We start from the raw sequence: 142,019 nt of genomic DNA on the forward strand, positions 1-142,019 counted from the left end.
TTCCAGACTGGTATTAACCTAGGAAAGAAAGAATACTTGAAACAGTCTGCGTGTGGAGAAGGTCTATGGAATTGAAAGGGGTGACTGTGTCTGGTTCTGAGTGACCTACTTGTAATCGGGGTCAGGTACCTATCCTTGTCAATACAGACTAGATTATTATGTATTTTATAGAAAAAGGATAGACTTGAGACCTCTCTTCTATGCTCTAAACTATCCGGATCTAAATCCAGATTTAATTCAGTCAACATTGTGGACATAGACCCTGCCTCCCACTACCACACCTCAGCTGCCATCAATAGGGCTACCACTGCAATTAAGGTTCATGCCCCCTTTCTGCAGAACAGATCCATCCAGTATACGGTTATGGAACACTCTGCCGGGCCAGCTCACCTGACAGGAGCCACTACCATAGAGGCTTTCAATGCACACATCGTCTGTAATCCAATGTAAATACTGTAGTAAAATACCACAGACTCTACCGGGGATCGAACTCCGGACCTCGTGATCTGAAGGCGGACACTCTAACCACGTCGCTAAAGTGTTAACCCATCAGCAAGGCTGTTGGAAGTGGCCTTATATACCTACAACCACTACATTCCTCTCCTCTCTAACATTGAAGGACCGGGCATCAACTGAACCTCCTATCAATTTCTAGCCCGAGGCATCAACTGAACCTCATATCAGTTTCTAGCCAAAGGCATCAACTGAACCTCCTATCAGCTTCTAGCCTGAGACATCAACTGAACCTCCTATCAGTTTCTAGCCAAAGGCATCAACTGAACCTCCTATCAGTTTCTAGCCCGAGACATCAACTGAACCTACTGTCAGTTTCTAGCCTCATCCAAATGCATGAATCCGTCAAACATCCTCGTCGCCATTGTAGTAAAATACCACAGACTCTACCGGGGATCGAACCCCGGACCTCGTGATCTGAAGGCGGACACTCTAACCACGTCGCTAAAGGGTTAACCCAACAGCAAGGCTGTTGGAAGTGGCCTTATATACCTACAACCACTACAATACACCAGCGATTTTACCATTATAACCTGCACTTGTTTGCGCCTCACATCCAACTTGAAAAGTTTCACTTGTACGACGATACTCCAGAGTGGGCCATGTACAGTATTGGAAGAAGAAGAAGAAGAAGTAAATGTTACCCACATGACTAGTCCTATGCCACCTCCTACATGCCCATCTTGCCGCAGTGCCCTGTCGGGTTTTGACATATTTCTCTAAAATATAAAGTGTACATTGTAAATTTTCACTTTTTGAATTCTTATTTAATTTATAGATAGGTAATCTAGTCTTAGGAGTCGCTTGTTTATTAAATAGAGAAGGAACTAAATTAGTATAATGTTACCTCAGGAAAAAATTTGGAGTCCGGAATAGGCCGGACATCTCAGACTTTTTACCTCATCCCCCCATAAACTGATGACGTTCTATTCATTTCCGGTGGACGACTCGTTCAATTAAATATTAATTAAAGCGTTTTACGGCAAGCATGCATCATTCACAACCATCCTCCTCACATGGAGGTGGTGGACCAATACGACAGCCTAACAGACATGAAGATTTGGACTTTCCGTACTGTCCGGACTCGAACAAATATGAAAAACTTGCTAAAATTGGACAGGGCACGTTCGGGTAAATAATACATCTGCGTAATTGATGGGATTCACAGGTCATACAATAACTTTGGTCCTTCTGAATAAGTTGATCTTGCCTTTAAATTCACAGACACTTGGACGCCAATAATCTATTCTTTTAAGGTTTTAGAGGTCCGGTATTTATCCCGGGAAAATATGATTGCAAATTTTTAGTAAGGCAGTGGCTAGAGAACCGGAATCGGTTCCCTAGACAGTGAACTTATTTGTCCGGAACCGGTTCTCTAACCAAAATTCCGTGCATAGGCTAGGGAACCGGAATTTTATTTCTATGCATAATGCTGCCGAAATCCACTTTGTTTCTTGGTAGGTGTCATGCCTATTATTATCTTAATAAATCTTACCATCCCCTTGCATTTATCTGCGTTTACTGTCTCCAAAAGTGTACTCGCCGCATACCGTGTCCGCCATATTGGAATGATATAAACTAGTACGAATAAATGCGTGGAAACTACTCTGCCGTTTTTCATGTTATTTGCTTTAAACATATACTATGTTCAAATTTTTTAAATATAAAATAATTTTGATTTGTATTTACGTCATTACATATTTATAGATGTGCAAACTAATTAAACTGCCATTAAAACTTCATGCGGATTCTTTGATCACTTTAAATACTGGTTTGTAACACCTCGGCATTTCACATTCAAAGATATATGATCAATACAAATTAACAGAAATTACTTAATTTGTTTTAATTGTTTCTTTTATTGCATTGTAATTTTAAGTTTATGTCGGCTTGCTCCAATGCCGACGATTTCCGCATTCATTCGTACTAGTTTATTTTATCATTCCAATATGGCGGACAGTATGCGGTGAGTACACTTTTGGAGACACATTAAACACAGATAAATGAAAGGGCATGGCTTGCTGAAATGGTAAGATTAATTGAGAAAATAACATGCATGATACTTACCAAAAGAAACAAAGTGAATTTCGACAGCTTTATGCATTGAAATAAAATTCCGGTTCCCTAGCCTATGCACGGTACTTTGGCTAGAGAACCGGTTCCAGACGAATAAGTTCGCTGTCTAGTGAACCGATTCCGGTTCTCTAGCCACTGCCTTTTAGTAAATAATAAAATAATTTGTACGTCATAATCAGAAGCTTATATCAAATTCTTGTGTTTCTCGGGACTGATGAATTGAAATGATAAACTTGATGTTTTCTATCATGTAGATTGTATGAATAAAGTTGCTGTTATATTGCGTGTTTTTTTTTTGTAAATATTTTATTTATAAATGAAATAGCTCTCACTTGGATTGGAGGCATGTTGAATATGAAATTTTAACTGTGGTTTTCAGTAGTCATTGTTATGTACTCGAGAGGTAAATTGAATTCAACAATTTATGAGCACAATCTATGTTAAAAATACGAAAGAAAACATTTTAATTCTTCAGTCTCGAGAAAAACACGAAATTGATAAAAGCTTTTGATTGCAAAGTTTTACTACCAATGATTTACCGACTTGGCAATCGTGTTTTTCTCGGGATTAAATAGTTATAAATACTTCTGTTTCCTGTCACTTACAACGTATCTAAAACGACAAAAAAAAATTAGAGCAAACTTTTGAAATCATAGATCTCCTGTTTCGAAAGATAAATTATAGTTTCCTCTATGTGATGAATTATAGTCTTCACTCTGTAAATACCATTTTCAGTATACATATTGGTTACCGGACCCTTAGCCACTGCCTTTATTGCCTTGTAAAGCCTTGTTTATTGTGTGTCTGACATATTTCTCTAGGTACTCCGGGGTTGAAAGTGTTACAAACCATGTACATTTAAAAAAATATGCAAAGTGAAAGTAAAAGTAGAGCTGTTAAAATGACAAAAAACTGCAATTTTTCAAAAAATAATTAACTATTTTTCCTTTCCCGGAGTATGCAGATAAGTATGATAGAAACACAACAAAAACAAATTTATAGAAAAAATATGTTTGAAAAAGAAGTTTGATAATTATCTTCTACAAAATAGAATGTGGACAGTCGAAGTACACGTGTTGTAAGCAGGGTTGGCAACTACCCGCCCAGGGTGGGTTTACACGCCCGGGTTTTCCCGGGTTGGGCAATACTCCTAAAAATGAAGTGGGCAATACTGGACAATAAGAAGTTTTTCTTTTTTAACCAAAACAGTTGAGTTTCTGTTATAAAATGTGAGCTAATTCTTACATAATTAATAAGTTTTACTTACTTTGAAATCATAAAGTGAAACAGGTAAAGTGATAGGTAGCTGACAGAACAGTTTTATTAACAAAATTATCATTTTTTTCTTACTCAACAAAATATTTTTTTATGTGAAAGTAAACACCTTTCAACATTTACATGAATTTATAAATGACACAGTATTACTTTCATATATTATAAACTACATACTGTCAGTGATCACATATTGAATGATCTCTCTAGGTCACAAAATGATTTTGCTAAGCTTGTGATAGTCTAACAGTCTAGTACTTCTTTATCACAAAGCTTTCTGTAACAGAACACAAGTTCTGCAGTTTTTTTGATACCATTAAAAGAAGTTTGTTTGTGAGTTTTGTCTGAATAATGCCAACATTTGAAGACACCCTTTCAATTGACCCAGTTGCCAGCATATCTAGAAGTTTTTTGGCACTACAGAGTGGTCTGAGACTGTTCTAAAACCAACACACTGCAATGTTTTAGTCTATGAGCTTTCAGTCTCTCAATTTTGGCACTAACCACAGTGCCACAGTCTTTACATTTTGCAATCTTTTTATAATCGTCCTCAGTAACATTAAAACTTTTCCACAAAGGGTCCTTAGATTTCATGGTTATATGATAGAAATGACAAATTTCAGGCCTCGACCTTAGCGGTGGACCGTTGGACCGACGCAACCAAAATATCGGCAGGTCCACTAACTATCAAAAGTTGGGTAGACCGACGGTCAACTAATTTTCAGTCACGGTCTGCAAATAAAATAAAACCCTTAAAAGTAAAAAAATAGGGGGAAATCGTACCCATATCGGCGAATTCACAAAATGAAAGTTGATTTTGCCTTAAGTACGGCATTCTACCGTTATAAGCATTGCCGAGTTAAAGTCAGGAAAGCACGAATGGACTACACCATCGATCGGGCGAGTGGTTTTTACGTGGTAACTTTACCAAATTGAGAAATTACATCAGGCAAAATTACTTGGATTGACTGGAATTTACCCGCGAATCGTAAAAATATCAAAACGTCATGCTGGTAATTTTCCATTCCACAAGCACGTGCGCCCTGTCGTAATGTCTAATTTACATCGCGGTTACTTTTGACACAAAAAACGCGCGTAGTGCATTCATTTTTAGCCCACCATCATCAGATGGTGGGCTATTAAAATCACTCTGCGTCCGTGGTCCGTCCGTCCGTCCGTTAACAATTTCTCGTTATCGCATCTCCTCAGAAACTACTGGGGGGATTTTGACCAAACTTTGTCAGAATGATGTATTGGTACCCTAGTTGTGTCCCCCTGAAAATCAGACTGGTTCAACAATTTATGAGTGAGTTATGGCCCTTTGTTTATTTCTATAATTTATATAGATTTATATAGGGAAAAACTTTGAAAACCTTCTTGTCCAAAACCACAGAGCCTAGGGCTTTGATATTTGGTATGAAGCATCATCTAGTGGTCCTCTACCAAGATGATTCAAATTATTTCTCTGGGGTCAAATATGGCCCCGCCCTGGGGGTCACATGGTTTATATAGACTTATAATTAGTTACATAGGGATATAAAACTTTGAATAACCTCTTGTCCAAAACCACAGGGCCTAGGGCTTTGATATTTTGTATGTGACATCATCTAGTGGTCTTCAACTAAGATTGTTCAAATTATACCCCTAGGGTCAAATATGGCCCCGCCCTGGGGGTCATATGGTTTACATAGACTTATATAGGGAAAAACTTTGAAAATCTTCTTGTCCAAACCACAAAGCCTAGGGCTTTGACACTTGTAATGTAGCATCATCTAGTGGTTTCTCTACCAAGTTTGTTCAAATTATCCTCCTAGGTTAAATATGGCCCCGCCCCGGGGTCACATGGTTCATATAGACTTATATAGGGAAAAGCTTTTAAAATGTTCTTGTCAGTAACTACAACATTCAAACTTGGACCACATGTATATTTTTGAGTGGCAAGATGAACCTTGACATGAGTTGACCTTGATTTTGACCTAGTGACCTACTTTCACAATTCTGTAGCTACAGCCTTCAAATTTGGACCACATGCATAATTTTGTGCACTGGAAAAAACTTTGACCTTTATTTTGACCTAGTGACCTTCTTTCACATTTTTGAAGGTACAGGCATCAAATTTGGACCACATGCATAGTTTCGTGTTTCAAAATGAAATTTGACATTGATTTTGACCTAGTGACCTACTTCCACATTTCTCAAGCTACAGCCTTCAAATTTGGACTACATGCATAGTTTTGTGTACCGAAAAAAACTTTGACCTTGACATTGACCTAGTGACCTACTTTCACATTTTTGAAGGTACAGGCTTCAAATTTGGACCACATGCATAGTTTTGTATTCTGAAATAAAATTTGACCTTGAATTTGACCTAGTGACCTACTTTTACATTTCTCAAGCTACAGCCTTCAAATTTGGACCACTTGCATAGTTTTGTGTACTGAAATGACCTTTGACCTTTACATTGACCTAGTGACCTACTTTCACATTTTTAAGGTACAGGCTTCAAATTTGGACCACATGCATAGTTCTGTATTCCGAAATAAAATTTGACCTTGATTTTGACCTAGTGACCTACTTTTACATTTCTCAAGCTACAGTCTTCAAATTTGGACCACATGCATAGTTTTGTGTACCAAAACAAACTTTGACCTTTACATTGACCTAGTGACCTACTTTCACATTTTTGAAGGTACAGGCTTCAAATTTGGACCACATGCATAGTTTTGTATTCCGCAGTAAAATTTGACCTGGATTTTGACCTAGTGACCTACTTTTACATTTCTCAAGCTGCAGCCTTCAAATTTGGACCACTTGCATAGTTTTGTTTACCGAAATGAACTTTGACCTTAAGATTGACCTAGTGACCTACTTTCACATTTCTGTAGCTACAGGCTTCAAATTTAGGACCACATGCATAGTTTTGTGTACTGAAACAAACTTTGACCTTGACATTGACCTAGTGACCTACTTTCACATTTTTGAAGGTACAGGCTTCAAATTTGGACCACATGCATAGATTTGTGTTGTGTACGGAAATGAAATTTGACCTTGAGCTAGTCAATAAGTCTTGAAATTTGGAACACTCAAAAATGGCACATTGGTGGGCGCCAAGATCACTCTGTGATCTCTTGTTTAATATAATCGCTTTAAATTTTCAACACCGCTTGAGAACTAATACAGTTTGAATACTATAACAATTTTAATAAGATATCGACAGGAATGTAGGCAAAATTCTTTAAAAACGATCAAATTTTCATATAATGTTTTGTAAAATTTCAAACAGCACGATCTTGATTATTTATTTCTTTCTTAAAGTAAATAAACGGTACATACTATGGTAATAAAATTCAGACTTTTGACCAGAAAGTGCAAAAAACACAATTAAAAAATCTTAAATAATGAAAAAGCGGCAGCAATTTAAATACATGGAGTAAAACAATTTTTGGCAAACAGATTTCTGTTAGCGCGGCAGAATAGGTTACGTGACCTAATGAACGTAAATAGAAATGTGGTATAAAATAAAGCAGTATGATGTCGTTGCGGTTTTTAATAAGTTTTAAATGATTTTTGTACATGTATGTTTTGACACAACACTTTGTTAGATATTCTTCTCAAACAATAATGTAAATTTCTTGAGGGCAAATAGGTCACAGAGGTAGGACATCCACTATCATCGTTCACGGTTTGACACATTTACATGTCAAGTTTATTCGGGATATTGCACATTCGCTTTTAAAAAATTAAAGTAAAAACTTTTTTACTGATTTCTTCTCAACAATTAAAGGAATCGAGAAAGTACGATCAGACAGTGATGTGTCACATGGCGCGAAAACATGACGTAATGCCATGACAATCTCGGGGAAACTATACCGCTTTGATCTCCGCTTCAGATGCCACGAATAACCGACACACTTCTTTTAGCTCTTTGAGGGGGTGTTAATTGAAGATGAAAACAAGGCCAATTACTTAGTTTATCATCAGAATAATTACCGATAATTAATTGTTGATGTTTTCTTTTTTCACTTTCAACACGGGTCGGGAGGATGATGATTATTGTGTCCATATTTTGGGACACTTTTCAAAATAATTATTTTTCGGGATAACAGATTGCTACAGTCTTCAATTTTTAATTATTTTAGAATTGAGTCCTGTTTCTTTGAGTCGTATGAAGTTATGACGTCTACAACATCACAATTTATGTGATAGAATTGGAGGTCCACTAAAGTCTGAGCAGGTCTACTACATTTTAGCAGTTGGTGGACCTGCTGGCAACTGCTGAAACAAGTTAAGGTCGAGGCCTGGACAATGTGATCAAAATTGGAAACTGAATGGCCAGATTTAAATTTTAAGTTGTTCATACTTCTAACTTTAATCACCTAATCTTGCTCAATAATTGCTCAGTCATCATAATAATACCTATTCAACATGTTCAATGGATTTTTATAGGTATTATAACATTAGGCATGCAGGTGTCATTGTTATCACTATATGGGTTGTAAGTCAACTAAGTGTTGAAATATGTATTGAAGTATAATATGAACTGAAATATTTTACTACTGGGCAATATGCTTAAAACCCAGGTATTAAACCCAGGTTTTTGCCAACCCTGGTTGTAAGACAAAATACATATAACACATTAACTGAACAAGGTCACCGCTATAGAGAGTATTTTCTACTTCTTTGAACAATTCCGTATATAATATATGCTATGAATATTACAAGTCTGTCAGGTATAATTCTCAACATGAAAATTTACCAGAGGGATGGTCTCAAAAGCTTTAAATCATCCTTAAAATACACCTCAACGCAACAAAGTCGTGTCTTATAATAATATATATTTTTTTACAAATTCAGCATGTTTTGAAAATTATCATTTACTATCAGTACAATAAAAAATAAAGGTAACTTACTCTGGGTGTTTCAACAAAAATTGCTTGTTCAAGGAAAACGAGAACCGATAGGAGCTTGGTTGATGTTGCTCTGTCAAATTTACAAACAGAGCCGGGACACATATTATATCATGAATGGTTATACTAAAAAAAAAACTTGCCTGTGAAGTCATCTGCCTTAATGGCTGAGAGGTTTAAGGTGCTGGATAACAATGTTCCACAGTTTTTGTCAGGGCCTATGGTTTGCTGTCTGCAGTGGGTGATCTTTTTTCAAATGTAACATTTCTAATATTTTCGTATTCTTTTAAATGATATAATCTCGAGATAAAAATTAAATATACATGTATTCAGAAAAAAGATTGTCCGCAGCGGGGAGCGATCCTGCGACTCTGACAAAAAATATAAAAGATGAACAGAATCAGCATGCCAAGCATTGATGAAATTCAGCAGAAGAGGAAACCTTAAGCCTGAATTAATTAATATTCTAAATTAGTAAAAAAACAAACTACGACATGAAAAGGTACAGTCATGGTAATTTTATCCAGATACTAGAGATCGTGATTATATTTACTTTCGCTTTGTTGTAACATTGCAGACATGGCAGAAATCTATACTTTATTTTCTTCAGTTTACTGGTTTCGAAGCAGTTTCCGTCATGAAATGAAGGTTTTTAAAATATCTTTTTTCTTGAACGTTTCAGTTCCGTAAAATGCTTCCAAAGAGAACACCTTAGCTCTTCTGCTTTACGAAAACATAAATATCAATAGTGTCTAGCCAACGTGATAACACACAGAGGGGCTCCAAAAGGGGTGAATAAATAGAGCTGAATCGGTTGACTACAGAAGCAGTTTCCGTCATCAATTTTTATTTTAATATTTATGTACATTTTTACAGTGAAAACGACTAGAAAAGCACCATCCGTGTTTTTTAATCTTTCTAGTGAAATTAATAAATACAATTTGAAGAAGTTTGAAGGTTCAGGTGTTAAATTAGGCTTGTTGAAAATAGGAGGTAAAAAAAAAAAGAAGCAAAATCTGAGACTCGAACTCGCGATCTCATGCTTGTGAAGCTGATGCCTTACCGATTGAGCTAATCAGCCAGTTGACGTCATAGCGACAATTTAAATATCTTATATACACATATACTACGTAAGGGATACAACCGTCACTTTGTATAGCACATAGTATGTGACCAGTTACCCCCCTTGGATAAGAAAATCTAATCATCTATATTTCATATTGGTTTTTGCTCTTAATTGTAAAAAAATTATTGCCGATGCACAAAAATGACTCATTTTTATCTTTATTGTGTATTTTTGGTAAATCATCTGGTTTCGACTGCCAAAAGGAGGAACTTTCAACTTTATTGGGGATTATGGAGTTATTCTTTGCGCATGCGCATTAGTTGCACGTGAAATCCCCCATGTGCGGAATGTAAACAAAACAATTATAGAATGAACAATTCGAGTTTTCTTGGAAAGTTTTTACCCTTTGTTGCTGAAATTTGACAGAGCTCTGGATTGCAGGGTAGCGTTATGGAAACAACCTCAACTTCATTGTGAAGAACGTCATGAAACGTAAAATAACGCGTTGACGGATACTACTAGCCGACGGGAACTGCTTCGAAACCAGTACATCAAAATCTGATTTAACAGAGAAACAGTTTATCTAATATAACAAACAAATTATTGCCCAACAATTGTGTATTATGTATGGATTTTGTACAGGGATAAAAAATAGATAAGTTCCGTTGTTGTATAACGATTGCCAATCCAAGGGCTGTATAAATAAATACATGAAAGCTCTTAATTACATTCAATGTAATTAAGAGCTTTCATGTATTTAAAATTTCATCTCAGTCATGATGATTGAGATGAAATTTTAGTTCTTTTTTGACAAAAAAGCTTTTTTGAGAGAATATGGAATTCAGAATTCATGGATTTCAACATTTTAACATGAAACAGACAAGTTTAACCCTTATCATGCTGGACACAATTGATTCTGCCTTTGTGACCAGTGTAGGTCTTGATCAGCCTGCACATCAGTGCAGTCTGACCAAGATCTGCACTGTTCGCCATACAGTCAGTATCTTTTCGGTAAGCACCCCTTTTAAAAGTTAATGATACTGTCAAAATTGAAAGATGGACAAGTTCATTACAAGTTTTTTTTATCTTCATAACAGGGGCCTGAGGCCTCTTCCCCTCAGAAAATTTTTTAAATCATGCAGTTTTCCCCCAAAATTGACTTTACATCAGGTTTTTTTATTCCTCTTTGCCCAAATACCGAACTATTTTTTTCCCCAAATCACAGGCCTGGGCCCCTTCCCCTCTTGGTAAAACAACCCTGTCATTATAGAAATTTAGCAGGGTAAGGGTTTATTTTCATGGATTGACACAGCCATGAAATCCATGAAAATAGTCAGTCCTCTGACATATATTGATGATTATACAACAGCATATTTATTTCAGAGAGGTGTTCAAAGCAAGAGACAAGAAAACTAAACAAGTAGTTGCTATGAAAAAAGTCCTCATGGAAAATGAAAAAGAAGGGGTATGTTAAGAACTTAGTATTCTTTAGAAATCAAAGGGCTGAAGTTCAGATGTTGAACATTAAAATTCTGTCTTTTCACAACATTTGTACAGTATATCGGATAGTTGATTTGATAGTTACAACTTACATAGAGAGATTTTACTTTCTTTATGAGTCATTTAAAGTTATTTGTAACTAATTTAAAAGTAGATTTTGTTCAGTTAAGAAGATCATGTTCAAGAAAGAAAAACCAATTCCTTGTGACTTGCTTGCATAGTAAATTTCCATAATCCTGTAAATGAAGTTGACTGAAGTTGTTTTGAGACATTTCATGAATGCATTTAATCTGTCATTTGTATCTGTTTCTTTTTCTCTGTAACTTCAAGTTTGAAACTGGATTATCAAGAAAAAAGTACTGATAAGCCTCTAGGTCAAACCATAGAGTGACCATGTTAACACTCTAAAGGCAATATTTTCTACTTTATTCTCATAGGACTTGGGCAGAGTCTCTGTTTAATATATAAGATAAATTTGTAACTAGGTGACTTGTTTTGTTTTGGAGTTGGTGGGGGGGGGGGGGGTGTAATGTGGTGGATGAAATGATACTAATTAAGAGACAATATTAAGATATCAAGCTGAGAAACCCTTAGCATTATTGGGCCATCATTGCCTTCTTGTTGCTTTATGTAGGGATGTCAGTATTCAGTTAATCAATAACTGGTTAACTGAATATCCATTGACATCCCTAGTTTCATGTTCTGTTTTCATGTTAAACATGTTTTAAAGTAATGTTTCAGTTCCCTATCACAGCGTTGAGAGAGATCAAGATTCTAAAGCTCTTGAAAAATGAGAATGTTGTCAACTTGATAGAAATATGCAGGACAAAAGGTAACATATATTTTAAACATGTTAAATTGACACATCTTTATATAAATGTCAAATTGGACTACCATTAAAAACAGACAAGAAAGTCTTATTACGGTATAAGAAGTCTATATGATTCAAGATAATAGATTTGATGTTTATGTAAGCCCTGGTGGGGCAGTCTTGACTTCCGTACTTCCCACTTTTGATTTCTAACTTTAGCACTTCTCACTTCCAACTTCTTGACTTCCTACTTCTAACTTCAATACTTTTGACTTCCAGCTTCCTGACTGTTGACTTCTGATTTCCAATTTTCACACTTCTGACTTCCGAAGAGGGAAAGTTGGAAGTCAGAAGTCAGTAAGATAGAAGTCAGAAGGGCAGAAGTTGGAAGCCAGAAGTGCGGAAGTCAGAATGTGGAAACTGTAAGTAAGAAATGAGAAGTTCGTAAGTTATAAATTAGAAAAAGAAATTGGAAGTCAATAGTCAGAAGCAAGGTAGTTAGAAGTTAAAAGTGAGGAAGGTGGAAGACAGGAAGTTAGAAGTCAGAAATGTGAAAGAAGTTGAAAGTAAATAGTCGAGAACTTGCAAGTGAGAAGTGTAGAAGTCAAAATTTAAAAGTAGGAAGTATGGAAGTCAAATGTCCCTCCAGGGCTTTAATAGATGTTTGCTGCAAAGTACAACAAAATTTTATTTTGTTTGGGCCACTACACTACAAAAAGATTTTCTGTACATCATATCACTTTCTAGCATATTTTAGCTTATCAGAGCACAGTGTGCTGAAAGTGAGGTATGTGATCTCTCACGGTCTGTCGTCCCAAAATTTTCTTCAAAACAACATCTTCTCTAAAACCATCAGATGAGTTAAGAATTGATGAAACTTGATTTGGATGGTCCTCTTCCAATGTTGTTTTAATTGTTCTGCTCTTATGGACTACCAGAGCTAAAAGTAGAGAAAGACAACATATTTTTCTTTATTACTGGCCCGATTTAGAAATAAGTGTATAAAAATGTTTCTTGGGTGACTCTCTGCTAAGATTGTTTAGATCATTCCTGACCGCCAGGAGGCGTATTCAGTTTGCCTTATATGTTTATAGTTGAACTTTTAGAAATCTTTCAACATTGCCTGTTGATTATTCAACAGTAGTATACTATAGTACAGTTCTTGTCAGGAGTATTTCTCAGCAACCACTGATTGGAATTTAGCCATACTTCATAGGAAGGTTCATTGTCAAGAGGAGATGCGCATATTGTCTGTGTTCTGGTTGAATGATATTTCACCGAGTTGTTGCCTTTTGATTATTCAACAGTAGTATACAGTTACTACATTGGTATTGTTCGGAGTATTTCTCAGCAAGCACTGGTTAAAATTTAGCCAAACTTTATGAGAAACTTTACTATCAAGAGGACCTGCACGTAACATCTTTTTTGATCGGATAATTTATTACTGTCAGAGTTATTGTCCTTCCATTCAGCATTAGTACACTATAGTACAATTCTTGTCCAGAATATTCCTTAGCAATCATTTGATAAGTTAGAATTCAACGGAACTTCATGGGAAGTTTCACTCTCAAGAGGAGATGCACGTATGTTCTGGTGGGAAGATTTTCACTGAGTTTTTGCCCTTTAATGATTCAACCTTAGTAAACTGTAGCACCATCATAGTCAGGAATATTTCTCAGCAACCACTGGAATTCAGGGAAATTTCAGAGGATGCTTCACTCTCCAGGGGAGATGTGCATTTTTAGCCCGACTATTCAAAGAATAGGTAGAGCTATTGGACTCACTCATGTGTCGGCGTCCGCGTCCCGATTTGGTTAAGTTTTTGTATGTAAGCTGGTATCTCAGTAACCACTTATGGGAATGGATTGAAACTTCACACACATATTCACTGTGATAAACAGACTTACATTGCACAGGTTCCATAACTCTATTTTGCTTTTTTACAAAATTATGACCCTTTTTCAACTTAGAAATTTTTGGTTAAGATTTTATATGTAAGCTCGTATCTCAGTACCCACTAATGGGAATGGATTGAAACATCACACACTTGTTCACTGTCATAATCTTACCTGCGTTGCACAGATTCCATAACTCTACTTTGCATTTCTACAAAATTATGCCCCTTTTTCGACTTAGCAGTTTTTGGTTAAGTTTTTATATGTAAGCTGGTATCTCAGTTCCCACTAATGGGAATGGATTGAAACTTCACACACTTGTTCACTGTTGTGATCTGACATGTAATGCACAGGTTACATAACTTTACTTTGCATTTTTACAAAATTCTGTCCCTTTTTTGACTTAGCAGGTTTTGGTTAAGTTTTTGTATGTAAGCTGGTATCTCAGTAACCACTAATGGGAATGGATTGAAACTTCACACAATTGTCCATTGTCATGAACTGATAAGCATCTTACAGGTTCCATAACCCGCTTTTGCAATTCTACAAAAAATTTCCCCATTTTAGCTCACTTGAGCCAAAGGCTCATGGTGAGCTTTTGTGACCGCTCAATGTCCGTTGTGTGTTGTCCGTCGTCCATCCGTCAACATTTAAAAAAAAATCTTCTTCTTGAAAACCACTGGACAGAATTACATCAAACCACAGGAATGATCCTTGGGTGGTCCCCTTTCAAAATTGTTCAAAGAATTGAATTCTATGCAGAACTCTGGTTGCCATGGCAACTGAAAGAAAAAACTTTAAAAATCTTCTTGTCCAAAACCGCAAGGCATAGAGTCTTGATAAAATTTGGCATGTGACATCATCTAATGGTCCTCTATGAAGATTGTTCAAATTGTGCCCTTGGGGTGAAAAGAGGCCCGCCCTGGGGCCCCAAGTTTTAAATAGACTTATAGGAAAAAACTTTAAAAATCTTCTTGTCTAAAACCACAAGACCTAGGCCTTTGATATTTGGTATGTAGCATTGCCTTGATGTCCTTTATCAGAATTGTTCAAATTATAACCCTGGGGCGAAAAGAGGCCCTGCCCTGGGGGTCCCAAATTTAACATAGACTTACATAGAGAAAAAAATCTTCTTGTCTGAAAGTTCAAGGCCTAGGCCTTTGATATTTGGTATGTAGCATTGCCTAGTGAATGTCTAACAAGATTGTTCAAATTATTTCCCTGGGGTGAAAAGAGGCCCTGGGTGTCACTTACTAAATAACTTAAAAAATAATCAGATCATATTTCCAAGACTGTTTAATTATAATTTCCTGATGACCCCAAGTGATTAGGGGTCACCTGACTGTAACCTTGACCTACTGACCTACTTTCTTGTTTTTTAAGATACAGCCTTGAAATTTTGATGACATATACAGTTTTGCACACTGATCTTAAAACTGACTTTCAGTGACCATAAATATGACCTGACCTACTTTGTAATATTTTAGCATCAGTTTGCCATTTTAAACATGTGGCCCATATTACTCAGGTGAGCGATTCAGGGTCATCATGACCCTCTTGTTCAACTTTTAATAGCCCACCATCATCAGATGGTTGGCTATTCAAATCACTCTGCGTCCGTGGTCCGTCCGTCATTCCGTCCGTCAGTTAACAATTTCTCGTTATCGCATCTCCTCAGAAACTACTAGGGGGATTTTAACCAAACTTTGTCAGAATGATGTATTGGTACCCTAGTTGTGTCCCCCCTGAAAATCGGACTGGTTCAACAATTTTTAGCTCATCTGATTTTTTGAAAAAAAATGATGAGTTATTGTCATCACTTGAGCGGTTGTCGGCGTCGGCGTTGCCTGGTTAAGATTTATGTTTAGGTCAGCTTTTCTCCTAAACTATCAAAGCTATTGCTTTGAAACTTGGAATACTTGTTCACCATCATAAGCTGACCCTGTAAAGCAAGAAACATAACTCCATCTTGCATTTTGCAAGATTTATGGCCCCTTTTGTACTTAGAAAATATCAGATTTCTTGGTTAAGTTTTATGTTTAGGTCAACTTTTCTCCTAAACTATCAAAGCTATTGCTTTGAAACTTGGAATACTTGTTCACCATCATAAGCAGACCCTGTACGTCAAGAAACATAACTCCATCTTGCTTTTTGCAAGATTTATTGCCCCTTTTGGACTTAGAAAATCAGTTTTCTTGGTTAAGTTTTATGTTTAGGTCAGCTTTTCTCCTAAACTATCAAAGCTATTGCTTTAAAACTTGCAACACTTGTTCACCATCATAAGTTGACCCTGTACAGCAAGAAACATAACTCCATCCTGCTTTTTGCAAGATTTATGGCCCCTTCTGGACTTAGAAAATATCAGATTTCTTGGTTAAGTTTTATGTTTAGGTCAACTTTTTCTCTTAAACTATCTAAGCTATTGCTTTGAAACTTGCAACACTTGTTCACCATCATAAGCTGACTCTGTACAGCAAGCAACATAACTCCATCCTGCTTTTTGCAATAATTATTGCCCCTTTTGGACTTAGAAAATCATTTTCTTGGTTGAGTATTATGTTTAAGTCAACTTTTCTCATAAACTATCAAAGCTATTGCTTTAAAACTTGCAACAGTTTTTCACCATCATAAGTGGACACTGTACATCTAGAAACATAACTCTATTCTGCTTTTTGCAAGAATGATGGCCCTTTTAAGACTTAGAAAATCATGGGTAGGACAATATTTCTATTACACAAAAAAAATCAGATGAGCTTCAGCACCCGCAAGGCGGTGCTCTTGTTGAATGAGTTATGGCCCTTTGTTTATTTCTATTATTTACATATATTTATATAGGGAAAAACTTTGAAAATCTTCTTGTCCAAAACCACAAAGCCTAGGGCTTTGATATTTGGTATGAAGCATCATCTAGTGGTTCTCTGCCAAAATGGTTCAAATTATTTCCCTGGGGTCAGATATGGCCCCGCCCCATGGGGGGTCACATGGTTTATATAGACTTGTATAGGGAAAAACTTTGAAAAACTTCTTGACCAAAACCACAGGGCCTAGGGCTTTGATGTTTTGTATGTGACATCATCTAGTGGTCTTCTACTAAGATTGTTCAAATTACCTCCCTAGGGTCAAATATAACCCCGCCCTGGGGGTCATATGGTTTACATGGACTTATATAGGGAAAAACTTTGAAAATCTTCTTTTCCAAACCACAAAGCCTAAAGCTTTGATATTTGTAATGTAGCATCATCTAGTGGTTCTCTACCAAGTTTGTTCAAATTATCCCCTTAGGGTCAAATATGGCCCCGCCCGGGGGGTCACATGGTTCATATAGACTTATATAGGGAAAAGCTTTTAAAATCGTCAATAACCTACAATATTCAAATTTGGACCACATGTATAGTTTTGAGTGGCAAGATGAACCTTGTCTTGAGTTGACCTTGATTTTTACCTAGTGACCTACTTTCACATTTCTGTAGCTACAGCCTTCAAATTTGGACCACATGCACTAGAAAAAACTTTGAGCCTGCCCGCTTAGCTCAGTAGGTAAGAGCGTTGGTCTACGGATCGCGGGGTCGTGAGTTCGATCCTCGGGCGGCGCGTATGTTCTCCATGACTATTTGATAAACGACACTGTGTCTGAAATCATTAGTCCTCCACCTCTGATTCATGTGGGGAAGTTGGCAGTTACTTGCGGAGAACAGGTTTGTACTGGTACAGAATCCAGGAACATTGTTTAGGTTAACTGCCCCCCGTTACATGACTGAAATGCTTTTGAAAAACGGCGTTAAACCCAAAACAAACAAACAAACAAAAGAAAAAACTTTGACCTTGACATTGATCTAGTGACCTACTTTCACATTTTTGAAGATACAGGCTTCAAATTTGGACCACTTGCATAGTTTAATGTTCTGAAATGAAATTTGACCTTTATTTTGACCTAGTGACCTACTTTCACATTTCTCAAGCAACAGCATTCAGATTTTGACCACATGCATAGTTTTGTGTACCGAAAAAAACTTTGACCTTGACATTGACCTAGTGACCTACTTTCACATTTTTGAAGGTATAGGCTTCAGACTTGGACCACATGCATAGTTTTGTGTTTTTGAAATGAAATTTCACCTTGATTTTAACCTAGTGACCTACTTTCACATTTCTCAAGCTACAGCCTTCAAATTTGGACCACATGCATAATTTTGTGTACCGAAATGAACTTTGATCTTCAGAATGGCCTAGTGACCTACTTTCACATTTCTCAAGCTACAGGCTTCAAATTTGGACCACATACATATTTTTGTGTTCTGAATTGAAATTTGACATTGACTTTTACCTAGTACCTACTTTCACATTTCTCAAGCTGCAACCTCAAGATTTGAAGCACATGCATAGTTTTGTATACTTAAGTGAACTTTGACCTTGAAATTGATCTTGTGACCTACTTTCACATTTCTCAAGCTACAGCTTTCAAATTTGGACCACATGCATAGTGTTGTGTACTTGAAATTTGACCTTGATTTTGACATTCAGCTAGTCTTGAAATTGGAACACTCAAAAATGGCTCAGTGGTGGGCACCAAGATCACTTTGTGATCTCTTGTTTTCATTCAACTGACAAGGCTGTTGAATAGTTGAGCTTTGCTGTCCTCCGACAGCTCTTGTTTCATCATGTTCCAATGAAACAATTTTTCAATGAAATATTGCCCTTAGATTATTCAACGTCAGTTAGTTATATGTGCCCAGTCAGTGAATTCCACTTTTGTTCTTTTGGTATGCAGTAGTCATTTTTCGGGGAGCATCCATCGGTTTTACCAATATTTAGTTGTTTTTGCTATTACAGTTGGCAGTGTTTTACTCTTGTGTATATTGAATTCTATTTTTGTTGCTCTTTAATCAGACATGGTAGTGTTGTATACATTTAACTTTCAAAAACTGTATTGCTATTTTTTTATTTTGATTGAAAATAGAATGTTGTTTGTTTTGTCCCTTTCTCACAGACAATTTACAGGTATTATATGATATACAGAAAGTTACTTTTATGTGCCATTTAATAACCATCCTTAGGTTATGTGTGATGGACTTTACACAAGCATTGCTAGGTGATAGAGACACAATATTTATATGATCTGGAAACTCCTTTCTGCCTTATGTCTTACAACTGTCATATTGTGACTATTTATGAAGTAGAAGTAAGAACAATTTTCACTTGACCATTTGTTTAGAAATGTTTGTTTTTATTTTAGCCACTCCATACAATCGTTACAAGAGCACATTCTACTTGATCTTTGAGTTCTGTGAACATGACCTGGCTGGTCTCCTTAGCAACGCCAACGTGAAGTTTTCACTCGGGGAGATAAAGAAAGTCATGCAGCAGCTTCTCAATGGTTTATATTACATTCACACTAACAAAATTCTGCACCGAGATATGAAAGCTGCCAATATACTTATTACGAAACAAGGTGTGCTCAAAATGGCAGATTTTGGACTTGCTAGAGCTCTCAGTCATTTATCAAAGTACACAAACAGGGTGGTGACGTTATGGTACCGACCTCCAGAATTGTTACTTGGTGAAAGAAATTATGGCCCGCCCATTGATATATGGGGTGCTGGGTGCATATTAGCGGAAATGTGGACACGGTCGCCGATCATGCAAGGAAAAACAGAACAACATCAGTTACAGTTGATCAGCCAGCTCTGTGGTTCTATCAAACCAGAGGTTTGGCCCGGATGTGATAAACTTGAACTTTATTCCAAGTTAGAGATTCCAGATGGGCATAAACGGAAAGTGAAAGAAAGACTCAAGCCTTATGTGAAGGATCAATATGCGTTAGACCTGCTTGACAGGTTGCTGTGTCTTGATCCTACAAAGCGTATAGACTCGGACACGGCTCTCAATCATGATTTCTTCTGGGAAGATCCACCCCCACAGGACCTCAGTAGAATGTTGTCACAGCACTCTACGTCGATGTTTGAGTACCTGGCCCCTCCAAGACGCCCTCAAGCTAGAGGAGGCCCTCCAGTGCCACAGCAGCCAAGACCCCAACCGAACATGGATCAACACTTTGAGAGAGTGTTCTGAATAGTAGAATTTTCTGAAATTTAGATAAAATATGTTTTAATCTGATAAGTAAGTAGAGTTCAGTCATCAACCATGACTATAAAACGGGAGGTATAAAAAGGAATGTGTGACAAATCACTCCAGCAAAAAAAATCCCCATTACAGTTCGATCAAGGCAGACAAATAACAGTTTATAAGGTGACAATTTTTAACTGTTTGTGCACATATATATATAATTTTAAAATCCCCTGTCAAAGAAGAGGGAGTATATTCTTTTGCCTACCTTGGTTGTTTTATCCAAATGTCAGTAAACATTTCATGTCAGTAACAAGAAAATAGCTCTGTCCAGCACTGGAAGAACTTCGTAGGATGATTGTCTATTGCTTTTATTGTGGTGGGTCAGAGTGGGAGTGGTGGGGGAGGGAGTTTTGGGTTGTCATCGTTTACCACAAGTTCAGTATTGCTTTATTATGCTCCCCAAAGGGCAAACATATAGTTGCCACTTTGTCCGTCCTTCCATCCATCTGTCTGTCCGTCACACTTTTGTTCAGAGTATAACTTTAAAAGTATTAATGTCATTTGATTGAAAGTTCACACAATCATAGAGGCCATTGAGACAAAGTGCAGTGTCAAATAATCATAACTCTACCTTACCTAGTTTTTGAATTTTCTCCTTTATTATACAAAATAGACTGGAGCATTACTTGAAAAGTATTAATGGCATTTCATTAAAACTTCACAAAATGATAGAGGCCATTGACGGGAAGTACCATAACTCTACCGGAGCATCAATCGGTTTTACCGATTCCTTAATAATGATATGGTCCAAGCCAGTATGTGGATTTTTGAGAATCAATACATTTTTATGCCCCCGAAGGGAGGCATATAGTTTTTGAACCGTCTGTCGGTCTGTCGGTCTGTCAGTCTGTCGGTCTGTCCGCAATTTCCGTGTCCGGTCCATATCTTTGTCATCGATGGATGGATTTTCAAATAACTTGGCATGAATGTGTACCACAGTAAGACGACGTGCAGTGCGCAAGACCCAGGTCCGTAGCTCAAAGGTCAAGGTCACACTTAGACATTAAAGGAAAGTGCATTGATGGGCGTGTCCGGTCCATATCTTTGTCATCGATGGATGGATTTTCAAATAACTTGGCATGGATGTGTACCACAGTAAGACGACGTGCAGTGCGCAAGACCCAGGTCCGTAGCTCAAAGGTCAAGGTCACACTTAGACATTAAAGGATAGTGCATTGATGGGCGTGTCCGGTCCATATCTTTGTCATCGATGGATGGATTTTCAAATAACTTGGCATGAATGTGTACCACAGTAAGACGACGTGCAGTGCGCAAGACCCAGGTCCTTAGCTCAAAGGTCAAGGTCACACTTAGACGTTAAAGGATAGTGCATTGATGGGCGTGTCCGGTCCATATCTTTGTCATCGATGGATGGGTTTTCAAATAACTTGGCATGAATATGTACCACAGTAAGACGACGTGCAGTGCGCAAGACCCAGGTCCGTAGCTCAAAGGTCAAGGTCACACTTAGACATTAAAGGATAGTGCATTGATGGGCGTGTCCGGTCCATATCTTTGTCATCGATGGAAGGATTTTCAAATAACTTGGCATAATGTGTACCACAATAAGACGACGTGTCACACACAAGACCCAGGTCCGTAGCTCAAAGGTCAAGGTCACACTTAGACGTTAAAGATCATTTTTCATGATAGTGCATTGATGGGCATGTCCGGTCCATATCTTTGTCATTCATGCATGGATTTTAAAATAACTATGCATGAATGTGTGACACAGTAAGACGATGTGTCGCGCGCAAGACCCAGCTTCGTAGGTCAAAGGTCCTAAACTCTAACATCGGCCATAACTATTCATTCAAAGTGCCATCGGGGGCATGTGTCATCCTACGGAGACAGCTCTTGTTTTTTCAATCATTGACAGTCATAATGGCAGTGCATTAAAGAGCAAGGCCACAGTGACCTTGACACTGAAATGGTTTCAGATCAGTGGTTGGAGCCTGTTTGACCCTTTGACCTCCAAACTTCATATCATGATTGTCTAATGTTCGAAGATGACACCTGTCCCTTTTGGTGTTAGGAGGTCAAAGACCAGTAACAGCATAATTCAGACTAAAAAATACACACCCATTTACATGCAACAAGCAATCTGACTAAAGTACTTGATCTTCTAAACGAAGATCTGAGAACGACCCATTCACATACGTCTTCTGTATATTTTGGATTTCCAGTATTACTATTTTTATTTTAACCAATCAGACGACTTGTTCGAATACCAAAGAGTAAGAAAAATATGCAGTTATTTCAGGGCTCGAACCCGGGACCCCTCGCTTACAAAGCAAGTGGCCTACCGACTGAGCTAACCGGCCATCTGACACAATACGACAAAAGAATTGTAAATATCAAAAGTCAAGGCTACAGGTAGATTTACAAAATGTTGTAAGCTAAGCTCTAATTGGCTAGCGAAAGGGTCGTCAGAACGAGGCCATGAATAGGTCGTTCTCAGATCCTATGCGTAGCGTAATAGGATATGTACTTTAGTCAGATTGATGCAACAAGTGTATTTTGGGCGGCATATATATTTTACGAATCATGTCTTGTTTTCTGGATATATTTAGAGACAGGAAGGTCTTTTTTACAAAAATAGACAAGAAGCTGCAGGACAGTTGAGTTAACATGGTGAAACATCCTTTTTTTCACACAATCTTTTTTCAAATTCTTATTGAAACAATATTAGTTTCATTGAAATTAAGTCTTATAAGGTGTTTTTAATTGAATTATAGAAAATAAAGAAAGAAAATTGTTGATGTTGGATTTCTTGTCCTTGGTGATCTATTGTAGTCATAATTATGCCTCCCACACCACTGAGTGGTGGGAGACATATTGATTTAATCCTGTGTGTGTGTGTGTGTCTGTCCGTCAGTCGTCTGTTGCAAATCTTGTCCGCACTCTAAGTTGAACATTTCTTATCTAATCTTCACCAAACTTGAACAAAATGTGTTTGCCAGTAAGTCCTTGGCCAAGTTCGATAACTAGCCAAATCGGCCCAGGCACTTCGGAATTATTGCCCTTGATTTACCGATAGGCCGCTTACTCCAAAACTTACCGATAGGCCGCTAACTCCAAAACTTAGGCAGTTGTGGGAGACATGCGCTTTTCTCAAAAGCAGCTCTTAGACTAGTTTAAAAAGAAGATTCTGGTGGTTCAGTTATAGAGACATGTTTTCAAGTATTTACCATTTCTTTGTTACAGTAGCTTTTATATTTTGACTGTTCACAGTACTATAATCTAGTTCCCAAAATAAATAAAAATTGAACGCTGTTTCTCCTGAAGGTATGTTTCAGTCATTAAATTATTAGTTTTGATTATACAGTCCATTTCAACAGTTATTTAAAAGAAATGGTTATGTTAGAGTTTAAATTGCTTAGTAGAGTTCTCTTCTTAGAATGCAGTCCTTTCTTATTCACTCTGAAGGAGTAGCAATGCTGGAAAGACAACTCTATATCGGAGATCGTACTAAGCTTGCACGCCTTGCAAAATGTCATGAGTTGGTAGCCAGAGAAAGTTATATTGTGCAGCATATATACCAGTGTATAAAAAGAAAGATGTGCTTCTTCTTTATATGATTAAGATTCTAATATGTGTTACAGTTACAATAGCATATCAAATATATTATTAGGGCTTTCACTGTGTTAAGCTACAACAGTAGATCAAATAAATTATCAGGGCTTCCACTAAGGTTTGATTTTAGGAAGTCGTGATTTCCTTCCTTTCAATTTTGGAAGTTGCAGGTCAAATTTCTGAAAGTCTCGGTCGCAATATTTGCTCTGATGTTTATTTATATTGAAACAAAGTTTTACATGTCCTGCACAATAGCGTTCAATTCTTGCTTTTAGTTAATTTCTATATATATATAGAAGTATTTGCGAGACACCTGTAAGTCAAGATATGAAAGACTAAGTGTTTTCCAGCCAGTGTTAAGTTCCAGATATCTTTCTTGGTAATGCTGCTTGACATAGTTCAGGGGAGGGAATTTGAACACAAACTGGTACAACATGAAACAATAATATTCCAAAACAAAACCTGCTTTATTTACACAAGGTTGCTTCATGTAAAACCTTTTAAAAAAAATTTTAAGAATGCACAATCAATCATGTATTCAAATAAACGGAATATTCCAATAACCAGTATTCAAATAAGTGGAATCGACTGTATTTCATACTTGTTTTTACTTGGCCACTAGCCTAAACCCAAACAAATAAATGTAATCAAATAAGAATCTTGCTTTACACTTTTTTGACGATTTTTCTGCTTGGAGTATCGCCTGAGATCCCTGTTCACAATAGAAATTGAAAAATGGCAATATAATGTAAATTGCATTGATATATCTTCCTGGTAAAATGAGCAAAAACAGTCTACTTTGAGTGTGGAAGATTAGTGGCTTGCTTCCTGACCGTGTCATACCAAAGACGTGAAAAATGGTATTAGTAGCTTCCTCGCTTGGCGCTCAGCATTAACGAGATAGTGCTAGGACTGGTCAGCCCAGTGTCGGTATAATGTGACTGGGTGGGGTATCATGTCAGGTGTGTACAGCATGATATTCCTGGGAGGTAGCACTATAAAGTTGAGCATTGTGCTCACTGCTACAAGTAGACACAGTTGTTTATATGACTGCAATATTGTTGAAAAAGATGCTGTTCTTGAACACATACACAGCAAAACACTGTCATGTTTCAGGAGTCAAATATTTTCCATCTTCCCTTGTCCTTTTCAAATAGAAACAAACCTAAATATGGACGAGCTTAGCAAATACTTGTTAGGACGATTCTCACAGTACAATTTATATACAGCTCATTTTCCTTAGAATTTGGTACTATATTAGAAGGTAAAAGAAGAAAAATAACCATGGCCCTATAAATTGCTGTTCAGATGACAGAAATAAAACCTTATATTTAGTACTAGTATGATTGATTGAAATAAGTTTTATCTGACGAGAGTAAATGCTGGTGTAATGAACTGTAACAACAAAATTCAATTTTCATACACCTGAGTTACTTGTCTGGTAACAAAAACAGAAAATGTTAATTTAATATTTTGCTTTGATCTACATAATATATGAGGTCAATTACTAAGCTAGGTATACATTAAATATTTAATGAATAATTTAGCAACACTACCAGTAATTTCGCGCAAAGAAAAAACTAAATGTATACTTAAATGAAAATTTCATCATTTGCGTGTAAAAAATTATAATCATCAGGGTATGATAAATTGGATCCTTTTCTGCTCAACTATTCTAATTTTTAGCTCAACTATACGAAGTACATCGAGAGCGATCCTACTCAACCTGTCGTTGGTGCCCTTCCGCATCCCCACCTTGGTTAAAGTTTTTATTACACTTTCTCTTTTTTTTCGTTATCTCTGTAATTACTTGATGGATTTGTTTCAAACTTAAAGTAGTTATTCATCATCATCACCCTCATCATATGGCACAAGGGCCATAACTCTCACACCAATATTTCATGAATTACTCCCCCACCCCCTTTTTACTTAGGATTTCTGGTTAAAGTTTTGATGCACTTTCTTTCTATCTTAATTATTACTAAATGGATTTGATTCAAACTGAAAGCAGTTGTTCCACATCATATGACACAAGGTCCATAACTCTTGCACCAATATTTTATGAATTATGCCCCCATTTTGCTTAGAATTATACTTATTTAGTGTTTTGATACAATTTATCTCTCTTATAACTTAATATTTTTGACACAGACTCAAGCTATTGTGCAATATCTTCATTCACCATTGGAGTCATTAAACACTCCAGTGACAGCTCCAGCTTTCTCAGATGTGCCCCGTTTCACTGTTCAGCATCGAAATAGTCAAGCACACTGTCTCCTGTGACAGCTTTTGTTGTCTTGTCCTGCTGTGCTTAGGTTCCATAACTCAGTTTATTTAAAACTTATGCCCCATTTTTGGCTTGGCATTGTTTGAGTAAGTTTTTTTATGTAATAAATTACCGTAGAGAAACTACTTTTTCATTTTGATGGTCTGGCATGTAATACACATGTTCCATAACTCTTATTTTCATTTTTACAATGTTAATCCCCTTTTTTGACCTAGCAATTTCTTGTCTAAGTCTTGAATGCTAGTTGATATCTTAGCATCCACTGATGGGAATAGATTGTAACTACACAGGCTTGTCCACTGTAATGATCTGACTTACAAAACCTAGGTTTGCATTTTTACAAAGTTTTGCCTCTTGTTTGACTTAGCAATTTTTGGTTTTGTTTGTAGCTCACCTGAGTATGAAGTGCTTAGGGAGAGCTATTGTTATTACTCATGTCAATCATCTGCCCATCAACACTTTCCTTCAGATGTCATCTCTGAAACTACTGATCAGAATTGCACCAAACTTGGTCAGTAGCATCCTTGCACAGTCCTCTATTAAGTTTGCAAATGTTTCACATTGGCCCCTTTCAGGGGCCACCTGAGCTAAAGATATTAAAACCTTCAAATGACCATTTGATGGATCTTCATCAAATTTGGTGTGTAGCATCATTATAAGGTTCTTTCCAAACTCTTTCCAAGTGCTTGAGTAAAACATGAACTTCTTGATGATTCTTCATCAAACTTGAGCTGTAGCAGCATTATAAGGTCCTCTCCCAAATTTGTTAAAATGGGGGACTTTGGCCCCTTTTAGGGGCACTAGAGGTTGAAATAGAAATACATTTGAATTACTTCTCATGAACTGCCTTATGGATTTTCATCAAGCTTCTTATGTAGCATCATTGTAAGGTCCTCTCCCAATTTCATTCAAATGGGTGGGGGTCTTGATCCCAATAAGGGGCATTTAGAGCTAAAGAAATACTTTAAACATGAACTGCTTGATAGATCTTCATCAAACTTGATCTGTAGCATTATTATAAGATCTGCTCCCAAATTTATTCAAATAGGGGCTTCTGGCTCTATTCTGGGGCCACAAGAACTAAAAATAGAATATTTTTTAACAACTTCTCATAAATGGCTAGATAGATCTTCACCAAACTTGTTCAAATGGGGCTCACAGCCCCCTTTTTGGGACCCCTAGGGCTTAATATAGAAATACCTTCAAATAACTTCCCATAAATTACTTGGATATATATAACCATTATAAAGAAAATTTCCAAAACGCCCTCGGCCTGCTCCAATGTTGTGTGTAGTTTTTCCACCCAAGTTTAAAGAAGCATTTAGTGTTTGAGCTGTTTACCATCGGTCACACTAATTTATGAAATCAACTTCTACTGCCTCTTGAACTTTCAACACATTCAGCAGATTATGGTCCTCTTCAAAGTTGCAAATCTCTCTAGCCTGTTTAAACTCTGAAACTCCGGTGAGCAATCTAGGGTCATCATGTACAAGTTTCCCATTGCATTCACTGTTAGCTGTCCTTTTCTCTTCTTTGTTGGTAAACATATTCAAACTTGTTATTTTGGTGTTAGTGATATCGCTCTCCAAGCCTGCATGGAACTTCCTTGAAGTTTAAATTGAAAGTTACCTTGAAAGAAAATACTTTCGCCGAGACATGATTTATAGCATAACGTTTCTTGATCCTCATACCGGCTAAGGTGAAACGATGACATTCCAGCTTTTGACGGCGGATGAAGACCGCCAGTTGCCCCTGTAAGCATTATTTTATGCTGGCACCTAGGTAGACTCCCCGGCGTTCCGTAAGCCAGGTGAATGGCTTCCTAACATGAACGAATTGTACACTCCAAGCAAAGTCCAGAACTCGGCGCGGCGAGGGGCAAGTGATAGTCGAAGTCTCCGGCATTAACCACTTGGGTTTTATTCCAAAAACGTCAATTTATTTCCACCCCAAACACGCTAAAGGAAAATATACGCGACCATGAACTTGAGATATTGAATGTGGGGGTATATTTTTAAAAGTTGTACATATACCCATGTGTGTGTGTGTGTGTGTGTTGAAGTGCACAGAAATGAATGCGCGTTCTTCAGAAAAAGTAAACAAGAATCATTTGCAGCAACTATTCCGTTCATAAAAAGTTATAATGATTCCTTGGTAAATTGTTGTAACAAGTGTGGATGTACATGTAGTTTATATTTCTTATATATTTTTCCTTTCCAACAATTCCAAAGTTCATTTCTTTTTTACTCCATAAAATGGACGAAGTTGCTGAAATGTATATAAACAAACGAGATAGGTATTTAAAGGATTATAATTATAGTTTTAAACATTTGACATGTTTAAAAAGTAATTTTTAGCTCACCTGAGCAATGCTCAGGTGAGTTTTTCTGATCGCTCGATGTCCGGCGTCCGTCGTCCGTCGTCTGTCGTCTGTCGTCCGTCGTCTGTCAACATTTAGCTTGTGTATGGGATAGAGGCTGTATTTTTCAATTAATCTTCATGAATATTGGTCAGAATGATAACCTTGATGAAATCTAGGCCGAGTTCGAAAATGGGTCATCTCGGGTCAAAAACTAGGTCACTAGGTCAAATCAAAGAAAAACCTTGTGTATGCGATAGAGGCTGTATTTTTCATTTAATCTTCATGAATATTGGTCAGAATGATAACTTTGATGAAATCTAGGCCGAGTTCGAAAATGGGTCATCTCGGGTCAAAAACTAGGTCACTAGGTCAAATCAAAGAAAAACCTTGTGTATGCGATAGAGGTGGTATTTTTCAATTAATCTTCATGAATATTGGTCAGAATGATAACCTTGATGAAATCTAAGCTGAGTTCGAAAATGGGTCATCTCGGGTCAAAAACTAGGTCACTAGGTCAAATCAAAGAAAAACCTTGTGTATGCAATAGAGGCTGTATTTTTCAATTCTTCTTCATGAATATTGGTCAGAATGATAACCTTGATGAAATCTAGGCCGAGTTCGAAAATGGGTCATCTCGGATCAAAAACTAGGTCACTAGGTCAAATCAAAGAAAAACCTTGTGTATGCGATAGAGGCTGTATTTTTCAATTGATCTTCATGAATTTTGGTCAGAATGATTGCCTTGATGAAATCTAGGCCGAGTTCGAAAATGGGTCATCTCGGGTCAAAAACTAGGTCACTAGGTCAAATCAAAGAAAAACCTTGTGTATGCGATAGAGGCGGTATTTTTCAATTGATCTTCATGAATTTTGGTCAGAATGATTGCCTTGATGAAATTTAGGCCGAGTTCGAAAATGGGTCATCTGGGGTCAAAAACTAGGTCACTAGGTCAAATCGAAGAAAAACATTGTGTATGCAATAGAGGATGTATTTTTCAATTGATCTTCATGAAATTTGGTCAGAGTGATTGCCTTGATGAAAACTAGGTCGGTTTTGAATATGGATTATCTGAGGTCAAAAGCTAGGTCACTAGGTCAAATTAAAGAAAAATCTTGTGTATGCGATAGAGACTGTTTTTTTCAGTTGATATTTATGAAATTTGGTCAGGTTGATTGACTTAATGAAATCTAGGTCGAATTTGAATATGGGTCATCTGAGGTCAAAAACTAGGTCACTTGGTCAAATCAAAGAAAAAACTTCTGTATGTGATAGAGGCTGTATTTTTCAGTTGATCTTCATGAATTTTGGTCAGAATGATTGCCTTGATAAAATCTAGGTCGAGTTTGAACATGGGTCATCTAGTGTCAAAAACTAGGTCATATCTAAGAAAATGCTTGTTTTATCGCAAGAGACCAATTTTTTGGTCCAATCTTAATGAAAATTGGTCAGAATATTTGTTTCCATAAAAACACTAGGTCAAACATGTTTTACACTGTTATGGAGTGTTTCTTAGGTGAGCGACCTAGGGCCATCTTGGCCCTCTTGTTAATGGTTTTAATCAGAAAATTGGCGGAAGACTGGACCAGATCTGCGCCGTTATCCATTTAATCTCATCTCGGAGTCAACAATGTCCCTAATATATTGGTAATTTCTGTCATAACTTACATGACTTTGGTTATTTATTTCATTATAAGGTCAGTTGTCCGCCAGTTAACTCGGCAGCTAAAGACTATGTGGCACAGAATCCTTTTAATGCCATGGAGGTTTTCGTCCTAAAGTCGTGCAATATTTCCGCTGCAGAGCTCGCGCAATATTTCTCGCTACAGATCTAATAACCTGTAAGAGAAAACTTGAGAGAAAGGAGAGATAGAGGGAGGGGGTGGGGGTAGGGTTTCGTAAATCGGGTGCACGTTTCTTCGTATCCTTCAACACAAAAGAAGTTTCTTTTGCGGCAGATTCTAGTAAAACAAATGATTTCAAAATGATGACAGCGGATATTTTGTCCGCCATCGTTTCAAGTTACATGCATAAATGCTTCAGTCAATTTAGCGGAACGGTATTTGCCGTTCTTATTGCTTTGATACGAAATATAAGTTATAAAAATGATAAATATCTTTATTTTATGAGGTTATTATACGGTATGTTAGTGACATTACAAGATCGCGCGCCAGTCCATGCTTCCTGTTTATGAATAACCTGATACGGCACGAGCTAGATCAAATTAAACAATTAATTAAGAATGTTTGCAATTGAGCAAATCACTCTCATTGGATCGCGAAATCGGTCATATTACGACTTCTGCGAAATTCGAACATGCGACGACTGAATAGATTGGCCGACACAACACCGAGATCAGTCCCAAAATATAGCATGGTCATTTTTGTACCCACATGATAATTTTGTATAGATGAATATGCTTAAAAAATACTATACTTAGGATTTCGGTCGAATTAACATAATTTACTACTTGAACGGTGCCGTGGGCGAAACCACAGGCTTCAACAACTTCAAATCAAAACGGTTTATCGTAGGTCGCATATAATTTTAGAAAGCTTATATGGCCAGTCAAGCGGAGCGCCAACACCCTTCAATTTTGTGCACATTAATTACATGTGTTTTTCGTCTTCCATAAAAAGTATCACAATGTGACGATTATATTCCTTCAGTTTCTTCATTGTTTCGATTTTTGTGGGAGAATGTCAACAGTATAATTTGGATACATTTCAGTGCAAGTTTAAGGTTTGTGTTCTACGTTTTTAGTTGATAATAGTTTATTTATATTTATACTTATAACGACGTTTGCAGATATTCGATCATATTACCGTATAAGGATTAGCATTGGTTTATGTAAACAGTTTATTATATTTTCCTATGCAGTGACTAAAGATTATATTGTGACATGTTGTAAGTATACATAGACAGTATACATAAAATGGAAATTATACTTGTTATATCACATTACGCTTTTATACTGCGCATAGCTAACATTTTTTTTATACAGATGAGTAAAACTGGTTGACTGGATTATGGATAAAATATACACTCTTTATCTGTTTATAATATGATAGCTGATGATAAACTCGGCACGGTTTGAATTGTTGATATTTATTTTCTGTCCATATATATTATCATTTTTAATTGTTTTCGACCAAATTATGTCATTTATAAAGACCAGCCGAGAAAACGTATCTTGTGCTACATCAACATAGACGTAGGATCGAGTAGAGGGTATGGGGCGGCAGGGCACCGCCCCACCCCACCGTACATGCGCGCGCGCTTTCAGAGAGAAGACAACAGCATATGCATTGGTCCCCCATCTTTCGAACTAGTCTGTTCCACTGATCTGTCTAGCAATACAGAATATGTAGTATAAAGTGGAAGAGTCTACTTTCGAACATGTGTTTTCTCTCGTATTCAGGAGACCATATCGATAATTCAATCCTAAGAACTTACTTAAATTCAGCATCTGGTTTTCAAAATATTCAAAACTATCCATAATACCACACCCTACAGGGGCTTCAACACCCAGATTTATTTCTGTACAACCCACGAACTCCTTTGCAAAACTGTGGCTTTTCATGACAAACTTTCATTGAACATATACATTGTATCATTGGTTAGTTCATTTGTATCACAGGTATTGCCATAATTACAATATGCTATAGAATTTTCACGATTGTAGTTTGCGAAATATGCCAGTATTCATTCAATGTTTTGCAGGCCCAAGATAGTTTCACATGATATTATATCTATCATGATTGGTAAATAGATGTACTTGTCGAACTAGGGCAAACTTTGCGGTTTAAGAAACAATGAAAAAATGATAAGTAAGTCTCAAGTGTTTTGTTTTCAATGATATGTGCATAAATGTTGACTATATCTCCAAAAGTAAATAACTTGCAGACATTTTCAATATTAGTTCAGTCTCCGGCTGGCCTCCGATCCCTAAGCCGGGTCTGGGTCTCGTATTTTCAAGTGAGATCTAGCTGGGTTACGAATAGTCCAATCTCGTATCGTTATTATCACTTACATTTCATTACAGTCTGATATATTGGGACAAGGTTACGAAAGAATGTTTATTTGACATACATGTGGCTGCGAACATACTCAGATGCTATGTAAGCAAATATTTCTGTTATAACTTGTAATCCTAGCATCAGGTTTAGACGGACCGAAACATGTCAGTTAGTTCGGAACAGGTACCGTAAAGTAATTAAGGCCGACCATGCTGTGTTCTGTTTGCCACACACTGTCCTATTTCACATCTTGCCAAAACTTTACCAGTAATCCCAATATGTGATGCTAATTAGGACAAGCCGCATATACATTTGTTGTTAAGTGTTTACAGACGTTCAAATTAGAAGTGAACTATCCAAGGTTATGATCCTGTCACATCTCCTTCTCGGACATTTTGCGCATCCGACATTTCTATGAAGCTCATGCGCCAGTTTGCCACTATTTTATTGCATTCTGTTGCAATTGTGTACATGTACACACACTATACATTTCATAAACCAAAATTCTCCATCTAACCACGCGCACATACATTTTTCGAGGATATCTCGTATATTACTTCCCCTATATTTCTACGTAAATACAAACGTAAATTCCAGCATTTATGCCAATCTCCTCTATTTTTTCGGCGACAACTATGGTTTCATTTTCACTGTCTGTTCCAAACCACTTATTTTTCTCTGAAGGACTTTTTATGCCCCCACTTTTTTTGTGGTGGGGGAGGGGGGGGGGGGGGGCATATAGATTTGCCCTTGTCCGTCCGTCCGTGCCCGCGAAATGATGGTTAAGTGACTGCATAACGGTACTTTCTCTTTGATGTCATTCATTCCGTTCTGTTTATGTGACTATTTTTCTTTTTATGTGACTGTTAGAACAATAGAGAGAACAATGGGGGAGTCACATAAAGACTGTTTCGTTAGAACGTCCGTCTTTCCGTCCGTCCGTCCGTCCTTCCGAGAATGTTGTGTCGCGCGTAGCTCCAAAAGTATTTGACGTAGAGTCACAAAACTTTACAGGAGTGTTGGTCAGCATGTGTAGTTGTGCACCTGGGGTTTCGCGTCCGGATTCATTCAGTCTTATAGAAGTTATGGCCCCTGACTTTGTAAAAATTGGTCATTTTAATGTTGTGTCGCGCCTAGCTCCAAAAGTATTTGACCTAGAGTCACCAAAGTTTACAGGAATGTTGGTCAGCATGTGAAGTTGTGCACCTGGGGTTTCGCGTCCGGATTCACTCAGTCGTGTAGGAGTTATGGCCCCTGACTTAGTTAAAAAATGATCATTTTAATGTTGTGTCACGCGTAGCTCCAAAAGTATTTGACCTAGAGTCACCAAAGATTACAGGAATGTTGGTCAGCATGTGAAGTTGTGCACCTGGGGTTTCGCGTCCGGATTCATTCAGTCATGTAGGAGTTACGGCCCCTGACTAAGTTAAAATTTGGTCATTTTAATGTTGTGTCGCGCGTAGCTCCAAAAGTATTTGACCTAGAGTCACCAAAGTTTAAAGGAATGTTGGTCAGCATTTGCAGTTGTGCACCTGGGGTTTCGCGTCCGGATTCATTCAGTATTGTAGGAGTTATGGTCCCTGACCTAGGAAAACATTTGTGTCCTTTGTCATGTAGTGGGGGCATCTGTGTCCCATGGACCCATTTCTGGTTTGCATACAATTCTCTGCCCCGTGCGTGGTTTCGAATCCGAAGGAGTTAGGGAGCACATTGCACTCTATGCTGCATACAGACAGCTGCATACGTTAGCCCGCTAGTTTGCATTTTAATGCATCAAATGTAGATTTCTTTATCGATTTCATCTTGCAGATAAGTTTCTCACTGGATCCCATAGTCTGTTGCGAATTACCGGCAAACCAATAAATTTTGTACGTAAACATATAATTTTGTAACAGTAATATAACACTTATTGCTAACTCGATGACCCAATAAAGTTTGTATATAAAACTTAACACGTACTGTAAACTCGATAACGGGTAGTTATATAGTGTAACATCCGTGACAGTCGTAGAATGATCTGTTTAAATATTGATGGAATTAGAAACCTCGATATATTTGAGGGAAAAATCTTTCAGATAGATGCAGAGAAAGAACCGGTATTATACGACTTGTGTTAAACAGGAATGTTAGTAGTTTAATGTTGGCAGTGACAATAATATCTAGGGAAATATGATAAATTCTGTTACTATGACAGTATTTTCCTTTAGGTATAGCTAGGGCGGTTGTTTTATTGTACGTTTCGTAATCTTTGTGGAAATGAGAGAAATTCTAGAACTATAGTATATATATTTGGAGGCAGGTATAGATTTCTAAAGTCTATGGATTATCCTGTTTGAGTAACTACTGAGTACTGTTGAATAAAGGTATTTCATTAATTTTGAAGTACTAGATAAGCAGTATAACACAACATAGTTACAATTTATATGTTGCTTTTTGTCTAGTTTAGAGACAGCAGTTATGTTATTCGGGAAATATACCTATGTGATTGAAACTAGACTGTAAATTCTGTACTATGTTTTGCTAAATTAGTTTGTGATAGGTAACTTTGCCAGAAAAGAATAAGTGTTTCCATTGATACAGGTTAATCAGTGATAATATACATGATGTATGTATTTAGCCATGATGGATATAAAATCAGCCACTGGGCCTGTAAGAGGATCTAGTTTTAAAGTGAAATAGCATTTCGTTTTTAAATGTCCACTTAACAAATAAGAGGGATATTTAATTACTGGCATAAAACTAAATTCCTGTCAGGAAAATATGAAAACTAAAGAAGTTTCTGATATTTATCTCGGGCTATTCTACTCACACGGGCGTCGGCGTCGACGTCACAGATTGGTTGAAGTTTTGCGTGCTTGGTCATACTATTAAGTAAGTAACTATTCCATGTATTTGATCGAAAATGACCCATTATTTTATAGAGAAAATTCAGTTGAAGATTTGCACGCAGCTAATTCTCAGACTGTATCTCAGAAACAACTATACATGTATACATGTACTAATTTGATTCAAACTTTACACAATGATACTTACATATCCAAGTGAGATAACTCTCGACTGGACTAAATTCAGGTTTTGGCCCTTAGGTATTTAGGCGTAAAAAAATTGTTTGTTTCCGGTATCCCGACCTACCCTAAATTGTTTGTTTCCGATATCCCGACCTAACCTAAACTTTTGGCCCAACCGTAAATGTTTTGATTGCCTTGGATATTTTTTTTCAACTTTTTAACAGAAAGTTGCAAAACTGCACTTTTTATGCTTTAAACATGGTCAGAGATGTTAGAAATCAACTTACTGCTGCTCTAAAGGCATCACGAACTTATTGGTATTCATTTTTTGACACAAAAATAATTTCCGAAAAGTCCCACTTAATAAAAAAGATAAATAAAAGAATATACCGACCTACCTACCCTACCTTTTTTTAGCAAGTTACCGGAAACAAACGTTTTTTTTACGCCATAGAAAATTTGCGCGCAACTCCCATCTGTCAAGCCGTATCATATTATACTGAAACTTCACATCAGACACTTTCTGTTCAAACGTACTTACATAACCAAATTAGTAAACTCCTGGTTGAAGTTAATGCAAATTATGGCCCTTATTTCACTTAGGAAATTTGGTTGATGTGCAATGAATTCAGTTACGTAAGTATTTCCTGACTATGATTTGTTCGGCTAATAGTCTGACAGCTATTGATATTATACAAAAGTGACTTATACATATAAAAAATGATTTAAAATGGAATGACTTAATCGACGGAAGTGTTCAGTAAAGTTGGTTTGTTATCTTGTGTATCATTTATATGCAGTTTTATGTCGCATTTAATACGGTTGTATGGCTATCATCTTTAAACCCCAACCTTTGCTATAAAAAGAAGTGGGAGGAGCCAAATTTCAAATGGTGGCTGTTTTTTGCAACAATTTTCATCAGAGAGAGATTTTTCAGGAATTTACCAGAAATAAGCTGTATTTATTTTTTTTAAAAATATGCAGTTGTGGGGACATGTTTTCTGTTCACAAAAATGCATTCCTTCCACAAATAACCCACTGAATAAATTAGATACTGCAGTTACAAAATTGAAATATCAAGGTATTTTATTGAAAATTTGAATCTGAAACGACCTTTGACCCAAGTCATGTGATGTAAACAACGACAAGTTGTATATAACCCACTTGTGTGTATGGATATTTTGTTCCTAGCAGAGTTTCATGTACAAGATATATAGTTCACATTTAAAAGAATGTGTTTACTTTAGATTATGGTTAGTTTTGAATGCATGCACATCTGCATGCTTTTTTATTATGCTTCTTTGATTTAGATATTATGATAATTGAGTTAATAAATCCACTAACCTGAGTCCTAGGTCCATCATAGTTATAATTCCAAATGATATGTTATCCATTTGTAATAATTCTTAGGTGAATATTTCTTTTTATGATACATATAAGTCACTGTTTTGAATGATTGTAACTTTTTAGTATACATACATTATTACATAATACAGAATTTTAGTTTCTTTTGTCATTTTATTTTTAAAATATAGACGAATTTTGGGTATCTAGTTCTATTTCTGGCCCATGTATGGCTGACCTGGAAGGTTTGGGTACAAGCCCCGCACTTGATTAATTACACATGCTGGCATAATCTCCCTTAATATCCACACATCAGTCTCTGTTCTTGTCCTGTTTAATGCCTTTTGCTTTTTCTGAAAATACTGAGGGAAGTACCAAGCCCCTGCATTGGATAGCATATTCCAGTATTTTTGGTACCTTTTTTTTTGTAACCCACTATTTCTTTCATGTGGATTTGCACCATTACCAAGCCAAGACTGTCGTTGTAGAGTAACACATGGATTCAGGAAACAATGTTGACACGCTTATCCATGTCAATATCCACAAGGTTAGCCTGTCTGTCATCCATATTATCATCACTGTCATCATCATCATTGTCCCCACCGCCTGTTGCTCCCTCAGTAACTGGACATGGCATTTCCACATTTTCAACAACAAGCAAGTTTTCACTATTATTATAATCATTAAAATCATTTTCCTCATCATCCTGTGCCCGCTCTTATTTGACTAATGAATTCTCAAAATCCCAGTCATTAAATTTAAAAAAATGAACCAATGTATCAAACTGTTCCCTTGAAACTTTCAAAGTAATTTCTTGTTTTTCAGCCATTTTGTCTAAAATCTCACACAAAAATTTTGCCGGGAAATTTCACAATGTCAACATAACTGGAACGGATGATTCCATTATTTCTGTGTACAGTTTCTGTTTGCTTATATATTGCATATTTTGTACTAAAATAATGCCATATGCTCAGGACTGTATAATTAAATTATAGTAATGCTATGTACTCTAATGGGGCAGAATAGTTTACTCTTTAATTTTTGAAATAATAAAGTCAACATAACAGATAATCCTGCAACCCCTCAAAAATTGTTTCTAGTGTCTATGGAACTTGACCCAAAATAGTTTATGATCCACTGACCATTACAGTTATCTGTTTAATCAAGATCAGGGATTTATTTTATGACCCAGCATGAAGCATTCTCATCAATTATCTATATATCCACATGTAGATTGCATTTCGTGAAGACTGCACAAGTATTTAGTCTAATAAATGTAATTTGCAGTCCTGAAAATTCCCATTAAGTAAATTGATATTCATTAAGAACACAATTAAAATCTGTAAAAATGATTTCTAAAAGATGCCTCTTTATCAATTATGCCAGGTAAATAAAGAATTTGGAAAATTTACAATAAACAGAATATTTAAGGGCTGGTAAAGGCTGATAGGCCTTGGTAAACTAAGAAATAACATTAATAAAATTTATATTTAAAGTCCATAATATAAATTATTATTTCAACATTAAACTCATTTTTTCACTGTTTATAACAAGTTTAAAAGGGTATAAATTATATAAGGTTTAGTATGGTAATAAAGTGTTTATATTCACCATTGATTACCATGTGTGATGATGTAAGAAAGTACTTATTAACTGATACCAATAGCACTCTCTTGTGTTCTATAAATAGAACATGCAGCAGTTATACCATAATGCAATGCGCAAATTGCGGACAAGGGAACGTTTTCTAAATATAACGAATCATAAACTATCTGGGAATTAAAAAAGTAACATGCCACCTGTATAAAATTGTCGCACCCGTTAACAGAATAAATAAAAGACATGAAACTATAAATAACTAATTAAAGAAATATATTGGAACGAATGTAAGGAATGTGCAAAATATACAGACATATTATTTTAACAAAACGTTTCAAAACGGGCCTGCTAAGCAAATAAAGAGCACTATTCAAAAGCATGTAGTATGCACACCTGCATCAGAAGAACGGTTTACAGTCTTAATAACAAGTTACAAACTTACAATATTTTCGAATGCGACACACCGATGAGCACTTGTGGTTGAAACTTTTAATGCTAGATTCTAAATCATTTTGATTCATGACGTTCAAAGAATGTATCAGCAGAATTAAAATCATAACTTCAATAACTACATGTATTTCACTTTAAACAACTGATTCACACAACACAAGACGCAAACTTGATTATGATCCTCGATGTCAGCTGTGGACCCGTCAAACTTACTAAAATACATAATATATATGCGTGATTTGGTAGAAAATTATGGTGTTGCATTAGATTCCAACATATTTATTATCAGATATAGCATCTAAATATTACTATCAAAAGTCAAATATCTGTAATTTATTATGTCACACTAAGGGGTCATTTGTAATAAAACACAACATATGTATATCACAGAGGTGTTAACTGTTTCAATGAATCACTGAATATTTTGCCGAAAATAATGATGTGTATGACAGTTTACTTTAAAATATACATGTCGTTCATCACATTTCGAAATTTCAATGAATTTAAATTATGCGATCATAAGATGTCTTTTTACATTCACAGGTAGATCTATCAAATTCATAAACACTTAAAACGGAAGATTTTTTTACGAAAATATATATAATGTTAATATATGACGGTAACTAAGAAGAACAATTTGGATCTGTGAATACATTTTTGTTTTAAATAGCGCTTTCCATTTAGTATTAATACATTTTTCCGAGTTATTCTACTTTTTCTAAATATTCTTTTTTAAAACTGGATGTGTCACAAAATGAACAGAATAATATAATAACATCATCCATTCATACATATATATTGATGAAAAAGCGGTATGTTATTTCTAACATGGATAAAAAATAAAGAGTTTTTAGTTAGTTTAGTGAAATAAAAAGTGAAGAAAAACATTTGTTTGCGATAAGCAGGCTAGAAACCTGAACAAAAATAACGAAATAAATGCAAAATTTATGGTTTACTTATGCTATTGTACAATGAATGCACTGGTTGTTTGTCCGCAAATTGAGTCCTGTGCTATTTTTAGATAGCAGACCTTATCGGTGACGTCACAGATCCTTACATACGAGAGTGTGCTATTAACACATTGCACTACAGATGTCCATGTACCATACCAATGGTCATTTTTTTATTTGACTTGCATAAATACAGATAGATCAGAAGCATTATAATATATATATAATGACAATTATACAAGTAGCATATCAGTTTATGAATATGATTTATTATTATTTATTATAATCAAGTCCTCTAAATTTATTCAAGATTTTACTGATTTAAAAAGTAATATTGCAATGTTTTATACTAATGTGTTATGATTTAAGTTTATGAATAAAAACATTGTTCCTTGCATTTTTTATCAATTGTTGATTAATATGACTAATATAAAGTTTACATTTTAACTAAAAATGTAAATACACATAATTATTTATAAAATACATGAAATACTAGTACTTGGTGTTCTCTATGCTGGTGACCATTAGTTGTTACTGGAAGCAAACATTATCAGATACCTGTTGGAATCTTATCGTCTGCTACAGATAAACCACACCTACAAATTGTGTGTGTAGCAGCTACCGGCGATTCCCCTTTAAAATCTGGTAGCGGATCTATAAAAAAAGCACGAAACGATACCCTAGCAATGATATAAAACAAGCATGTGGTTGTATGTTATAATGTAGTAATTATGTGATTTACTATATTTTGTCGCATGTAGTTGTAAAAATATATAAAAATCTCCTTTCACAATGAGAAAAGGAGACAGATGAATCAGTCCCCGCTTGGTGAAAAAGTATTTTAATATCCCTGCACCTACTTACAACTCATGTTCATTACATTGAACACCAACCCTCACATATATTGATATCTGTGTTGTATTTACATACCATTTCTACACTCACTCTCGCATTTATATCAAGCACTACATCCAAGCCTGCACGCTTAGCTCAGTACGGAGAGGTCAGATCTACAGATCGCGGGATCGCGAGTCCGATCCCGTTGCGAGGTTTATGTTACTTGACGATTTGATGAAAGACAGTGTGTCAGGAATAATTCGTCCTCAACCTCTGATTCATGTGGAGAAGTTGTCAGTTACTTTTGGTGAACAAGTTTGTACTGGTGCAGAATCCATGAACACTAATTTGGTTAAGTGTCCGTCGTAGCATAACTGAAATATTGTTGAAAAAACGACACTAACCTTCCTCCTGCCCCCTATAAAAAAACAACAAACACATAGACTTTATAAATTCAACCTCGTATTGATATCTGTGTGCATATAATACATCCATCCTCACATTGATATCTGTTTGCATATAATACATCCACCCTCACATTGATATCTGTGTGTATATAATACATCCACCCTCACATTGATATCTGTGTGCATATAAAACATCCACCCTCACATTGATATCTGTGTGCATATAAAACATCCACCCTCACATTGATATCTGTGTGCATATATATTTTAAAATGTTCATGTACTTCATACACCTATCCTCACATTGATATCTGTGTGCATACATATTTCAAAATGTTCATGTTCTTCATGCACCCATCCTCGCATATATTTCAAAATGTTCCTGAATGTATTTCATACATCCATCGTCGCATTGATATGTGTGTGCATGCATATTTCAAAATGTTCGTGTACTTCATACACCCATTCTCGCATTGATATATGTGTGCATATATATTTCAAAATGTTCATGCACTTCATATACCCATCCTCACATTGATATCTATGTGCATATATATTTCAAAATGTTCATGTACTTCATACACCCATTCTCGCATTGATATATGTGTGCATATATATTTCAAAATGTTCATGTACTTCATACAACCATCCTCGCATTGATATCTGTGTGCATATATATTTCAAAATGTTCATGTACTTCATACAACCATCCTCTAATTGATATATGTGTGCATGTATGTTTCAAAATGTACATGTACTTCATACACCTATCCTCGCATTAATATGTGTAATCCTTCGTGGACAGCTTTGGTACTCGTGCATTTGTCCCATTTATTAGCACAGTATTATATAATTTAATTTAATGCCGCATACAGACAGATAAATACATTTGAGAGTCAAAAAAAAAACCTGTTAGTTTGTATTTTATTGCATTAAATATAGGTTTCTTTATCGATCTGTTCGAGGTTTTTCACTAAATCCCGTAGTCTGTCGTGAATTACTGATACAGCAATAAATTTTGTATATAGAACATATAATTGTAATCTATCGCACTGGCTGGTGCAACCCTATGGCAATAATAGAATGATCTGTTAAAATATTGATGGAATAAGAAACCTTGATGTATTAGAGAGAAAATCCTTTCAGATAAGTTGGAAAGGAAAAACCGATATCATACGCGGCTTTGTGGTAACAGGGAGAATAGCAGCTTTTGTGCTGTCTGTGACAATAATGTGTATGGGGATAATATAGGTTCTGTTATTATGGCAGTATTGTCTGAAGGTATGGGATTTTTTCAATCTAGTACAAAATTTAAAGCAATTTATTATTTATCTCTATGGAAATTAAACAAGCTCTATATCTATATATGGTACAATAAATGTTGTATAACATGCAGGGATAGGTCTCTACATATATATGTTGTAAATCAAAATAATTATATAGAAAAGTAATTTCCAGTACCTAATTAAGTACTGTTGAAAAATAATGCTAAATTGATATTGATTAAGGCAGTATAACAGAGCATGGAAGCAACACACTAATTTGCTGTTCTGCCTAGTTTGCAGTCAGCTATTTTTTTTCTTGGTTTTTTTGTTGTTGTTGTTGTTGTTGTTGTTTTTTTTTTTTTGGAAAAAAAAAATCGACACATTGAATGGAACTAGACTGTAAGCTCTTTTATATGCAATTTGTATCAGTGAATAAATGGCATGCACTGTTTGTGATAGGTGAAAAGTACAGGTAGTTTCATTAAATCACTACTGCACGTGAACGCCTACTATATACATGTATATATCTCATTGTGTTTTTTAAGAAAGAATGCTCTTAAAATCGAAGCCGCCTTAGATTTGTATGAACTATGATGTAAATAAAATCGACCGCGAGAAAATTTCATAGAGTAGTGTACAAAACGTTTTAAAGGTGGTCAGTCGTGATAACATGTCTTCACAATTTATTATTTTCTTTCCACTTTGAGATTTACTTAATTAATAAAATAATTACCCACAAAAAACTGGACTCCTTTCAGGAAATAATGTTTTCTTATTTCACCTTTTTTCATTATTATCATAAAATCAGTTCAAACTTCGATGAAAGTGCTCAGTGAAAATAAATATATAAGTTTCAGCATCACATATCCTAAATTCTGATAGACTACCTTTAAAAATAAATGCGGTATATACATATGAGCGGGCCTGTTGCTCAGGTGTACAATGTGTCATTACATTCAATAGTTTTGTTATCCTATACTATGCAGTTTTGTATTTTAACTCAAATACAGATATATTTATGCATTTTGAAATAAGATTTTCAAATCTGAAAATGGATCTATAAAAACCTAGCAACGCAAACAATGCTGTGTAATAAAACAAGAATGTGGTTACAATTTAACAATTTAGTATTATAACAGTTATTATTAGTTCGCAAAAGTTGTTCGCTAAATTACTGCAGGGAAAAGATATTATATATTACACTTGGTGTATTTTATCGTCTGAAGTTGTGTAACAATCACATGCTACAAAGAGAAAATGACAACGTCGCATCAGTCATCGCGTCCTTTTGTTCACATGGAGAAAAAATATTGTAATGTGCTCCCATCTGTGGCTTAACGAATATATTTAGTACTTGTGGTTTTGTGAAGTATCATTTATATTACATGGATATCTGGAGTTTATAAGGTTTGTGAGTTTTTCTTTGGATAAGGTTTTGAAAAACGCATATGGCTGTTTTAAAACTTGGTCTATAAATAGTAATGTGTTAATGTTTAACTGATATCAACATTATTCTCCAGATATTCTTTTATAAACCGCATTGTATATTTACATTGACTATTTTGATTATTTTTCCAAATAGTAGAACTTCGAGTAATCGCCGTTTCTTGGGCTTCCATTCCGGCGTCGGTGCCTATGTCGGCGTCAGAAACTTCACTCATGTCTCCGGCATCATTAGATGACCATATAGGACAAGTTACATAACTCTAGCTGTTACTTTGTCCAATGTCCTTTATAAGTTAGATACTGTTGGTAAAAGTTTTGCATATAAGCAAATAGGTTTTATCAGAAATTTCTAAGACAAATGCTTCCGAACTTCATGCATACTTTTTTTTTTGGTATCATAATATGTCCTCACATGACAGGTTACGTAACTCTAGCTTTTATTTTGTCAAAATTATGCCCCTTTTTAGCTCGACTATTCGAAGAATAGTCTAGCTATTCTACTCACCCTGGCGTCGGCGTCGGCGTCGGCGTCACACCTTGGTTAAGTTTTTGCATGCAAGTACATACAGCCATCAATTAAAGGCATATAGCTTTGAAACTTATTTTTTCTTTTTCTAGGTCAATTACCATCCTCTCAGGGTCAAGTCCCATAACTCTGACATGTATTTTGAGCAAATTATGCCCCCTTTTGGACTTAGAAAATTTTGGTTAAAGTTTTACATGCAAGTTTCTGTCTCCAAAACTAATGCAGATATTGATTTGAAACTTCACACGTGTCTTCGGGGTTATAAAACTAGTTGATAGCAGCAAGTCCCATAACTCTGACTTTCATTTTGGCCAAATTATGCCCCCTTTCGACTTAGAAAATTCTGGTTAAAGTTTTGCGTGCAAGTACATAAAGCTATTTCTAAAAGGCATATAGATTTGAAACTTATTTTTTCTTTTTCTAGATCAATTACCAACCTCACTGGGTCAAGACCCATAACTTGACATGTATTTTGAGCAAATTATGCCCCCTTTTAGACTTAGAAAATTTTGGTTAAAGTTTTAATGCAAGTTACTATCTCCAAAACTAATGCGATATTGATTTGAAACTTCACATGTGTCTTCGGGGTTATAAATCTAGTTGATAGCAGCAAGTCCCATAACTCTGACCTTCATTTTGGCCAAATTATGCCCCCTTTTGGACTTAGAAAATTCTGGTTAAAGTTTTGCGTGCAAGTACATACAGCTATTTCTAAAAGGCAATAATTTGAAACTTATTTTTTCTTTTTCTAGATCAATTACCAACCTCACTGGGCAAGTCCCATCACTCTGACATGTTTTTTGAGCAAATTATGCCCCTTTTAGACTTAGAAAATTTTGGTTAAAGTTTTACATGCAAGTTATTATCTCCAAAACTAATGCAGATATTGATTTGAAACTTCACGTGTCTTCGGGGTTATAAAACTAGTTGATAGCAGCAAGTCCCATAACTCTGTCTTTCATTTTGGCCAAGTTATGTCCCCTTTTGGACTTAGCAGATTCTGGTTAAAGTTTTGCGTGCAAGTACATACAGCTATTACTAAAAGGCATATAGATTTGAAACTTATTTTTTCTTTTTCTAGATCAATCACTAACCTCACTGGATCAAGTCCCATAACTCTGGCATGTATTTTGGGCAAATTATGCCCCCTTTTGGACTTTGAAAATTCTGGTTAAAGTTTTACATGCAAGTTTCTATCTCCAAAACTAATACAGATACTGAATTGAAACTTCACATGTGCCTTCGGGGTTATAAAACTAGTTGACAGCAGCAAGTCCCATAACTGATATGCATTTTGGTCAAATTATTCCCCCTTTTAAACTTAAAACTCTTTTGATATTTAACCTTTTTGGGTAATATTTTCCTGCTTCTGGGACAATATTTCGAATAGTCGAGCTTGGCTGTCTTACGGACAGCTCTTGTTTACATGGTAATTTTGCGAAAGTATAGCCTGTAAGCAAGTTTTTCAGAAACAACTCGACTGAGTGAAAAGTCTTTGGCATCATGAGATGATCTCTCAGAGCAAGTACATAATCCTGGCCTACATTTTGTAAATATTGTGTCCCATTATAGCTCGACTATTTGAAAAATTTTTCAAATAGTAGAGTTTTTATTCACCCTTTCGCCGGCGTCTACGAGTTTGTCGGCGTTCGCGTCTCGAAAGTTTTTTTTATGTAAGCCTGTTTCTCTTAAATTACTGTGCCAAAAGCTTTGAACTTTACCAATGTATAGAAGACATCATGAGATAACCACAAAGGACAAATTACACAATTCTAGCTTTTATTTTGTCAAAATTATTTAACTATCTGTTTAGATATAAGACATTTCTTCTAATGATATCAGTGTAAAGCTATAATGTATTTTATATTCATCAAATATATCTACCCTCATACTGATATAATTTTAAACATGTTTTCAAGAAATTTTTTTACATGACAGCAGATATTTCATTCTCCTGAATACAAGATTAGTGCAAGGAAATGCTTTCTTCTAAATATTTGTTGCATACATCTACCGCCTTCATTGAAAGAATGTCAGCGTACGCACATACATCAATCTCTTTCAGCGACAGAATGTCAACGTACGCCCATACATCTATACATTTCAGCGACAGAATGTCAACGTACGCCCATACATCAATCTCTTTCATTGACAGAATGTCAACGTGCGTCCAAACATCTATCTCTTTCAACGAAAGAATGCCAATGTACGCCCAAACATCTATCTCTTTCACCCACAGAATGTCAACGTACGCCCATAGATCATACACCAACTCTTTCAGCGACAGAATGCCAACGTACGCCCATACATCTATCTCTTTCAGCGATAGATTGCCAACGTACGCCCATACATCATACATCTATCTCTTTCAGCGAGAGAATGTCAACGTACGCCCATACATTCATACATCTATCTCTTTCAGCGACAGAATGTCAACGTACGCCCATATATCTATCTCTTCAGCGATAGATTGTCAATTTACGCCCATACATCTATCTCCTTTTGCATCTACCTGTTCCAGCGACAGAATGTCAACGTACGCCCATACATCAAACATCTATCTCTTTCAGCGACAGAATGCCAACGTACGCCCATACATCTATCTCTTTCAGCGATAGAATGTCAACGTACGCCCATACATCATACATCTATCTCTTTCAGCGACAGAATGTCAACGTACGCCCATACATCTATCTCTTCCGCGATAGAATGTCAACGTACGCCCATACATCTATCTCTTTTTTGCATCTACCTGTTTCAGCGAAAGAATGTTAACGTACGCCTATTTATCTCTTTCAATGAAATAATGCTATTATACACCCTTAGATGAAGCCAGAGCTCTCACATGGGAGTTTAATTATTTCATCCGGCATTCTCTCGATCGGTCCAGGAGCCATCCTTCATATCCTTACCACTTTGGACATTCGACAAAGTGTTGTACGTCAATATAATGATATCATTTTTGTTTTAAAATGAAGAAGAGACATAAGGTCGGTGTGGAACTATAGTAAAGATTTTCACCTGTGGTCATAATTAATTTCCAGTTATGTTTTACCATTAAATTCTGACATACAATTTGACATCAGTATATTCTTAAGACATATTCCACCTACATTATCGCAGTAGATTTTAAATACCACACATAACATAAGTAAGGCATTTAAGTTAGTCTTTGATACCCAGAGAGTTTCAGGAAATACAGGTATGCGCTAACCTATATACTAATCAAGTGTATTAGTTTTTATCAAAGGGTTTAGTTTTTGCATTGTTTGTGGAAGTATATGCAATTTGCAGACATTAGTATCTAAATCACAGGTGTCATACTGCAGACTACAACAATATATCTATAGACAATAATTCATATACGAGAGAGGGTAGATCAATATGTCTTTCATGAAATAAAATACTGAATAACAGTTGATTAGGTACAATGTATATAGAAGCTGGACATTTATAAACGTTAACTACATTTATCCATCACGCTTCCGAAATTGTTGTATAACTGAAAAATCGTAGAAGTTCATCTAATAAACAGAAACAGGCATCAGCTTTCCCGGATGGCAAATACGTTTATTATTATATTGTTATATTATTATTATTATAACATATTAACATGAGTTTTGTCGGGTAATGCTACTCGAGCAATATATTTTAGATATAACTTGTAAACTCCTATTGATTAAGGCCAGTCTATTAATCTATGAAACATTACACATATAATTGATCAGTTGTTGTATCACTGGAGTAGATGTATTATTATATTATAATTGTAAATTAAAAGCATTATTTTGTTTCACCATCAATATGAAAACAAAAATGGAAAGATACGTGTTATTTAAAGGTATACAAGCTCAAAAGTCCAAACTTGAGCTGGATAATTTATATCCCATAAACCAGAACATTAGAGGAAACATAACTTTTGCAATACCCCTCAACAACCTAACTGCAACTATGAAAATGGTTTAATACTTTTGCACTATCCCTCTATAAGCAATAAAGCTCGGTCTGACATTGATTGTCATGTTCACAGACATCTTTGCCGACTGGTGCCAAGTGTTCATGTTTACTAGATTCATATTTTATTTACCGGCTGTCGAGCGAGTGCTAATCCTATTTTCTACTATAAAACTATATTAGTCTCCAGGTTGCCGTTATAACAATACATTGATTGCTTTATATCTTCCGTTTACAGTACTTTACAGCAAATGCTGCACGAGTTTTAGGATTGTTTTACGTTCTGTTATTGTTTTTCCTGGGGGATATATTGTGTTTAAATTTCATTGTGAGGTAATACTTGATTTATCACTGCAGTTTTCATATGAAGGTAGAACTTAGTACCTCTTAGGCTTAGCTTACCGGGTTTTTACAAGCATGTGAATTTAGGAATAATGAATTTGATCCCCGGTCGTGGCGTCTGTATTCCGTGACGCTTGGGCAGAATGACATTCGTCCTCAACCACCGAGTCGTGCACGAGAGCTGTCAGCAAGTCAATGACCGTTGCATAACTAAAATAATTTAACTGTTGAAAAAACACGCTAAATTCTTAAATCAACCCGAGCCTTATTAAAAGCTATGTATGTAAATTTCTTTTGTAGTGCAAGTCAATTTTACCCGCCCTTTTTATCAAAAATAAAAATAAATAAATAAATGAATGGCCGAACTCACCCTTTACGGACGGACGGACGGTTGGGGGTTTGTGTGGATGGAACAGATGTCTCAATAATACCTCTAGTGCGCAAATTGACAATGTCTGCTCAATAACTTTAAGCATTTTTTTCCTTTTATCTCGGCAATAATTACAAAGTAGATTTTCCGCCTATACTTAATCAAGCATTTACAGACTACAGAAGGTATAGTAAGCTAAATCGGCTTGGATTAACTGTAACCCTTTACACGGGTGGACGGATAGCTCAGTGGTTTGCACACTGGCCTTCCAATCCTGAGGTCGGGGGTTCGATCCCCGGCAGCTACTCGGGAATTTTAGAACGCGTTTCTGTTTCCACTCCAATAGAGGTGTATGTCAGAACAGGCAATTCTTGCGTGTATCAGTGCTATACACTGGGCACGTTAAAGAACAGGCTGCCTATCGCAACGTATGGCTAAGTTAGCCGACAGCCTGTATCTGATTTCTGATCTTCTGTCGTGGGGGCATTGTCTCTCTGTCCTTGGTCAGATCGCTCTTTGTTTTACTAGTAGGAGATGAATCATGCGCTTTGAACGTGAAATTGATCATGAAAAGGGCGCTATATAAATCTGGTATAATAATACATCATAAAAAAAATCCAGGAAAAAAAAACAAATTTCCGGACAACAACTTTTAAACTACGGAACAGATAATGACACTTCCAATTAGTGAGGAAATGCAGAGGACGAGAACCATGAATATATTTACCTTTACAATGCTAAATTTCTACAATGGAGGTCTATCATTCTATTTGGGCAGTACCATTTATTATTCGAAGGGGTGTTCACTGAAAATTTACTGACAGAATAGCGAGCAGTGCAGACCAGGCTGATCTTGGTTTGCACTGGTCGCAAAGGCGAAGTCAGTTGCCGCCAGCAGGCTAAAAATAATATAAAAATATATTCTTATATCCAAGTACTCGTTATATGTTTTCTTATTTGTAAAATGCAATTCCGAAAAAATATGTTTAAAATAAGCTATAAGCGAATGCATTTAATTTAAGGTCCTCTCCCACTTTTATTTAAAGGGCCGCTAGAACTAAAAATAGAAATGTGTTTAAATGACATCTTCTCATGAACCACTTGACGTATCTTCCTTAGATTTGATTTGAAGCATCATTATAAGGACCTTTACCAACTTTGTTCAGTTGGTGACACTTTGCCACTTTTAGGGGCTGCTAGAATTCAAATAGGAATACCTTTTAATAACTTCTTTTCATGAACTGCTTGGTGGATCTTCAGCAAACTTGGTCTGGAGCATCATTATAAGGTCCTGTCCCAATTTTATTCAAATGGGGGCATTTGGCCCCTTTTAGTGGCCAATAGAACTAAAAATAGAAATACCTTTAAACGACTTCCTCTCATGAACCGCTTGATGGATCTTCATCAAGCTTGGTTTTAACACCATTATAAGGTTGTATGCCAAATTTATCCAAGTGAGAGCACTTGGCCCCTTTAACGGGCCATAAGAGCTAAAATAGAAACACCTTTAAATGACTTCTTCTGACGAAAGACTGGATGGATCGATCTTCATGAAACTGTGTCAGTAACGTTACTGTAGGTCTCCTCCCAAATGTGTTCAAATGGGGACGCTTTGTCCCTTGTAGGGGCCACTAGAGATGGCATATTAACAGAAATACCTTTAAATTGCTTCTTCATATGGTGTATTTTCATCAAACTTAATTTGTAGCATCATTTCTAAGTTCATGTGCCAAATTTAATCAGTGGTGTGTTTGGCCCTTTTAAGGGTCGCTAGAGTTAGAAATATATGTCTTCTTCTGATGAACCGCTAGCTGTGATTTCACCAGACTTGGCCTCATTGTAAGGTCCTCTCCCAAGTTTTTGTCAGAGTGGGACACTTGGCCTCTTGGGCCACTAGAGCTAAAATAACAAAAAGAAATAGAAAAAAAAACTTACCATGAACTGCTATATGGAGCTTCATCAAACTTGGTCTATAGTATCATTGTAATGGTTCTTTTTCATCCCTTTTAGGGAACACCAGAGCTAAAATATCAAAAAAGTAAGCAACTTCGTATCATGAAGTTCATTTTAATGGGTATACATTTTGGGTCATCAGCAAAATATAGAAAAAAAATCTGTTAAATTACTTTTTTAGCTCGACTATTCGAAGAATAAGTAGAGCTATCCTACTCACCACGGCGTCGGCGTCGGCGTCACACCTTGGTTAAATTTTTCGTACCAGTCCACATTTTGACAAAGTCTTTTGAGATAAAGCTTTGAAATTTTCAATACTTGTTTACCATCACCATGACCAGTTATAGGCAAGAGCACATAACTCCATCAAGGATTTTGGCTGAATTATGGCCCCTTTTGACTTAGAAATCATGGTTAAGGTTTTCGAACAAGTTCGTATTTTGACAAAGTCTTTTTAGATAAAGCTTTGAAACTTTCAACACTTGTTTATCATCACCATGTCCAGTTATAGGCAAGAGTACATAACTCCATCAAGGATTTTGGCTGAATTATGGCCCCTTTCGACTTAAAAATCTCGGCTAAGTTTTTCGTACCAGTTCGTATTTTGACAAAGTCTTTTTAGATATAGCTTTGAAACTTTCAACACTTGTTTACCATTACCGTGCCCAGTTATAGGCAAGAGAACATAACTCCATCAAGAATTTTAGCTGAATTATGGCCCATTTTGACTTAGAAATCTTGGTAAAGTTTTTCGTAGCAGTTCATATTTTGACAAAGTCTTTTGAGAAAAGCTTTGAAACTTTCAAACTGTTTACCATCACTATGCCAGTTATGGCAAGAGTACATAACTCCATTAAGGATTTTGACTGAATTATGGCCCTTTGACTAGAAATCTGGTTTTTCGTACAGATAATAATTTGTGTAAAGTGTTTGACTATCTTTGGAACTTATTCACTTGATCAGTATAATAGTCTTCTACCCCGTAGGAAAGGTAATAACTCTGAATTATTTGACGAATAATGCCCTTTTGGACTTGGAAATGTCTGTTTCATACAAATCAGTTTTGTCAAATATTTGAATATTGCTTTTAAATTGAACACCTATTATCATCATGATTTCAATCTGTAGGCAAGAGACATAACTCTGACAATATTTTGGCTGAATTATGGCCCTTTTGACTTTGAAATGTTCAAATGCATTAGTGCAAGACTTTCGAATCCAAATACGGAATTTTTGTCTAATCGTTTTTCTTTTTTGTAATAGCTGTGTAATATTTGACCCATTCTACATTTCAGTTTTCGAATAGTCAGCGCGCTGTCATCGAGTTTTTAAATGATGCTACAGGATTGCACAAACTGTCCGAAGCAAGTCGGATGGTCAGGGCTGCGATTAGGCCCACTTATTATCTATAAAAATGGCAATAGTTACTCTTGGTACATAAGCAGTGAATAGTTTAGTTCACGGACAAGGGTAAGCTATTTTAGTCTTCATTTTTGCTGTTTCCAGGAGTATATATTGTTTAGTCGCAGCATATGGCATTTGACTTCTTCCAGGCTAGAACCCAAACTATCATGACATTAAAACTTTTAGTTAACAGTATGGTTATTTTTTGCCTTAACATAATATCTTGGTTTTAAAAGTTTTGCGTAGCTAGTTCTATTTTGTCTAGTCTTTTGAGTATGCAAGATTTGAAACTTTCAATATCAGGGTTATCCATCAACTATGGTAGTTATAGGCAAGAGTACATAACTCCATTAAGGATTTTGACTGAATTATGGCCCCTTTTGACTTAGAAATCTGGGTTTTTCGTACCAGTTAATATTTTGTGTAAAGTGTTTGACATATGCCTTTGGAACTTATATCACTTGTTCAGTATAATAGTCTCTATCTGTAGGAAAGAGTACATAACTCTGTCATCTATTTTGACTGAATAATGGCCCTTTTTGGACTTGGAAATTTGTTCTGTTTTCATACAAGTCCACGTTTTGTCAAAACTATTTGACATATTGCTTTTAAACTTTGAACACCTATTTATCATCATGATTTCAATCTGTAGGCAAGAGTACATAACTCTGACAACTATTTTGGCTGAATTATGGCCCTTTTTGGACTTTGAAATTGGTTCACACATTGCCATTTAGTGCAAGACTTATCGAAATCCAAAAATACAGGAACATTGTTTGTCTAATCTTTTTTTTCTTTTGTCTGAATATCTGTGGTAATATTTTGACCCCATTCTTCAATCAGTTCTTCGAATAGTCGAGCGCGCTGTCATTCGACAGCTCTTGTTTTAATGATCTGCTTACAGGATTTGCACCAAACCTGGTACGAAGCAAGGTCGGATGGTCAGGGCTAGCGACTTAGGCCCACTTATATATACTATAGAATAATGAGCAATAGATTACGATGCTTGGATACAATAAGCAGTGAATAGTTATAGTTCACGGACCACAGGTTAAGCTATTTCTCGTCTTCAATTTTTGCTGTTTCCATGGAGTATATATTGTTCAGTCGTACAGCAATATGGCATTTTTGATACTTTCTTCCAGGCTAGAACCCAAACTATCATGACATTAAAACTTTTAAGTTCACACAGTGTGGTATTATGTTTTTTGCCGTTCAAACATAAAGGTCACTCGTTGCATTTTTTAAAAGGGTTTCTGCGTAGGTTTATTGCTGACTTTTTTTCCTTGAGATCCGTGAAATCTCGTGTCAGTATGCATTCAGGAAGTTCTCGAAATGAACATCTCGAAATGATCAGGGGACTCTATCGCCATTTTACGGCGTGCAAATTTCTATAAAGAAGTGGATGTTATAGGCAAGAGTACATAACTCCATTAAGGATTTTGACTGAATTATGGCCCCTTTTGACTTAGAAATCTGGGTTTTTCGTACCAGTTAATATTTTGTGTAAAGTGTTTGACATATGCCTTTGAAACTTATATCACTTGTTCAGTATAATAGTCTCTATCTGTAGGAAAGAGTACATAACTCTGTCATCTATTTTGACTGAATAATGGCCCTTTTTGGACTTGGAAATTTGTTCTGTTTTCATACAAGTCCACGTTTTGTCAAAACTATTTGACATATTGCTTTTAAACTTTGAACACCTATTTATCATCATGATTTCAATCTGTAGGCAAGAGTACATAACTCTGACAACTATTTTGGCTGAATTATGGCCCTTTTTGGACTTTGAAATTGGTTCACACATTGCCATTTAGTGCAAGACTTATCGAAATCCAAAAATACAGGAACATTGTTTGTCTAATCTTTTTTTTCTTTTGTCTGAATATCTGTGGTAATATTTTGACCCCATTCTTCAATCAGTTCTTCGAATAGTCGAGCGCGCTGTCATTCGACAGCTCTTGTTTTAATGATCTGCTTACAGGATTTGCACCAAACCTGGTACGAAGCAAGGTCGGATGGTCAGGGCTTGCGACTTAGGCCCACTTGTATATACTATAGAATAATGAGCAATAGATTACGATGCTTGGATACAATAAGCAGTGAATAGTTATAGTTCACGGACCACAGGTTAAACTATTTCTCGTCTTCAATTTTTGCTGTTTCCATGGAGTATATATTGTTCAGTCGTACAGCAATATGGCATTTTTGATACTTTCTTCCAGGCTAGAACCCAAACTATTATGACATTAAAACTTTTAAGTTCACACAGTGTGGTATTATGTTTTTTGCCGTTCAAACATAAAGGTCACTCGTTGCATTTTTTAAAAGGGTTTCTGCGTAGGTTTATTGCTGACTTTTTTTCCTTGAGATCCGTGAAATCTCGTGTCAGTATGCATTCAGGAAGTTCTCGAAATGAACTTCTCGAAATGATCAGGGGACTCTATCGCCATTTTACGGCGTGCAAAATTCTATAAAGAAGTGGATGTCGACATAAAAGAAAAGTTTATTCATTAACTCTACACCGGGAAGAAACATATCGTGCAAGAAGTGCGTGTGTAACATGGCGCCGCTTTGATTTAATGCATCCACTGGGAAATTAGTTCCAAAAAACAACTAAATAAAGAATGAATTTGTTTCAATCCCGGAGAAATCTCTACGCTAATTGTATACAAGAATTTTAATGAATGAAAGGTGTTGGCGTCAAGTTGCAATTCGTAGAAAACCGATGATTTAGATTACATAATTTCATTATACTCATTCAAAGTAAATTATTTAAGCTTAATTTACACACGTTATTGAATGTTTTACCGCATCTTAGCTAAATTATCAGAAATATTTTCTGTGGGCAACATGTGGAAGTTTGTTGAACTTTCGAAGCATTTCTAATAAACTTTTTTTTCTTTTCATGGCATTTAGCCGTAAGCTTTTTGTACGAAACAATTCAAACACATTTGCAGCCATATTATACATCTGAATTTTAGCTCACCTGAACGAAAGGCTCTTGGTGAGCTTTTGTGACCGCTCAATGCCCGTCGTCCGTCGTGCGGCGTGCGTCCGTCCACAATTTCTAAAACAATCTTCTTCTTGAAAACCACTGAGCAGAATTACACCAAACTTCACAGGAATGATCCTTGGGTGGCCCCTTTCAAAATTATTCAAAGAATTGAATTCCATGCAGAACTCTGGTTGCCATGACAACCGAAAGGAAAAACTTTAAAAATCTTCTTGTCCAAAACTGCAAGGCGTAGAGCGATATTTGGCATGTGACATCATCTTATGGTCCTCTATCAAAATTGTTCAAATTATGCCCTGGGGTGAAAAGAGGCCCCTCCCCAGGGGTCACAAGTTTTACATAGACTTATATAGGAAAAAACTTTAAAAATCTTCTTGTCTAAAATCACAAGACCTAGGCCTTTGATATTTGGTATGTTGCATTACCTTGTGGTCCTCTACCAAAATTGTTCAAATTATGCCCCTGGGGTGAAAAGAGGCCCAGCCCCGGGGGTCTCAAGTTTTACATATACTTATAAAGGAAAAAACTTTAAAAATCTTCTTGCCTTAAACTGCAAGGCCTAGGCTTTTGATATTTGGTTCGTTGCATTGCCTTGTGGTCCTCTACCAAAATTATTCAAATAATGCCCCTGGGGTGAAAAGAGGCCCTGCCATGGGGTCCCAAATTTAACATAGACTTATATAGGGAAAAATCTTCTTGTCCGAAAGTTCAAGGCCTAGGCCTTTGATATTTGGTATGTAGCATTGCCTAATGGATTCTAACAAGGTTGTTCAAATTATGCCCCTGGGGTGAAAAGAGGCCCCGCCCTGGGGGTCAATTGTTATATGAGTTATATAGGAATAAATACTTAAAAAATTATCAGATCATATTTCCTAGACTGTTTAATTATAATTACCTGATGACCCCAAGTGATTAGGGGTCACTTGACCGTGACCTTGACCTACTGACCTACTTTCTTGTTTTTTAAGATACAGCCTTGAAATTTGGATGAGATGTACAGTTTTGCACACGATCTTAAAACTGACTTTCAGTGACCATGAATGAGACCTACTGATCTACTTTCTAATATTTAAGCATCAGTTTGGCATTTTAAACATGTGGCTCATATTACTCAGGTGAGCGATTCAGGGTCATCATGACCCTCTTGTTTAATCCAGTCTTTTCACTATTTTATTTATTAAATACTCTTCTTGGCACGTAACCATGTACTTTGTAGATGTGCTGTTCTATTTCAGACATGAAGAGCTAGCATTGCGGTACCATAACCTACCATGAAGATAATCAACTACGCAGTCTGCATCACAGTATTTATTCTCGTCCAGCTAGGGGCCATTTCTCCTTCATTTGCTCCTTTTCTTTCATCACCCGGAAACGCCTCCATCTTGGTTTTCCTTGACATTCACCGGAGTTACCATGGTGATACGTGCGCTGATGCAGATTGGAGTATCTTTGAATTGGCACATAGTCTACACTGGAAAGCCGAACAGGACAACTTAACAGGTTGTATGATCGGTTCATGATCATTTAGTATTAATGATCAACTATTACGAATCAAGTAGACCTATAACTTACTCTTATTTGATATAACGAATCGAGTGTGATCTGGCCTTATGAACACAGTCTAATCAGTTATTACGAACACAATTTGATCAGTTATTACGAACACAGTTTAATCAGTTATTATGAACGCAGTTTAATCAGTTATTACGAACATAGTTTAATCCGTTATTACGAACAAAGTCTGTGTTCAATCAGTTATTACGAACACAGTTTAATCAGTTATTACGAACACGGTTTTATCAGTTATTACGAACACAGTTTAATCAGTTATTATGAACGCAGTTTAATCAGTTATTACGAACATAGTTTAATCAGTTATTACGAACAAAGTCTGTGTTCAATCAGTTATTACCAACACGGTTTTATCAGTTATTACGAATCAAGAACAAACCGTTGTTACCAATCCAGTAAAATTAAATACTAAGAATCCTATTAAGTTAGTTATTACAAATCCAATATAATCAATTATTTAGAATCCAGTATAATTTGTTGTTATGAATCCACATTGAGTTCAGTACACTTACACATTTCAGTCTTGAACTAATTTCTTTTTTTTTTTTATTTTCTTTCTCAAAATTTGGATACCTTTATGGGTATTCAGCAACTGCCAAGAAATTATTTAATACATGTTCCCTATGACAATTAGTTAAGTAAAAATGTTTGAATCTCTGCGTTTTTTTCCAGTGAATATGTATTCCTTATTTATATTTAGTGTTTCTTGTTTTCAGGGATAGAGATATATGACACGTGCAGTTCCCAGAGACGGGTTTATGACATCGTCCGACAAAGACTGGCACCAGAATCATGCTTGACAGAAATATATCCCTCTGTGTCAGGTATATAGTCTTGTCTTCTAAGGTACAAGAAGCTCAGGCATCAGAGCACAAGTAATATTGACCAATGACAAAGCTGCATGCTGCACCCATGCACTCGTTCAAAACGACCTCTGAAGAAATGTATCCTGTATGCGATTTAAGAAATATATATATATATATCTTGCTTACAATCACGGGTCTCTTCATAAAACCACGGCAACTAACCCTCAGGTCATACCAAAAAGGAAATGGAAAAAAAATGTTGAATTTTTTGCAAACATACCGGTATGATAACACTATTGGACACGGTGGGTCTGCGATGAATCATTTGCGTTGACATGAGACAAAGAAGAATTGTCTACACTTACATGACCTGTGTCTGCGACATGTGTCACGCGAGCGTGATTACAGGAAAGGCTAATTGAGATAGCCCCAGTGAGAACATTAGACAATACCAATCCATTGCAAATATACAGTATGGAAATTAACATTGAATATCGCAAGTCCAGTTACAAGGAAGTAAATTTACATTATTTTTGTAAGAGTAATTAATTAATGGTCTTATGTTACTGGTATCATAATGTAATCAGAGAAAAGTTGAGAAATTGAGATTTCATACATGTACACGAACGTGAGGGATTTCAGTAAGTGTCATGGTTAACTTTATAACATCGCGTTTGATTCTGTTTTATGCTAAATACAATGACAGACTTCTTTTAAAGTTCAGACATCAGGGAAATAGTTTAGACTATTGATCGACAGTCCATTCAATAAGTGTTTTTGGTCATGCACATTACAATGAGGCAATAAATGTCTGCTTTCGTTTTTTTTCGGACCTGCACATGCAGCATTTTTTAACCAATTAGATAGGAGTGCTCCGGCATGGTGTATGGTATTATAGGTTTATATAAATCACCGATCATAGTTTGTATTATATGCTCAGTGCATGTATGCTGAGATACAGTCAACAGTAGAGAAAATAGTCTGTAAAAGTTTAATTCTAATGTCATGTAAGAAAACACTTTTAGAAGTTGCAATCCTTCGGACCTCGGGCAATATTAGTTTTTGACTATTGACCGGCAATGTTTATCAGCTAGACTGAGAAGAAAAGACCAAGCGTTTTCGAATTGCTCTAAAGAATTAGTAATTAGCTGTCTGAGGAAGTGTAGTTATGACCCTATTAGGCTGTTAAACACACAACCTCAGGTCGACACGTTATCAGTAAGAATGCTCCCTTTCAATGCGAGAATAAACAAATGGGAAAAATGAGATATTTCAATGTTTGACTGGGAGAATATTGTTAAAATTTGATTTGAGGAATATTGCAAAGTTGATTGAGAATACCTTTTAACAGTTCAGCCTGGAAAATTGAAACTTGTTAGTATAAAAACAGAAATGTCTTATAAGGGCCACCGTGGCCGAGTAGTTAAGGTCTTTGACTTCAAATCACTTGCCCCTCGTCGATGTGGGTTCGAGCCTCACTCGGGACTTTGAATTCTTCATGTGAGGAAGCCATCCAACTGTCTTACGGAAGATCGGGGATTCTACCCAGGTGCCCGCCTGTGATGAAATAATGTTAGGAGGGGCACCCCCATCAAAGCTGGAAAGTCACCATATGACCAATAACTGTGTCGGTGCGACACCAAACAAACAAAAGAAATGTCATAATAAAATGCACGAGAATGTACATGTTTAGCGTGAGTTAATTAGTGAAAGACTTGTTGCATGACTTGATACGTGAGATTTGACAGGTGCTGTTGTATTGTTACTTAGGTGAAAAGTATGTTATAAGTATTATTACAGCAGTGTTTGTTTCTGTATTGCAGGAGTTATTTCCCATTCATCACAACCCATTAACGACATCCTAACTAACAGTTTCGACTCTGTTCATGTTGTGATAGATGATGGTGTACCAGTCGAGAATGACATTGCATGGACAAACGGACAAATGTACGTTGAACTTGCATCCAGGATTAACATCGAGGTGAGTAAAGGAATGGGATGAGGATCGGATAGAAGATAAGATCCCTGTATCGAATTCATGTCTATAAAGTAACACCCTTAGGACCTAAAACGTTTCTTGTTAACATGTGGTCTTTCATAAGAGGTTAGTTTTTATGTAAAGGCGACTTTTAAAATGTAGGCCTGTATTTCGAGGTGGCCTTCATTACAGGGTCAGTTATGTTCATAGAACTGTTGCGGAATGTCTGTTCAGACATGACTGGCTTGAATGCCGACATTGTACTTTTCTTCGTGGCGAAAATATTTAAGGCACTGCGATACAAAGCTAAACCTTTCCGTCTGTTTGCATGTTTGTAAGCTTATTTATAGCCGCCTCCTGAAGACTGTTAGTTATTTTAGTTGGAGGATAGTGCAAGATAGAGATGACGTTCTTATTCCAGAAGCTTCCCTTATCCTTTTGTGTACTAAATGTAAAGCCTCTTATCGTATTTTTTATTATTTTAATTGGAGGGTCGGGGGCTGGAACAAACGACCCCAGATTTTGTTTTTGTCAAAAAATATATGCTATTTATATAAATGAAATACCGGTAATCAAATATATTTGGACTGGTTTCGTAAACCAATAGGTGTTATGACTTTGAATGTGAAATACCGGTGAGAATCAGATTTTAAGTTCTTACTGGTTGAACACTAGTTTTTGGAATATAAGGTGGCGCTGTGTCCGTCAGTCCGAGCACAGTTGGTGTGAGGTGTGGACGAAGACGAAAGAAATCTATTGTGTTCATTCCGTATTTTGTTAAACCTTTGATAATACCACCTAAGTCTGGCCTACTTTATTAGGTCAATGACTTTGCCATTCGTGAGTGAATTTTCAAATAACTTTATACAGCCATTCACCATAATTAGTCCATTTTCTCGTAAAAGAAAATTCCTAGCAGAAAGGTCACATCTCAGACAAAAGATTTGAAGACATTTGTCTTGTCCCGTATACAAATGTTACGCATTGATATTCATTATAACAAGACAAAGTGTCGCTTGCAATACCTGAAGACACCTGTCTCAAAGGTTAAGGTCACACTGTAAGATAACTATTTTAGAGAATACATTTGTGTGAGTATATATAAGGTATAAGTATAATTCATTATAGCAAGGTGACACGTCACACGCGAGTCTAGAGGTCAAGGTCACAAAACACCTGTCAAGGAATGCATTTAATTCAGCACTAAATATTGTTTGGCAGTACCTCTTCCACTTGCTTCCAGAAGTGAAGGAAAAAGAACTCACCGGATCACAAATTTATTTCCACCAAACAGAGTTAAAATCCCAACTCGAAAAAGTGTAAAAATAAAAACATCATCTGTTATAACATATCATTTTAATGTCATCGTTATTGTTAATTGTATAAGCTAATTAGTGAAAGGTCGTACAAATGTAATTTTCATTTGGTTGAACTCAAAACATATCAATTAGATATCATAAAACGCCTTTTGTTTTAACAGTTAAAGTCAAAGAATATAATAAATATTATAACACGTATTTGTCAAGGTTCTGAGGCTGGCCTCGAAGTGTCTCGAAGTGTCGGAAAACATGTCCCAATAAGTTCTAAATACATCATACAGTGAACAAAATGAGTGTAAATAAGGTTTCTAGTTTTCTTGAGATTTCCAGATATTCACGGTTGTATTTTCTCAGTCTTGTCATGTACATTTAGTCTATTGTCTTCATACCACCGAAGAGAAGTTTAGTGGGTATCTTTGAGTCATCTATTTTAAACGGCTGGTTGGCTGGTCCTGCGGTCGGTCGGTCGGTGCGTTGCCAACAATTATGAAGCGAATTGCTTCCAGTTTTAAAGGTATCCCGTTCAAACCTATACAGTGATTGATGTGCGTGATATTGTTTTTCGATGGACAATTTTGAGCATTGCCACTTTCATCTGCAAATGTTAGTGGAAGAACCATTTCGTGACTTTTATAAGAATTAATGGAACTTCATACACATGATTTACCATGAAGTGTACCAGTGCGTGACATATTTATTCTGGGATGGCCAAAGTAGGGAGCCCCCATCCCCGCATGCAAAAAGTTTGTGGAGCAAACTACTTTCAAATATTTAAAGGGATTTCAATGAAATTTCACATGATCACCGTGAAGTGTAGATATGCGTGACTTTTTTCTGGGATGGACAAAAGTTTGGGCCCAAAATATCACCCCACCTTCTCGTGCGGTCTTTACTTTTGTTTCGATCTATTGTTAGAGTGTAGCATGGCAGAACTAAAGTTATTTAACTTAACCATTGCTAAGGATTTCATGCGATGAAGTGTAGATTTTATGATTTATTTCTTTCGTGGATGGACAAAAGTGTTGGGCCCAGTTGCCCCCATTTATACACGTAAAACATTTTGGATAGAACTACTTTCAAAATCTTAAAGGGATTCTAATGACCCCCGATACACATTTTCACCATGAACTTAGTGTAGACTTACTTTACACATGTTGTTTGGAATGGACAGAGGCGGCCGGGCCCCCATCTTCCATGCAGAACGTTTACTGAACGAACTGATTTCACATTTCTAAAGGCATTCCAATAAAAATATAATCATATTTAGTAATAGCTGTACTTATACATGTGATCCTTTATTTGTAGATATTGGCACACTTTCTGCAGACATTGAACTGGACATACGTTACCGTTCTGTCCGACAACCACACACAATCTCGACTGGAACACGATATTTTCACTCTTATGGCAGACGATCTTAACATCTGCATCCAGTTCTCGCAAATCATAACGGACTGGGTAACGGATGACATACCTCCAGTGAAAACAGACGGTGTTATTTTGTTTGCAAATGATCTAAGTGACTTGAAGAGCGTGATTGAAAGATTACCAAAGGCGTCTGCTGTTGCCATAGCGACCCATGACAGGAGAACAAGTGAATTTAGATTCGTCCATAAAGGCATTGTCTTATTTGACAGTTTTGGTCACAATGAAGAATTTTCTGAGTACATGACGTCATCTTTGTGGAATCAGACGACACTTAGTAACCTTTCGATTCAGTATTACTTAACCAATCACAACTGCTCTTACATTAACCTGTCGATTTCAAATCAGATTTCATGCGCTGGATCAGAGGAGATGCGAGCTTACTTCAACAGTTTTACTTCTTTAAGGCTGATGCATGTGTTCCATGAAACTCTGGAACTAGTGACAAAAATCGCAAAAGAAATGATGGAAAAGAATTGCACAAATTATCAGAGAAGTTGCTTTGACACAGCAGACGTTAATAAATTATCGTCGTATCTCAAAATGGGAAACAATCAGACGCTTGTTCAGAAACCACCTTACAATGTTACCCTTACCTTGCTGAGTGGCGGAAATGTTCAAAAGGTAACTTTTGTCTTCTTCCATGTGTTTACATTTTGTAATCGTCATGTTTTATCTCTAGTGATGTCATACATGTATTTTCATGTAAAGAACACAGACTGTTCAATATGACTTAAGGGACCTAAGTGGCCAAGTGGTTAAGGTCACTAACTTCAAATCACTTGTTCCGCACCGATGTGGAAACCTCACTCGGCGCGTTGAATTCTTCATGTGAGGGAGCCATCCAACTGGCTTATAGAAAGTCGGTAATTCTACTAAGGTGCCCGCTCGTGGTGAAATAATGCACGGAAGGGCACCCTGAGTCTTCCTCCACCATTAAAGCTTGAAAGTTGCCATATGACTTACGACTGTGCCGTTGCGACTTTAAACCCAACAAAACCAACAATCAATATGGCTTACTCATACATGGAAGTCTTAATGATTGAACTTTCCGATGCAAAGATATATGCAGACTAAACATGTAAGTTACTTTGAGCAGTTCCATTTACACCAGTTGTGCAGACGGTTCTTATAGTAATTATGCGCGGTGGTTTGAATACAAAGTCCTCTCCATGTACGACTATGAAGCCCTACGCAAGGCTTATGAAGTTACGAGCCCCATACAACACCTCAGTATTTTCATCAGCTTATGTACGTATTTGCCTTGTAATTAAAATGCAGGAATGAGAATTTTTCTTTTTCTTAACAGGCTGACGTGTTTTCAACTACAACATTCACTAATATTTCACAAGACGTGCATAGCTGGATAGATGGCGCCTCAGATTCGTTTCCCTCAAGTCTTTGCACAACATGGTGTCCATCATGTCAGCGTTCTAAGTGCAATTCTGTTTCTTCCAAAGTCGAGTTTCAAGGAGGCTACTTTTACGTTCCTGGTGACATTTTGATAACTGGAATGCTGCCATTTTCGCGGCAGTGGGATAAGACATCAGTCGGAAAAATCTGTTCTGGAATGCGACTAGACAATTACTTTGATGCCCGGTCTGAAGCTTTTCTCTATGCTCTCCTGTCTGCGCATGCGCGATATCCTGACTGGCTGCAGAATATAAGTATCGGCGCTTTATTGTTTGACACTTGCAGCGATAGTAATAGGGCTTCTCAGATTTTACTGAATTTTGAGTCATGTATGTACGCTTTCGAAAGGACAAACAACAACTGGAAACCTTCACCCACAATAGTTCCAGCTTACGTTGTGGTTGGAAATGATGAAGCTTTCATGGGTGAAACTAAAGCAGTTGATAAACTGGCTGTTGGGGTAAATGACCATGGAAGTATATACAGAAATGACAAAATCATGTTTAAAAGCTCTGCTTTTAATTTCGAAATTCTTATGAATTTCCTTCATAATATGAACCTTTCATATGTCGGATTAGTTACATCTTTTGCTTCCGATAATTTGAATATACAGAACCTGTTTGAGACAGCAAAATCTAGTAATGTTTGTATACCTTACCACGGGGTTATAGCAGCCGACAATTCTGGTTTACTTGACAATATTAAGAAGTCCACAGCGAATGTTGTTATTATATTTGCAACATCGGCAGACGTTGGTACATTCTTTAGGTCTCTAACAACGAGAAACATCGTCAGAACTTGGATACTGATAGAGACACGCGAAAACTGGTTAGACATTTCAGCTTTTCCGCTCTTCCCTCTTGGTTCTGTTATATTCAGTCCACAAAGAAAACAAAACCCACTATTTAATATGCATCTTGATAACCTTCTAGACTCGAAGCCATTAAATGTAACCACAAATAATCCATGGATGGACAGATATAAACAAGGGAAGTCAAAAAATGATGTTACTCCAGAAACACGCATGCAAGCGTCCGACGTGATAAAATCTGTTGACATTTCACTAGAAGCCATTAGCAAGGCCGTGGAATCCGTCTGTGGAAATGAAAGCAACGGGCTGTGTCCAGAATTTGCGGAGACTGGCGGAAAAGAAGTGTTACGGGCGCTTGACGACATGTGGACTATAGACACAGAGGGAACGAATGTACTTTCAACAGGAAACCCGGACTATCAATCCTACGTCATTATTAACATACAAGAAGGCGGAAATGTTGAGGTTAACACATTTGCATTTTTAGCTCGACTATTCATAGAATAGTAGTGCTATTGGACTCGCCCGTGCGTCGGCGTCCGCGTCGGCGTCTGCGTCCCGATTTGATTGTTTTGTATGTAAGCTGGTATCCCAGTAACCACTTGTGGGAATGGATTGAAACTTCACACACACTCACTGTGATAAACGGACTTACATTGCACAGGTTCCATAACTCTATTTTGCTTTTTTACAAAATTATGCCCCTTTTTCGACTTAGAAAATTTTGGTTAAGGTTTTGTATGTAAGCTGGTATCTCTGTAAACACTAATGGGAATGGATTGAAACTTCACACACTTATTCACTGTGATAAACTGACTTACATTGCACAGGTTTCATAACTCTTTTTTGCTTTTTTACAAAATTATGCCCCTTTTTCGATTTAGAAAGTTTTGGTTAAGGTTTTGTATGTAAGCTGGTATCTCAGTAACCACTAATGGGAATGTATTGAAACTTCACACACGTGTTCACTGTCATGATCTGACATGCGCTAAGCAGGTCCCATAACTCTACTTTGTTTTTTGTTTTTCAAAATTATGCCCCTTTTTGCACTTAGCAGTTTTGGTTAAATTCTTATATGTAAGCTGGTATCTCAGTATCCACTAATGGGAAAGGGTTGAAACTTCACACACTTGTTCACTGTCATGATCTAACATGCACTATGAAGGTCCCATAACTATACTTTGCATTATGCAAAATTATGCCCCTTTTTCAACTAAGCAGTTTTGGTTAATTTATTATATGTAAGCTGGTATCTCAGTATCCACGAATGGGAAAGGACTGAAACTTCACACACTTGTTCACTGTCATGATCTAACAGGCACTATGAAGGTCCCATAACTATACTTTGCATTATGCAAAATTATGCCCCTTTTTCAACTAAGCAGTTTTGGTTAAATTCTTATATGTAAGCTGGTATCTCAGTATCCACTAATGGGAAAGGACTGATACTTCACACACTTGTTCACTGTCATGATCTAACAGGCACTATGAAGGTCCCATAACTATACTTTGCATTATGCAAAATTATGCCCCTTTTTCAACTAAGCAGTTTTGGTTAAATTCTTATATGTAAGCTGGTATCTCAGTATCCACTAATGGGAATGGATTGAAACTTCACACACTTGTTCACTGTCATGATCTAACATGCACTATGAAGGTCCCATAACTATACTTTGCATTATGCAAAATTATGCCCCTTTTTCAACTATGCAGTTTTGGTTAAATTCTTATATGTAAGCTGGTATCTCAGTACCCACTAATGGGAATGGATTGAAACTTCACACACTTGTCCACTGTCATGAGCTGATAAGCACTGTGTAGGTTCCATAACCATGTTTTGCATTTTTACAAAATTATGCCACTTTTTCAACTTTTGTATTCATTCAGTTGACAATGCTGTTGAATAGTCGAGCGTTGCTGTCCTCCGACAGCTCTTGTTTCTATCTATTCTTGTTTACTGTTGTTATGTGCTTTTTCAGATACAAAAATGTGTATATTTCGAATCAGAATTTCGTTATTTCCAGACAGTATTGATATATAAATATTTATTCATTGCAAAACAACGTCTTTCAGGTGTATTTACTGATGACAAAGTAGTATAGTCGTGATTTTTCCAAAAGTTAAAGACATACCTTCACTTATATTAAAATCTATATATGATAGTCCATCTTTTCTTACTTTAACATATTCATTTTCAGTTACTTTGTGATTTTCTCAAAAGCCATGAATATATTTCAGGTAGGAAGCTGGGTTGATCATCAACTTTCATTGGACCAAAAGAAGCTGCGCTCATACGACAGCAAAAACAATCCACTGTCGGAGTTCCGGAAGTCATATTGCTTTGTGTGTATTCAAAGATAAATATAACAGCAAACGAATCAGACACTGCACAAATACGTCAGCTGGATTATGAAATGGGTTATAAGAATTCTTCGGCCAAGTTTAAGAAAGATCTTTGGGTACTTATTGTCGTAATCATTGCCGGAACCGGAAGTCTGATGACAATATTACTAATGATCTACATCATGTGTAAAGTTTGCTCAGGCGCACTCGTACGAAGATACCTTGCACTCGGAATACTTCTGCTCATTGGCATGGTATTTCTATTTTTATCAGTATTGCCGTTTTTGTTTACTCCGAGTGAGAATGTTTGCGGAATGAGATATTTTGCTCATGGATTTTCCTATGCATTCTGCTTCGGAATTATTTTGACAAAAATGATGACGCTGCGTGATTATAGATATATTGGTCTTGGTGGGGAAATTTCTAGAATAAACCAAATGTTGACTGTTTTCTTCATTACGTCAGTGCAAGTCGCAATCGGAGTACAGTGGTGGGTTCTGAGGACACCAGTGGTTTATAGTGAACTAATTCTAGAGGCAGGAGAAATGGATGCCCTTCAAGAAACAACGTACTATGCATGTGATTTTGTAAGGAAAGACTTTGTTTCCTATCATTCGTATGTGATCTTCTTACTGGTTTTGTGTTGTTTTTATTCGCTGAGCGTAAGAAAAGAAACAAAGAACATGAAAGAAGCCAGACTGTTGCTGATATGCTCTTGGTTTTGTCTAGCGTTATGGATTGGAATAATTGTAACAATAATGGTCTTAGACCGGAAGTATCTAGAAGCCATTTGTGCGATTGGAATTCTGGGAAACGCACTTTCTATGGTTGTTTTTATTTACCTACCAAAGTTAACAGCAATTTCTCGTCTTAAATACGAAGTGTCAGAACAGAATGTTCACAAAGAGAACGGGTACAAGCTCGACACAGATTTCCAGTTTGAACGGCCGTACTCTTTACCTGGTACTTTACACAGTTCAATTACCGACAAAGCGCTGACTTACCCGCGCAGTCTAGCTACGTTTGATACAAGCCTTAGCTATTGAGAGCTCTCCTGCTTCAAAACGCATCTATATGTATTTGATACATGCATTCATTGAATTGATAGAAGATACTCATGCAACGACTAAGCTGCAGTCGTCATAATTTACAGTGCTTTATTAAGGTATTATTAGATAAGAGTACTTTACGATCTAGGGTGGACATCTTTTCCTGCTGCTATTATGCAAGCTATATCATAGCAGAATTTCACGTTTTACTTAAATGTAAAGAACATTGAATTCCACTAATTGTACGGTATGGACATGATATCATATTCTACAAAAACGTCGGTTTGAACACGATTTCAAGGCTGATATGTGTAGGTTTTCTTAAAGGGGGTGTTAATCATATATGTATATAGGCCTATTTTGTTAAACTTTCCTGTTCAAGTGCTAAATCATTCCACATACTGTTTTATGTTTATTGTTTTGAGATTACAAATTAGATATTAACCAATTTTAGATAAGTCAAGAAATCCACGTGCTAACGTTTCAGCTATTCCAGAGATTGTATGATTGTTGCTATTGATATTTCAGAACTGATATTATTGTTCATATTATTATTCATCTTGGTAACGTTATGTATGTGTTACATGTATATTTTCACGAGATTAAAATAAAAATGATATTTAACTATTCATAAGCATAAACCACCCTCGTTTATATATGTTGTCATTATAAAATTGTAAGATACAGAAACTGTGATAAAGAGGTCACGATTTCTTTCAGGCACGTGCATCTTATTCTTTCTTAGTTCTAAGAAACTAAATGCTCAGAACTATACGTAAAACTCAAATACTAAGGAAATTTACAATCAGAGTAAATTTTAATAATATTTATTACCTGTGAAATGAGTAGTTTCCCCTCATGCAATGTGAATTTTATTATGGAGGGCTTTCTAAAAAGACTGCTGTATTTTGAAATCTGAGTCAAAGTTTGCCTCTTTGATTGCCATGCTCTAAATAAGGCAATAGATCCGTAGTAAAAGTTGACAATTTTCGTGCGATTACATATCATGCGTATGCGGTAACTAGAGAATGCCAAGAATACGTAAATGAACGGAAATTGCCGATTGTTATTACGGGTCACCTACCATACCATATCGCCTCTTCGTCGTATTTCAAACAAGTCGGTATGTACTCATTCTGAACAACAATAGTCAACGAAGTGCACGATTCCGTTTGTTTGTGCTTTTGCAGGGCAATAATTTATGTAAATTGAAGCTGTTTGCCACGATAACTTCAATGTTATGATTGTTTAATATTTGCAATATTGTTTAAAAATTGACAAAGAAGATGGTATATGGTATAATAAGCCTCGGGGCCATTATCGGCCCTGGCGTTTGCGCGGGAAATTAACGTCCGTAAACAGAAATGACGTCATTGCGTTTCGTGGAGGTAAAACAGCGAATGTATCAGTTAAGAAATAATATATCTCATCCAGTGATTTGTCGTTGAATAAATCATTGTTTGGAGTTCAGATGCGAAGGAATTATATCACGAGGGCGTAGCCCGAGTGATATAATAATACGCATCTGAACGACAAGCAATGATTTATTTAAGAGCAAATCACTAAATGAGATATATTATTTCGATTCTAACACGTTATAAAGGATTTTAAAGTTCATCCTTGATGACATGCATTAAATATTTGCCCGTTTTCAATCGGTTTCTTTTCCAGCGCGCCGCTATGCCGCTTGACGCCATGACGTGATAATTGTGACGTCAGAACAGTGATTTGTTTAAGAAATAATATATCTCATCCAGTGATTTGTCGTTGAATAAATCATTGCTTGGAGTTCAGATGCGAGGAATTATATCACGAGGGCGTAGCCCGAGTGATATAATAATACGCATCTGAACGACAAGCAATGATTTATACAAGAGCAAATCACTAAATGAGATATATTATTTCGATTCTAACACGTTATAAAGGATTTTAAAGTACATCCTTGATGACATGCATTAAATATTTGCCCGTTTTCAATCGGTTTCTTTTCCAGCGCGCCGCTATGCCGCTTGACGCCATGACGTAATAACTGTGACGTCAGAACAGTGATTTGTTGTATGATAATTCACTGCTTTCTTCCTTCTTTGTTTAATAGGAAAATGAATCGGATCGTGTTAGAATGTATGATAATTCACTGCTTTCTTCCTTCTTTGTTTAATAGGAAAATGTATCGGATCGTGTTAGAATTTAAGTTTTATTATCTTAAGCGTAACGTCCTGTATTCTTCGTTCCATGACTTATTTTCAACCCTAAATTATGATAATTGCTACATAGTACAACTATCAAGGCATTTGATTTTATACAGTATATAGTCTGTCATACATATAATATAGAAACTGAAAGCTGTACAGTACATTAGTAGATCTATGTCAGAAGATGCCAGTACCCGTCAACTGAATGACACAATACACTTTTCTTGCTATATTATAGGCAAACATGTAATAAACAGGTAAATACATGGGAGCGCGGTGCCTTTGAGTGATAATGGCCCTGGAAGAAGATAATAGCCCTCGGACTATTATCACTCAAAGGCACCTCTCTCCCATTTATTAACCTATACATAAAATACATTCAGTCATATCAGGATACTTTTAAACATAATGTATAATAAGTCAACTAATATGACAATAATTTAGTTTAATCATATTCTATTTGCTCTTTACAATTTTACAATAACCGACAGAACATATACTGGTTGGGAACCATTTTCCGGACACATTTTCATATTTTGGCTCCATTATTCCCTAAAAATAATATTTGACATAAATGAAGCCCACACTGCACAAACTTCAGCTTCTTCTGCATCCGATGTTGAAATCAGCATCGCGTTGTGACGTAAAACATGGGTTCTATGGGGCCTCAAATGGGGTCACTAAAAGAAGTTATTTTCCCCGTAAGGTAAACCAGTATCCGGACAAATATTTTGACGGTATTTTGCTGTTAATTTGATATCAAAATAAGTAATTAAACTATTTTTACACATTTCTTTATCATTCATCTCTTCAAAAATGCACACGAAACATAACCTGACGTTTAATAGCAGCTACGAAAGCAAACCGAAATTGACAATAAAAATCTCGAATTTCGTCTAAGGCGGATTCTTGATAATTCCAATAGATATAGAATAAAATTAGCGCAAAAATCGACAGCCCTGCATTTTATGTAACTATTACCGTGAAATTATAAGTAGCACATGTTATCAGCGGACAATCAATATGAAGTTTAATTATTTCTTCCCCACTTGGTACCTCGGCAAGTGTGAACTACTGCGCATGCGTAATGCTATCTTCATGCCCCGTTAAGACAGAAAGTTGTTTTGTAAACACAGGTGTGTTATCATAAAAAAAACTAACATAAAACAGTTTTGTAATATAGTGGTTGGTTGTAGACATGAAGAACAAACACCTAAATGATCTAGATGAAACAATAACAGGAATAACAACGAAATAAAGCAGATATTACATGTGTCCGGAAACTGGTCCTGTCCGGAAACTTTGTTGCCAACCAGTACACAACATTAAGAAATAAAGCAAAAAGTGTTGGGCAACAAGTTCTTCCAACATTGATGAATGACCTCCTCTAACGAAAAAACATATAAAAGTTGATCGGCTGACAAATAACGTAAAGCAGAAAATACAACTTAAGTGATTAACATTTATTGTACCCCCCGACAACAAAGTTGTAAGGGGGGGTATACTGGTTTCAGGTTGTCTGTCTGTCTGTCTGTCCGTCTGTCTGTCCGTAGACACAATCTTGTGCGCACCATCTCTCCTCATCCCCTTGACACAATTTAATGAAACTTCACACAAGTGATCAGTAACAACAGTAGTTGTGCATGGGGCATGTTAGGTTCTTTCAGATAAAAAAATTGCAGAGTTACAGGACTTTGTTTTTTGTTACTATACTATATACATAGACACAGTCTTGTGCGCACCATCTCTCCTCATCCCCTTGACACAATTTAATGAAACTTCACACAAGTGATCAGTAACAACAGTAGTTGTGCATGGGGCATGTTAGGTTCTTTCAGAAAAAAAATTTGCAGAGTTACGGGACTTTGTTACTATACTATATACATATACACAATCTTGTGCGCACCATCTCTCCTCATACCCTTTACACAATATAATGAAACTTCACACAAATGATCAGTAACAACAGTAGTTGTGCATTGGGCATGTTAGGTTCTTTCAGAAAAAAAATTTGCAGAGTTACGGGACTTTGTTTTTTGTTACTATACTATATACATATACACAATCTTGTGCGCACCATCTCTCCTCATTCCCTTGACACAATATAATGAAATTTCACACAAATGATTAGTAACAACAGTAGTTGTGCATGGGGCATGTTAGGTTCTTTCAGAAAATAAATTTGCAGAGTTACGGGACATTGTTTTTTGTTACTATACTATATACATATACACAATCTTGTGCGCACCATCTCTCCTCATCCCCTTGACACAATTTAATGAAACTTCACACAAGTAATCAGTAACAACAGTACTTGTGCATGGGGCATGTTAGGTTGTTTCAACGACAAAAATCGCAGAGTTACAGGACTTTGTTTCTTGTTCACATAATATGTACATACAGTCTGCATATGCAGTCTTGTGCGCGCCTGATCTTCCGAACCCTTGCACACAATTTAATGAAACTTCACACAAGTGATCAGTATCAACCCTAGTTGTGCATGGTGCATGTTACGTTCTTTTAGATAAATATTCTGCATAGTTATGGGACTTTGTTTTTTGTTACTATACTGTATACATACAGTCTATATACATACAGTCCACATAATTATGAAACCTTGTGTGCGTCAAATTACAATGTACTGTGTCAGTGCATGTGGGGGTACATTCATCACCTTTAGTGATAGCTCTAGTGTTTTGGTTGTTTTAAGACCTAATAAGAAAAGAAGAAAATAGCTTGAAGAGATTGAAGTTTCCACAAGGATAAAGAATAAGATTTAGTGTCGCGAGGGATGTAATTAAGGCCAATTAATGATACACATGCAGATCACTGTTCAAAACGATTAGTATGTTTTATATAATTTTGAACTTTGATAAATAGTTCTTCATTTTCTTCTGAACTATGGTGGCATATTTCTGCATCCACTTAAGCAGATAGTTTTCGCGAGAATTCGTATAGTTTTCATGAAAATAAAAAACCTTCCATGAAAAGAAACTCTTGTTCCAAGTGAAATATATCGCGACTGTGCCAACTCCTGCATGCGATAATCACACTGGCCATAGCTTTATCAGATCAAGTAGTTCCAATGTTGTTTGAGCGGTGAATTTTACGCCGATCAGATGGAGAAATATGGCCGATACTACAAATTTCCGGTATTGTAAGTATGATTTAAAGGAATTTCTACCCGTTAAATAACGAATCAAATGAGAACGATGGGTGCACCTGGAGCGCAAATGTGTATATGTTTTAGCACAAATGTCCATTTAGCTGAGATTTGTACCGTTTATTCAAACACTTAAGTACAGTCCGGCGGGGGAAGGAGATTTTTGACAGTTTTTGACAATGTCGCATCAAATTTAGCGTTAATGGGGAACAAGTAACTGTTAAAACACTTTTTATGTAAAGGGCTACCTCTTAAAGTGTGTGAATTTTCATAGAATTATTCATGGTTATTTGTGAAAAATCGGCCGAAAACCTAATGCAACGCCGTTTCGAGTGGGTCGCTATGCAACGCAATCAAGTGGATACCGTTCTCTGTCTTACTTGCGAAGTCTTATCCGTTAAAAAAAACAGTCATTGAAGCCTAACAATGAATAATGGATTGAAACGGGTTAGTATATTTTCCCGTTCATGACCATGGTTCTTATAGAATACCTAGGGGTAGGGTATAACATGTACAGAAGCATTTTCTTTCTGGTCTGGTGCCAGTGTATTATACAACGCTCAGTCGTATATGTGGTAGAGGCAGCTAACTCTGACACATTTCCTGTTCTTATATATATTGGTATAAATGCCCTTGTACTATTTTATTGTCAATTCAATGATATTCCTCGTGAAAATTCAACATGTCACTGTGGAGACTTTTAACGAACAACGCACAAATTATTATTATTATTATACCAGATTTATGTAGCGCCCTTTTCATGATAAACACGTTCAAAGGCGCTTAAAATCTATTTAGATTGACACGACATTTTCATCCTTTGAGCTTTGACTGTTTGATGTGCAATTAGTGGAAGCTTTACGGAAGCTTATCAGGGCCTCCACTTATCTAAAAGTTTCGCGTCAAGTCAACTTGTGTCTTTTCGTTTTGAACAAAAACATCTGATGAAGGCGTGATAATTAATACATTGTACGTAAATGTTTTTAATCATTACGCATACTTTTTTATCGAATTGCGTGAAATATTTGTCAATGCGATGAACTTCTACACGTCTAACTAGATCTTTCAGCGAAGTCGTCAAGAAACATAACAAGAAGATAAATGTATTTGGTATTTCAACATAATTTACTCGACTTGTTACATCTTTTTCTCGAGAACTTTTACTTTAAGCGATATAATTATGCATGTCACGTGATATTTAAACACGTCAGGTTCAAAAATTGCCTATATTGGTCTTGTCTGCACAGTGATGGTTTCATTATGTCTACGCCAGAAATATTCTAGGGAGACTATTGTTTTTCCCCGAGTTGTCTGTCTGTCCGTCTGTCTGTCCCGACGTGCCCACATGTAAATTTGGGGTTAGCGTTTCTGTTGAATTTGACATTCTGAGGTTGTGGTCATTCTGGGGTTAAATTGGTATTGTGGGGTTAAAAAATAGTATTGTGGGGTTAAAAGGATCAAAGGAAGATAAAAGGTAATATAAGGGATTACCCCACAAATCCTGTAAGTTCGTCCGTCTGTCCTTCACAAATCGTGTCCGGGCTGTATTGTTTAAACCCCTTAAAGGATTTTCAAATTACTTGGCACAAATAGTCACTGTAACAAATCATGGAGGCTGGGGGAGACATGTGTTTTTGTTACAAAAACTCTTCTTGTTTGTGAGTTGATTTTAACTAAACTTGCACATAACTTTTACCACCAAAAGATCTTGGTTCCTTTCTTGAACCAGGCATATCCCATGATTGACTCGAGAGTTATATCCCCTAAAAGGGCAAAACTTGTCTAAATTGTGGTCTTGTCTGCACAGAATTATTGTTTCATTTATGATTTTATTTTTCAGCTATATTTCAATATGAACATGTGAAATTTCATAATAACACAACAACACTCCACCCTCTTCCACCCCGCCCCCACATCACAACCCCCTCCCCACACTGAGGTGACCTGCCCCCCCCCCCCCCTCCCTTAAAAAATCTATTGTTCAGCTATATTTTCAATATGAACATGTGAAAATGTGAAATTTCAAAACAACAGTTCCCCGCATCCCGACACCCTGCACCCCCTCCACCAGAGGTGACATCCCTCCCCCAGTTATTCTTTTTATTTTCCAGCTCTATTTCAGTATGAACATGTGAAATTTCAAAAGAGCACTTCCACACGCCCCCGCCCCCTCCCCTCCCATTCAGTTATTTATGATTGTCCTTTTTAGCTCGACTAAATATATCAAACACTATCAAAGTTTTGATACTAGCTAGATCAATGTAATTTTGTATGTGAATAGAGGGCAGTATTGAAATTATGAACAACACTTTGTTAAAATTCATGTTGCTATGGCAACAGAAATAGTCAAAATATAGTTTTCCCATATGGATCCTTCGATGACAAAAAATTATAGTTGCTAGGTTAATGTAATTTGGTATGTGAATACATGGAAATATGGAGATTACTATAGGTTTACTCTCCATCTGTCTGTCTGTCCATCCGTCTCACAATGTTTATCTCGAAAATCACGATGTATATTTTTTTTTCAATTAAATATTTGTCGAAAATAGAAAAACATCGAGCATATTGAGAAAAGTTAAGTCGAAAAGTTAAAAACATCGAGCATATCGAGAAAAGTGAAGTCGAAAAGGGAAAAACATCGAGCATATCGCGAAAGGTTAAGTTGCATTACCTCTTTACTTTTAATCTTTGTCAATAAATTTTATTGACATGTGTAAAACATCTTATCTAGGCGAGTAAAGACAAGTCGACTTAGCACAAAACATCTCACCAACTGTAGGCCCTAATAAGCTTCCGTAAAGCTTAGAAGGGCAGTGAGAAAATGTTTTCACAAGTACAAGGTGAGATGTCTAGAACTTTATGGTTTTCTCGTATTAAAATTCTCGCACTGTAGTACTGTGTATCAACACGATTTAAATTTATAGTTGCAAAGAAAAAACTTTTGTCATTTCGTATATTGTTTATCGACAATTATTTCTGATTTGACATGTTGGAATAATTTTTGTGAGATGGCTAGATATGTTTTGATGATCAGGTCTTAAATTTCTCACGATACGATGCAGAAAAATACTTTTTGCATTTCGCGTATTTTTGTCGACATTACTTTTGGAAGTGGCATCTTAAATAATTCTTTGCAAAAAACTGCGAAGACGTTATACGGTCACGGTCAGTGTCGTCCAAAGTAAACTGAAGGCCCTTCTAAGCTTCCGTAAAAATATACTACAGTGCAAGAATTTTATTACGAGAAAACCATAAAGTTCTAGACATCTCGCCTTAGTTTACTGTACTTGTGAAAACATTTTCTCTCAACTGAAGGCCCTTCTAAGCTTCCTCTGCTATTAGCTATGGTGGCATATTTCTGAATACGATAATATGAACATTCGACAAAAAAAAAACAACAACAATACTTTTCGCGAAAACTTGAATAAACTTTCGTGAATTCAGAAATATGCCACCATAAAAAATAGGGCCCGAAACTGCAAAAAAGGATAACTTTATACAGACAACTTCTGTTTTCATGAAAAAAGGAAGTTTCGCGAAAACCTTCTTTTTTCCGTGAAAACAAACGTTTTGTTGCCATATTTCTGCATACACTTAAGCAGATGACTTTCGCGAAAAGTTTTACAGTTTTCGTGAAAATAATCAATCTTTCATGAAAGCTTTTTTAAGTTTTCGCGATATTCTTTTTTTCTTGAATTTTATAAGATTTTCATATTTTCAAGATATCGTGTGCAGAAAAAACATTTTTTCAAGATAATTCATTTTTCCCGAAAACAAACATGGTTCCGCAAAAGATGTCTTAATCATTTATCTATTATCACACTGGCCATAGCTTTATCAGATCAAGTGGTTCCAACGTTGTTTGAGCGGTGAATTTTACGCCGATGAGATGGAGAAATATGGCCGATATTACAAATTTCCGGTATTGTAAGTATGTTTTAAAGGAATTTCTACCCGTTAAATAACGAATCAAATGAGAACGATGGGTGCACCTGGAGCGCAAATGTGTATATGTTTTAGCACATATATCCATTTAGCTGATATTTGTGCCGTTTATTCAAACACTTATGTACAGTCCGGCGGGGGAAGGAGATTTTTGACAGTTTTTGACAATATCGCCTCAGATATAGTGTTTATCGGGAACAAGTAACTGTTCAAACACTTTTTAATATGTAAAGGGCTACCTCTTAAAACAAAGCGTGTGTATTTCCATAGAATTATTCAGAGTTGTTTCTGAAAAATCGGCCGAAAACCTAATGCAACGCCGTTTCGAGTGGGTCGCTATGCAACGCAATCAAGTGGATACCGTTCTCTGTCTTACTTGCGAAGTCTTATCCGTCTTAAAAACCGTCATTAAAGCCTAACAATGAATAAATTTAGAGAGTTTGATATCATAATAATGATCCCGCCATTTCTAATATATTGTACTTTTACATTTTTATGTTTAACATTTAACATATTTTTGCGGACATTGTCAAAAAACATAAACACAAAAACAGTGGTATAATATATGTAACGAAATGTGTATTTGAAAGCGGACATGTTATTCAAGCAAATAGAGAGTCTGTAATAAGTACATAACAAATGTAACACGTCCAATGATACATTGTGACTTAAGGACAAAGGATACTTACACACTACTCTGATATCTATAAGAAGACCATTCAGAAACATACAACGGAACCAAGCAAAGTAACGGCAGACTCGGTTTGATTGAGTCTGCTCAGTGTGTGCTATACCCCGTACACCCGTTAGCAAGGCTTAAAGTGGCATTATGTGCATCTTACTGTGCTATGCATTTAAATGTGTTAAATTAACGATAATGCCGCATAAATATTTGAAATTGATGTTTTAGAAATAAAGAAATCGGACTAATAGATTATTAGTTGTTTTCTTCAACCTTATACGCAGTGATCTCCCTTACCAATAGGTAGATATTTCTGAAGTTGAAGGGAAACAATTCCTGTGTGTAGTTTGATTTTCCTTAAAAAGACTGCCCCAGTCAAAATAAGAAAAGTCATATTTAGACATTTATTATTTCGTACTAGGAACAGGAAGAGTTTGGTATATTTTGTTAAAAGCTATAATTTCCTCCACCCTTTTTACACACACATCTATTTCAGCTGGATTTTTACTTGAAAAAATGCGCATAAATCCACTTTAAGCGGAATTCTGTTTATTTTGAATGAACTCCTTATGTCTTGCGAATGACGCATCGTTTTGTTTTATGTGAATTTTATGTCAAGTTTGGATATCATTCCATGCATAAAAGGTGTAGCCTAGAAAAGGAAATCGAACTAAAACGTCTTACAGCGGGACCTTAATCTTTTTACAAGGGTACATCGTCTTTTTATGCAGAATGTTGCAATGCTATTTAGATATCAATCCATGCATGTCAAAATTGGCTGGATAAGAAAAATGGGTTTAAATCTAATTTAATCTCAAACTGCAACCTTCGAGCTAAACATATTGTCTAATTATTGTGAATATATATATTGTGCCATGTAATCTGAAAATGTGCGAAATATATAAAACACCTAAAATCCGAACCGCTGCGGTTTAAAAAATGCAACACTTACATAGCTCAGAATATGTCTTATTTTACACATTTGTTTTGAACCAATTTTGAATGCATATTCTTCTTACTTTTGTGCTTGAGAAGAGTGAACTTTCTTTTTTCATTTTTCCTTCAGTACTTAGTCTGCTATTAGTTGCCACTTTGTTCAAGACTCCTTTTTACTTTGTAAATGAATCTTGCAGCAGACTCTCACTGATCTTGTCGCCATTTAAATGTTTTTTTTTATGTTTTTTTTATGTCCTTACTTGTCTTCTTATATCATAAATTGACAGAAGTAGTGGTATCTCTTTACTGTTGTAGTGTATCGTCTTTGTTTTGTTGTTGTGTCATCTGTTCATTTTTGTGTGAAATTGGGTAGGCAGTTATTCATAAAAAAGTTAACAATAAGACCTGGTAAAAGTAACATGAAAATCAGCCTAGTTTGAAATGTTTTATTATTATCTCTTATGTATAAGTAACTTCCATGTACATTTTCATTCTCCTTTCTTCCATTATAACAAATCAATGTCTTACAGTAAGAAACCTACATATTTAATATCTCCTTTTTGGTTGCATGAAATAGGGTGTACATTTGGTTTACATCTCAACAAAATGAGAGGAAGTATGCAGAATGTTGTTATTTTAAGAAGTTTAGGTAGTTTCATATCAAACATTGTAGTCCTTGCAAAAGCCATAGAGCTTAAATGTTATTATATGTATATGCTTTGCGAAATAAGATATATGCCAACCCCAAAAAAGAGAAAAACTTCCAGAGAGAGAAAATATAGCTTCTCTGGTCCCAATCAGTTCAAATACACCGGTGCAAACAAAAGCTGCAGGTCAGGATTTGAGTGCCTGGTTCAGTTGTTCTAAAACTCCTTGACGGCTATTTTGAAACTTGAATGAATTGTTTATTTATCAAGACGGCATTCAGAACCCATGTTTCTTTTGCGTCAAATAAAGATCAAACGTTTGAACTGTGATCGCTGTCAATTCTGTAGGATGAATTAAAAGTGGTCATTTTCAAATTAAAATGAATTCAAATATCTTTCTTTATCAGTTTAATGTTCTTGTAGAATATATTTAAGTACATGTACATGTTTCTATTCAAGTCTATACTTTTAAAAATAAACGTGCTAAGCAATTCAAACAATTGCAACACACTTTTGTGGAGAGCAGTGCTTTCTTCTGCAGTTTTGTTCGTTCGTATGACCTCTTGACTTGCAAAACGGACCGTAATGTATAGCTTATCTTGACAATATTTCTCTTTACAATATATACCTTACTGAAACCAATAGCAAAAGGCATGCGATATAAGATTTTATGTGGTCGAAAAATTATCTAAATGAATACTTAGTATAAAACATTTTAACTGGTCCGAAGACCTTCTGCTGGGACAAGTCGCTAAATTTTCTTAATTTCTTTCAAAATATAGCCCTAGAAGAGGAATATGCAAATTATATATATATAAAAGAAAAACATCCAATGGGTTTCCTCTATCTGTATTTCTGTCTACCTACGGCTTCATATCATAATCATCAGGGCAGACATATAAAAATGTGATAGAAAATATTAAAAGTTACTCCTGGACAAGTATTATAATAAATAAAAAAGAAAAAACATCCAATGGGTTTCCTCTATCTGTATTTCTGTCTACCTACCGGTTTCATATCATAATCATCAGGGCAGACATATAAAAAAATATATATATAATTATGGATAAATTTAATAGACCTAACTGTGTTCTTCAATAATTGTTTTAGTAATAAAAACATCAAAAGTGTACTCTTACAAACTTTCGCGCGGATGAACAATAAATTGCAACCCAGATGTCACTAATATGCTTTAATAACTATACACCTCCGTCTTTGATTATTGTATTATGAATACGCATATGTGCTATACAAGAAATGTTTTAACGATATACCTTTTAAAGACAGGCGTTTCAAACATTATGTTAAGATTTCTCTCTTCCAATCAAATTAGCGTGTTCCAACAGTGTATTTATCATGATAAATTCACTGTTCAAAAAAGTGAAATGTTCAAATTCATTACCACCGCGAAATTTCAATAAACCACTGAAAACAAGAAATGAAGGTTTACCCAGTTATGACATTTATTACAAATTAATTGCCACTCGTTGATGGGTCAAACCACGCTCCTAAGTAGATTTTATTCATGTAAGGGAGCTATCAAATATCGGTGTTCTACCCAAGTTCCCGCACACGTGCTGCATATGTCTGGAAAGGCACCTTAGGTCATCTCCCACCAATAAATCTGGACATAAATTCTGTTTACTATTGTCTGAATGTACAATTTTATCATTATCTATTATGATAAGAGACCATAGAGCAACTCCATTAACTGCCCCGGGTTACTAGCGAAGGATGATAAATCCACATTTAGAAGACTAAACAGCGAAAACAAAATTCCAAAGAAAGAAGGTTCCTTGAAAAATTCAAACAGCAGATCATATACGAAGGTAGATTGTTGCATTAAAGCTGGGGACATTTTAGAACAGACTATGAGGTTCGTTAATATAGCAAGTTTCTCAACATCATCTCTCATTTCAGAATATTGTCTCGCACTAACTGGACTTTGATATATGACTCTAATAGAGTTTCGAATTGTGTCTAAGCGCATTACAACACAGTCACTGTCCTCCAATATGTCTGTTAACGTACGATTTAATTTTATCTTGTCATGTGGTGTCCCCTTTCCCAGAAGTAGGTTTCTGCTTGGAATCATGTAATTTGGAAGGAAGTTAGAGTGTAAACATTCCCGTAAAAACGCTAAACATTGTAGTAGCAGATCTATGAGTTTATCCGGCGTGAACATATCCAAATTGTTCCTTTCTGCTACCCAGAATAAAATATTCTTGACTATGTAAGATGTAATCATGCCACAATTGGGTTTAACGATTTTCTTGAAAACCATTTTCAGCAAAATATAAAGTTTTAATTGCACTGAGCTGAAGTGAGACACAAGAATGTTCTCACCCTTTGTGAAGGAAATCCTCCATTCAAAGTTCTGTTCCTCGCTATAGGAGGATCCAACAGGAACGACAAAACCTTCCGTTTCCGACACTTCTTGACACAGGTGTGGCGGGGGCCATTTTCTGTTGCGTTTCTTCCAAACATCCAGTATTGAAGAGGATATGTAAGGCAGTGCAATTACATTGTCTGATTCTGTAGCTGGAAACTTCCAAGCTGTGATCGTGAAAATGTTGAGACTTATGGATGCTGGCACGGACGGTCCACATTGTTGTTTCATTTGGCGATGAACCCCTTCGTACGGTAAAGGAAAGAGTTCATACGCGAGCTCCATTAAATTTCTAGCACATGTGCTTGACAGAAAAACTTGACCACGATTTAAATCATAAGCAGAAGTAAAACCTAAAAAAACTGCTCCAAAAGAATTACACTCCATATCTAAAGGGTTGAGTTTTGTATAACCTGGTGGAGAATCAGTTGAGAGAATTTGTATTATGTTTAGTTCATTTTCCAATCGAGCATTGTCTAAACAGAGGAACTTACGAAGAACTATCATAACGTCAATATCACTTTCAAATAGCTTAGCTATGCCGTCACCTTTGCTTCCGGTCAAAACAAAGTCTAGATCGAAACCGGGTACAGACTGTTTGAAGGTTTTCTCTGCCTCTGCAATAATGCGTCTCATTAAATCAGCTCTAGATTCAATCTTTTCCTTAGAATAGCAAATCATATCCATTGCTGCAATGGTCATTCTTGAAAGTTCTGCATTCGACTTATTCGACATTCTACTCGGCTGCAATTAAAAAAATGAAAAATGAATACTCAACAAAGAGTAGATGACCTGCGTATTACTTCAAATCGCCCATAAATGGAAAAATGTTTGGTACATGTTCAATTTAATGAGGTACAGTACAACCTCTGTAGAGCAACACCCTTCGGGAGATACAAATATTGACTATTATTGTTTTTGTTCTGGAAAGGTAAATTTAAAAGTAAATTTCCGCTAAGGAAAATTTGGATGATGTTGTTAAGAGAGGTTTTTGCTTAAGAGAGGGTCACTCTGGAGAGGTTGTACTGTATAGTGTTTTAAGACATATTGTATGTGTTTATGTACAAAAAGAACACACAAATAATCTGGCGTCCGTCATAAACTCTTTAAAAGATTGAGTCCAAAATTCCAAAATCAACTTTAAGTAATTGCTAAAGCTTTTTTTCTGATTATAAAGATCAAATTTGAATTGATACGACTGTATGAGGTTTTCTTTGATTTAAGAAATTCAATATTTTAAATAAAAATCAGGAACTGTATTTTTATCTGATTTCTTCAGCTGTTCCATTTAGATGTTGGAAAGTTCATTATCCTAGCTGTGACTTATATATTGATTTTCTAATACGCATGGAAAGTAAACCACTTATTCTTGGTGCATTCTACTTTACAAATGTGAATATAAGAACTGAATGCTCGTTTTGTGCGTTTAGATGATTATTATGCATTATGTTCTGTATATAAATGTGTTTTCTTCTTGAGAGGGCCTCATGGAAGATTAGCATCAGCTAAATGAGCTACCCTCTATAAATAAAGAATTTACTTACTTACTTACTTACTTACTTACTTACTTATAAAACACATGGGGACTTCTAAAACACCCAAGAATCGTTTGCGCTATTCTAAACAACCAACAACAACCAGCAAGCAAATAGGACAAGCAGCACAGATAAAACGTTTTTGTTACTTCAGATGTGATTTTAAACACAAAGGTACTTATTCATGCAAATTACAATGTCATTGTCTTTTAAAACAACTAGTGTCAATTCTTCTTAAATGTATGGATAACACAAAATCATTTTAAGTGTTATAGTATCGATAACTTAACATTTTATTGGCATGCGTAGTAACAAAAGATAGATTAGTTTCTAAAGTTTCATGATTTTGCTAATTAGACCTGCGTATGCCATGTAAGGATAAAACATGGAAATTGCTATAAAAGTTTTTTTTATGTTTTTCATTCTTAGAACAAGCAGAGTAAGATAGTTAGAACTTGATGGTAAGATTCTTAATTGAACACGTTTTCCCAGCTTCATACGTAGTCGTAGAGCGAACCCTTCCTTCTTTTGAGTTAAATAGTGAAATAAATTTTCAATTTATTCCTTGACTAAAACCTTTACATTTCCTTTTAACGACATGTAAATGCAAAGGTTCTGGTATGTATAGATTTTGACGCCTTGTTCAACTGACATGCAAGCTATTTGTTAAAAAGACATATCATACCGATGACACATTCTTTCGTTCCCACACGTATAACTGATGCATAATGATAGTTGCATTGTAATGTTATCTCAATGTATATAATATATAATATTATAGTGGCAACATAATATATGTCATTTCAGGTTTTATTGTGAGGATATAGGACGCTTCAATTACAGAAGCTTCCAATGGGTCCTTAAGTACAGTGTGTTAAGCCCCTACAGGGGACATCAATCCTATTTGTACTAAGCTACTGCTGCAAGCTATTTTCTATTCCTTCCCATTTGACTTTTAAAAATGTTCGAGCTAAACCAGAGAAGGAGGGGGTAAAATTCAAAGAAAGGTTTTATGGTTGATTTGGTGATGGTTGTGGGAGGGCTGGGGAGTGTTTCTGCGGCGGCGGCGGTGATGAAATACTTAGGCACAATAAACAAAAAGTATAATTATTTAGATGAAGGGGTGGATTGCACTCCTCAAATCGTCTCATTAACAGCCATCTATATTTCAAGTTTAAAGTCAGTACCTTGAATATTTTGCACACGGCCAAAACGCAGTATTTGCCAAGATTTTACTTTAATGTTGTTGTATACAGAATAGAGACAACCGGTAGCTCTGACACTCAACATTCATAGTAATGACCACTCCTGATGGCATCAATTTCAAAAGTCAACATTTTACTACGATGTTGAATTATGACCGTAAACATGTTCCTAAAATGGCAACTTTTTGCTTTATGTTGCCTCACGTCACCACATTACATTTTCAAACTCAAGATAATGGATTTTCTGTGCTTTATTTATGGAAATAATATCAATACATGATTATAGAACATTTCCTATATTAAACTGTGATACCTAAATTCTGAAAATAGACAATGTATGAATGAAGTTATGACTAAATCACATAAAGATGTGCAGCTGCCACACTGAGTATGTTTTGTTATATGCTTGGAAAACACTGCAAACTAACCAACTGCTTTGTTAGACACGTTTTAGATCAAAGTTTGAAATAACGACACATCGTGGTATTCATGAATCGCATCTCTAAAAATCAGGGCATTACAAAGCGGGATAGTGTACTCTGACTAAATTGTCGCGTCCATTACCATGGCGTTATATTTTAAAAGTGTATTTACAAAAGAAATGCGGTCTTCCGCAATATTATACCACTCAGTGTTTTATGTTTTAAAAAAAAACTTTTATTTAGTTTATTTTGAAGTTTTTTTTTACATTTTAAAGTTTACAGACACTACATTAATTGTATAAAATTTCGATATTGAATGTTCAGCTTCTCTTTCTTATTTTATTACAAAAGAAACAAAAAAATTATCATGCAATACTGCATTATCAGTTTACTGCTTGAAAATACCTTGTCTAACAAAAATGTCACATTGCAATATCCAAAGGGTTGCCTATCTAAGAAATTTGACAGTTCATCTGTAGCTACACAGCTCATGGACAATAATCTATATTGTGTAATTGTTTGTTGAATTGAAGCAAGACTTTAAGTTCCAGTGATGACCAAGGTATGTATAAATATATCTGACGCATTGCTTATCATATTGGCTGTAACCCAAAATATGTTTTTACTTGTTTTTCTGCATTTACGATATATCCACATATATAGATCTGATGATTGTCTTATTGAAATATCGATGTCAAACATGCAATATGTAGAATATGACCTGAAATATGTATCACAAGGAAGACATATTGAGTTTGAAAATACCTTGGCTAACAAAAATGTCACATTGCAACATCCAAAGGGTTGCCTATCCAAGAAATTTGACAGTTCATCTGTAGCTACACAGCTCATGGACAATAATCTATATTGTGTAATTGTTTGTTGAATTGAAGCAAGAATTTAAGTTCCAGTGATGACCAAGGTATGTATAAATATATCTGACGCATTGCTTATCATATTGGCTGTAACCCAAAATATGTTTTTACTTGTTTTTCTGCATTTACGATATATCCACATATATAGATCTGATGATTGTCTTATTGAAATATCGATGTCAAACATGCAATATGTAGAATATGACCTGAAAGTTGTTTCACAAGGAAGACATATTGACTTTGATACATAATTTATATGGTGCAAGCCTTTTACACGGCGATGGGCCTCCGTGGCCGAATGGTTAAGGTCGCTGACATTAAATCACTTGCCCCTTATCGATGTGGGTTCGAGCCTCACTCGGGGCGTTTAATTCCTCATGTGAGGAAGTCATCCAGCTGGCTTACGGAAGGTCGATGGGTCTACCCAGGTGCCCGCTCGTGATGAAATAATGCACAGAAGGCCCCTGGTGTTTTCCTCCACCATCAAGGCTGGAAAGTCGTCATATGACCTATAATTGTGTCGGTGCGACGTTAAACCAAACAAAACAATTTACACGGCAGATATCATAAGAAACAGTCCTGTATGCCATTTGTTACTTGTACTGTCAGCGAGGTTACGGACACTACAGGATACTATATTTTTTCTAAGGCAGCTATTGTTATGATTCATATACAATTTTTGTGTTCATAAACGATAGAATATAACAAATATAACAATAAAAGGTTCTTATAGCCTATTCTGCTTGTTTCTCTCCACAAATATTGGTTAAATATGACTTTTCATACATATACCTGTATGTATTCAGCCAGACCATGTAGAACTGAATGTGTTTAGAAATTAATTTACTGTCAGAGGTATAACTTTTCTGCCGAAGAGAGCAGAAAATCGTCACTGCGACTCAAAAGATCTGAAAGATTTTATGACAAAGACGTTGAAAAAAGATGATGTCAATGTCAAGAAGCAAAAGGAGAAAATCAGGCTGAAAGCTAAGGCAGAAAATAGAAAACAATGCAAAATAGGATGCTTTGAAAAAGACTGACAGACACAGAAAAAAAGATGGAAGGAATGAAAGTAAAACTGATGGCCACTTCAGATCCTGAGTTAAAAGCCTCCCTAAAAAGGAAACAGGCTAAAGAAATGAAAAGATACGGGCAGATAAAAAAGTTAAAAGCTATGACATCAGTGCCATGATGGAAGAGTGAAGCAGCTTCTCTGGTACAGTAATGAGGAACAGGAAAGTTATTGGAAATGCTGACGATGTGTACAAATTTGCCAAGAAAATCTCAAAATGGAAGACGCCGATAATGAAAGAAACACAGTGTCCAAAAGAGAATCTGTACTCATTGAAAATGTGAACAGAAACAGACCAGAAACTAATGTTCAAATATTAACAGGATCACGAAAACTGCACTCCGTTTTAAAAAGTATTTGGGTAAAGACTATGAGCTGCACACAAGAAATTTTAGCTGCTACTGTGACGCTTGTGTAAATGGACAAAATTTAGAATGTGAGAATGTTGATATTGTTAGCAACTGGGAGCAAAGAAACCTTGACATTATAGGTAAACTCTAAGACAGTAAAAATGCAAAGAAAAATTAGCATACCAGTAAACACCAGAACCAGAATAAAAAAAAGAATTCCTTTAGAAGTAGAAAAAACAACAACAGTGACAACATCTCAACAGTCAGAACGTGCAGATTACAAAATTGGTGATTTTGTGAAAGTGAGACTGAAACCAAGAAAGGTGGCAATCTTTTTACATAGCAGAACTTACACATATCTATGAGTGTGGGCTCAAATATATGAAAAATACTGGAAATGCCTACGTATGGCCTGAGAAGCTCGACATGTCTCAGAAATTTAAAGAAAATATTATTTCAAACTAAGAAATTTGTTCTTTTCGTGTTAGTTAACTGAAACAGAAAGTAGGTCTCAAATGGTTTCCAAACATGATAACATGATCAAATGACAAATGTCTAATTCCGTTATGATAATGTGAAAAAGTGATTACCTGTCTTCAATATACAACAATATCCTGATCGAAGTATTAAAAGGTATTGCTATATTACATTGAATGTTCACGATGGGGAAAGATGCATCGAATATACCCAAAAAACGAAATTGATAATTAAACAAACAAATTAATCGCCATTTTTTTCACCCGCATAGTCAAGACGCTTATTTGCTGTATCCAAAAATAGAACTATTGTTTTTGAATTAATGCTTTAATGACCTGATTTTGTAACATAACATAAATATTGAAACACTCCGAATTTTTAGGTGATCATATCGGATTTAAAGTAAACTAGTTCAATGTATTGTTTGTCATTCGCAATAAAGAGTACGTCATAGGCCAAATGTATCATTCAAACAGTACTTCTATTTATGGATACGGTAAATAAGTGTTGGTCGAAAATGGCGGGTCAATATCGACTGGGTTAAATCTATCATGAGTGGAATGAATCTTGTAAAACGTCAAGGTAGCACAAGTTGTAAAAATGACAAATTTGAAAATCGACATCCCTGCTGATATGATCCTAAACTGTGACCACGCTGGTTTATATCAGACTGGACGATGGACGAGGAAGGGAAGAAACGAGTTGAAATATCGGGCCTCGGTGACAAACGCCAGATAACAGCAATATTTGCTGGTTCGCTTACAGGTAAAAATCTTAAAATGATGACTTAATTGCTATATATTACCCCTGTCGAATAATCCTTTTCAGTAAGTTTTCATATTAAAAGCCAACTAGGTGTGAAGTGCAGTTTTAAGCATCGTATCTATCTATGATCGCCTATGTTGTCAATGTCAATATATTGATATCGATTTAAACCAACGTGCCTGTGATATTGTGGGATTCCTTATGTTTTATTTTCAGGTGAATTTCTACCATCATAATTAATATTTGGAGGAAATACGAACCGTTGTCATCCCAGTTATGAGTTCCCCGGAGACTGGCATATAACACATAGCGACATTCACTTGGCACAACTGGCCTACGTCGATCACGTGATTCTACCGCGGTTGCATTTTTGTTGTTTAAGAGCGCAAATGATTGAAGTTTAAAAACCACTTGTCAAATAATCATATTAAAATTGTTTACGTGCCAGCGTGCTGCACTAGTTGGTTGCAGCCTATGGACTTAAGCGTGCAAAAATCGGTCAAGACGCATTTGAAGACATCGTTTGATCTTGGTGTTCAAAGAAAATCACAAAGCAATGGGCGTTGACTCTGACGAAGTCAGTCCAGCAGAGATGCTATTGCATTTTATGAAAGAGCAGTTTTCACAATGCCTTGTTTCAATGTTTCAGAGCATTAAAGCCAAACTAGAGCTAATCGTGAATGAGTTTCGTGCTGCCGGAGTAGCTGGTGCATTTGAAGATATCATGTTTCTAAATCAGTTAAAGGTTAAATGTTCTGTTAAAAATGCGAACTGCATAGACAATGATCATGTAATAGCACTTTGCTAACATATATTTTTTAAATCCACATGCAATTATATCTTACAATGTATTCATTAAAAGCAAAGTAACTTTACAGCAGTTACCAGTAGTTTAGTTTATTGGTTTTCAGGCGCTAGTCATTCTCACAACGACGCATCATGCGGGGAATTATCTCCTACTTGGCATCGAAAACGCAGAAAATTTCTCTTCTAGCAGAAATAAAACACGCAGAAATTTGTTCCACAACTTTTGGTACCAAAACGCATAATTTTAATTGCAGAAATAACCCGATATACGGTAATTCGTTTAATTATTATTGAATTGCTCTGACCATTTGCGAGCCAAAATGTAGCTTTTAGAAATTATTGGGTTACTACACTGCAGAACAGACATATTTCAATAATAGCCGTATTATTCCATACGAAAAAGCTTTTAGTTTCCCTTCGATGTTTCCCTTTGATTATCATTATATTACACAAAAACATGATCAACATCTAACCTGACAGCATACTCTAGAGTATTTGCTTCTAATATTTGAGCTATCTGATGCACGTTTCCCCACCATGACATCATGGATTAGACCAACCAAAATATCTACATGAACTGTAAATAAGTTTTGGGATCAAAGAGTCCATTCAATAGATGTGTAACAGAATTCCACTTAAGCCGGTGCTAGGGGGCGTGAGAGGTGTTGCACATTTTATTACCTCTCATTAATCGACTCAATCAAACCAAGTCTACTATTATTATTATTTTGGTTGCATTCTGTGCTTCCAAGGGATCCTTTTACAGATTATATTATTTAAGATCCCAGAACCAGGAAATCATTGTGTTTATTTATAGTAAAACCGGTTAAAGCTTCCATAATGAGTCCTAAGTCCTTTACTTGTTGGTCTATTTGTCAGGTATATATTCATACATTCTCAGATGTAGGGTTACAGCTTACGGGGCTGCGTTCTTGCGAAAAAAATTGGATTTCCTATTCGGAATGTTTCCTTTATTATTCTCCAGAGAGATGTTATTCACCTTAGGTTTGTTTTGTAGGAAAGTGCTAGGTACAAAACTTGCTTAAATTCCTTAATGCGTTTAGACCACACGGGATTCGATTAGAAAAAACATCAGACAAATACTGTCCGTGAAAATCACTGAGTAGTCTCCCTTCATGCGACGAGGATTTCAGTATATAGGGCTTTCTTGAAAGACTGCTGTATTTAGAAATACAATAGCCTTTCTAGATACATACTTTAATTGCCCATGCTTTAGTTAATGCAATGGATCCGTAATGACAGCCGGTGTAATGAAGTATTTCGACCCCCGCAGAATAACGACCCCCGTTCATTATTCTATAGAAAATGTGACTCCTTTCCTGTAAAATATTGACTCCCCTTATAAAAAAACTGACTCCCTTTGAAAACTCTATAGAATAACGACCCCAGGTCATTATTCTATAGAAAAACTGACCCCTCCAAGTAAAATACTGACTCCCTAAAGATGACTCCCTTCGAATCTCATAGAATAACGACCCCGGTTATTATTCTATAGAAAAAGTGACTCCTTCCATGTAAAATACTTACTGCCGAAATTACTACATTCGAACTCTCATACAATATCGATTCCCGGACATTATTCTATTTAAAAAAGTTACTCTTTCCGTGTAAAACACCGGCTCCTAAAAAGACTTTCGACGATAATATCTATTTAAAAGTGATCCCCACCAAACCTAACGGACAATTTTACTAGATCTACAACTCTAATACCTTCCATTGCCAATAGTTAACATTTTGATTGTACTACTACTACTGGTGCCGCTACTTCTATTGCTATTACTACATGACTTCTTCTTCTACTACTACTACTACTACTACTACTACTACTTCTACTACTACTACTACAACTGCTACTACTGATACTACTATACGAATACGTCTTGTACATCTACCTCTTCTTCTCCTGCTGCTGCTGTTGTTGCTGTCACTTATTCTTCTGCTGCTGCTGCTGCTGCTGCAACTGCCACTACCACTGCCACTACTACTACTACTACTACTTTCTATTGTTGCCGCTACCGTACTTTACTGCTACTGCTAAGTATTCCAACTTCTATTAATACTAAGTTCTATGCTAGCAGCAGTTTTCTTCTGAAGAATTACTTCATTCATCAGGGATTATTGACACTGGTGTGTTTTGTGAACGTATTGTGAATTGTTATTTTCCTGAAAAAAACTTATACACCAAGATACAGCGTCTAGAAATAGAATCCCTTTTCCCGTTGCGGAATGCTCTGATTTCTGTGTCAAGTGATGGTATCTGGGGCTAATGGTCAAACGGAAGGACGGACGGACAAGGGCAAATCTATATGCCTCCTTCCCCCGAGTGGGGACATAAAATGCAGCAATTAGGCCTTAGATACATGAGTTATCACTAAATTTGACCAAATGACCGGGGGTCGTTTTTTTATGGGAGTCAATATTCTTCGTGAGGTTCAGTTTACTTCACGTGGGGGAGTTATAGTACTATGATCTGGAGGTCATAATACTACGACCGGAGGGTCACTTTTTCTATAGAATAATGACCGGGGGGTTATTATTCTATGGGGGTCGAAATACTTCATTACACCGGCAATTCCCGTGCGATTATGCATACCGAAGAATACTACTCCAGCTAATAATCGATAGAGGTCAGATTTTCTATATAGAAATAATTAAGAAGAGCATTTACACATTTTACTTAATAACAAGAATACTAAAGTGCAAAAATATTATCCATGTCCAATATTTGATTATTCTAAATATATTTCTAAAATAAGTTTTATCTTAAAAGTTTAATTTTGATTGAAATAAAAATGTGGAAAACCACAGGTCGCCCAACAAGTCATAAACGAAAATGTTGCAGGCTCTGTTTGATCGAGCCTGTTCATATACGGTGGTGGAAGTGCAAGCTTGCGTCCACGCCCCACGCGACTATTTATAATGACGTCATTTCGTCATTTTTTCCCTTCTATTGTCTATATAAAATGTGTAAAAATCACATATACGCGTTTGTTGAAAGCATTTTTTATATAAAACCATTGATATGAAAGCTAAGGTGCAAGTGATTTCTTACTAATATATCGTTTGAATGATATACATTTTATTTTTGTAAAATAAAAAATGATGACGGTTTATTTCCACGGATTTTGAAGAGAAGCACGAAGTTGTTGTTGTAGCGCCATAGACGATGCAACAATGCCACATGAGCATGCGGTATTGTGATCAAGAGGTTAAAGTAGATGATTTAATCTATTTAGTTAATTTATGTTTTAATATTTTTTTTCGACAAAATGAGTTTTATATATGATTGTACAAATTGAAATTGTACCAATTATTGTATATTCAATTCAAAATTATTATTTTACATGAAACCCATTCCTAAACCGTAAGCTTATGAAATTAAAGCTGATTGAATTGATAAAATGTTTTATGCATCACGCGTTTATCCTATAATAATTCTTGCCAATTACGGGTCACGGGTGATCCAAGTCAGCAAAGCGCTTCAGTAAGACAACGCCGGCTAACGCGGTGTACGAGACTGCGCGAGATTATCTCCTTTTGCGATTCTGTGTATTATACTTCTTTGGTATATGGTATCGCTTTTGGTTACAACACACTAAATAATTGTTCTTCTTTATTCTATATAAAATTAACATATTTCTAATGGCCGCAGCACACATCAGGACCCATTTTAAATGTCTGTAACTTACTTTTGCTTGAAGAATATTGTTAGTGCTGAATAAAAATCATAAGAAAAGTGGGGGTCATGTTTGATGCAAGAAAAATATTTTCAGTCAAACACAAACTGCAAATTCAGCTAAAAATGAGACCCCAAATTGTAGCAGTGGTGTCTGATCTAAGTTTCCCTGAAAAATTCTGTTATGTCGTTATTTCATTATGAAAATGCTACCCACATGTCCAGCATAGATTTGTCATGTGATTTTAGCAATAACATTGCAAAGGAAATAAGGAAAATAGCTCTACAGAGCAAACAAACAGAGGACTATTTGTATCCGCCATTGTGTGACTACCATTCTTTTCGCGCCATTTACCTATTTAGTGTCTGTATGCCTTTTGTCTATTGATGTCTAAGTAACTATAGGTTATAAGCTTTGTATCAGGAAACTGCAGCGGAAAAAATGAGCGACTTTAGGAGCGCAATATTATTCCGCTAAAGAACGAGTGCATATTTCCCGATGCAAAGAAAGAAGATAATAACCTTTTTATTACATACGTATCTACATGTAAAAATGTAATGTAAATATTATGAATTTGTTCAATAGCCTGAATAAGATTGACAATATTAATCTAAATAAAATTAGATTAATTAATTAAATTACTTCAAGCACCCGATATGAAATTCAGGCGTTGGTATATGGAAAAATATTGACGTTTCCGGTTTCATTGTAAATAAACCGGTAATAGAAACGGGTATGTAATAATAGGTCTTATCAAAGCTATGAGAAGATCCTTTGAAAGCATAGGAATGATGGCAGATTCCATTGTCTGAGTCTGTTCAGCGGCACTGGCTAAAGTTTCTTTAGGATTTTTACAAATCCCTGTAAACTCATAAAGAAGACTTTTCATAGTACCATTTTGTTTTGGTTTTGCAACACATCAGTAAAGGCTGTTTGAAGATCAAGGTACAGCATAGTTTCATTACGTTTATGTATTTGGCATTTCAAATTGGTACACACATTAACTAATTAGTCCTACATGGCTTCAAACAAGGGAATAAAGCTAAAACGATATAACTAAAAGCTTTATTGGTATTTTGTTTGCATGAGATAGTCTACAATCACAAAGGAGATTTTTCAAATATGGCATTATAGAATCTATCATGAAAAGAAAGAAAGAAGAACATAATTTTGACAGATCATGAAAACAGGTATCAAAGCTAATTCTCTAGCTTTTTTTCATATTTTGAGATAGACTTTCAAAAGTACACACTTCTACGTTGTAGATATTAAACGATAAAATAATGGAACTTATCTTCGTTTTCCCTGTATGACCAACGCGGGATATTATTACTTATTATAGTCTCCACAGTGCGAAGATTGCATATATGGTAACATGAAGAGAATCAAGAGAATCGTACATATACAAAATATTAAATTTTCTGTTCAGACATTCATAGAGCAAGTCAATGTCAAAGTTACTTATACTTCCATACAACACCACACAAATAAGTTTATGAAAGTCTCACATGAAAACATTTCTTAAGGAAAATATGAGAGACAGTTTTAGTAGGAGACCTTTAATATATGGTAACGTAAGAAGTCGACAAAAATGTACAATAAAATAGTACAAGGGAATGTATACCACATTATATAAGAACAGTAAATGTGTCACATAAGTCTACCACATATACGAATCAATTATAAATTATAAATTATTCTAATTGTATTGGCGTTGTATATTTACAAACAAACAAATGTAAAAAGGTAAAAGTAAAATTTTGATGCTGAGCATCAAGTCGCCGGAGAACTGATTTATGTATTATGCATCGCGAGTTACTTGTGCTGCGACTGTTATAAATCTTTTATGCAAGTTTGACGATGAAAGGCTGAAAATCGTCGCATCCTTCTTGAAAGTTAGCCAAAACCCTTTTACCATATTGATCTTTTTTCTTTGTTTACAAAACCCGCGCGCCAGCATCCTCACGAATAAGAACGGAACTGAATGGGAATCTACGACGGCATATATATTTTTTCACATTTTCAAACAATAAATGCAAAAGATTTCTTGTAACTGAAACATTTCGGCAATGAAAGTCCCATAGTTTGTCAACAAAGTAAAGAAATCACTCTTCTAGTGGGAAATTTCCAACCGAGGTCTTCTGGCATATATGACGATGTTACAGCCCTACAAGGCCACCAATCGATTTCATTTAATTGACAATACATAAAGTCTAACTATGTGTTAACAATGAAACCCTTTAAGGTGGTCAACTGCAGGTCCTAAGCATATATAAAACATCATAAAGTACTCGTAATCGTCAAAAGCAGTGTAATATTTCATAGCAGTTGAATTCTTTCTAAACTTTTCAACCGAAAAAGGTGCTTCAAAGTCTACTGGAAGTTCACATTGAATGGCAATATTTATGGTTGCGGGGCTCAAAACTTCCTCTGATATTGTTTCACTGGACACTTCTACTTCCACCTGAACATCTGGTATTTTCAATGAATCCGGATTTTGTTGTGAAGATTATGCCAATTTTTTGGTACGTCTTTGTTCAACCCTCGCTCTCCGTCTCGCTTTCAATTCCATTTTCTCAAGTGAGCTTGTGGACATCCTCTCGAAGAAGACAGACGGAACTACTCCATTCTTCAAACGCATTCTTTTGTCTGAAAATTAATTGAAATAACTTATAATCAATCAGGAATATTTTTGTAAACACATGTCAGAATTAAATATCAAGAATACTAGTACATCAATGACTTTAAGACTAAATATATTTTTGTCAAATTATGCTATAATGCAATTAATTCAGAAAATGTGTACTTACGTTTTTCACTTGTTGTGTAGTCTTCTGGTTTAAAATGCCTATAGCAAACAAAGTCATGTTTTGAAGGATCCCATAATTTGCCATTCTTTATTCACAGCTACCCTCCATTTGTCTTTTAATGTCTAGTCCTTTGGAAAATGGAATCCTCCAAACCCATTTCAAAAGTGATACACAACAATAATTAACCATATTGTTTCTCGGAAATAAGAGTAAAAATGTTACTGATACTTGATCTATAAACTGTTAACCTAATTACTTCTACAACAAAGGTAAGGTCAGTTTATTCTATATACACCACATAATCTACTGTAAATAATCTCTCAGGCATGTAGCATTTTAGAGGAATACCTCGTATTTGACAGGAGCAGTGAAGAGATAACTCTACCTGGATTAACTTGAAACTGACACATTTAATGATATTCATATAGGGATAAGTTCTTTATACATTTTTCCATTTTCCTAAAAAGCTATCTTTTGAAATAATAAAAATCGTATGTAATTTTCAGCTCCTTATTTCTTTATGTAAACCTTTCATTAACTGCCTTATTTTTCTTTTATTTACAATATCATTTTTTTAAAATAAATTCTAAACCGGCGACTAATAACGCATATGACCACCTTCAAAATAAAAACGAAATGTGTATATGAAGCCGGAAATGTTATTCAAGCAAATAGAGTGTCTGTTATAAGTACATAGCAAATGTAACATATCCAATAATACGGTGTGACTTATGGTCATTTAACTGCCAACAAAGGATACTTACACACTACTCTGATATCTATAAGAAGACAATTTAGATACATACATGAAAAAAATGTTGATAAAATAAGAAAAATTTCATAAAGTCTATCTCTCATCTCAAAGTGAGACCTTTGAGCTAGACATATTGTCTAAGTATGGTGAATAATTGTGCCATGTAATTCTGAAACTGTGACAAACACATAAATACCTTGATTACAATCCTAACCTTCGCTGTTTGAAAACGCAACACTTATATAGCTCTGAATAACTCTTAATTCAGATATATTTTGAACTAATTGTAATTTCTATTCTCCTTATTTTGGGCTTCAGAAGACAAACAATAAAGAAATAAAATGACAAAACAATTGTTAGAATAAGGGTGTTCGCCTAATTTGCTGATCAGAGATCGGCTTAATGACGTTTCGTGTATTCTTCAATACATATGAAATAATATTAATATCATATTCAAGAAAAAAAAGATTACAAACTTGTTCATACCATTAAAATACAATAAAACAGCTTATATGTATATGGAATCACGTGATAATAACCAAGAAAATACAAATCAGAGCTATCACTGAATGTGATTAATACCTCCGCAAGGGAAGTGACTGTGTCTTACTTGAAGGGCACATAATTCTGCAGTGCCTCAACTGACGGAAATGAAATATGTCACGCACAAATAATGACAGTATGCACAACTGCAGTCTACTGACTGATAGATATGAACATAATTCTGTTATAGGAATTATATAATCACTTATATACCGCCCCCTCAGCTGTCCTCTTACAATTTTGTTAAAAACTGAATGTTTTCGGCATTTCCACGTGAACATCGGCATTGTATGTATTAAACATAAATGCTTTGTTCTGCCATAGTGTCTTCGTTGTTTCGCAACAGTGTCGGCTTCAGAGGATATGGACTAGGTGTTTTCTCAAAACAGTTTTTATTCAATATTGAGTACTTTGAAATAGAGAGTATTAACTTTCTCCTCCAACCGCTTCGTCTGTCCCTTTTTGTGCCCGTCTTCTAACGACCACGCTCAAAACCTTTGTTCCATTGTGCCATTTCTAGATCATTGTCACAAACGAAGGCCCGTCCATATTTTCTTAGCTCATTGAAGAAAATATATAAAATTGCAACTGAATGTTCACTCAGAACGACCTGGAGAACCCATGTTCCATCTGCGCAAGCCAATTGTCAATGTTACACTAGAAGGTTGAATATTTAAGCCTTTTATATTCATCTGGTTCATATCGTCTATACAACTTGAAAATATTTGTAAAATTTGTGCAGAATGTTTCACTCATCAAGAAAAGGTTGAGAGTTTGTGTTCAAAGGCATGCACCGATGATAAGATTTGTTCCTCGTATCTTGTTGAACGGACTATAATGTATATGTTATTTTGACAATATTTCACTTAAAAAATCACTTATCACTTACTTCAACCAATAGCAAAAGACATGCGGAATAAGATAACAAGTAACTATGATTTTTTATGTAGTCGAATAAATTATCTAACTGATATGCAAAAAAGACTTACTTCGTCCGACAACCGTTCCTTTGGGACAATTCGCTAAATTTTCTTAATTTCTTTTAAAATGTCCCCACGTAATCCATTTTCGACGGACAGATATTTTCGACGGTGTCGTAATTTTCGGTTAATTGGCAAATCGCGCGCATGTCAGGTGGCGATCACGTGATGTTTTGACAGTACGTAACATGACCTAATTTTACCATTATGGATATAAAAATGGTAAGTAAATCATCAAATTATGATAAACATACCTTTTTATACATGTTTTAACTAATCCCAAAACTGTCCCTTAAATACACCCTTTATTTTACTACTTAGAACGCATGAAAAACTTTTACAGATCGTCTGCATCTGCGGCCATCTTTGTTGTTGTTGTGAATATAATAATTATCCAAAACCTATACCACACAGTGCTAATAATGTACACCAAGCCAACATGGTCCCCTTATGCAATAAATGCGAATATGATATATTGTTTCAGTCCTGTTTTAATGTTCTCTATATATTTTTACAGAATTCTAGCAAAGTGAGGGGGCCCTATAGATCATATGATGTTCAGGATCTGACAAATGCATACGAGGCTGTTTTAAATTAAGGGATACCTGTTGAAAGGGCTGCCAAAAGGTACTGTGTGTACCAATGACCACACTCAAAGATCGTGTGAGAGGTAGAATTAGTTCAGAGACAGTTAAGTCAGGTCCACCACCTCTGTTTTCTCAAGAAGATGAGGCTATTTTGGCACGTTATTTGCTTATCATGAGTGAAGTTGGGTATGGGTACTCCAAACAGGAAACCATTAACATTGCTACAGAAGTTGTCTTTATAAAAATATCTTTTTGCAGTTCCGGACAACTGTTTTGACATATAGTCTCGATAACCAGTTAATATTTTCACGAAAACGTTCTCCTAAATTTACGAAAGTTTATTCAATCTTTCGCGAAATGTATTGTTTTTTTTTCTCGAAAGTTCATAAAATTGTCATGCAAATTTTATGATTATCGTATGCAGAAATATGCAACCATAGCTAATAGCACATTCTTTCCTAATAACAAACAGTCCGATGAAAATGTCGTGTCAATCTAAATAGATTTTCTGCGTTGTTCGTTAAAAGTTGAACATTGAAAGGCTCCATAGTGAAAGTATAAGGGAAGGTATACTGCTATATATAAGAACAGGAGATGTGTCAGAGTAAACTCCCTCTGTCACATATACGAAAATCAATTTTAAATATACATCATATCACCATGAGCCTTGTATGTAACGAAATGTGTATTTGAAAGCAGAAATGTAATTCTCTGTAATAAGTACATATCAAATGTAACTAGGGATGGGAACGAATACTGAAATCAATATTCGAATGTTCGGTTTGCCATATTCGAATATTCGGTTTGCTTTAATGGAAGCTTTCAATTCTTATTAAGTGTTTGGCATATACACAACATATTCATTTGTTTAAAGCATGGATCATCGTACGTAATAAGGCCAAAAAATGTTTGTTTCGGGTAACCCGATCCTACCTAGCAAAACCCGCCGATCCTAGCGTATTATGTCACGATTCTGTCAGTATAATCATGAACATATTTAACCAATTCAGTGTTTTAGCTTCAAAATGATACAAAAAAAATCAAAACGATTATAATTTAGATCGTCGCAATTTTATCTAAAAATAGCAGGTCGTCCCATTTAGACACGTGACGCGCTGTTGTCTTACCGCCGCCATTTTGAAAATTTTCAATCGGCGTGTAAAAATCGTCGTGTAAAAAGCTAGTAAGGAGACTTAAACCTCCTTCAACATGAACTTATGCATCAATCATATGTTGTTTCTTGATTTTATTATAAAGTACTTAAAAATTTAATTCGAATACGGCCGATTGTGGATGAAAACCGATTCTGCGGATGGTCTGAAATTTAACGTCGTACAAAATATTGTGAAAAGATCGACATATCTACAAGTTTGGTATTGTTTTCGAAAAAAATTTCTACAACTTGTTACATAAAACAGGCGCCAATAAAAATGAACAAAAGATAAAAAGATATCACATTTACGCCTAATACAAACTGTTAATCCGTAGTGATGACCCCAGGTAATTTTGCATTGCAATTTTCTTGTTAATTGGACATCTTTTGACATGCATCTGACACATTGACGCCTGTTGCAAACTGTCCATCCGTAACGATGGCCCCTGCCAAGTATGCATTGCTATTGTCTTATTAATTGGACATCTTTTGATACGCGATAAACAAACATGACATGGTTTTATTCTGTAGAATTAGCAAGCTCATATTGCACAAAAATCAATGATACTTATTTTGAAAAAAAAAAACAATAATTTACGAATATTCGAATTTGATTTTCATATTCGAATATTAGACCGATTTTCGAATATTCGAATATTCGTTCCCATCCCTAAATGTAACACATCCAATAATACGGTGTGACTTAAGGTCTTTTAACTGCCAACAAAGGATACTTACACACTGCTCTGATATCTATAAGAAGACCATTTAGATACATACAACGGAACCAAGCAAAGTATAACGCCACACTCGGTTTGTTCGAGTCTGCTCAGTATGTTCTATACCCCGTACACCCGTAAGCACAGGCTTAAGCGGAATTCTGTTTATTTTGAATGGACTCCTGCGAACGTCTTCCTCTCCGAGCTCCCCGGTGCGTGCACGCCGTGGAGAGGGCACATATGGCGCTAACTGGGTCATGTATATTGTCTGTATATTGTCGACCTAGTTAGCGTCACATGACTAAAACCGGGGAGTGTGGCCGTAAAAAGGGAACAACAATCAACCGGAATGCATCCTGCCGATATGTACAACGTCGTTTTGTCGGTGGTCTACATGGTGAGCCGCGCCACGACTTGAGAACCTGAAGAGTTGCACCCTGCTGGATATCTACGTCGACAGCATGATTTTAACCTGCTTTTACTTTGCTTTTAACCGTTCTCATCGGGTTGATGACCGATGTGGCTGGTGCGCTCTTGCGGCTCTTGACGTATACCCGGCAGCTGACCGATGGCAGCGGATTCGACTCAACAGGGACTCGAACTGGGCACTGAGGGACGTCAGCTGCGGTCGACTTTGCTGAAATTGTCGCATATTGCCAACAAATTGCGGTCTGTTTTGGTGACGACAACGACGTAAAGGCTTGCCGTATCTGAGTGCTGAAGGGGACTAATTATGTGGACGACCGAGGGGGGTACCACAGATCATGGCGGCGGGATGCATTCCGGAGGACCAGACGTTTTATATAGCAAGAAAAGGAAGGAGGTCTGAACTGTAGAAAGATAAACACGCAGACTACAACATTACTACGCAGATTACATCATAACTACGCAGACTACAACATAAGAAGGCACTACATAACTACGATGACACACAACAGAAGACATATAATTACGATAAAATAAATGATGTATTATAAAGGGAGTGAAGAAAAGATGATGTGACGAAGGAGGAGGGAATAATTGCAGCAACAGTCGCCCATATGGTATCAACCGGTGGCGACTATAAATAAACTCAACACACACACACACGCGAACGTCTTGCACTGTTTTGTTATGGTTATTGCGTCAAGGTGTAGTCTGGAGTAAAACGTCTTACAGCGTGACCTTAACCTTTTTGCAAGGGGCATTGCACATGACCTATCGTCTTTTTATGAAGGATTTTGCAACGCTTCTTAGATATCAATCAATGCATGTCAAAGTTGACTGGATAAAAAAATGATATAGAAACTTATCTCATATCTCAAAGTGAGACCTTTGAGCTGGACATATTGTCTAATTATGGCGGATTATTGTGCCATGTAATCTGAAACTATGGGACATATACACCTAATAAAATTCGAACCTCCGCGGTTAAAAAAAATGTTTTAAATGCAACACTTACATAGCTCTGAATAACTTTTATTTCAGACATGTTTTGTAACCAATTTTAATGTCTATTCTCCTTACTCCTTACTTAAGATATATACATATGTACTATAGAAATGAAATGACAAAACATGCGTTAGAATAAGGGTGTTCGCTTGTCTTGCTGATAAGATCAGCTTAATGACGTTTCATGTATTCTTCAATACATATAAAGTAATATTAATATCATAATCAAGAAAAAAAGATTGCAAACTTGTCGATACTCTTACAAATACAATAAAACAGCTTATAATTATGTACTTGGAATCACGTGTTCCAATAAACAAGAGATAAACAATACAAAATTAAAGCTATCACTGAATGTAATTAATACCTCCGCAAGGGAAGTGATTGTGTCTAACTTGAAGGGCACATAAATCTGCTGTGCCTCAACTGACGCTATTGAAATAATTATGTCACAATCTCTCATGCACAAATAATGCCAGTATGCACAAGGGCTTTTAACTCTGCAGTGTTTTGACTGATAGATATGATTATAATTCTGTTATAGGAATTATATGATCGGTTACACACCGCCAGATACCGCCCCCTCAGAGTTATTCAAAAACTGTCCTCTTATAATTTAAGAAAGTGAATATTTTCATCATTTCCACGTGAGCATCGGGATTGCATGTACTAAACATAAATGCTTTGTTCTGTCATAGTGTTTTCTGAATGTTCACTCAAAACGACCTGGAGAACCCATGCTCCACCTGCGCAAGCCAAATGTCAATGTTACACTAGAAGGTTTGATATCTGAGCCTTTGATATTCATCTGGTCCATACCTTCTATACAACTTGAAAATATTTGTGAATTTTGTGTAGAATGTTTCATTCATCATGAGAAGGAAGTTTGTGTTTAAATGCACCAAAGCAAACTAAAGCTGCAGGTCAGGATTTGAGTCTCGGATATAATGCTCGATTCAGTTGTTATAAAACTCCTTGACTGATATTTTGAAATTGAATGGATTGTTTATTTATCAAGACATCAGGCAGAACCCAAGTTTCTTTGGCGGCAAATAAAAATCAAAAGTTTGAACCTGTGATCGCTGTCAATTCAGTAGGGTGAATTAGTTCTTATCCAGAATTTATTTCCACGCAAAGGTGGTCATTTTCAAATAAAAAATGAATTCAAATAACTTTCTTTATCAGTTTAATTTTCTTGTACAATCTAATTAAGTATAAGTTTCTATTCAAACCTAAAAATCTATTCATATTCCTATTCAAATCTGTTCAAATACATGTTTCTTTTGTGGGCCAAGATCAAAACAATGCACTAAAATACATCTTCAGGTAGATATACGTTTAAAATTAAACGTTTAAACAGTGTGTACATACCACGTGGTTTGTGACGTCATTTTCGGGTATTACGGCAAGAAAATTTATAAACAAATCCGTCGAATCAGAACTTAAAAACACCGTAAGTATTTCATTTTTTCACAGATTTGAATAATTCTTTTACGAGGCTCAAGCCAAGATAGTTGACTATAAACGTAAGGCAATGTTTTTCTGAATTTCTAAGCAGTTTTTGCAAAAGTCCGTTCCAACCCTGAAATTCGGCAAATTCTTGGAGGGTAATACGGCAAGAAAACCCCGTGTTTTACAAAATAATGCAGAATTGCTTTCCTTTACATTGCTGTGTCTTTCACCGCTGTTTATTTCGGTTCCAAGAAGGCCTGCGAACCACTTTACTGGAAATAAAATGGTAGGTGTCTCTGTGAAAAAATGTGTCTTCAGAAAATGCTAATACGGCAAGAATGATACGACGGCAAGTAGAATCATGAATACACCTATTGTTCCTTTACGAATAGTTTCGCGGATTATTGAGGGTGAGACTCGTTTCCTCATGTATAAACCCCGTTTGCAGATTTCTTTAGCTTTTAAGATTAATTTCGGTATGATGTAATATGAAAGAACGGCTTTTTTCAACGCTTCTTAAAGATCGTTTAGTAGATCTATTAACAATTTTCTGTTTCATTACTTGTTATCTAATAATTTAGAGCTTTCAAGAGAAGTTTCCTAATTTCTACTTTATTTATAGTCTCAAGAGGTATCTTGAAAATGAGTCCTTATGTATATATACTGTTGCATCCGCGAATGCTAACAACCATCTTAAAAGATTCAAACTGCCAAAATGTCTACAAAAAGTGTTTAAAATTGAAAATACATCCTACATCTTAACATTATGTGTATACTAATCTACTAATCAAGCATTAGTGACAGTTGGGCCTCTGAACAATGCCTATCAATAATAGTAATTGATAATGTATCGAAACTTTATATAGGATTAAGTCTTTGAGATTTCGTGATTATGGTGGTAGATCTACTAAACTTTGATTAAGAAAAAGGTTGATGTTAGCAAAGACAAATACTCTGATGACGTATTTTAAAAAAAACTTTTTTCAGAGTAATGACGAAAACAAAGACTAAACTTAAACTTGGGAAACGATCTAAGACGTCAGTGTTCTGACACAGAAACCAACAAGCGAGTTCAAATGTAAAGTTTGTTACATCGTGGATACGTACAGAAGATAAAATTTCAATGAAGCTACTTATTAACATAAAATTAACACATTAAATTATAGTACATGTATATGCAGATACCAAGTAACAAATTTTAGAAATTTATTAAACGTTTTGAAATGTAAAACATAACAGTGAAATATAAGTAAAATTGGAAATATTCATTTTATCAGACCCAACAAAGCAATGGCAATATAACAAATGCAAAATCAATAAAAGGTCACCAAGCTAGCTTTGTAGTTTCCATATACGCAAGGACATATTATGCACATTGAAACTTAGTAATCAACGTTCATAAATAAAGACTGTGCAGCATCCTTTTGTGATAAATTTGTATTTCAAAATTAGCTTTAACTCAAACTAACACCTGTATGTGATATAAAGTTATTCTAAGAGCAAAGCATTTCCATCTCGACTTTGCATTTGTCGTACCGTCCATTAATCACAGTTTAATCAATGTAAACCATATATAAATAACAAAAATATACATGTGTATGCAGTACTTCTTGTATGTCATACTAGAGTGTAAAATGCAGATTCACCTTTAAAAAATAAAAATAATATACAAAACGTAATGTGTTAAGATATTTTCTCAAATATCTGGACACTTTTAACGCGTTTAAACTAAACCAACGACTAGAAGAATATAATAAATTCGAGTTTGAGTAAAACTTCTTGGAAGCGTTAGTGATTACTAGTAGTCAAAGAGCACACATAAGTGCGATATTGATCTGCTCCTGAGGCATACCTGTCTGTTGGTAAATAAAACATATCACAGACGGTGTAACATCTTCCAAATACAGGTCATGTAATGAAACAGTTGTCTACTACTAAATTATGACCCTACTTCTGGTAAGCATCACAGAATCATTACTGAAGATAACTTGGGCTTATCATAAAACTTAAAAATTATATATCCAGTCATATAAATGATGAAACCAGAAAGTGCTACAACTTTATGCCCTAAAAAGCGGGCATAAAAGCAAAAGTATGAAAAGAAAAGGTTTATCTTGTTCGATAAACGTAACATTATAAATTTGAATTTTCTTAAGATTTTGCGTAATTTGATATCAAAATTGTACAGTATTACATGCATTCTTCAGACCCCTGTACGTATGTTGTCATAGTATCAAATTATTTTTGACAAACGATAAATATCTTTTATGAACAATATTACAATCGTACAAAATATCGTTTCAGAATCATGGTCGTAAAATGGAATGTAAGATTATGCCTTTACAGTCACCGTGTTTACTTGCCAACATTATTCGTAAGAAGTATTTTCAAGTTGTGTTAAACAGGCAGACTTTAAAAAATAATCTCGAGACGGCTATGGCAGTCCTTTATCGCTCACATAGTACAACTGCTTGTACAGCAAAGCCCCCATCCTTCCTATGGACTGAAAGTGCACGAAAAGGTAACAATAATTTTGAAACAGACCACAGACTTATTCTTTCTAATAAATTTTAGGCATACGAAAAATTGTCAACACTTCAAAAATGAAACAGGGCTTTACTGTTTATAAACGGTTCCGTCTAGTTTAGCATACCATGCACTAAGTAGGTAGACCCTATTTACTTACCTGCTGACAGAAGTAAGTAGTTTTAAAGAACCAAGTCTCAACTGCTATTAGGGACAATATGTGTATTCATGAATCTACTTGCCGTCATATCATTCGTGCCGTATTAGCATTTTCCGAAGACATATGTTTTCACAGAGAAACCTATCATTTTATTTCCAGTAAAGTGATTCAGTGGCCGTCTTGGAATCGAAATAAACACAATGATAGACACAACAATGTAAAGGAAAGCAATTCTACATTATTTTGTAAAATACGGGTTTTTCTTGCCGTATTACCCTCCAAGAATTTGCCGAATTTCAGGGTTGGAACGAACCTTTCAAAAACTGCTTAGAATTTCAGAAAAACGTTGCCTTGTGTTTATAGCCCACAATCTTGGCTTGAGCCTCGTAAAAGAATTATTTAAATCGGTGAAAAAATGAAATACTTACGGTGTTTTTAAGTTTTGAATCGACGGATTTGTTTATAAATTTTCTTGCCGTAATACCCGGAAATGACGTCACAAACCACGTGGTATGTACACACTGTTTAAAGGAATTTAAACAAAATGCAACTTGTTTTTGTGGACTGCAGTGCTTTCTACCAAAATCAATTGTTTTTGATAAGTTTTGTGCCTTGTATGGTATGATCTCTTGTCTTAGTGCTGAACGGACTATAATGTATAGGTTATCTTGACAATATTTCTCTTTAAAAAGTTGACTTACTTCAACCTATAGCAAAAGGCATAACAAGTATATATTTATAGGTTATCAGATTTGTATCGAGAAATATGCATGAGTTCTGCAGCGGAAATATTGCGCAACTTTTGGAGATGCGTATATGTAATAAAAAGATTATTAGTTTTATATAAAGAAATATGCACTCGTTCTTCCGCGGCAGAACTCATGCATATTTCTCGATACAAATCTAATAACCTATAATTAATAGTCGAATAAATTTTCTAAATGAATATGAAAAAAATCTTATCTTGTCCGAAGACCGTTCCGATGGGACAATTCGCTAAATTTTCTTCATTTCTTTCAAACTATATATATCCCCATAAGAGAAAAATGCAAATTTTATAGTATTGTTTATCTGGCATCAGAAGTGTGCCAACATAGCGAATCGTTTTTGGTTGTTTTCACATTTAGCTATAAAGAACATGTCCCCACATTTAGAAACTGATCAACATAAAACTGGCTCTAACCAAAATTGCTTTTATACGAAATAACTCAACATTATGTAAGAAGAGTCATGTTTCCTGTCTCATCTCTTTTGATGTAGATTCAAATGCCATAAAATGAATCTGATAAATCTTATAGGCCTATCCGTGTTCTTCTATAGTTGTTTTAATAAAATATACAGTACGAGATTTGCTTCAAAACCGTAAGAACTTGAAGTAGACTGTTTCGCGCGATTGAAACCCGGTTGTCAATAATATGATTTAAGACCTATGCCTCTCCGTCTTTGACTGTGGTATTATGAATAAGCATATGTGCTATACAAGACATGTTTTAACAATGTACCTTTTAAAGTTGATATGTAGTTTACAAGAAAGATAATTCAAACATTTTTGTTAAGGTTTCTCTCTTCAAAAATGATAAGCGTTTTCCCAACAGTGTGTATAATATATTATAATACATTTACTGTTTAAAAAAAGTAAAATCTTCAAATTCATTACCACCGGTAAGTAGAATTTATTCATACTAGGAAGCTATCAAATATCGCTGTTTCTACCCAAAAGCCCGCACGTGCCGCACATGTCTGGAATGGCACCTTAGGTCATCACCCACCAATAAAACTGGACCTCAGTTCTGTTAGATACACATCATGATATTGTCTAAATGTGCAATTTTATCATTATTTATCATGATAAGAGACTATAGATCAACTGCATAACCTGCCCCGGGTTACTAGAAAAGGATAATAGATCCATATTTAGAAGATTCATCAGGGAAACAAAATTTCGAGGAAAGAAGGGTCCTTGAAAAATTCAAACAACACATCATATATGAAGGTAGATTGTAGCATTAAAGCTGGCGACATTGTAGAAGAGACTTTGAGCAATATTAGCATAATATGTTTCTCAACAGCATCTCTTATTTTAGAGTATCTTCTTGCACTAACTGGACTTTGATGTATGACTCTAATAGAATTTCGAATTAAGTCTAACCGCATTACAACATAATTACTGTCGTTTAACAAGTCCGTTAAAGTGCGATTTAATCTCGTCTTGTCGTGTGGTGTCCCCTTTCCCAGAAGTAGGTTTCTGCTTGGAATCATGTAATTTGGAAGGAAGTTAGAGTGTAAACATTCCTGTAAAAACGCTAAATATTGCAGTAACAAGTCTATAAGTTTATCTGGTGTGAATATACCCAAAGCGTTTCGTTCTGCTACCCAGAATACAATATTCTTGATCATGTACGACAAGGCCATGTCACAAGTGGGTTTAACAACTTTCTTGAAAACCATTTTCAGCAAAATGTAAAGTTTTAATTGCACTGAGTATGTACAAATACTTACATTCACTTTACATTTAAAGAGAATGAAAATTGCGTTTATTTTTATATGTCATAATATCAAGTATAGCCCTTTCCAAGAGATTGCATGCGCAATCTTATATCATTTTTAAAAAGAAAACACGAACAAAATGGCTTCCGTCAAAAAAATCTTAATCAATTGAATACCAAAACTTCAAAATAAAAGTTAAAAAAATAGCTAAATTTAGTTGTTTTTTTTTCTTCTGGTAACAAAGATCAATATTGTATCGATACTACTTTACTTTCTTTATTTAAGGATATTTTAATAAAAATTAGGAACTATATTTTTATCGGAAGGCGAATAATAATATAATGTAGTCGGATCTTTTTGCTATTCTATTTAGATGCTCCCTTTTCTGACACGCTTGGAAAGCAAACCACTTATCATTGTAGCTATCTACTAGAAGAAACATGTAAATATAAAACTTGAATGCCTAGACGGGTATAAAAGATAACAGGTAAGAGAAGATTAACATGGGGAAACCACATGTGGATTTCTTGCAAGTTAAACAAGAATTGTTAGTGCTATTCTAATCAACAAAGGACAACTAGCAAGCAAATAGGAGAAGCAGCACAGACGAAACGCATTTGTTACGTCAGATGTGATTGTGTTCGAAGGTAATGATTTAGACACGTTTACATTATCAGTGTCCAATTAAACAAACATTTGTCAATTCTGTTTAAATGCCGAGATATACAGCTGGAGTAATGGGTAAAAATAAAATCATTTTAATTGTTATAGTATCGATTATTTCACATTTTATTGAATTGCGTACTTACAAAAGACAGATTTCTTAAAGATTCATGATTTTGCTAAACTGACCTACGTATGCCATGATAGGATAACAATACTCTCCCACGCATCGGTCGAATTTTACAATACATTTTTATATCAGCTTATTCATAAAAGGGGTAATTTTAAATTTAAAAAAAGATTCATTAATAAATAAAGGTCGATCTCATGAAGATACTCAAACATACATGTGTACTTTAGGTAGCAAATAAGTGGAACATGTGGTCTAGTGTCTGTAACCACAGTGATAAATACTTCTTTTAATCATGTTAACTGTAGTGATTATGCCAGACAAAAATGTTAAAAAGAGTTATATGGAAGAAAAATGTTATACTTAAAGCTGTGTATTCATTCTTTTAAGTTTAACGTCTGTAAGAAAGTCAACAAATTTTATTATATAGAATCTTATCTTAAGTGGAGTGCATTTTCATTATTTTTTATATTCCATTTTTGCCATTTCTGTGTAAACATGAATTCGAGAGTCTTGTTTCCAACAAAATTTTGGTTGTTTTATGCTTCTTGTAGTGTCCGTAACCATAAGGTGACCTGTACTTAAAACGGCTCAACGAAAATATATCTGTAAATGATGCTAAAGCAAAACTAATATAAATATGAATGACCGAAGGATTGAAATTCTGATTCTCAGAATTTCAACGCCCTGCATGAAAGTTCATTTTCCATCCAACGTACTTGAATGGTTACTGGGTTATGTTTTGGACCTTGAATATGACTGACAGACGGACAGATGCACGCGCCAAAACATAATGCATTGTTCGTCCGTTTTTCCAAAGCGGGCGTTTAAAAACGCTGAATATTTTTTGGAGGTATAAAATCATAAAAAGAAATTTCTAAGTTTCACAACAATTATTAAATAAATTTCTTATGGAATTTACTTTCGTTATGCATTAAAGTTAAATATCCATTTAGTCGTAAAGTACGGCTTCCTTCGGGATCATTGATTTCAACTCATTTAGATTTGAAGATTGAATACTGCTTAAGCCGGTGCTAGGGGGCGTGGGCAGTGTTGCTTTTTCAATTACTGCCCATGAACAGACTCAATCAAACCGAGTCTGCAATTTTCACTATTTGCCTTGTTCTCGGTGCTTCTGAGGGATCTACTTTCCAGATTTTATTAACATACACTACACTAATGCGTTTAGGTAAAATTCGATCCTTTATAAATTTTGATCTCATTCATTTTAAAAAAGTGGTAGTTCTGTAAGAGTGAGGTTAGGTGCACCATAAACCGGTTAAGGCTTCCCAGTGGTGGTTTTGCCACTGACCGTTCCAAGGCGGTGCCCCACTGTGTTCATGTATTTGTTTGTTTTGTCCTTTTGTGTTCATGTTTGTGTATAGTGTGCAAGAGTTGTCCGTGTGTGTCTTTGGGGAGGCTGCGTTTTTTGAACGTGGCTTTCCCTGTTGGATATTCTTCCTTGATTTTTATACACAATGGCGATATCATATTCTGACTATAGCATATAGCATAGACCCCAACAGCGCATGCTATCTTCTCTCAAATTATAAACATTAAATAGCCGAAGATCCTTTATTTTCTAGTGTATTGATCACTGTGTCATTGTCAGAAGTATATTGGAATGCTTGTTTAACGTTAATCTACGGTCATATGGCGATATTTTTACTGCTTATGGTAACGGAGGAAGACTCGAGGTTCCCAACGGGCATTTTTCAGGCATGGGCGGGCACCTGGAAAGAACCAGCGACCTACTGTTAACTAGCTAGATTGCTTTCTCACATGAAGAATTCTACTTCCCTAGCGAGGCATCGAACCCAACAACATGTGGGTACTTAATCCTTAACCACTCGGCAACGAAGGCGAGGTTTGTACCAACGACAAGTGGTTCTAAGTTCTTATCCACTCGGCCACGAAGGCTTCATATATAGACACCTGATATAGCATAACTTTTAGTGCCCAAACCATCTACGCTTATAGACCATGGCACCTTATTAGCTTAGTTTTAATGTAATTTTGTGAAATTTAAATTAGACCTTTTCGTGTTAGTTAACTAAAACTGAAAGTAGGTCTCAACTAGCCTCCAAACAAATGACCAATATCTAATTTTGTTATGATAATTTCAAAAAGTGATAACCTGTCTTCGATATACAACAATATACTGATTGAAGTATTAACAGGTTTTAAGTGTTTCCGAAAGTATCGCTATTCTACATTGTACCTGCACCGGAAATATCCCCAAAACGAAAGTGATAACTAAACAAACAACTTTGTCGCCATTTTTTACCAATAGAGTAAAGACCTTGCTTTATCAATGCTTATTACCGCATCCAAAGATAGAACTATTGTTTTTAAATTAGTAATTGAAGATACATTTGGCCTATGACGTTTGTTAGCAAAATGCAGCATTTAGCGATTATCGGGTTACTGTATTGCAGAAGACATATTTCAATAATAGCCGTACTATTTGATAGGATCAAGCGGTTTGTTACCATCCGATGTTCTATTTATATACCAATATAAAAAATCTAACCTGACAGCAAACTCCAAAGTGTATTTGCTTCTAATACTGCTGCAAATACCTAAGCATATCTGACAAGGTACCGGTCTATCTCAGTAAAGAAAGGTTTCTATATACCAAAATGTCTGTTAGGGTCTCTAGATTACAGAACTGCATGATGCAGTTGCATCATGTGTGGTAGATAACTGATATTCAAGATGGCGTCCAAAATGGCTGCCGAAAATTGTTAAATTTCTGTATATGGAGACTTACGGATATACGGGGGTGCTAAATTGTACATATCTTATTGAAATACACTACAATGTGTGTTATGTTGTCAAGAGGATGATAAAAGGGTTGTTTTTTGGAACATTACTAATATCCAAAATGGCGTTCGGGATGGCTGCCAAATTGAGTAAGATTTTTGTTTCAAGACTTTGTAGACAAACTGGTAATGTTATAATTCCTTTAGCAAATAATTAATACTGTCCTTTGGAAATGCATTTACACATTTGACTCCCTAGAACTGCATGATGCAGTTGCATCATATGTGGTATATAACTGATATTCAAAATGGCATCCAAAATGGCCGCCGAAAATTGTTAAATTTCTGTATATGGAGCCTTGTGGATATACAGGAGTACTAAATTGTATATAAAATAGAAAATGTGGAAACTTCACAGGTCGCTCACCGCGACAAAATTGTATATATCTTATTGAAATGCACTAAAATGTATGATATGTTGCCAAGAGGCTGATAAAAGGGTTATCTTTATGGAACATTACTAATATCCAAAATGGTGTCCATGATGGCTGCCAAATTGAATAATATTTTTGTTTCAAAACTTCGTAGACAAACCGACAATGTTATAATTCCTTTAGCAAATAATCAGTATTGTCCTTTGGAAATGCATTTACACATTGCACTCTTTGTCAACAAAAATGGGGTGTATTTTATAACAGATAAAGCAACTTGGGAGATAACCTGTTAAAGATGATAGACTCAACTTCTACATTCAACAGTTTACAGTTTGGTTCTATCTTTACTCAATCGTCTGTCTCTAACCATTACGAATATGTGTTTATAACTAATGTATATGTAAAAACGTTTACATGACACAAAATTGAAGTTGGTATCTATATTTAATCTGTTATTATTGCTTTATTAATAGACTCGATAAGAAGATCTCATGAAAGCATAGAACAAAGCAAAATAATAAAACATGTGACTGAGTTTTCTAATGAGAAAATGAAATGTGCAACACGCCTGACACATCCAACTAAAGCGGATCTCTATAATACATAATCTTTAAATGGACTCTTTGATTAAAACGGAACAGAAATATAACAGTGTGGGGAGACTTTTTACTGCTGCCGCTAAGCATCTTTGAACTTATTCTCTTCGTTGCATACTTGGTTTGGTCAAGTCTGTTTTGTACTTCAAGGTCACATGATTGGACATTGTAGGTTTAAATATCACCAAAAAACAATCAAGACAATGTAGAGGTTATGTTTAATTTCTGTCTTGAAACATACCCTGTTGAACGTAAAAACATATAAACTGCATACTGCGCCCTGGCCTGATTTTAAACAACTGCAGAAGGAATTCAACTTGTCAAAACAAATTAAGATCTGTCAGCAAAAAGAGAAAAAAGATGATACATTACAGAAATTGAGACATTAAAGTAAAGAAGACAATTTAATTTGGAATAAGAACTTCTTTAGTCGATTGGTTAATGTTGTTGACTTCAAATCACTTACCTCCCCTCTCCCCCCACCCCCACACACCCATCCCCATCCCACCACCACAAACAATCACAGTGTAGGTTCGAACCCTCGCTTGGCATGTAGAATTCTTTATCTAAGGAAGCATCCTGCAAGCTTATAGAAAGTCGGTGGTTCTACTCAAGTAGCTGCTAGTGCATCAAATAATGCACAAAGGGGCACCTAGCGCCTTCCCCCGCCATCAAACACGCGAAAGTCGCCAATGATCTGCTTTGTGTTGGTGTGACTCTAACCCCAACAAGAGCTGTCAGTAAGACAGCGCGCTCGACTATTCGGCGATTTGACAGTAAAATGAATATATGTCTCAATAAGAGACCTCTACTTTAAAAGGAAGATGCACCAACGGGCATAATTCTGTCAAGAACACAAACTAGAGTTATTTGGATTGTTACCACACATGCTGATGATGATGGTAAAAATATATTTTGAGTTTCAAGCCATAACCTTATATAGTATCAAAGTTATGTCCAGAAAACGAAGACTGTCAAAAATATTAAGTATGAAAGGGGCATAAATTTGGTAAAAAATACAAATCAGAGTTATGGGGATTGCTACCACTCATACAGATGCTGATGATAAAGATACATTTCAAGTTTCAAGTCTTTATCTTATATTGTACTGAAGTAACCTCAAGAAAGCAAAGATTGCCAAAAGAAAAGTATGAAAGGGGCATAATTCTGTCAAAAATACAATTAGAGTTATGGGGATTGTAAACACATTATAAAGAAATATTCTAATTTCAAGTCATTATCTTTTAAAGAACCAAAGATATGTCTATAAACAAAGCTTTCAAAAAATTAACATGAAAATAGTTCAAAGTATAACAACTTTGTGACCTTGACCTTGAATATAATGGGCCCAGCCCTTGAAAATACTTTGTTTGTATGCTGTACAATGTTTATGTGAACTTACAGTAAGATATAAGCAATAGTAACAAAGATACGACAGAAAAACAAAGGTTGCCGAATCACTTTAACCTTAAAAATAACCCAAGTATAACACCTTGATGACCTTGACCTTGGGTATAATGGGCATAGCCCCTGCACATACTTTTTTTTGTATGCTGGACAATGTTTATATGAAGTTACAGTAAGATATAAGCAATAGTAACAAAGATATTACAGAAAAGGAAAGGTTGCCTAAAAACTTTAACCTTAAAAATAACCAAAGTATAACACCTGGGTGACCTTGACCTTTGGTATAATGGATCCAGCCCCTGCACATACTTTGTTTGTATGCTGGACAATGTTTATGCGAAATTACAGTAAGATATAAGCAATAACAACAAAGATATGACACAAAAACAAAGGTTGCCGAAAAACTTTAACCTCAAAAGCTACTATGGATCGAGCGCTACTCACTGACAAATACATAAAAATGGCATCAAGCCCTCCTAGACTGTTTGGATTTTTACAACAATGTTTCTGTATAAATGTACTAGTTTCTAGAGTTATATGAGTTACATATGACTTGCATTTGTACTTCGTACGAAGGATGCCATACCTTTAATTGTCTGAAAACGGTGGTGTTCTTGTTTTTGTTCATACCACCACTTTAGTATGAACAAGGTATGGCTCTTTAATTCAGTTCAAAATCTACATATGCACATTACATCTTAAAAGAAGATTGTCCTTACAAGAAATTATTTAAGCGCGTAATACATTATAGTTGTTTTCTTTCTCAGATTTTTTCATGGCAAAAATTGTAACAAGGGAATTAACTATGTCAATTACACGGATAAATAACCAGCTGGAAAAGTAAATGTATGTTGTGTACCATAAATGAAAAATGTTAAAGAAGTATTATTTAAAGTGACCATCTGTAGTTAATGTACTGATGCAATATTGAATACATACAGAACAAAACCGTTTGGAAACCCTTATGAAATGTACTATTTCTGTCTGTTTATGGCCAGAGATTGCTTAATTATGGTATTATTTGTTTCTTTTCACTATATTACTGCATTTATCTTATTTATATTTTACAATCCAGTCCGTTTCAGCTTAATAACACAATATATGCTATTATTTTACACGGAAAAGTAAATAAATGTAAACCTATCTATTTTGGCGGCCATCTTGGACGCCATCTTGAATTTCGGTAATCTACCACACAAATTGCAACTGCATCAAGCAGTTCTGTAATCTACAGTTCCTTACGACCATTTTGATATATAAAAACCTTTGTTTACAGGCGTAGACCGGTTACCTTCTTAAGGAGGCATTATATTGCCTACCATTTGCACTATTATAATGTTTGAGGTTATCAGGAAGTCGCCGTCATGTGATTATTTGTTGCTAACCACCGGTACATGTGTTATTATTAATAACATAAACTGTAAATAAGTTTTTTTTAATCCCAAAACCAGGAAGTCACTGACATGTGTTTATTTATATTATAGGCGGCGGTAACCGCCAAAATTAGTAAATATACAATCCATTCATAAATAAGTCAGTCAGTCAGTGCAGTGCATTTCAACGCCGTCTAGTCTAAAATTCCATCCCGTCCAATATATTTGCATTCAACGCATTATATTTTGAAACCATTCAATGCAAAACTTCATTCCATCCATTTAAACATGGAACGATGCATTGAAAAACTTGTTGCGGTTGCGATGCACCGTAATATGAAATCATCCAACAAAACATGATACCATGCAGCTCAATGTGAAGCCGTTTAACACAACGTGAGTGCGTGCAGTGTAAAATGAAATGATTATTACAACTTGACGCCGTCTTGTGCATATTGAAACCGCTTTGTGAAATTAAAAGCGTTGTATAAAAACTTGATGCCATGCAGTCCAATGTGAAGACGTTTAACGCAACATGAGTTCGTGCAGTGTAAAATGAAACGATTCATTAAAGCTTGGCACCGTCTAATGCATACTGAAACCGTGTTGTGTGATTTGGAGCTGCGTATCAAAATTTGATGTCATGCAGCCAAATGTGAAGCCGTTTAACGAAACACGAGTACGTGCATTGTAAAAGGTTAATAAGACTATCAGCTCATAAGTTTGTCCCGTTATAAATGTAGATTCTGGATCAGTTTCACATAAGAATATCTTAAAATTTGTCCTAAAACCGACCTTGTAGTAAAATTCTAACATTTAATTTTACACTGTTCCTGCGATTTATCTGACTTATTTTCCTGAAACATCTTTCCTCTTAGTTTAAGCTTTGTCAGAAGTATGCTTCGTGAAACAGACTCAGTAACAGAAATAATAATGACAATGGGGACTTCTTGCAAATTATACAAGAATCGTTAGCGCTATTCTAAACAACAAAAACACAACCATCAAACAAACCGGAGAAGCAACAAAAAAAAAAAACGTATTTGTTACTTCAGATGTGATTTCAAACACAAAGCTAATGATTTAGACATATTACATTGTCAGTGTCCCAGTCAACCAAATATTTGTCAATTCTATTTAAATGCCGGGGTATACAACTGGAGAAATGGATAAAAATCAAATCATTTTAATTGTTAAAGTATAGATTATTTCACAATTTATTGAACTGCGTACTTACAAAAGATAGATTAATTCCTAAAGTTTCATGATTTTGCTAAACTGACCAGCGTATTCCCTGTTAGGATAACACTACTCTCCAATGCATAGGTCAAATTTTCATATCTCAACTTATTAATGAAAGGGGTAATTTTAAATTTAAAAAAAAAAATTAATTAGATAAATAAATATACACAAACATGTGTAAATTAAGTAGAACATGTATTGAGAGTTTACTGTTCTAGTGTCCTCAACCAAAGTGATAGATACTTCTTTTAATCCTATTAACTGTAAACAGTTAAAATTACTGTAATTTTAAGAATAGTGATTATGCCAGACAAAAATGTTGAAAATAGTTACTTGGAAGAAAAATGTTATACTTAAAAACTGTGTATTCATTTTTAAAGTTAAACGTCTGTTAGGAAAGTCAACAAATATATTATTTGGAATCTTATCTCAAGTAGAGTGCATTTTCATTAATTTGTTATATTCCATTTTTGCCATTTCTGTGTAAACAAGCCTTGAATACAGGAGTTTTGTTTCTAACAAAACTGTAGTTGTTAAATGCTTGTTGTAGTGTTCGCAATCATAAGTTGACCTGTACTTAAAAAGCTCAAGGAAAATGTATCTGTAAATTTGAATGACAAAAGTATTGAAATTTTGATGCTCAGCATTTCAACGCTCTGCATGAAAGCTCATTTTTCATCTGAATGACAGTTTTGTGCACAAATACTGTGTTTTGGCCGACATCTTCTCATCGCGACCTACCTATATGACAGGCGTAAAGTCAATACCTTGAAAAGGCATTAAGTCACGGACTGACCTTTGAGCTCCTTTTGTAACCTTGACTTTTTATCTTCCGACCTGATTCATGGGCTACCTATATTATCTCATAGCCGCCTACCTATATGCAAAGTTTTACGCCAAAACCTTGAATACTAGTGAGTTAAGTTTCGGACGCGCCATAACATAATACACTGTACGTCCGTTTTTCCAAATCGGGCGTATAAAAATGCTGAATATTTTTGGAGATATAAAATCATAAAAAGAGTTTTCCAAGTTTCACAACAATTAAATAAATTTCTTATGGAATTTACCTTTTGTCATGTGTTAAAGTCAAATATCCATTTAATCGTATAAGTACGGCTTTACATACACCACACAAATGTGTTAATGATAGTTTATGTTATTAAATAGCCGAAGATCCTTTATTTTCTGGCGTTTTGAACACTGTGTCATTATCAGAATAACTTATATTCGAAGTATATTGGAATGCTTGTTTAATGTTAACCTACAGTCATATGGCGATTTTTTTACTAGTAACGGAGGAAGACTCGAGGTCCACAACGAGCATTTTTTCAGGCATGGGCGGGCACCTAGGAAGAACCAGCGACCTTCTGTTAACTAGCTAGATTGCTTTCTCACATGAAGAATTCTACTTCCGAAGCGAGGCATCGAACCCAACGACATGTGGTACTAAATCCTTAACCACTCGGCCACGAAGGCTGCATATATTAACACTTGATACAGCAGAACTTTTAGTACCAAAACCATCTACGCTTATTATATAGAGGTATTAAATCCTTAACCACTCGGCCACGAAGGCTTCATATATTAACGCTTGATACAGCAGAACTTTTAGTACCAAAGCCATCTACGCTTATTATATAGAGGTATTAAATCCTTAACCACTCGGCCACGAAGGCTTTATATATTAACGCTTGATACAGCAGAACTTTTAGTACCAAAGCCATCTACGCTTATTATATAGAGGTATTAAATCCTTAACCACTCGGCCACGAAGGCTGCATATATTAACACTTGATACAGCAGAACTTTTAGTACCAAAACCATCTACGCTTATTATATAGAGGTATTAAATCCTTAACCACTCGGCCACGAAGGCTTTATATATTAACGCTTGATACAGCAGAACTTTTAGTACCAAAACCATCTACGCTTATTATATAGAGGTATTAAATCCTTAACCACTCGGCCACGAAGGCTGCATATATTAACACTTGATACAGCAGAACTTTTAGTACCAAAGCCATCTACGCTTATTATATAGAGGTATTAAATCCTTAACCACTCGGCCACGAAGGCTTTATATATTAACGCTTGATACAGCAGAACTTTTAGTACCAAAACCATCTACGCTTATTATATAGACCATGACACCTTATTAGCTAAAGTTTTAAGGTAATTTCTTGAAATTCGTCCTTTCCGTGTTAGTTAACTGAAACAGAAAGTAGGTCTCAACTATCTTCCAAACATGATAATATGATCAAATGACCAATATCTAAGTTCGTTATGATAATGTCAAAAAGTGATTACCTGTCTTCGATATACAACAATATACTAATTGAAGTATTAAAAGGTTTTAATTGTATGCGAAATTATCGCTATTTTACATTGTACGTGCACCGGATATATCCCAAAAACGAAAGTGATAACTAAACAAACAAATTTGTCGCCATTTCTTTTCACCCATAGAGTCAAGACCTTGCTGTATCAACGTTTATTTACCATATCCAAAAATAGAACTATTGTTTCTAAATTAATAATTGAATTATACATTTTGCCTATGACATTTGTGAGCAAAAATACAGCTTTTAACCGTTATTGGGCCACTCTGTTGCAGAACAGACATGTTTCAATAATAGCCGTACTATTTGATAGGATCAAGCGATTTGTTACCATCCGATGTTCTATTTATATATCATTATAAAACACGAAAACATCAAAATCTAACCTGACAGCAAACTCCAAAGTGTATTTGCTTCTAATGTTTGAGCTATATCCGTTTTACGTTTCCCCACCGTGACGTCGTCTGTAAACGCATTTGACAAAATTAATGCTGTTTAAATCAACTACAAAGAAATTTTGTATGCTTCGGGATTCAGCGATGGTGAAGATTGATATCATGACATAATAATGCATGGGTAGAGTAGCAGTTTTTATGCAGTATTTATGAATGCAGTACACAAAGAAATATCAGTGCTCCCGGATGCAACGCTGATGCGTACAATAATAAACTTATTTATAATTTAGCAAATGCGTAAATTCTTTTTTCATCTTTTAATTTATTCAAAGCATTACCTCAGTTTAAATAGCTGTGCAAACCGTGGGATAAATTTCTGTAAAAGCAAAACTGTTAAAAAATGTTACGAGGGGATTTACCCTGCTATAATACAACAATGGACTGGTCCATCATCTAATCTGGGCAGTACCACTTATTATTCAAAGGGGTGTTTATTGAAAATTTACTGATTGAATAGTGAACAGTGCAGACCAAGATGATCCGTTCAGGCTGATCTTGGTCTGCACTGGTCGCAAAGGCAGAATCACTTACCGCCAGCAGGCTCAATGTTAATTGTGGGTTGTTTTCAAAGTGTACGAAAATGTTGCTTCTGATTGTACATTTGAAAGTTTTAAAAAATCCATTTGTAAGATATGAATAATACTTTGGCGAAATGTTTTTTTGCTTTTGATGTAATATGGGCTGACCAGTGTGGATCTTTATACATTGTATGCGAAGGGTTTTAAAGGAGTGTCATGTAGAATATAACTTTTCCCAGTTATTCACATCAACTCACACTTACTACGGCTGAATGGACCAGTCCTGTTTCCACTGTTTCAAGAGAGAATGCATATCATTTTCTCAGGTTTGGGAGTCTGATGAAGACTTGAATGTCAGATATCCTATAGTATCATCTGCAAAGAAACTGGCTTTGCTTGTTGGGGTCATGAAGATCATTTATGTCGGAGAGAAAGAGACAGCAGACACTTTGTGAACTCCGGATAGGACAGTTAGCATATCTGAGTTGTAGTCTTCTACTGTATCTCTTTGAGTGCTGTCCTTTAATCCTTACCGTGCTAAATTTCTTTATTGAACTTGTCCATCTTTCAGTTTGGACAGTACCTTTAACTGTTAAAAGGTTAGAATACCAAAAAGATACTGACTGAATGGCGAACAGTGCAGAACATGATCAGACTGCACGGATGTGAGGCTGACCATGATCTACACTGGTCGCAAAGGCAGAATCAATCGTGTCCAGCAGGATAAGGGCCAGAGCGTTGAATCCCAGCTGCTCATCTATGTCTATTAGTTTTTTATTACCCTTGTTAAGTGTTTTCCTTAAATCCATAACACTAACATATGTTTGATTACCATTTTCAAGCTTGTCACAAGCTGATTAGTTGAGTTTCAAGGCTATTTTTAGATCGAAAGGCATGCTGGTACTACTTTAGATAGGTAAACCATTATCATTGTGAATTACCATACTGTTTAAAAAGCAATGCATGTGAGGTAGATTAGCCTGTAGGTACTGCCCTTGGCCTTTCGTCGGTTCCTTATATATGGAAGCGACGACTGCACTTATCCAAACCTGTTTCAAGGGATAGGTAAAAGATTTTAGTGAGGATTGATGATGTTCATGGTGTAGCTCCTTAATAAGTATTTTTGGCAATATTTCAGCAGTTACTACAGGCTTTGTTGGATGATAGTCCTAGTATTAGTAGCCAACACCTTCAACAGATATTGAAATCTCAGACATCTTAGCTGTTGATGTGGGACAAGCAACTTTCTTACTTCTAAGACTTATTTGCTTTCGGATACAGAATATACTTAAGGGCCTTGAAAGATTTCGTCAAAGTTGGGCCGTACAAGCAGTAATAATCCTTATTTGGATTCGGCATTTGCCTCGTCCAAAAATATGTTATTTTTGTCCATATATGGGTTATTAAATTAAACACTGTGTACTCGTCCAATGAAATTCAGTATAGAACTCATCACTGTTAAATAACCTCATATTACTTATTAAACAATATTATGGCTATATACCAATTAAAGAAATTGTTCTTTGTTTCATACAAAATTCAACTACTTCAGAACAATTTTGTTACAGATTCTAGATTTTCACTCCGTCGTAGACCTATTCCACAAGATATCCATACATTTGCTTCAAGAAAACGAAAAGAAAAAGGGGTGTTAAATAGTATGCAGTGAAATGCAAGTCAGCTGAAGTCAGGTACCCTCATATTGTCGCATTTCAGAAAGCGGTCCGCAGAATAAACACCCTACCTTCGTTTTCAAGTAAACAACTCGAACACATGCGAATATTAGCATGAAAAGTGTCCTGTTTTATGTAAAATTCATTCCTTTCCACGAATGAAATAATGCCCATTTGGCCCCCGATTTACGCGCAAATGCGCGAAAAATGGAAAAATTCGGATCTATTTATTAGGGACTTCTACACCATGGAAGCACATTTTTGACCGAATTACTGCATTATAACCTTATATACAATGCGGGATATACTTGGACTTGTACCAATCAGAATAAAGAACATAATGGACTCGCCTATTTGGCTTATTTTATATGTATTTTGGAATGGGTACCCGACCAAATATATCGCCGTATGTACAAAATAATGTTATGGTATTGCAAAAAAAATGATCATAAAAAAGACCAGAAATGTGGACAATTTTTGAGAAAATCTGTTGAATTTTTTTTTTTTTTTATAAATCAGTTATTTTAGCCTTTAATTTCGTCAGATTAATCCTTGTTGCTACCCATTTCAACATTTAAAAAATTGCAAATACTGGCAAAATATTTCTTTGGAAACGGCATTATACATATCAATTTCGTCATGTGAACTACGTTACATAGTGAGTGGACCCATTTATTATGTCCTTATGACAACTAGAATAACATTAAAACACGATTCCTTTTTCTAACACTTTACTGAAACAATAAAAAAATGTTTAACAGAACATATTTACCACAGACATATATTTTTATCAGATTTTTGCATTTTAAAATGTGTCTGTTTAAAAAAAAATTCTGTTTACCATTTTCTAAATATCTTAATTTGAAGTTTAACTGTGGATGACAAAATAATGTTTCAATACAGGACAATACATTTAAATACAGGTATTATGACTTAACTTTATGAATAATCCAAGATTTAAATTTAGAAGAAGCAAAATCTTCAATACACGTTGACACAAAAACAAATGGTGTTTGGTAACGTAGTTCACCATTCTATATATAGTTTGCAGACTATAAATGTGACGTTGTCGTTAATATATGTTACATAGTTTTTCATAACTAAAGTCAAATACTTTCTTTACAATTTTATATTGCAATACAGTAATTTTATACATCTTATATTTTCACAAAATTCTTATTTTACAGCATTTTAAGAAAAGTGGATTATGAAATATATGAATTCACTTATTATAATAATCGGATAAAATCAGGAATGTATGGGGTATGCTGACTATATAACTAGTAAGAAGTGTAACCAACATTTATGTATAAGGATATCAGTTGAGAGTGTGTTGATCAACTGTGCGCTAAGATCTGCTTTAGGCTTAATATTACAAATAAAAGTAGTGACAGATAACGTAAAGAAATGTGAACTAGATGTAACTCAATTAAAAGAACAAGGAACGAAAAGGACATGAAGCTTATGCCGACTAGTACATGTATTTGGTAACGTAGTTCACAAAAATGCTTATTTGTTAGAACTATATTCTTGCTTATGATAGAAATACAAGTTAAACATGTGACATAATGTTTAAGTCTGTTTAAGTCTATGAAACAAAAATGAAATGCCATTTTATAAAATGTTAAAAGCAATTCTGATCACAAATTATTTTATGTGACCTACGTTACCATCTCCAGTATGCTCTCTCTGTTTATACCTTCGTTTGCATTTAATGTAGCAGTAACACACCGCAAATTCATCATATTACCACCAGAAAATGTAGAAAATTGATATATATCATTTGGTTAACTTACTAAACGACGACTGGTTAAAATATGATTGTTTTTGTTACTTTTATTTGATGAAATCACACATGGGACGCACCATCCTTGTTTATACAGAACACCGTGAATTGTAGTCAGTCCCCATGTGTATTGCACCCCAAGAAATTAGTCCTAGGTTTAAATATTAGACATTTTGCTAATTTGATAGTAACGTAGTTCACGGTAACGTAGTTCACAAAAAATAGATTAAGCCTGTCTGACTTAATAAACATGTTGCACAGTAAAACTTTTTGCTGTAATATAATACTGTTTACTAATATGTATTTAGTGAGAAATAGGCATACATTTGTTTTTATTGCAGTAATGTATGGCAACGTAGCTCACAAAACAATATAAGATTAACGGGATATCGATTTTATGGGGATCTTTTTGAACATTTATCAAGACATATGAACGAAACAATTTCTTATTGTACCTTTTCTATGTTTTGACTGTCTTCGAGACTGATCAAAGTACATATCTATTTACGCAATGATTTTTAAATGTTCAGCTCAAAATGGTAACGTAGTTCACAAAGATTTCTGTGACAAGACAATATCGCTAAAATAATGTTTTTATGTTTCTAAACTGCTCAAATATTTTTCTGAGTTGTTTTTGCACATGTCACCTATACAATGACATGCTAAAAACTGCATACAAATTTTTAAAGCATCTTTCTAGCAGAGTTTGTAGACCAAAGTAAGCTACCCAGAGTTGTGACAGGGTATTTTTGCCAATTTCGGACTCTAATACGTACAATAACATTATAAAAGTACCATTGTCAGTGGCCAAACATTTTTTTAAACATAGATAATGACTATAGCATTAAATAAAAGCAAATATGTTATACCTTCTACCCTTTAATATGGAAGAATATGCTTGAAAAGGCAGTTTTACGTAATTCTCCATTATTCCGTTTTTTTAATGTTATATGTAAACGACATTTTCAAATACTGTTCGAGCTCAAATATTTGACGTCATGTCAAAGCAACCTCAGTTTCGCAACAACAATGGGTAGACTAAAGTTGCTATGTATGACTCTGGGTGTTTTTCCTATGCTTTGTTCTTTCGGGAAATCTACCCTTATCTTTATATATTTTGTTGTAAAGAGGTTGTTTTATATTCAGAATCAGGTCAGCTGAAATGAAAGTATTTGCATCTGTAGGAATGAAACTGCCCTTTATTGGTGTGCTTAACACAGGTTGCACTGTACTTTATTCGAATCCGGATACCCAGTTTGTATTTATATTTTTGAAGTTTGTGCAGAACGAAATTAGATACTGTTTTAATATTAAAGTTGTGTTTTGATGCAGCTATTGCGCGTTAGGTTACAAAATTTGATTTGAAATGTGACTGATCCCGGATGCAGCGGTAAGCCCAAGAATAGGTAATTATTTGTACGTTTGAAAAAACTTTAATTGTAGACACTGACGCATTAATTTGTTGCTGTACAAATATGCTAAAAAGGAAGAGCTGTTTTTGCTCCCGGACGCAGCGGTGATGCATAAGAAAAAAAAAGAAGATATAATATCATTAGTATATTGTGAGGGTAGACAAGACATACTGGGGTTTACTGTAATTGGTAGTTATATAAAATTAAATTAAATAAGTTACCAGGAAGTCGCTGTCGTGTGATTATTTGTAGAAACCACCGGTGCATGTGTTATCATTAATAACATAAAGTGTAAATAAGTTTTTGGTTACGGGTTTATCTCGCTACCTAAGTTACAAGTATATTTCTGACAATCATTTAGCATTTTTATTTTATTCCTAATCACACCAAAAGGATGTTCATGTCTACACAAAATAGTCCCATTCATGAACAGTGCGGATGATTTATCAATGATCAAGCAGTTCTAATTCAACCTGTATCCATTCACACTGACCATTTAGCTTATATAAGATCTATCAATGATAAGGTATTCTAGCCCATGGTTTCATCACTGATTTCCAGCTGGCAATTTAGATAAGTTTATGTAAGGTCAGGCATATGAGGCACATTTGTATTTGTTTCTCATACATGTATTTGTTTCTCATACATGTATATTTATAGATTGGCATTTGCTTTGTTACCAATAGAGTGTAACCAACAGATCAGGTATACTATAGTACAATTTCTTGTCCGGAGTATTCCCTAGCAGCCACTGGCTGGAATTTCTTGAAACTTCACTCCCAAAAGGAAATGCACATATTATCTGTATGTTTCGTTCAGATGAGTTACTGTTACTGCCCTTTGATTACTCAACATGGGTAAACTATAGCGCCATTATCGTCAGTGAATTCCACCTTTTTCTTTTAATATATAATAATGAATATTTCGGGGAGCATCAATACTGATATTTTCTTGTTACATAAAGTTACATTTTGTACAGGTGACATGACATTTTTAATAGATAAAATGTAAATGCAGATGTTCTCTGCTTTATTCTAGCTGTAAATGAAATGCATTGAGGGACACGACAGTTGCCAGTAAACAGAAAATCTACTAAAGCCCGCAACCACCAGACGTTTCAAGGCTCTTATTTAAATCGTAACCACCGGTTAAAACTTCCCAGTTGTATTAAAATAATGTGTCACAGAGTTCCTTGATTATTGGTTTATATACCAGGTACATACATCCACCGCTGTAGTGTTACGGTTTACGGGGCTGCATTCTTGCAAGAACAGGGATTTTCCTACTCGGTATTATCCTCCGGAGAATTGCAGTATCCTACAAAACTAAGCGTCTCCTAGTTCGTTTAAACAGGCCTCGATTTGAAACAACATCCAAATCAGACAAAGATTTGTTTTGTTGAATTTAACGTCACACTGACACAATTATAAGTCATAGGGCGATTTTCAAGCTTTTCATGGTGGAGGAAAACGCCAGTTGCCCATCTGTGCACTATTTCAGGCATGGGAGGGCACTTTGGCAGAACCATCGGCCGTCCGCATGCCAGAAGGATGGCATCATTACATGGAAGAATTCTACTCCCCCCAAACGAGGTTTCGAACCGACAGCGGTAAGGGACGAGTGATTCGATTTCAGCGAACTTTAGCACTCGGTCTCTAAAGAAAAAGAGTAAAATAAAAACATATGTATATACATGTTATATTAAGCAATAGTAGTGCATAAAAAAGAAAATGGTGCAAAAATAAGGTCCTTATAATCAATAGTAGGTAAGTCAAAAGTTAAAAAGTAAACAAAAACTTTAAATATAATGGGCGTGTTTCATGGATCGACTAATGTCCTAGTGAAATAGCATAATGAATGATATACTGGTGATAGGGAATAAGGGGCCTTGTCATATATGATGTTACCTACTTTGTTTCATAGTTTACGGGTGTGTGTACGTCAGTGATTTTTTTTTATATCATATGTCAATATTTTTTGTATATTTTCAATGGGAAATACATGTATCTTGGATCCAATATTACGGATTTTATTTATTTTGTTAAAGCTTTTCCTGCTGAAACAAAAAAATCTTTCTTTACCTGTTTAATATAGACCAAGACAATATTCGACAAGCGTTATCACACTAGTGTAATACCAAAATTATGTAATGGCATTATTTTACTCCAACGACATCAAACATTTGATAGGGGCAGTAGTGGCCGAGTGGTTAAGGTCACATGCCCCTCACTGTTGTAGGTTCGAGCCTCACCTCGGGGCATTGAATTATTCAAGCGAGGGAGCCATCCGGCTAGCTAACGGAAGGTCGGTGGTTGTACCCAGGTGCTCGCCTGTGATAACATAACGCACGGAGAGGCACGCGGGGTCTTCCTCCACCATCAAAGCAAGAAAGTCGCAATATAACCTATATCTGTGTCGGTGCGACGTTAAAGCCAACAAAACAAATATGTGATAATAGTAGTATAGGGGTCGGTTTACTTGTAAACAAACGGGCACCATCTTGGATGACCTAGTTACTATAAATAGTAACTCATTTGCATATAAGAAATGAATTCACTGCACATGCGCAGCGGCCATTTTGAATTTTTTTTTAGAATGACATCAACTTCCTATGTTAAGAATGACCTCACTCTACTATTCATATCTCTCAGAAGTATATAGAGCTGACTTATATACCTATCTAGGGCGTGTTCGCGCACATTGAGGGTCAGGTGCTCAGCCCTAGACGGGGAGATACCATGAAAACAAAATATTTCAAGAAAATCCAATATATATTAATTATATTTGAACATATAGATTTATCTATAACGTAAATGAATAAACACATTGTATGATAAACAAAGAACTTATTAAAAATAATTTAAAGCATTATATTTAAACCATTAAGCTTTATTTAAGATAGCTACGTTAGAATTAACGTTAACTGAAAATAAAGTATTACATTTTTGCTTACGATGTTTCCTCCTTGACGTCCACTGACAAAATGACTCCAATCATAAGTTTATTATTCCTAAATGCGCATGCTCGGACCTATTTTTCATAATGACTTCATACGCTATATCTAGTTAAGATCATGAGTGAATCAAACGTGATGATGGTCAGAATGTCTAGCGTGTGTTGATTTAAGACCGGATAGATGGACAATAAAAACTAAACATGTCAAAGTTAATCCCTTTAAAGTCGCCACAATGTCTGGCGTGTATTTATTTAAGAGCGGATGAGTTAACAAAAGCCTATTTAACTGTCAAAGTTAATCCCTTTAAAGTCGCCGTAGTGTCTTGCTTGTATTGATTTAAGGCCGGACGCAGTATAATGGATATTGATTTTATCAATAGAAGTATTGACATAAAGATTTAATCCTCTAACAAAGGTACTTTTTGCAACTTGTCCATTCTTTGATGGTTCAAGTTTGACTAGTTTAAACCAGTATTACTATTTTTAATTGACCAATCAGAATTGAGATAAATGACGTTCTTACTAAAAATACAAGCCTCGTTTTGAATCTTTGTGGCAAGTATATAAGAACGCGCTCGAGTCAGTTAAATCATTCTAACTTTAGAATTCATACCGGCAAAATGGAAAATATAGTAGCAACGTTTGAGATGATGGTGAATACTTTCACCGACGCAGATGAGCTCATGAATTTTGCGGCGACGTGGGGGATACAGGATTCCCCAGGGGTGCGGTTCCGTTTGTTTCAATTGAGGAACCCACAATATGGTAATGACTTTGTCGAGGAAGAGTTGAATAACATACTTCAACATTTTGGAGAGCCAACTGACTAGAACACAAACGATATGGAGTTGGCCCTGGAATACGTAAGAGAGCAGGGAGAAGTTGAAGAATGTGTTTAAAGCGTTACTATTTGATGACGAGATGGAAGAAACGGCAGATGCTTGTATTCAAGATGGGGAGTGGCACCCTACATCACCAGGGTTACAGATAGGTGGTGGAGAAGAGCCCCAACCAGGTCCGTCTAGTAGACCCGACCCCCAGGGACTTCAATATACAATCAGAAAAAAAATCAGAAAGAACGTATGCAAAAAATGCGGCAGTGGACAGGACATATCAAGTTAAAGTGGATGAACAGTATAAAGGATAAAATTTAATAGATGTGAGGCAAGGTCTCCAACAAATGTTTGACGATGTGTTGGAGGAAGCCCGGGCGATTTGGCGGGAAACGATTTAGGTCGTGTTGTCATACATCACCAAGGACTTCATGACCCTATTGTTGTTCCTCTTCAGCCCTGGGACCAGTTAAACGCAGACACAGTAATGGAAACTATTGAGAAAGTGCTGAATAGCAACAAAGACCTCCATATTGACGAAAGTTTTGACATTTCAGTAGGATCCATTGATTTACCTAAAGGAAGCCGTGGACCAAGACGAAGAATTACTAAACTCAAAGGAAAAAACAATTCATTACAGTTGAAAAAATCTATAGTCACCATTGAAAATGACGATCAGATGTGTATGGCCAGAGCAATTGGAATAAGCTGGGCGAAACTCAATCGTTGTACTCCAGAAAAATGGAAAGAAATAACCAAAAACAGACAAAAGAAAAGTAATCTACAGCTCATACTAGAGAATCAGAAAGTACCTTTAACTTATTACAATGGTCTGATCAATAAGAATCTGAAACAACAACAACAATTAGCAATAGCCATTAGTCATATGGCCGGAGTATCCCTAAATCGTCCTGCCAGTTTAGAAGATATCACGGCGTTTGAAGAAGTCCTGGGAGTACGCGTCATAGTAGTTAGCGCCATGTTGGGTAACAAATTCATTACAAGTCCCAGTTCTGACGAGCGTCCATGTCTTTACATATACTTAGTGGACGACACTCACTTCCATGCCATTACTAGTATAACGGGCTTCTTCAGCGCCATGTATTTTTGCGAAAAATGCCTCAAACATTACAATAACAAAGAAAGACATCAGTGCGAAACACATTGTATCATATGCAAACGTGACGCATGCCCTAAAACAGAGACGCCAGTGAAATGTAAAGAATGCAACATGGACTGTAGGTCAGAAGAGTGCTATCAAAAACATAAACAAATACCCATACATAAGAAAGGAAAAAATAAAGGAAAACCCAGCGGAACCTCACAGTGCGACAAATGGTGGAAGTGCCCCTTATGCTATAAAGTGTTAAGATTAGATCAACGCAAGAAAGAAGAACACCAGTGCGGAGAGTATATGTGCAGTTCATGTAACGAATATGTTTTGGAAGGACATTTGTGTTATTTAAGAGCCACCCCAGCAAAAGAAGATCACATACCAAAGTTTATATTTTTTGATTTCGAGTGTAGTCAGGATGAAACATCAGTGTGTGAAAATGGATATGTACCTAATAGGAAAATTGATTGTAAAGACTGCCAACTGCAACAGGTATGTCAAAATTGTAGAACGTCATGGTGCGGTAAAACCACGCATCGTCCCAATTTGTAGTGGCCAATACGGTGTGTCCAGAATGCATTAATAAAAACTTAACGCCCGAGTCTATATGTAAAATATGCGGTACCCGTTGTGACGAATGTGACAACTCTGAGTTGCCTGCTAACGAAGATGAAGGGCCATGCCCCGGAACACGTGGGTTTAGAGAAGTCACGTTTGAAGGAATGGATACCGCGGAAAAATTTGGCGAACGGTTGTTTTCTGATCAACATCAATATCTTAAAGTTATTGCCCACAATATGAAAGGCTACGACGGCAATTTCCTTTTAGAATACCTTATAGATCAATCCCTTAGACCCGACAAAATCATTTATAGCGGATCCAAAATTATGTATATGACGTTGGAGCAAGATTTGCATATTAAAGTGATTGACAGTCTCAATTTTTTACCCATGAAATTATCTGCGTTACCGAAAGCCTTTGGATTAGACGATTTGAAAAAGGGGTGGTTCCCTCATTATCTTAATACAAAAGAAAAACAAAATTATATAGGACCCTACCCTGAGGCTAAATTTTATGGACATGATTTCATGAGTGAGAAAGAGAGATCTGATTTGTTAGCATGGTTGAGTGAGAAAAAGAATGATGTGTTTGATTTTAGAAAAGAAATGTTAGACTATTGTAGAAGTGATGTTGATATTTTGAGACAAGCGTGTTTAAAACTTAGAGAATTATTGATGAATGCTACGGGTGAAAGAGAGTTTGAAATAAATGAGAAAGGACAGGAAGAAGAAAAGTTAGTACGGACCATAGATCCATTCGATTCCGTGACTATAGCTTCTGTCTGCATGAATGTATTTAGGACCAAATTTTTAGAAGAAGAATGGAAAGTAAAATTAGAGGACGAAACTGATTGGGTACCCGCAAAATTAGTAGATGGAAAGCTGTATGTATTACACGAAAATGAATGGATCCACGAAACCGAACTGACCGGAAAGGAAGTGAGAGAGAAAAAATTTGTACGTACTAAAATAGCAAAAATTCCTCCTAGTGGTTACAATGATCAATATAGTAAGGTCTCTATAGAATGGTTAGAATGGTTGGCACATACTAAAAATATCAAAATTCAACACGCATTAAATATTGGCGAAAAATCTTTACCAGGTACACGATATAAATTAGATGGGTATTGTGAAGAAACAAACACAGCGTATGAGTATATGGGGTGCATCTTCCACGGATGCCGAGATTGTTTCACTGATAATTGCGAAAATACGTGTCATCCACTCACCAATCAATCTTTAGACGAACTATTAGCGTTGACATTAAAAAAGAAAGCTTACATAGAACAATTAGGAATGAAATATGTTTGTATTTGGGACCACGACTTCAGAAAACAAAAGAATCAAAATTCTGAGATGAAGCGTTTCATTGATAATTTAGATTTAACAGACAGATTAGATCCTAGTGAAAGTTTCTTCGGGGGACGCACTAATGCAAGTAAACTCTACTACCAACTTGATAAAAGCGAGCAAGTCAAATATGTGGATTTCACTAGTTTGTATCCTTGGGTCAACAAGTATTGCCAGTATCCTGTAGGTCACCCCGTCAAAATAACGAAAGATTTTAATGACTTAAAGGAGTACTTTGGTATTGCCAAAGTAAAAATAGTACCACCAAGAGGTCTATACCATCCCGTCCTTCCTTATAGGTCAAATGGCAAGCTTAAATTCCCTTTATGTAGGACCTGCGCAGATAATGAAAACCAAAACCCCTGTGATTGCCCGGATGATGATAGAGCGTTAACTGGCACGTGGTGTACTCCAGAGATCCAGACCGCTTTAAGATTAGGTTATACCATTATGAAAATATATGAAGTATACCATTGGGAGGAAACCACTCAATATGACCCTAAAACCAGTGAAGGGGGACTGTTTGCCAATTACATAAACACATTTTTAAAGTTTGAGCAAGAGGCAAGCGGCTCGCCTGACTGGATACAAAATGAACAAGACATGAAGAATTACATAACTCAATATATGGAGAAAGAGGGTGTTTCATTGGATCGTTCAAACATTAGGAAGAATCCGGGTTTGAGAGCGCTGGCTAAACTATGTCTCAATAGCTTTTGGGGTAAGTTTGGTCAACGTCTCAATATGCGTCAGACAGAGTTCTTTCACGAAACGCAGGCAAACCTTTTCTTCCAATTGTTTTCCGATCCTACGAAACAACCACTCAATTTTCATATCCTTTCCAATGACATGTTACAAGTAGAATGGCAATTCAAACAAGACTGTCAACCCGAAGATAATAAAACAAACATCTATTTAGCGACTTTTACAACTTGTTGGGCCAGACTTAAACTTTACAGTGTGCTTGAAAAGCTCAATAGGAGGGTTCTGTATTATGATACAGACAGTGTGATATATGTAAGTCGCCCAGGACAGTATGATCCTCCATTAGGTGAGTACTTGGGGGAGCTTACGGATGAGCTTGACGGTGGGGAGTACATTGTAGAGTTTGTGTCTGGTGGCCCTAAAAATTACGCTTACAAAACCAGTAAAAATAAAGAGAAGTGTAAGGTTAGGGGTTTTACTTTGAATTATAAGAATAGTAGGTTAATCAATTTTGAAAGTGTAAAACACATTGTTACCGACCCAAAAGGTTGTCCAAGCATTACAGTGACTAATCCGCATAAAATTTGTAGAGATAAGAGTAAAAGGAAAATAGACAATCGAGAAGAAAACAAAAATATCAAGAGGTGTATACAAAACGTAGAAAAATAGCAGATTTTGACACTGAACCATACGGATATTAAGTTAGATACAATGTATTGATGTTAATATGTGTTAAAATTAATGTCAATGTTAAATTTATGTCATTTGCATTTCAAATTCTGTCATCTGTGTTACTGTTTCTGTCATCTAAAATTTTAAGTTTTGTCTACACTGTTTCAATTTTTGTCTATGATGATTCAGAGAATTGTATCACTTTGGTATTGTCTTATATCATGAATAAAATTATGTAAGAAGAAGCTGTCTTCTCGATTGTATTATTCCAATTTGTATGTAAGAATATGAATGCTACCGACTCTCACGAGCCTGAAAGGGAAACCTTTATACGTTTTCCTGATTCTAATGAAGACGAAAACAGGTCCGATAGTGATCGTTGGCATTTATTAGGAACTCGTGTTCCACAAGCAGAAATCGTCTACTTTTGCCAAATGTTAATTTTGTATGTACTTATCATCACCATCACGTAAACGGTGTTGTTCTGGGGTGTTCGATTTTAAGTCTATTACCAAATAACCGTGCGGTCTTGATGTCGCTCGTTCAAACCGTTTCATAAAAATGACGAAGGTTAAATTTTTCTTGCCAATGTAGCTACTTGTTGTCTGTCAATAGGATTATTAAATAGCACCAGATACTGCGTATTCAAAGCAATATCCCTATAAGCTTTACCTTCAGGGAAAACATTTTGGGTGAGATATATGACAGATATGTTCCTGTGGTGACTGCCCTTGGAAAAGAGATCAGAAATTCTTTGATCGCATTTAGCTTCAGTCATCAAGTCGTCAAAGACCAGCAGGTTCCTTTGACTAACATTTATAAATTGGGAATCATTCATCATTCAAGTAGTCTGGAATACCGTGTACAAATTCGACCCCGGGGATTTCACGCTGAAGTTCATCATACAATGGTTGCCATTGTCCAAAACACCATATGATACGCTGAGGCTGAGGTCTTACAAGATTTGATGATAGCAGTTGTCTTGTCCATTCAGTTTTTCCACTACCACTTGGTCCTGAAACGACCATAGAAAATGGATGTTGAAACGTAGTCTCTCTTGAGATGTCCCATGTTTGTAATGGCGGTGAAAAACTGTCAGTAGCTTCGTCATTTCCGTGGACATAACTTTGATGACTCCGCATGTTGTCAATCCGAGAGAAAGACTGATGGCAAACAGGACACTGATGCATTTGTGAAACCGATGTAAGTATCTTTTATCAAAAAGACACTGCTTTATTCTGTTTGCCATTCTTACGCTTTCTTGGGGCAAAGGAGAAGGAAGAGGAGGAGAAGGAGGAGGAGGAGGAGGAGGAGGAGGTGTGGAGGAGGGAGGAGGAGGAGGTGTGGAGGAGGAGGAGTGAAGGAGGAGGAGGAGGTGGAGGAGGAGGAGGAGGTGGTGGAGGAGGAGTGGAGGAGGAGGAGGTGGAGGAGGAGGAGGAGTGGAACGCCAATATATTGGATATAGATAGAGGTAAATATCTATACATTTTCTGAACCTATGAGACGAGATCTTTCCAATGCTACCTGTTTCAAGAATTTATTTGAAAGTTTAAGAAAGGTTTAAAAATCGCTCTTGCGTCATAACTCGATAACGGTTGAAAATCGAATCGAGAATGGGGGATGTAAATGAAAGATTTTTATGAATTCTATCACATGAAATTAACATCTCAGAATTGATGAATAGAAAGTGTGTCACGAAATAGGGAAAACTGATTGTTCAATGTTAACAGTATTTCTGTTTATTGAAAATCTGGACGATTTCCTAGAATGGTCGAAATAGGCTTTCTAGAACCTATCTGTACTTAAGACAGCATCCTAAAGGACTATAAAACTTTTATAACACAAAATACTCGTTTCTATAAGTTTTACCTAAAAGTCATAAACTTGACAGAAATTTAATCCGCTTTTACAGTTTTCAAAGTACATGTATTAGTGTCAACATTGGCCAGTTCTCTTTCATACATTATCTTAAGCCGATCTCAAGTCAAAAAATATTAATACTTAATATCCGCTGAAGGTTGAAGTCATGTATGGTCTTGCAAAATTCTGCACAAACTTAGATACCAAGAGTGGCACACACGTTTTGGTTCATTTCAGCGCGAGATATCGAGGAGTAGATAATATCTTATTTTATAATTACATTTTACGAATTGAATATCAATTATTCACATATCGTTTTAATGCTCTATTTCAATGATTAATCAAGCCAAAGACATGTCATTTTTAAACACTTTCTCTCAAATGGTTCTTTTTTATACAAAAAAAAGGTTAACGTGTTCTATTATTATTAAATTACAGCCATGAATTACTTGATTAATGACCGCTAAATTTGTTGTGTGCTAGGTCGAAGAGTGTTAGCGCATCAAATCACGGCGGCCCAAATCACTAGTAAATTAGGATCCCATCACCGGCTATTGAAGGGATGAACATTTTTCAAAAAGTAACTGATAAGCGTATAATATCCATTTTACATGTTAGAAAGAAAAAAAATACCAAGTTCCGTAAAATATCCACTATTCACTTTTAATTGTCCGCTATATCATCTCTATAAACTTCTCAAAAAATCTACACGCGTGTACGATTTTCCGATAACACGTGGACATTACGAGTTTAAATCGGGTCAACGTGTACAGCCAGTGTTTCTTAATTGCCGTATTTACTCAACTAAAAGTGGTAACGGATTTACTTTGTTGTTGGATTTAACAACTTATTTTAGCGTAATTACTGTGGAAGTAGCGGACTTGACATTTTTTTCAGGCAGTAGAAAACAACATAGATCCTTTTTTCTATTTTTTTTTTATATATTTTGGTGCAGATATAAACGCCCCCCGGGGCGCTTAAACGGGGGTTATGGAATGCCAGTAAGGTAGAATGGTCTTGTCATTGCGTCCAATCCTAGAGTTCCACACACTGATGACCAAAATTTAAAGAAGAAATTGCAACCAAAATTTACAAGATGATCATTATATATTTATATAGATGTGCCCTAGAAGGAACTTTTGCTATGCTTTAACTTGTCAAAACAAGGTGTTTTAGCAATAGTTAGTTGAATAGTTCATTTGTCTTTCATTGTAGTGACTTTCTTTCTTTGCATTTGAAAATCAGGGAAGTGGATAGGAAAGGCTTAGACAAAGGTCAAGATATTTTCACATCTGATAACGCAACAAAACCATAGAAGTTATTTAAATTTTCATAATAAATTTGAAAATAAACCAAAAGAGGCAGGAAGTCAACAGTAAACATGCATTCTTTGTATCTCGAAACTCCCGGGTTTTAAACTTTGAATCTTGAAACAAACTATAGGTAATATGGTTGCCTGAGCGACTTGTGTAAAGTTTTTATTTATTATACTTCATTCACTGCAAATAGTTAATTAGTTAGTTTTAAACCTAGTGACTTAGTTCTTAACCCACATGTCACAATTTCAAACTTGACCAAGATTTCGTAACGACAAAATTTCTGACCAAGTTTCATTGTGCCAGGAAAATGGGGCATCTGAAGTTTTAGCAAGGTTTTCCTATCATTTGGCCTTGCGTTTGACCCTAGATGGCCCAGTTTCAAACATGACCTTGATGTTTTTGTTTTAGACAGACATTCTTACAAGGTTGCATGTAGTTTGGATAGAAAATTCAAGCGCTAGAGTGTTCATAAAGTATTCTTGAGATTTAGCTCAGTGCTAAGCATCAACTAGATGATCTATTTTCATACTTTGCTTGGTCTTCATATAATTATGTCTCTAACAAGTTAAACAGATAAAGGGAAATAATGCATAAAAAGGGGGAGTAAATTTATACTTCTTGTACATTGTACTTCCTCAGTCAATGTTCTATATATATGCTGTTTGGATTAAGGTATCCGATCCACAAAATAGATAACATTTCGGTGATTGGTGACCCTATGTCTTTTTGGTATCATTTGAAAGAGTTGTGTCTCCTGAACAAAAATAAGTAAATAAGATGACTATAATGATATGCACGAATGACTGCAAACTCTCACACTGTAATAACTGGATTTTTGTTGAAGTTTCATTAAAAACTATAAAGTGAAAAAACAAAATTCTATAACATATTTTGTCATGTAATTTGTATTTTTTATCAGTAGACAATACACTTTCAAATGATAACAAAATTGTATGAGCTTACCAGGCATCAATATTAAATTTTGATATATTTTAATAACACTGTTTTATAGAATTTGCTTATTTGTGGACCGTATAACTTAATTACCACCAGCATTTTTAAAGTTATGTGTCGGAAAAGAAAGGTATATAAAGGGTGATGCAATTTTAATTCATAAGAGTTATGATATTTGTATAATGCACGTTCTCGCAAAGCGCGCAATTTTTGTATGCATTATCAGCACGGACATGTATATTTAAAAAAGAGAGATGAATAAAAAAAAATAAGCAAGGTAGAGTTATGTTTGTTATACACCGCACTTCCAGTCATTGTTCTCCGTCCTTGGGCGAAATTCTAAGTTTTATGATTATAACAACAACACACAGAAATATATTATTAACAGTAAAAACAACCTCTTTACCAACAGTATGCCATTGCATTTGCACATATATTAGATGCCGCATTACGCTTGATATAGATTTAAAGCAGATATTTGATGACATCATGCCATTTCAATGCGCTCAGTTTTTAGGTGGGTTAGAGCTTTTAAAGCTAGGAAATTATCTGTCAAAGATGATACCCGTTCTGGTAGGCCTAAAACCTCTGTTACCAAAGCAAATATCGCTGCTGTAAAAGCTGTGGTCGGACAGGATGCGCGATTGTCCGTGAAAGATATAGCCAGTTGTACTGGCATATCAATAGGCAGTGTACAAACAATTCTGAAAAAGCGTTTGAACCTGAGAAAGGTTTGGGCTAGGTGGATACCTCATTTTGTTCACTGAGGGGCATAAGAAACAACGCCTTAAATGTGCCCGGGAACTTTTGGAAACATACAAAGGCTGTAATAGTCGAGTTATTTCTAACTTGCTAGCAGGGGAAACCTGGGTGTACGTGTTTGAGCCACAGAGAAGGACTGATAATATGCAATGGAAGCGAAAAGATCAAAAACGTCCCTGTATTGCCAAGAGAACCATAAGTTCGAAAAAGATGTTGTACGCAATTTTCATCAATTCTAGTGAGCCAGTCGTTGAAGGGCCTTGTCCATCGTAGACATACAGTCACCGGGCGATTCTACAAGAACTCTGTACTCAAGAAAGTGAAAAAGTTTTACAATAAGAAACGTCCAAGCAAAGGATGGTCAAGAGTCCATCGTATACACATCAACACCTCCTCTCACAAATGCGAGGTTGTGGAAGTTGTAAAGTCGTCCTGTGACCTTTTTTTATTTCCAAGGCCTAAGAAATGCTTTCTGGAAAGAAATATAAGTTCAGAAGTACTGTTGGCAACGCCATTTATGAGTGTCTCAAACAGATACCAAAAGAAGACTATTTATCTGCTTTTCGTGATTGGACAAAAAGGTCACAAAAATGTGTTACGGTAAAGGTGGAATACTTTGGAGGTTTGTAACAAAAATAATTTTGATGAAACGTAACACTAAAGAAATCCGAAACCAATGACAGCACTTTTTGCAGGACTCTCGTACCTTTTGTTTATATAATGGACTTATTAATGAATTAGAAGCAAGTAAACTTCGTTTCTGTATGTACAGCATAAATATTAGCTCACCGACTGTGGCAGATGATATAAAACTGGTGTGATTCTCAAAACAACTACTCGAGATGATGTTATCAATCTGTAATAAATACTCTTCGAGATGGCGTTTTGGGTATAACGGAAATAAATTCGGCATTATCAATGAAATGAAATGAACTCCGAAAATCGGCAAAGAAAATGGACAATCGAAGAAGTAGATAATTACATTAATCTGGGACTGCAACAGATTTCTGCAAGTGAAGAAGTCAGTAGAAGATGTATGTTTGAAACTGCGGGACACATTCTTTAGTTATGCAAACAATGGTCTTCATCCTGGCGGTTTAAATCCACTTACTTCTAAAACAATATACACATAAATAGTAATCTCTAGGGCTCTTTACGAGTGTGAATTATGGAACAGATGTACGGATACTGATACAGCCGATCTGGAAAAGGCGCATCGCGTTTCTGTTTGAAAGTTATACAATCATTTGAAACAAGTACAAGTACGGATGATACATTATCTGCTTTAGACATGAAATTGACGTTTTAGGGCAGCTGTGCCGACTGTATAGGTACCTGGCCAAGAAGTATTTGTCACTCGCTTATTTAGCTTTCTGAATAAGGACAAAAATGCATAACATTTATACCTGACTCCTACATGTAATCCCGCGATAAGTTTGTACGGAATAGTGAATTCCCTACAAAACAGACATGGAAGAACACGTTAAATAAGCAAGCCATTTTAACATCAAAGTAAAAAAGAATTGAATATTTATACCGTCGGAGACCCGTCGCGCTGAATTAGGTAATGTGTGTGAATTTTTGTCCAATGCCGTTAGTGCACCAGAGTTATGCCAGGAAAATAGTTTTATCATTGCTCAGTCTCCTCAAAGTTACGTGCAAATTTAATTGACCATGTCCTGAACCATACCTCGGAACATCTACAAGGCCTAACTAAACTAAAGGAACCAGCGTAATGGCTGCCAGGTATTTGAACACTAATTTTTCACTTGGCATGGCATCAGAGGTCTAAATTAAAGCTAGTTTCTGTTTAAACTTCATTGTGGATGTATTTTTGACATTTTGGTAGGAAAAATGGGAGAGCAGGTTGTATTTTGTGAAGTGAAGCTCAATGTTAGTATGAGTAGTACTTCCAGGTCACAGCAGTGTGATTTTGATGTCAGTTTACAGTATGCAAATGTGACCAGAGAAATCTCTCTTAGAAGATACATGACCCCTACTTTTCTCTTCATTTTATATCAGTTTTATCATAACTCTTTAAAATGAGGTAAGGATTTGTTCTCTGAAATGGGTCTAGCTATGTTTGGTAGCTCTTTAAAAAATGTCAGTTTTATATAGAATATATAGGGAAAACTATTTACCTGTTTGTGACCTACAACACGAATTTCTTTGTGGAAGTATATGATAAATTCTCGGGGAATTAACTTTTTACAAAGGATGCATATCGCACGACAGAGTTAACTGGAAACGGTCTTAACAATGACCCTAGACCACACTCCTTAGACCAATATTTTTACTGCTTAAAGGTGTCTTTAACAGGCTTCGTCATTAGTGTGACAGTTTTTAAATCACCTAAAAATGGCGGGATACTGTGTTGTTTAAGTTCAAGATGATGTTTGTAAATAAATGGAGTCCGAATAGCATTGTACAATTACTGGTAGTACCATTGTACATAAAGAGGATTGTGCAGCAATTGATGCAATCCCCAGCAATTGACGTATGTACTACATAGAATGTAAAATGTTTCAGTTACTGTATAAAGTGGTATAATGTTCCGGTAGTTCTTGTTTCATATATAATTTATAATTTACTGGCTGTTTTATATTTATGTAATTTCAGAGTAATATCTTCTTGTTTGCATTTTACGACCCCGACTTATACAAAACAGAATTTTATCAATTGTGTGTGAGACAGAAAACCATTCCAGTCAGAAGCGTTCAAATATAAATACAGTATTCATACTATTTCCAAGTTTGTGTCATTTATGTCATTTCCATATAGAAATAGCAGCAAAAAGAAACAGTCAGTTCTTGTTTTTCGATTTCGACAAGATGATGTTTTTACAAATATTCACACTCACTTCAAATTAATTAATATTAATATTTAAGCAGGTTTTCCCCTGTGCTTTCCCCTATTATTAATTGAACAAGATAGACGCACAAAGGAAATAGCATAACGTCTCATATAATTTATTGTTGGTTTTATGTGTATTATATGACTTCGTGTATTCATTTATACATAGGAAAGATGCATAATTCTATCTAATATAGCCCGTCCATTTCTTTCAGAATGGGATATGAAAGCGTTTGATCATTGCACCTTTCCGAGGTAAACATCTTTTCCTTAACTAAATGTCATTTTAAATGTTATACTATTTTTCTATTGGACAATGTCACTTTGTCAGTAGATATACCCGAAGATTAAATTTGAGCCCCTCACCAATGTGTGTTCGAGTCTCATTCGGGGCGTTAAATTCTTCTTTTGAGGAAGCCATTTACCCGGCTTACGGAAGGTCGGCGATTTTACCCAGATGCCCGTGATGAAATATTGCACGTGGGGACACCTGGGGTCTTCTTTCACCATCAAAGCTGGAAATT

General features: G+C 35.7%; 3 protein-coding genes and 1 long non-coding RNA gene across 4 annotated transcripts; 3 read left to right on the forward strand and 1 right to left on the reverse strand.

Annotated features, from left to right (window-relative positions):
• Positions 1-1,428: 1,428 nt before the first annotated feature.
• On the forward strand, positions 1,429-22,926 carry LOC123528682 (cyclin-dependent kinase 9-like). Its single transcript, XM_045308599.2, has 4 exons — positions 1,429-1,644; positions 11,218-11,299; positions 12,076-12,166; positions 19,274-22,926. Exons 1-4 carry the CDS (start codon positions 1,502-1,504, stop codon positions 20,107-20,109), a joined length of 1,152 nt encoding a protein of 383 aa, XP_045164534.1. The 5' UTR covers positions 1,429-1,501; the 3' UTR covers positions 20,110-22,926.
• An 8,016-nt stretch (positions 22,927-30,942) lies between these two features.
• Positions 30,943-68,638, forward strand: LOC123528469 (uncharacterized). Its single transcript, XM_045308205.2, is given in 8 exon segments — positions 30,943-31,130; positions 56,517-56,781; positions 57,570-57,677; positions 59,483-59,640; positions 62,262-63,005; positions 63,691-65,070; positions 66,844-66,948; positions 66,951-68,638. Coding segments are annotated over 7 exon segments (3,768 nt in total). The 5' UTR covers positions 30,943-31,130; positions 56,517-56,552; the 3' UTR covers positions 67,995-68,638.
• An 11,320-nt stretch (positions 68,639-79,958) lies between these two features.
• On the reverse strand, positions 79,959-112,117 carry LOC123529613 (uncharacterized). The gene is made up of 2 exons (XM_045310008.2): positions 112,089-112,117; positions 79,959-82,698 (listed from the first exon to the last, which is right to left on the reverse strand). The coding sequence occupies exon 2, from the start codon at positions 82,687-82,689 to the stop codon at positions 81,244-81,246; it is 1,446 nt and encodes a 481-aa protein (XP_045165943.2). The 5' UTR covers positions 82,690-82,698; positions 112,089-112,117; the 3' UTR covers positions 79,959-81,243.
• Positions 88,005-89,530, forward strand: LOC123529614 (uncharacterized). Its single transcript, XR_006682180.2, has 2 exons — positions 88,005-88,655; positions 88,872-89,530. It is a non-coding gene; the product is annotated as an uncharacterized LOC123529614 (long non-coding RNA).
• Positions 112,118-142,019: the final 29,902 nt, after the last annotated feature.

The sequence above is a fragment of the Mercenaria mercenaria genome, chromosome 13, assembly GCF_021730395.1.
Source record: "Mercenaria mercenaria strain notata chromosome 13, MADL_Memer_1, whole genome shotgun sequence".
In the NCBI taxonomy this organism is placed as follows: Eukaryota; Metazoa; Mollusca; class Bivalvia; order Venerida; family Veneridae; genus Mercenaria; species Mercenaria mercenaria.

Bases quoted from the DNA above. Each gene is read 5' to 3' on its own strand.
- LOC123528682 (XM_045308599.2), top strand. From the start codon at position 1,502: ATGCATCATTCACAACCATCCTCCTCACATGGAGGTGGTGGACCAATA. The intron at 11,300-12,075 runs GTATGTTAAGAA...GTAATGTTTCAG, and splicing joins TGGAAAATGAAAAAGAAGGG to TTCCCTATCACAGCGTTGAG. The intron at 12,167-19,273 runs GTAACATATATT...TTTTTATTTTAG, and splicing joins AGAAATATGCAGGACAAAAG to CCACTCCATACAATCGTTAC.
- LOC123529613 (XM_045310008.2), bottom strand. From the start codon at position 82,689: ATGTCGAATAAGTCGAATGCAGAACTTTCAAGAATGACCATTGCAGCA.